Source organism: Rhinoderma darwinii, chromosome 1 (genome assembly GCF_050947455.1).
Source record: "Rhinoderma darwinii isolate aRhiDar2 chromosome 1, aRhiDar2.hap1, whole genome shotgun sequence".
NCBI classification, from domain to species: Eukaryota; Metazoa; Chordata; class Amphibia; order Anura; family Rhinodermatidae; genus Rhinoderma; species Rhinoderma darwinii.
In genome coordinates this window covers 421,316,619-421,435,317 of record NC_134687.1, presented here as the reverse complement: position 1 = coordinate 421,435,317, position 118,699 = coordinate 421,316,619, and the positions used below count along the sequence as shown (strand labels likewise).

At 44.1% G+C, this 118,699-nt stretch overlaps 1 protein-coding gene across 1 annotated transcript; it reads left to right on the top strand.

The window, feature by feature from the left end:
• Positions 1-23,953: 23,953 nt before the first annotated feature.
• LOC142650952 (telomerase protein component 1-like) lies at positions 23,954-110,002 on the top strand. The gene is made up of 16 exons (XM_075825654.1): positions 23,954-24,016; positions 36,479-36,562; positions 38,851-39,024; positions 39,161-39,345; positions 40,391-40,715; positions 60,988-61,106; positions 64,424-64,661; positions 75,133-75,232; positions 103,785-103,921; positions 104,344-104,547; positions 105,336-105,548; positions 105,673-105,873; positions 107,265-107,486; positions 107,625-107,720; positions 109,595-109,683; positions 109,759-110,002. The coding sequence occupies exons 1-16, from the start codon at positions 23,954-23,956 to the stop codon at positions 109,877-109,879; spliced, it is 2,571 nt and encodes an 856-aa protein (XP_075681769.1). The 3' UTR covers positions 109,880-110,002.
• Positions 110,003-118,699: the final 8,697 nt, after the last annotated feature.

Below are 118,699 nucleotides of genomic sequence, written 5' to 3'. Positions count from 1 at the left end.
CTCTTTCGGGAGAACCACTATCGTTGCTTCATATAGGGAGTCCGGCAATTTGCCTCTGTCAAAGCTATCCTGCAAAGTGATTAAATATTGTGGCGCTAATTCCGTTCCATATTCCTTATAAATCTCCCCTGGTAACCCATCTGGACCCGGAGCTTTCTCATTTGCCATATCCCTTACCGCCTGTTCCAACTCCTCCAATGAAATAGGTGCCTCCAAGCTTTCACGGGCCTCAAGGCCTAATGTAGACTAATTAATGCTTCCCAAGTAATCTTCCAGTTGCTGAGTGTCGTAATGCGCTTTGGATGTGTATAGGTCAGTATAAAACCGCTTAAATATTTGCAAGATTTGCCCCGTGTCTCCACCCTCCCCCCCTCCCCCCGAAGACCATGAATGAAATTGTTACTCCCTTGCGGCTGTGAATAAATTCACTGTATAAATTGATATAAATATAATTGTGCTCCCACAATATGAAAAAATTAGAAGGTTCACTGAAGTGACAACTGAGTAAAATATACCTTTTAATAGTAACTCGTTTTAAAAACAGGGGTAACACACCACTGTGAAATGAGCCCCACCGTGAAAATTAAAAAAATGTATTAAACAGAAAACACTGAGTCATTATGATAGATATATCTCAGTGTTTGTAACAATATTTTTCTGGAACCAGCATTTATCCTGGGCACAACAATAGTACAATCCCCAAAAGAAGCACCAGTGTCCGAAATAAATCACCGGATCTCCTAGCGCTGGGTGTAACACAATGCTACTGTCCCCTATGCAAACATTCCATATACAATAAACGACCCTACGCGTTTCAGATACTCATCCTCAGGGGTCCGTATCTTGGTAACTCTGGCCTCATCGCCAGCGATAATTCAACAGCAGATATTCTGCTGTGCGTCACGGGAAGATGCACGTATCGATGTCAACGGCATACTTCATTGCAGGCGCTGGGTTACTATAAACACCTAAACTCCACCCCTCGTATTTGGCGGCGATACATGAACTGACCAATCACAACACCCTCTCGATTCGTGACACCTGCCCATGTGACCCCCCGCCGTCAGCTGACAACCAAGGGTCATCATCGACCGCATCATACCGAACGCGCAGGCGCAGTAGAAGCCAAGGACGTATCGCCCGGACTGCCAAGTAAGAGGAAGGTAAGCACAAAACGATAATTTATTTTGTAAGTATGTCTTGCGGGACAGTTACCCACCGCAAGTGGACTACCTCACAAAGCAACTCTTAAGTTAATAAACACATATTAGGTGGACAAGATTACTGAGTCCCTCCCATTTGGAAAAACTGACAAAAGATCTCTTTATATGTTGGCTGGCCAATATGGCCATATCGAACATAATGCACTATGCAAATGGAACCCACCCACCCAAAAAGGCAACCCATGGTGAATATTGGCCACCTTAAGGGGAATGGTATTGCATATTAAATAAAACACGTATAATTAGTCTGCTCGTTTAAACCCGCTGGTTGTATGCATGCCAGTCTATGGATCCATTGGGCTTCTTTGCGTAGAATTAGGTTGTCCCAGTCCCCTCCTCTTTTTGGGGGTCTAATGAGTTCAATTCCTTGAAACTTTAAACATGCTGCATGGCCTTGGTGTTTAGCATGCACATGCTTAGATATTGGGCTGTGCCATCCTAGCGAGTAACCTCCCTGCAGTTTCCCTTTCTTCATAATATTTCTGTTTAAGGAATAAGCGTTTATTATCCGCCATTGCTAGTTGGTGATTTTTCAACAGCGTCTGAGCCTCAACCCAGTGTCTAGGGGGGCGTGGCTTAGGCATGGATGTGTGAGGACGCGTGCAACTGAAGCTCCGGACTCACCCCGCCGAATATCGCCGACAGGGCTCACTAAACAGCCGCAAGACTGAATATGACCAGGGGGAAGCACCGTCGGAACCTCCCGGGCACCTCCAATATCGCCCGGTTCCTCCGATCCGCGCCGGAAAACACCCCGCAACGGGCCTCCTCGTCCCCTCCAACAGGCCGCAGCCAGCCTTCCGGGTTGCAGCAGGGGCACACCCCGCCTTCCTCTCACGCCGACCAGCTACAGCCCGGCGCCGACACCGCAGGGCCTGAAGGAGAGATGCAGCCGGCAGACAGAGGTCAGTGTGGGGCAGAAAGCACAGGGCTCCCTCCACTGGCCCAGACAGAGACCTCACCCCCCCCTGTATAGCCACCACCAGCCCGTTACCAGTCCCGGGCCCCCTGACATGGCACCCACAGGCAGGACACTTGAGACACCACTACCACCACTGGCCCAGCGGCCCCCACCCGGGCCAAGCAGTCAGCAGAGCCAGGGGTTACCGGTCATCTTCCGGGAGACCCTCTCCCCCACCTCACCAGGTCAAACAGGAGACCAACACACAGGCCTGTCCTCGGGCCCCCCGCTCTCCATGGAACGGACATTGGCAGAACTTTGGGAGATGGTCAAGGTACTGCCCACTAAAATGGATTTAGACCTCCGCCTCGCACGACTGGAGGAGAAACACGACAGGGCCATAGGCGAGGTCACCCAGGAGGTATGTGCCCTAGCCGTGAGAGTGGACACCCTAGAACGCCAGCACTCCGTCGACTCCCTGGACATATCGGTCCTCTCCCAGTCCTTGGCTACCCAAGCTACGCAGCTCCGAGACCTCTCTCTACACTTAGATGATGTCGAGAACAGGGGAAGGCGGAACAACCTGAAACTGAGGGGTTTGCCCGAGTCTGTACCCCCCGATGGACTTTAAGACGCTGTGACCCACATTTTCAACAAGCTCTTGGAGTGTCGGCAAGATATGCCCGTAGAGATGGACAGAGTTCACAGGCTGGCAGGTCCCAGGAATGGAGACGGCAATAGACCCAGGGATGTTATCTGTAGAGTTCATTTCTACAAGCAAAAAAAGAGGAGATTGCCCGCAGAGCCTGGGAAAAAGGGGCTGTCCCATACAATGGCGCCGATATCACCGTCCTGCCAGATGTATCCAGATTGACACTCTCCATGCGCAGAACGGTCCGCCCGTTATTGGAAGCAACAAGGGCAGGAGGCGCAACATACAGGTGGGGACACCCTTTCCACATCATCCTTCGCAAGCAGGGAATGTCTTTTGCTGTCCGCTCGCCTGACGACCTGGAGGAAGCATTCCGATTCTTGGAGACCACGTCGGTGCGGTTACCAGACTGGACCGAACCGCCTACGCCATTTGCTCCCAGAGGAGGCCCATACCCGGATTTTGGGTCTCGTCAGCCAATCCGACCTGGAGCAGAGCCATCCGATCTCCGTGCCATGGAACGTCGACCTCCACGCAGAAACCGAGGCCAGATGATCTCCATCCCCCTGGACGACGATCGCCGCGGAGGGACTGAATGTCCACAGACTCCTGTATTGTAGACATTTTCCTGCTCTGCATTTTGCATTTTCCTTCTCTCTTTTCCCATAGGGTTCCTGGAGGACTGTCAGGAACACATTGCTGGAACTGCCATATAGCTGGTTGTATCATTGTGGGTTGAGGGGGCGGGCAGGTCCACACCTGTCGGGGGAGGTTTTATCTGGTTCACCTGCTTTAACTGTTTCATTTGCCTAACCTGGTTTATCACGGAGGGGAAGGTCAACACTAGAAATGTTAACTGTTAATAGGGTGAGTCCGGGGCTCTCAAGCACTTTGGTTACTTGAATTTTCTAGTTGACAGTTTAAGGCCTCATTTACACGAGCGTGTGCGTTTTGCGCGCGCAAAAAACGCTGCGTTTTGCGCGCGCAAAAGGCACTTGGCAGCTCCGTGTGTCATCCGTGTATGATGCGCGGCTGCGTGATTTTCGCGCAGCCGCCATCATAAAGATGAGGCTAGTCGACGCCCGTCACTGTCCAAGGTGCTGAAAGAGCTAACTGATCGGCAGTAACTCTTTCAGCACCCTCGACAGTGAATGCCGAACACAATATACACCAACCTGTGAATAAAAAAAGACTTTCATACTTACCAAGAACTTCCTGCTTCCCCCAGTCCGGGCTCCCGGCCGTTGCCTTGGTGACGCGTCCCTCTCTTGTCATCCGGCCCCACCTCCCAGGATGACGCCGCAGTCCATGAGACCACTGCAGCCTGTGATTGGCTGCAGCCTGTGCTTGGCCTGTGATTGGCTGCAGCTGTCACTTGGACTGAACTGTCATCCCGGGAGGTCGGACCGGAGTTATCGGTAAGTCAGAACGTCTTTTTTTTTTTTACAGGTTCATGGATTTTCGGAGCGGAAGTCACTGCCCATGGTGCTGAACCAGTTTAACGCTTTCAGCACCGTGGACAGTGACTGTCTCCTGACGTCGCGTACCCGAACATTTTTTACCGGTTTCGGTCAAAACGAGTTTGGCCGAACCCGGTGAAGTTCGGTGCGCTCATCTCGAATTTGACACTCCGTTTGGATGTTTGTAAACAGAAAAGCACGTGGTGCTTTTCTGTTTACATTCAGGAGTTTGACAGCTCTTGCGCGAATCACGCAGTTCGCACGGAAGTGCTTCCGTGCGGCATGCGTGGTTTTCACGCACCCATTGACTTCAATGGGTGCGTGAGTGCGCGAAAAACGCACGATTATAGAACATGTCGTGAGTTTTTTTCTGCGCACTCGCGCTGAGCGCAATTCACGCATCGTCTAAACTGCCCCATTGACTAATATAGGTGCGTACGACATGCGTGCAAAGCACGCGCGTCGCACGCGCGTATATTACGTTCGTGTAAATGAGGCCTAACTGTTGTTGTGCTGTCTTTGCACTCCGGTCTTTCCTTGTTCCTTCATAGGGTTCCGTGTAGCTGTGTCGTGTTTGAAGGTTTCCTGCGGGCGGCACAGCTCGCGTTGAGTAGTGGAGAGGTATTGCACTCCGAATTTAGAGAGCTTGCTCTGAATATATTCGTTCTTCTTTTTTCCCTCTTCTTCTTCCTCGTCTTTCTCTCCCCTTCCCCCTCTGTCCACACCTGAAATTTACGCTGCCATGACTGACATTACTGTTGTCTCCCTAAACGCACAGGGTCTGAATGTTCCGGAAAAGAGGTCCTCCATTCTCCGTCTCCTGTGGAAACGAAAAGCACACGTGGCCTTCCTGCAAGAAACTCACTTCCGGGCAGATAGCATCCCGAAACTTACGGACACCAACTACCCCGCAGGGTATCATAGTGCGTCCCCCGACTCCAAGACCAAGGGAGTCTCCATTCTGGTCTCTCGTTCCTTACACTGGGAACACTGGCCCATCCTCCCTCCTGGCAGTGGCGACTGAATGAGTCGCTCCTACAGGATACGTCAGTGGTCTCTGAAGTACGCCGTGACTTGGTGGAATACTTTGACAGAAATAACACACCAGGGATGGACCCATTCTGTATATGGGAGGCACATAAATGTGTGGTGCGCGGTTCCCTTATACAACTAGGAGCCAAACTCAAAAAGGAGCGAACGGCACATCTCAGAGACCTACTGTCACGCATCCACCGACTGGAACAGTCCCATAAAGTATCACAGAACCGGTTATTAGGGGCAGAATTGGGGCAATTGAGGGAGCAGGTACGCTCACTCTGTCTGGCCAAGGCGAAGGCCACCCTAGTCAAATGTAGAAGACACTTTTATGAATTCAGTAATAAACCCAGTAGGACCTTGGCCCGCGCCCTCCGGAAAACCAGATCGCGTACATACGTCCCACACATCATAGGTACTCATAATAAAATACTTCAACTTCCACACGACATCTCTGAGACCTTCCGTGCCTATTACCACTCTCTCTACAATCTCCCAAAGGCACCCTCCTCACAGGACGGCGGCAGCCACCTAGAGAGGATCGAGGAGTACCTTCGATCCTCTGGGATGAAATCGATCCCACTTGATGATCTTGCGGCCTTAGAGGCCCCCATCTCCCCAGAAGAGTGGACATGGGCACTGAAGGACTCCCCTACGGGGAAGGCCCTGGGACCGGATGGCCTGTCTCTGCCGTACTATAAAACCTATTCAGAGGTGCTCGCACCCCACTTCATCCGGGCCTTTAATTCACTCACCGAAGGGGGTTCCATTCCCAGGGACACGCTGAGGGCTCACATTACGGTCATACCCAAGGAAGGGAAGGACCCATCCCTATGCCAGAGTTATCGTCTTATTTTTCTGCTGGACGTAGACTTGAAACTCTTTGCAAAGATTCTGGCATATCGGTTGTCTCCGCTCCTTCAAACCTGATCAAGTATGTTTTATGCCCTTACGGGAAGCGAGAGATAACACCACACGGGCAATTAATTTAATGTACCAAGCAGCGGTCACGTCACTCCCCACTTGTTTTTTGTCAACGGACGCGGAAAAGGCCTTTGACAGGGTCAGTTGGGACTTTATGTTGGCCACCCTTCGACATATAGGAATAGGGACTCATATGATGTCATGGATCTCTGGTCTCTACTCCTCCCCGTCAGCACAGGTCAAGGTCAATGGGCAACTCTCATCCTCCTTTACGATTACTAACGGCACACGCCAAGGCTGCCCGCTATCACCACTGATTTTTAGTTTATGCCTGGAGCCCTTGCTGTGTCACATCCGCTCCAACACGGACATTACAGGAGTGGACTTGGGAGGCAGACAACATAAGGTTGCCGCTTACGCGGATGACCTGCTGTTCTTCCTCACAGCCCCTAGAATTTCCTTGCCTAACCTGATGGCGGAGCTGGGTAGATACTCGAGATTATCCAACTTTAAAATAAACTACCAGAAGTCAGAGGCCCTTAACCCCTTCCCGCAAATGGGCGTTACTGTACGTCCTTTTTAGCGGCTCGTTCCCGCAAATGGGCGTACAGTAACGCCCTGAGGATGAAGCAGGCACAGGAGCTGTGCGCGCTTCATCCTCAGCGGGTGTCGGCTGTAATATACAGCTGACATCCCGCTGCAATGGCGGCGATCACTGTTATGTCCGATCGCCGCCATTTAACCCCTCAAATGCCGCTGTCAATAGCGACAGCGGCATTTAAGTGATTGATACAGAGGGAGGGGGCTCCCTCTGTACCCAGTTGGCCCCCCGTGAAAAATCGCGGGGTTCTGATGGTTGCAATGGCAACCAGGAAGCCTAGCAATGGCTTCCTGGTTGCCAGGTACGGGAGCCTATTATGTCCTGCCCGAGGCAGGACGTAATAGGCTCAACTGTCAGTTATAAAATGACAGTTATAATACACTGCACTACACAAGCAGTGCAGTGTATTGTACAGGGGATCAGAAGATCAGATCTTCCAGTCCCCTAGTATGTGTAAAATAAAAAGTAAAAAAAAAAGGTTAAAAAAAGTTTTAGATAAATAAATAAACGTTTTACGTAATAAAAACAATAATCGTCTTGTTTCCCTGATCGAGTCCTTTATAATTAGAAAAAAATGGAAAAAAATACAAAAACTAGACATAATAGGTATCGTCGCGTTCGTATCGGCGTGACCTATAAAAATATAATATTATTTATCCCGCACGGTGAACACCGTAAAAAAAATACAATAAAAAACAATGCCAGAATTTCCTTTTTTGGTCACGTTGTTTCAAATAAAATGGAATAAAAAGTGATCAAAAAGTCGCGCGTAGCCAAACATGGTACCAATAAAAACTACAGTGTGTCACGCAAAAAACAAGCCCTCACAAAGCTCCGTCGACAAAAAAATAAAAAAGTTATGGCTCTCAGGACATGGTGACACTAAAACATTTTATTTATAAAAAGTGTTTTTATTTTGTAAAAGTAGTAAAACATATAAAAACTATATAAATTTGGTATTGCCATAATCGTATGAAACCGCAGAATAAAGCAAACATGTTGTTTATGCTGCACAGAGAACGCCGTTAAAAATTGATAAAATAAAACAGCAAGAGAATTTCTGTTTTTTGGTCTCCTCACCCGCCAAAAAATTGAATAAAAACTGATCACATTATCACATTTACCCCTAAATGATACTAATAAAAATGACAGCTCGTCCCATGAAAATCAAGCACTCACACAGCTCGTCAACGGAAAAATAAAAAGTTATGACTCTTGGAACGCAATAATGCAAAACGACGGCCCAGACTAATTTATGTGCAGCAGTTCTTCACCTAAAACCCCACGTCATTATTTGCAGCCCCCACTGGTAGACCCTGTAAATGCAGCGAAAACTATGACATTTTGGTGTCTGTGCTACATATGGGGCTAGTGAAGAAGTCAAAGATTAGATAATGCTGGTGTGCGGATATTTTGTACAATACCACGGACGCCCTTTAGAAGTGCGACTCCTGCACCCAATAATCCGGCCTGTGCATAAAGGATTGGTTCAAAGCGTACGTCACTAGCCAGGGATAATTAATTTATTATTCATTTACCCCATTATTACATCATCCAATTATCCTGTTGCTCTCCGCCCAGCTTACATATACCCTGATGTACTCCGCGCATCTTACATATACCCTCATGTACTCCGCACAGCTTACATATACCCTGATGTACTCCACATAGCTTACATATACCCTGATGTACTCCGCACAGCTTACATATACCCTGATGTACTCCGCCCAGCTTACATATACCCTGATACACTCCGCCCAGCAAACATATACCCTGATGTACTCCAACCAGCTTACATATACCCTGATGTACTTCGCCCAGCTTACATATGCCCTGATGTACTCTGCCCAGCTTACATATACCCTGATGCACTCCTCACACATTACATATACCCTGATGTACTCCGCACAGCTTACATATACCCTGATGTACTCCGCACAGCTTACATATACCCTGATGCACTCCGCCCAGCTTACATATACCCTGATGCACTCCTCACACATTACATATACCCTGATGTACTCCGCACAGCTTACATATTCCCTGATGTACTCCGCACAGCTTACATATACCCTGATGTACTCCGCACAGCTTACATATACCCTGATGTACTCCGCGCAGCTTACATATACCCTGATGTACTCCGCACAGCTTACTTATACTCTGATGTACTCCGCACAGCTTACATATAGCCTGATGTACTCCGCACAGCTTACATATAGCCTGATGTACTCCGCACATATTACATATACCCTGATGTGCTCCACACAGCTTACATATACCCTGATGTACTCCGCCCAGCTTACATATACCCTGATGTGCTCCAAACAGCTTACATATACCCTGATGTACTCCGCCCAGCTTACATATACCCTGATGTACTCCGCACAGCTTACATATACCCTGATGTACTCCGCCCAGCTTACATATACCCTGATACACTCCACCCAGCTAACATATACCCTGATGTACTCCGCCCAGCTTACATATACCCTGATGTGCTCTAAACAGCTTACATATACCCTGATGTACTCCGCCCAGCTTACATATACCCTGATGTACTCCGCACAGCTTACATATACCCTGATGTACTCCGCCCAGCTTACATATACCCTGATACACTCCACCCAGCTAACATATACCCTGATGTACTCCGCCCAGCTTACATATACCCTGATGTACTCCGCCCAGCTTACATATACCCTGATACACTCCACCCAGCTAACATATACCCTGATGCACTCCGCCCAGCTTACATATACCCTGATGTACTCCGCACAGCTTACATATACCCTGATGTACTCCGCACAGCTTACATATGCCCCCACATTATAAGCTGAAACACCAGTAAAACACTAAACAAAACTACTACCAAGCAAAATCTGCGCTCAAAAAGCCAAATTGCGGTCCTTCTGGGCCTGGCAGTGTGCCAAAACAGCAGTTTATGATCACATATGGGGTATTACTGCACTCTGGAGAACCGCTTAACAATAATTTATGGGGTGTGTGTCTACGGTGGTACAAGCTGGGCACAACACATTGGGCACTGAAATAGCATATATGTGGAAAATGGCAATTTTAAATCTGCAACATCCACTGTGCACTAATTTCTACAAAACCTTTGGGGTTAAAATGCTCACTACACTTCTAGATGAATTCCTTGAGGGGTGTAGTTTCCCAAATGGGGTCACTTCTCGGGGGTTTTCACTGTACTGGTACCTCAGCGCAATGCAACATGGAGTCAAAAACAAATTTTGTAAAATCTCCACTCCAAAAACGAAATTGCGCTTTTTCCCTTTAGACTCTTGCTGTGTGTCCAAATAGCAGTTTACAACCACATATGGGGTACTTCCCTATTCAGGAGAAATTTTGTCACACATTTTGGGGTGTCTTTTCTCCTGTATTGCTTGTGTAAATGAAAAATTATGTGCTAAATCTATAGGTTATTGGGAAAAAAAATTTTTTCATTTTCACAGCCCAATTATAATAAAATCTGTAAAACACCTGAGGGCTCAAAATGCTCACTACACCTCTAATTTAATTCTTTGAGGGGTATAGTCTCCAAAATGGGATCACACCTGGGGAATTTCTATTGTAATGGTACTTCAGGGGCTCTGCAAATGCGACATGGCCCCCAGAAACCAATTCAGCAAAATCTGAGCTGCAAAATCCAAATGGTCCTCCGTCCCCTCTGAGCCCTGCCGTGGGTCCAAACAGCAGTTTATTACCCCATATGGGGTATTACCGTAATCATGAGAAATTGCTTTACAAATGTTGAGGTGTTTTATCTCCTTTATTCCTTATAAAAATTAGAAAATTCTATGTTTTTTCAGAAAAAAAAGTCTATTTTCATCTTCACAGACTAATTCTAATAAATTCAGCAAAAAACCTGTGGGGTCAAAATGCGAACTATACCACTAGAAAAATTCCTTGAGGGGCATAGTTTCCAAAATTGAGTCACTTTTGGGGGGTTTCCCCTGTTTAGGACCCTCCAGGGCGTTGCAAACACGACACGGCACCGAAAAATATTCCAGTAAAATCAGTGCTCCAAAATCCAAATGGCGCTCCTTCCCTTCTGAGCACTGCCGTGGGTCCAAGCAGCAGTTTATTACCACATGTGGGGTATTGCCGTAATCATGAGAAATTGCTTTAAAATTGTTGGGGTGCTTTTTCTCCTTTATTCCTTGCAAAAATTCGAAAATTATACGTTTTTCCACAATAAAAGTAGATTTTCATTTTCACAGACTAATTCAAATAAATTTAGCAGAAAACCTGTGGGGTCAAAATGCTAACTATACCCCTAGATAAATTCCCTGAGGGGTGTAGTTTAAAAAATGGGGTCACTTTTGGGGGTTTCCACTGTTTTGGCACCACAAGACCTCTTCAAACCTGACATGGTGCCTAAAATATGTTCTAAAAAATGGAGGCCCCAAAATCCTTTAGCTGCTCCTTTGCTTCTGAGGCCTGTGTTTCAGTCCATTAGCACACTAGGGCCACATGTGGGATATTTCTAAAAACTGCAGAATCTGGGCAATAAGTATTGAGTTGCTTTTCTCAGGTAAAACCTTCTGTGTTACAGAAAAAAATGTATTACAAATGAATTTTGTAAAAAAAAATGAAATTTGTAAATTTCACCTCTACTTTCCTTCAATTCCTGTGAAACGCCTAAAGAGTTGAAACACTTTCTGAATGCTGTTTTGAATACTTTTAGGGGTGCAGTTTTCAAAATGGGGTGTTTTATGGGGGTTTCTAATATATAAGGCCCTCAAAACCACTTCAGAACTGAACTCGTCCCTGAAAAAAATAGCCTTTTGAAATGTTCTTAAAAATATGAGAAATTGCTGCTAAAGTTCTAAGCCTTGTAACGTCCTAGAAAAATAAAAGGATGTTCAAAAAACGATGCAAACATAAAGTAGACATATGGGAAATGTTAATTAGTAACTATTTTGTGTGGTATTACTATCTCTTTTACAAGCAGATACATTTAAAATTAGAAAAATCATAATTTCTTCAAATTTTCTCAAAATTTTGGTGTTTTTCACAAATAAGCAATACATTTATCGACCAAATTTTTTCACTAACCTAAAGTACAATATGTCACGAGAAAACAATCTCAGAATCGCTTGGATAGGTAAAAGCATTCTAGAGTTATTACCACATAAAGTGACACATGTCAGATTTGAAAAAATGGGTCTGGTCCTGAAGGCCAAAAATAGCTTGGTCTTGAAGGGGTTAATATCTCGTTACCACAGGCTCTGGTCACTGAACTGTCGGAGTCCTTTTCCTTCAAGTGGGCAAGAGATTCGCTAAAATACCTGGGAGTCCGACTTCCCGGGGATCTTTCTCGACTTTATGCGGTGAACTTCCCTTGGCTTCTTCAACGTATAAAGGCGGACCTGGACTCTTGGACGTCGGGCACTTTTACCTGGTTCGGTAGGTGTGCGATTTTTAAAATGAACATCTTGCCACGGATTCTGTATCTCCTACAGGCCCTACCGATCCATATCCCATGCCCGTTCTTTCAGTCTCTGCTGTCCCTGATGCACAAATTCATATGGGCAGGGAAACCAGCACGTATCGCCCGATCTTTGCTCTTTCGTGTAAAGGGGGAGGGGGGCATTGGTCTTCCGGACTTTGTCTCCTATCATCACGCCTCCCACTTGACACGAATCTTAGACTGCTTTCGGCACGGCGGGACGAAAGAATGGGTGTCTATGGAACAGGCGTTCATGTCTATCTCATTGCAGGCTATGCCGTGGTTGGGCAGACATGTTCCCAGGGTCGCGCGGTTACACCCGACAATCGGCCCCACTCTGGCAGTCGCAGCACGGGTGTTTACTCGGGCAGAGATCTCGCCGTCCCCCTCCCCGCTATTCCCGATCTTGGGCAACCCTGCCTTTCCACCGGGAATGGATAGCGGTCCATTCCAAGTATGGTTGCGGGCGGGTAAGGGGCAGGCCCGACAATTTCAGCAGGAGGGGAGGTGGATGAAGAGCAATCAAATTCAAGCCCTGGCGGACCCTGTCCCCTTCTCGACATGGCAGGTTAACCAGTTGCGACATTTCCTAACGTCCCTAGAAAATCCTGGAGAGCAATTGCGGGACTGCTCCGCGTTTGAACTCTTGTGCACAGGCACAGGCACGATCCGACATGCTTTATCCAGAATCTATGCGTTCTTGATCTCGCCCACCAACCTGCCGCCACCTCCGTATTTGCTCAGCTGGGAGAGGGATCTGGGCGAAACACTTACACCCGAACAACAAGACCGTATGTTCACCATGACACATAAGTCCTCCATGGCCAGTAGATTCCAAGAGGCAGGGTTTAAGATATTGTCCCGTTGGTACAGGGTGCCTTCCAGATTGCATGCTATGATCCCAGCGGTTTCGCCATTATGCTGGAGATGTGGGGACCATGTAGGTACGATCCTGCATATTTTCTGGGACTGCCCACTCCTGACTGGGTTCTGGTCCGAGGTGTGGCGCATTTCCTCAAAGTTTACGGATTACCCTCTGCCGAAATCCCCGGGCCTTTTCCTGCTTCATCTGTGTGAGGTCCCACTGCCAGTGTATAGACGTTCGGTAGTTAGACACCTGGTAAACGCGGCTAGGGCATGTGTTCCTGCACTGTGGAGACAGTCCTGTCCGCCGACAGTGGGCATGTGGTTCAGCAAGATCCAGGAAATCATGAGAATGGAGGACCTCACGGCATCAATGAAGGGGACTCATGCCTCCTTCCTAAAAACATGGCGTGAATGGATTCGTTTCCAAACGACCGAGGAATATAAAATCATCATGGCCTCGTGAATTCCTGTCCAGACCCGGAGTGTAAGGTCAGCTCCCCCCCCCCTCCTCCTCCCCCCTCTTCCCTTCTTGTTTTCTCACTCCCCATTTTCTATTCTTTCTTTCCTTACTAATTGGCCTCTCCTTCTTTCTGTCTCTGGTGCTCTCTTTAATGCTCTTAAGCACATATAGGACATACCATGCACGGCTGCGGGTTCAGGGTGCATACCGGAGTTTTCTTACATAAGTGTTTTCAGTGACATGGTACTCTCAGGTGAACTCATGTGTTGATGTGAGGCTGATAACGGTTCTGTGATCTGTTGCATGATTTTCAATGCCATGTTGTGTATATTATTTGTACAATTTGTGATATAAAATAACAAAATGACAAATAAAAGAATTTATTAAAAAAAAACCCAGTGTCTAAGTGTCTCCTCGGATCCCTCCTCCACATGTCTCCCTTCTGTTTCTGTCACTCGATCCTCCAAGCTTTCTCCCAGTTGCCTAGACTTAGTTTTAATTCGTTTAATATATTGAATGAATACTCCTCTCAGCCATGCCTTCATGGCATCCCATAACACCCCTTGCGGCACCGACTCAGTATTAAAAATTAAATATTCTTTGATCAAGTCCCTTATTTCCCCGCCATCCATCAATTTCAGCCAGAACGCATTCAGCTTCCAATTCCCGGTAGGTCTTACACCCACTACCAGTGTCACCGCCATCGGAGAGTGATCCGACAACGCTCTCTGTAGATATTCCATTTGCGCCACATACGGCACTGCTGAAGCGGAGCATGCCACCAAATCTGTTCGTGAAAGAGACTGAAACGTAGGCGATGCACACGAGAACTGCCTCACCCCTGGATGCTTATCTCTCCAAATATCCCGCAAGCCCAGTTCCACCATTAATCTTCCAAAGGCAGTCAGTTCACCCCCTTGCCCACCCCCTCCCCTATGAAATTATCCAACCCTTCAGACATCACTGCGTTAAAATCCCCCATCAAGATTAACGGTACCTCAGGCCACCTGGAAAGTTTTTCCGTAACTCGTTTAAGTACAATGCTAGAATAAGGCGGAGGGATGTACAGTACCACTAGAATATACTCCCAATGATATATAGTACAGTGCACTCCCACATATTTCCCCTCCTCATCAGAGAAAGATGAATGACAGACAAAGGGAAGGCTCTTATGTATCAGCAAACTCACCCCCCTAGAATAAGTCGTATGGAAGGAGTGAAACCCATGTGCAATCCACACTCTTTGCAATAAGACTGTATGTACCTTCCCGTGCTACTGAGTGTTACTTAAATACTTACTATAGAAAAACACACATAGTCATCTTTGTGGAATAAAGTGGGGGTGGCCACAGCTTTTATTAACAATATAACAAAAGGAAACCTTGTCCGTTCATTGACATTCATTACTTGATGTTCTGGATGACGATCACCTCGCATGCCGTGCCACCGCCCCCGCGGTGGGCATGTCTTTGTTGTTTTGCCAGGTGAGCCGTCTTACACATTCCCTTCAACGAAACGGAACAAGAGCCTCCGAACACGCCAGCTGTGACAAATGGAGACCAAAACTTATCAATACAAAGTCATACAACACAAAGCCATAAATACTTCTAACTTCTCAATAAAAAAGAAGGGCGGGCGGGCGGGCGTTCCTTAACTCTGTCTGGAAAGCGGGAAAGAGGCTCACTACAGGAAGTAACCTCACTTATATAATCTTAAACCCTCCCTCCCATGTGATTCCCTCGACCACTCATATCAGGAACCCACTCAGTGTGCTTTATGGGATACTTAAAGGAGACCTGACATCCAGTCAGTGGCTCCCCTGCTTAGACAGACTGAGATCCCTAAGGACACAGATTCTCTAGTCAGATGCGTTTCTTGCAGCCCCACTATCAAGGCACCTTGTTGTTTAACCCAGTTGAAGATTGCCTGACGTTTCCTAGCTTCCCGTATTCCCCGGACATTCCAGGATAAGCATTTAACCGACCCCATCAGGCGTCATATCATAGAGAAATCTGTTACTACTCCAAACTACTACAACTGAGATACTGGGCCATGCGTCCCCTCCCTCCCCCCCTCACCCCCCAACAAAACCTCCCCTCCGAAGCACACCGTATTGTGTACTTTTGACATGCCCTAACGGCATCTCCAACTTAACCATGTAACTTTCTCACCACTTCCAGTGAGCGCTGGCTGCCACTGCTATTCATATGTATTAAACAATCTCACACAATCAGCAGATTTTACAGATACATTAGGTACCCAGTAACGATCCCACAATACCATTGCCATCAAGTACGGCCCATTTGTTAAAAGGATATCACCCTGTCGCGTGTCAGACAAGGGTGCTCGCACATAGGAGAACAACAGAACAACATGTAATAGACTACAGTCCCGCAAACGACTCCTTGACTCCAAACTTCACCGCCTAGGTGGGCTTTCACGCATCCTCTTCTCCAGCCGGTCTCCGCAGCCGCGTCTCATTGCAGTCCAGCCATCTGGCAGCCTCCCTGGGGTTCTCAAAGAATGAAGCAGTCCCAAATGCAACCACCCGCAATTTAGCCGGATACATCATGGAATATGGTATGGACAAGTTCCTGAGACGCTTCTTTACGTCCCAATATTGCAGCCGCTTCTTCTGCACTTCCGCAGAGAAATCCGGATAAAAGGATATTTTAGCGCCATTAATGGAGATATCCTGCCATTCCCTTGCTTTCCGCAGGATCTTATCTCTATCCTTGTAATGTAACAGCTTCACTAAGACCGGTCTCGGGGGTCTCCCCGGCGGTCCCGGTCTGATAGATACTCTGTGCGCCAGTTCAACAGCATATAAAGGAGACAGCTCCTCCCCGCCAAACTGCTCCAGCAGCCATTTTTCAAAAAACTCATCTGAGTTATTGCCTTCCACTTTTTCCGGCACTCCGTCCAAACGCACGTTGTTTCTGCGTAACCGGTTCTCTAAATCATCCGCCTTAGCCTGCAGGGCAACCACCGCCAAAGAATGGGACTGTACATCACGTCTGAGCTCCGATATAACATCTTCCACTTCAGACACTCTCCCCTCAATAACTGTGGTTCTTTCTGCCACTTTCTGTAAATCATTTCTTAACAGCAGAATGTCTTCCTTCAGGCTTCCCACCTGCCCAGTCAGCATAGATAAAATCGAGGAATTCTGCTTTACTGCAGCAAGTATGTCTGTGAGGGACGGCTCTTTCACCTGGTCTCTCCTGTGATGCGCTCTGCCACCATCCTCAACAGCCCGCCTGTCCCGCTGCTGACTACCCAGCTCTTCCTCCTCTTCACTCACCGTGTCCTCCCCCAGCACGGAATATATCGAGCCAGATGCCAGGCTGCCCGCCTTACCACTGCTAGCCACCGGCGTCTTGCCTGCTGCAGAGCCGTGTGCACGAGGGGTTCGTGCAAATCTCTCCAGCCTGTCTGCTGCTCCAGACCGCATGTGTCTGCTCCTGCAGTCATTCTCCTCGGCGCCATCTTGGCTTCCCGGCCCCGGACTTGCCGGCTGTGTTTTTTGCTTTTTAGATCGGGTCATTGCAGCTGTGCTAAGCGGTATCGTCTCCTCCAGCTTCCCCGACTCCAGGTCAGTGAGTGTTACCGGGTAAATCAGGGATATTCTGTACTTTCAGGATGGACACAGCGGGAGCTCCAGCTACACAAGTCCGCTTACATCTGCTGCTAGGCCACGCCCCCTCTGCACTCTCTCTAATGGTGACTCCCTTCTCTCCTCAGCACCGCGCTCCTCTTTCTACTCACAGGGTCACCTCCTTGTTCCCCCACATTCCCTCTCTTGTAGGGAGGACCTCCATTCTACAGCTTCTTTCCAGGCTCAGACACACACACACACACACACACACACACTCTCTTTCTTTCTCTCTTTCGCTATGACGCTTTTGCTGTCTCTTTCGCTCTCGCTCTCTTTTGATCTCTCTTTTTTGAGCTCTCTCTTGCGCGCTCTCTTTGCTCACACTTTCGCTCTTGCGCGCTTTCGCTGGGTTAGACAACACCTATTTGCCTGTTCTCCTGATATATGGTAGTCCCAGAGATGGAATCCTACCCATCAGATGTTTAGGGCATAGGCATAGATCTCTGATGGGAATACCCCTTTAAATGAGTACTCTGGATAAAACTGATGCACTGTGTTCTGACTAGTGCAGGGCCTGAGTGGGTGGGGCATGACATCAAATAGAAAATATAAGTCATTCTCTTGACCCCTTAGGCCTGTTCTAGATATGTTATCTTTGTCTGGTTTGCTTCTTTAAAGAGGTTATACAGGATTAGGGCGGATTTACACGAACGTGATTTGCGTCCGTGCAGCCCGCGTGGTTTTCACGCGGGTCGCACGGACCTATGCAAGTCTATGGGGCAGTGCAGACTGTCCGTGAGTTTTGCGCAGCGTGAGTCCGCTGCGTTAAAACTCGCGACATGTTCTATATTTCGGCGTATTTTGCGCATCACGCACCCATTGAAGTCAATGGGTGCGTGAAAATCACGTATGTCCCACGGAAGCACTTCCGTGGGACACGCGTTATTCGCGCAACAGCAGTAAAAGAATGAATGTAAACCGAAAAGCACCACGTGCTTTTCTGTTTACAAACATCCAAACGGAGTGTCATAGTGATGGCGGCTGCGCGAAAAAGCACGCAGCCGCGCATCCATATGAACATGACACACGGAGCTGTCACGCTGCTGCCACGTGCGCAAAACGCAGCGTTTTTTTGCGCGCGCAAAATGCTCACGTTCGTGTAAATCCGCCCTTAGAAAAACCTGTCTGCTTTCTTCCAGAAACCGTGCCACACCTGTCCATGGGTTGACTATGGTATTGCAGCGCTTATCCATTGAAGTGAATGGGGTGAGCTGCAATACCACACACAACGTGTGAATAGGTATGGTGCTGGTTTTGGAAGAAATTAGCCATGTTTTGCTAATCTCCTTGATTAAAATAAAACTCATGCAGCCCTACCGTACCCCCCCCCATAAGTTTGTCACACATTGCTCCCCGTAGAACTGCCAGCCACTTCATAACGGTGCTAGACACTTAGTTTCCCCTTAAGGGCATGACCACACATGGCGGAATTCCTCCGCAACTGTCCGCATCCATGCCGCACAGAATCTGCGTTGCAGATTCTGCTGCGGATCTGCACAAAATGTGCAGTACATTGATGCGGACTAGCTGCTGCGGACTGCGGGAAAAGTGCTTCCCTTCTCCCTATCAGTGCAGGATAGAGAGAAGGGACAGCACTTTCCCTAGTGAAAGTAAACGACTTTCATACTTACCGGCCGTTGTCTTGGTGACGCGTCCCTCTTTCGGCATCCAGCCCGACCTCCCTGGATGACGCGCCAGTCCATGTGACCGCTGCAGCCTGTGCTTGGCCTGTGATTGGCTGCAGCCGTCACTTACACTGAATCGTCATCCTGGGAGGCCGGACTGGAGACAGACGCAGGGAGTTCTCGGTAAGTATGAACTTATATATTTTTTTACAGATACATGTATATTGAGATCGGTAGTCACTGTCCCGGGTGCAGAAACAGTTACTGCCGATCGCTTAACTCTTTCAGCACCCTGGACAGTGACTATTTACAGACGTCTCCTAGCAACGCTCCCGTCATTACGGGAGCCCCATTGACTTCCTCAGTCTGGCTGTAGACCTAGAAATACATAGGTCCAGCCAGAATGAAGAAATGTCAAGTTAAAAAAGCAAGACGCATCCGCAGCACACATGACATGTGCATGACAGCTGCGGACTTCATTGCGGAACTTTGAATCTCCATTGAAGTCAATGGAGAAATTCCGCCATGAGTCCGCCACTGGTCCGCAACAGACAGAGCATGCTGCGGACACCAAATTCCGCTCCGCAGCCTATGCTCCGCAGCGGAATTGTACGCATCGTGTAAACGAACACTGCTAAATTAAAGTGAAAGTCAATGGAGAAACGGCTCCGCTGCGGATTAACGCTGCGGAGTGTCCGCAGCGGAATTTAAGTGAAATTCCGCCATGTGTGAACCCGCCCTAACAGTGACAGCAATGTAGTGCCCCTCCATTAATGCCAGGCAGACTGTGCCCATTAGTACTTACCCCTGTCCCTTCTCTTGTACTGTGTTTTTCCACTTTTCTCTGACATAGGAAATACAAGAGCATGTCTGTGTCCCAATTATTGGGGGCTGAATACAACAGCATCACAGGCTGTAGATTGTGCACCACTGATTTAGAGAGATGTATATACATATTCAATGGATGATGACTACTATACCCATGATGAGTACTGGTTATTCCGGAGGTCCTGTAAACGCTAGTTGGATCAGAATACTACCAGTATATAGCATGAAGAACAATACATCAAGAGTTGTTTAATCACGTTGGCAGAAGCTACAAACAACCTTAACCCCTTCCAAAATGACGTGCCTGGTCCATCGGCATTGCGAGTAACTTACTGCAATCCGACGTAAAAAACACACACACACACACACACACACACACACACACACACACACACACACACACACGTACGTTGTTTTTGGTTTCCTCGTCTCCCAAAAAATGGAATAAATAGTAATAAAGAAAATCGCATGCATGCCAAAATGGAACCAATAAAAATTACAGTTCGTTCCACAAAAAACAAGCCCCCACACCTCAGTCAACGGAAAAATAAAACGTTATAACTCTCAGAACGCAATGAAGCAAAATGATGCCAAATGACGGCCCAGACTAATTTTTTTAGGTCCAGTAGCTTTTCACTAAAAGCCCCACATCATTTGCTAGACCCCACAGGTGAACCTTGTAAATGTAGCAGAGATGAGGAAATTTTATGGCCTTGTGCTGCTTATAGTGAAGAAGTCAAAGATTAGGCAATACTGGAGCGCAGATATTTTGTAGAATGCCTAAAAAACCTGGCCTGTGCATAAAGGATTGGTTCAAAGCGTACCACACCAATCCATGGATTATTCATTCACCCCATTATTACATCATCCTATTATGCCCTGATGCACTCCGCCCAGTTTACATATACCCTGATGTACTCCGCCCAGCTTACATATTCCCTGATGTACTCCGCCCAGCTTACATATGCCCCCACATTATAAGCTGAAATACCAGTAAAACCCCCAACAAAACTACCAAGCAAAATCTGCGCTCCAAAAGCAATATGGCGATCGTTCTGAGCCTGGCAGTGAGCCCAAACAGCAGTTTATGACCACATATGGGGTATTATTGTACTCTGGAGAACCCGCTTAAAGGGGTTTCCGGAAGCAATTAACTAATTTCTATTTGACTGCACATATAAAAATAATGTAATTTGTAATATACGTACGTTTTGATTTCATCTTCTAACACCCGATTCCAGCGCTGGTCAGGTGATACGTCTCCAGTAGCAAAATCCTTACTTCCGGCGCTAGCCCGTCCATGATCTGAGTTCCGTTTTCCAGATGTCACTGTACACTGAGGGAAGTGGTGGACCAGATACTCCCTTCTTATAGTTTCCGGTCTGCTACTAGGGGAGGGAAACACTGCTAGTCTCTTGAGCATGCATGGTTTCTACACTAGCAGTGTTTACCACACATGCCCATTCCTGCGCTATCACGCCTGCGTGTCTTTTTCTTCCCCTAGCAGCTGCCCGGAAGCTATCAGAAGAAATCAGTCAGGAGCCAGTTGCTAGTAGCGCTCCCACAAGGACTCTGGTGCTGGGGGTTAGAGGATTCCACAGTCCCGGAGCAGAGCCTAAACTAGCGCTCTGCCCGGGACTCCGGCTCTAGGGAAGACCCTTACAATACTGTCCATATATGGACAGTGATGTCAGGGAATCCACACACTGTCCATATGTCAACAGTGATGTCAGGGGATTCCGCAGAGTCCTGGAGCAGAGTCTATACTAGCACTCTGCCCGGGACTGTGCTTTGGGGAAGCCCTTGATAACACTGTCCATATATGGGCAGTGATGTCAGGGGATTCCACAGAGTCCAGGAGCAGAGCCTATACTAGCGCTCAGCTCTGCTCTGGGACTCCGGCTCTTGGGTCAAATGAAGGTTTTTTTTTTACCATTATGTTTGGTACAGCACTGATATTTTGCAGGTTTATCGTTAGCTCTGACTGATCTAATGAGAGCAGTAAAATGGCAACGGAAATTGTTTATAGCTGGGTGTAGTAGGCGTGATGAGTCCCTGCTGCCGGCGCATTGCATGCTGGGACACAAGCGGTGCATGCCGGGAACTGTATGACCTGGTGACAAGGAACAATTTCAGCAAAATCTGCGCTCCAAACGCCAAATGGCACGCCTTCCCTTCTGAGCCATGCCATGTGCCCAGACAGCAGTTTATGACCACATATTGGGTATTTCCCTACTCTGGAGAAGTTACTTTACAAATGTTGGGAAAAAATGTAATTTTTCATTTTCACTGCCCAATTCTAATAAAATCTATGGGAACGCCTGTGGGTGTAGTTTCCAAAATGGGGTATTTTTTGAGGGGTTTCCTCTGTTTTGGCAGCACAAGACTTCTTCTAACCTGACATGATGCGTAAAATATAATCTAATAAAAAGAAGGCCCCAAAATCTACCAGGTGCCATTGAGGCCTGTCCATTAGCACCCTAAGGCCACATGTGGGATATTTCTAAGAACTGCAGAATCTGGACAATAAATATTGAGTTGTGTTTCTATGGTAAAAATGTATTAAAATTGTTTTTCTGCAAAAAAATAAATAATTTGTAAATTTCACCTCCACTTTGCTTAAATTCCTGTTAAATGCCTAAAGGGTTAAGAAACTTTCTAAATGCAAAAAAATACCTAAAGATCGGAGTCTGACACACCAAAGATCAATTAAAAAGATATAAATTTATTGAATCAAATATAAAATCATAACAAACACATTAAAAGCATAGAGATGATTGCCACAGTGCGGATAGACAACCAGATATTACAATACAAGAAAAAGCACTACCCCCAGATGAAGGCTTCCAGGCAGAAACTCGTGTCGGGGTTGACGCCAGATAGTGTGGTTCCTGATATGGGTAAGATTTTCTGTGCATTGTGCAGAGTTTACACATGGTGTATATATTATTGTTACATCCATTACTGAACCACACCATGCTCATATACATTTGGCTGCTGCAATTATTTTTCAATGTATAGTTCTAATTTACAATAGGGGAGTAGCCTCCTTAGGTCATTTGTACCCCTAAATTTGCATATATAGGTGCAATGTACTATGTATTATATAGTCCTGCCTCTCTCCTCATACAGCGCTTTTTTCTGTATTGTAATATCTGGTTGTCTATCCGCAATCATCTCTATGCTTTTAATGTGTTTGTTATGATTTTATATTTGATTCAATAAATTTATATCTTTTTAATTAATCTTTCGTGTGTCAGACTCCGATCTTTAGGTATTTGTTTCGCTCAACGGGCTTTTCACCGTTACCACCATGTTTACTATGGGCCTGGATGCCCCTATCCCTCTAGACATAATACATCAATAGGGATGTATATTTACAATGAATATTCTAGGGATACTTTTGGTGTTCTCCATTTAGGTACAGTAACTTTCTAAATGCAGTTGAGTACTTTGAGGGGTGATGTTTTTAAAATGTGATTTGTGGGGGTTTCCCAAAATAGAGGCCCCTCAAAGCTACTTCAGAACTGAACTGGACCCTATAAAAATAGGCTTTTGACATTTTCTTGAAAATTTAAGAAATTGCTGCTAAAGTTCTAAGCCTTGCAACGTCCTAAAATAAAAGCATGTTCAAAAAACGATGCCGACATAAAGTAGACATATGGGAAATTCTAACTAGCAACTATTTTGTGTGGTATTGCTATCTGTCTTACAAGCAGATACATTCAAATTTAGAAAAATGCTAATTTTTGCAATTTTTTTACAATTTTGGTGTTTTTCACAAATAAGCAATGAATTTATCGACCAAATTTTCCCCCTGACATAAAGTACAATTTGTCATGAGAAAACAAACTCAGAATCGCTTGGATAGGTAAAAGCATTCCCAAGTTATTACCAAATAAAGTGACATGTCCAATTTTAAAAAATCGGCTTAGTCTTTAAGGCCAAAACAGGCTGTCCTGAAAGGGTTAAAATACTGATTCCAGGGACCAATAGACTGTTATCAACTGCGCAGCAAATGTAGATGTTAAGTGTACTCCTTTATTTACTTTAAGACATTGTGAATGCGGTATTGTGTGGAAGGTTACCTAGCTACATGCTGTAAATGTATACTATGCTTTAGAGTGTCATGTTACCCAGCAAATTCTATAGACATACTACTGACATCAGTTTACTCCATGGAGTACAGTACATAACAAATGCTCTCTGTGACTCCACACTGGCCCGAAGTCCCAGCTTAATCATGGGGGTTCTGGGGAGCACAATGAGGAGACAGAAGAAAGGGGATGGACTTGAAACTATAAAGGTAAAATAAAAACATCATGGCGTATACTCCATGTAAATGGGGCTGGGTATTCTAGTCAAAAGCTTTTATCACCTTTCCACTGGATAAGTGATAAATGTTAGATCGGTGAGAGTCCAACTGCTGGGACCCCCACTGAACCTTGTTCGCCCCCAGCCGCACGACCCTGGCTAGGAGGAGTTTGAATGTAGGGAAGTCAAGCACGCGCCTAGCTTCTCCATTCAAAGTCTATGGCACTGACAGAACAAGCGAGCACGGCGCTCAAATAGGCTTTTGGTTGGAACTCCCCTTTAAATACCTGATTACAAAGAAAATAAATCACTTCAGGGGTGCCACTGAAGGTAATGAGAAGAGCTTCAATAGTTGGTCTAATCAGAGCTCTAATAATATACAAATTGGTTTGGAATTGCAACCAAATTCACATGCTGTGGTTAAAATGCATTTGTTTTTTTCTGTGGAGTGTGGCAAAATGCACAATTTTCCGTGAAATTGCGGCAAAATGGTTCGTTTTGCAGGGATTCCTGGGGGAAAATTTTTTTATTTTGACTGAAATGTGAACCCAGCCTTAAGGTATGTTCACACGCATTGTTTTCTGGCGTATTTTGGGGAGTTTACGCCTCGAAAAACGCCTGAAAATACGGAAGCTGAACGCCTACAAACATCTGCCCATTGAAATCAATGGGAAAAAACAGCATTTAGTTCATACGGGGCGTCTTTTTACGCCGCTGTTTTAAAAAACGGAGTGTAAAAAAGACGCTCCGTAAAAAGAAGTAGCATGTCACTTCTTGAGGCGTCTTTTGGAGCTGATTTTCCATTGAACACTATGAAAACGCCTCAAAAAACGCCTCAAAAGAAGCTCCAAATTAAAAGAAGCTTCATTTTCAGCTTCAAAAACGCCTCAAAATCAGAGGCTGTTTTCTCTGAAAACAGCTCCGTATTTTCAAACGTTTTTTAGTAAGCGTGTGAACATACCCTTAGTTCACAAATAAAATTTGTAATCTTTAACCCGAGGGCTTTCAATATAAGGGTATGTTCACACGCACTAATTACGGACGTAATTCGGGCATTTTTGCCCCGAATTACGTCCGAAAATAGCGCCTCAATAGCGCTGACAAACATCTGCCCATTGAAAGCAATGGGCAGACGTTTGTCTGTTCACACGAGGCGCAATTTACGCGCCGCTGTCAAATGACGGCGCGTAAATAGACGCCCGCGTCAAAGAAGTGACCTGTCACTTCTTTGGCCGTAATTGGAGCCGTTATTCATTGACTCCAATGAATAGCAGCGCCAATTACGTCCGCAATGGACGCGGCGTTCAAGCGCCTGCACATGCCGTTACGGCTGAAATTACGGGGATGTTTTCAGGCTGAAACATCCCCGTAATTTCAGCCGTTACAGACGCCCTCGTGTGAACATACCCTTAGGACTTATTCAGACGGCCATAATGCAGCCAAATTTTAATGTCTCTATTACGGCCTGCAAGTCCCGGCCAACTGTGGGTCTAATGGCTTGGAATGACAATATCAAATCACCTTGTAAACTTGCAAGTGAAGTAAATAAACAAAAAACAGCCTCGGTAGATTAAATGATAAATTTTTACTAAAGTATGCATAACTCTCAAACTAATAATTCACAATTATCTTCTATGTTTATCATCCAATATGAATCCAATATGCCTAATTTTTCTCTGAGTCTTGAAACTGACCAGTCAATTCTGCCATCAATTTGTATATTTTCATAACAATGGGAGATGTAAATCCAGAATTCCATATTCATACACATACCATTAACCTCAGACACAAACCTCCCATGGTAGGCTCATTACTCACACAGTTAACGTTAAAGGGGTTCTCTGCTTTGGACGATCCCTACTTGTTAGAAAGGTTGCTTGATAATAAACTGATCACAAAGAGTCACCTCCCACTCTATATGTGTGTATACTAAAGGAATGGAAATTGAATGTGGGTGGCTTTCAAGGTAACACAGCTAAAGACCATTAATGGACCTGCTTGATCTTGATACACTATACTGACAAAAGTATTGGGACGCCTACACATCACACCTACAGGAGCTTATATGACATGTCATTTTAAATCTATAGGCATTAATCTGGAGTTAGTCCTTTTTATTGCAGCGAAAACCGCTTTCACTCTTCTGGGAATGTTTTCTACAAGATTTTGTAAATATGTCTGAAAACCCTCAGTGTGAACATACCCTTAGTGTCGGGTCAAGTTAGTGGGCTAGTTGGTAGCCTTTTTGAATAACTGTTTTTCATGGTCCTGAAGTACGAAACGCTCTGGGAGCACAAAATTTAATCCGCCTATGCTAAGCAATAAAAAAAACAAAATGCCCGGCCATAATGTAGTATGTAGATATAGCGTTTCTATAGAATAAACAAATGCACTCAGAGTTGGGTGTAGACAATACGCGCATCAACCATGCCAAAGGTGTTCCCTGCCTAATTTGCAGATGCGCTGCAGTTTTCAGAAGTTCAGGACACATAAAGTGGAAAAAAGCTATTCTTATTTATTGTTTAAAAAAACCATAAGATATCAAAACATTTCTCGACCAGTCAAGCTGCATCATTACAGTAATCAAAGCAATACTCCCTGAAAAACTTTGAGGCCAGTTTTTATACCTAATGTTTTTTTTAAGCAATAAATAAGAGTAGTTTAAAAAACAAAATCTGTAAAAGAAAACAAGATGTGAACAAAGCCTAAGGCCTCATGCACACGACCGTGTTTTTGCGGCCGCAATTCCCCCGAAAATCCACGGGAGAATTGCGGCCCCATTCTTTTCTATGGGGCCGTGCACACGACCGTAGTTTTTGCGGTCCGTGCACGGCCCGGGAGCCCGGACCGCAGAAAGAACGGGCATGTCTTATTACGGCCCGGTTCTGCGGTCCGGGCTCATTGAAAACAATGGCCGCGGCCATGTGCATGTCCCGCGATTTGCGGGCGGCCTGCGGCTGACAGTCCGCTGACAGTCCGCAACCGGCCGACCCGAAAATCACGGCAGTGCACACGACTACGGTCGTGTGCATGAGGCCATAGAGTGATATCCAAAGTTTAATTGTTTTATTTACTTTCATAGATATTGACTTTTTTGTGGCAACCAATTTTGCAAAAGTAACAACAGGAAGTGCAGATAAATTGGTATTCCCCTTTGAAATAGCTTTTCGAAAAATTCTACATTTAAAAAAAAAACAAAAAAAAAACTGAACCCAAAAAGGCTACAAAAACGTCAAAAATCAAAATGCTAGGTGTTTAGCTATTATGATATTGCACTATAGGCTTTAAACTAACATCTGGCTGCAGCATTTTTCACCGGCCTAATGCATATAGCATCATATATACTAAAAGGAAGTATTATAGCAACTAAGGGCCCTTTTACACCAGCCAATTATCTGGCAAACGAGCGTTCATAGAATGCTCGTTCTCAATAATTTCCTTGTGTAAACAGGACAACGATCAGCCGATGAACGAGAAAACGCTCGTTCTCAATAATTTCCTTGTGTAAACAGGACAACGATCAGCCGATGAACGAGAAAACGCTCGTTCTCAATAATTTCCTTGTGTAAACAGGACAACGATCAGCCGATGAACGAGAAAACGCTCGTTCTCAATAATTTCCTTGTGTAAACAGGACAACGATCAGCCGATGAACGAGAAAACGCTCGTTCTCAATAATTTCCTTGTGTAAACAGGACAACGATCAGCCGATGAACGAGAAAACGCTCGTTCATTGGCTGATTGCATAGTTTTAAATGTAGTAAATATTATCGTTGTCAGCAGCACATCTCCTTGTGTAAACAGGGAGATGTGCTGCTGACATGATAGAAATGTATGGGGACGAGTGATCGGAGTAACGAGTACTCGTCTCCATACTAGCTCCTTGTGAAAGGTGCCAATGAGCGCCGATCAACGAGCTGTCTCTGTGATCGGCGTTAATTTATATGTCCAATGTCAGGCCATGTAAAAGTACCTTTAAGCACGTGGAGTAAACTCACAAATTTCCGGTAAGTTTAATCCCTTAACGAATAATCACGTAACTGTACGTGATAAGGGTTTAGGGGAAGTATGGAGCGAGCTCACGGGCTGAGCTCGCTCCATACACAGCGGGTGATGGGTGTGTTACGCAACTCACTGCAACGGGCAGAATCAAAGATCACTTTAACATCTTAAATGCCGTGGTCAATCGCGACCGCAGCATTTAAAGTGTTAGAATCAGGGTGGCGCCCCCTCAAACAAGCCATCGTGCCCCCCCCCGCAGCATGATTGGCCGGTAACAACGGTTGTTATGGCCCGCAGGTCTGCCATCTTTGTACTCCTTTGAAGCTCTGCCCCCGGAGACTGTCAAAATCACGATATACTGCAATACATTAGTATTGCAGTATATCATGCAAGAGATCCAACGATCGCTACTTCAAGTCTCCTATGGGGACTAATAAAAAAAAGTAAAAAACAGTTAAAGTTTTTTTATGTTACAAAAAAATAAAGTATTAAAAGTAAAAAAAAAAAACCTTTACATTTTTTCCCTAAATCAATGTTAAAAAAAATAAAAGTTAACATAACTGCTATTGCCACGTCTGTAAAAATCCGAACTATCACAATATTGCGTTGCTTAACCCGCTCGGTGAATGCCGTGAAAAAAAATATATAAAACACGCAAATTGCTGGTTTTCGGTCACCTTAGCGCTAAATTTTTTTTAATAAAAAGTGATCAAAAAGTCAAATATATCCCAAAAGTGTATCAGTGAAACTACAGCTCGCACCGCAAAATTTAAGCCCTCACATCGCTAAATTGATGGAAAAATTAAACAGTTATGGCTCTCAGAATATGGCAACACACAAAAGATTTTTTAAATTTAGTAAATAGTTATAAGTGCACCCGGACCACCTATGACTGTAATACACTTACAACAGTGGTGAGCCCGAATAGAGAAAATACTTCCGCTACGATATCCTCTTAGTTAACATGGTGAAAATATCCCCGAAACAAACAGGTACAGACTTCACATCACATATAGACATAGTTGTATTACCCAGTTTGGTAGTCCCAAAAAAGTCTAAGGATTACCCTGTTACACCAATGTACCTATACCTGGTTTCCTAATTCCAATCTGATATCAATCACTAAGATTTTCTCTATTGCTCTACCACATCAAACAGGGGCGGATTAAGGACACCATGGGCCCCGGGCACTTTTTCAAGTCTGCCCCCCCCCCCCCGAACTCCGAAGACAGAACTTTGAAGACGCTGTACTGTATATATTTGCAGATTTCTGTTTAGATGGACACAGATCTGGCACGGTATTAAATTAGCTGTAAAAGCAGAATACTTTGAGACACTAAAGTGGTCAGGAGCTTTATAACTTTTTTATTTTTACGTCAATGGAGTGGTGTGTGAAGGATTATTTTTTTGCGGAGGAGTTGTAGTTTTTATTGGCACCATGTAAAGTGCCATATAATGGGTGAATTGGAAAAAACTGAGATTCCTCCATGATTTTTTTGGGTTTAGTTTTTACTGTATATATTTACCTTCTCTTAAGGTAAAAGTAGATTTAACATATACTTTTACCTTAAGAGAAGGTAAATATATACAGACCCAGAAGCAAGCTCAGTACAAATATACAGACCCAGAACCAAGCTCAGTGCAAATATACAGACCCAGAACCAAGCTCAGTACATATATACAACACCAGAACAAAGCTCATACATATATACAACACCAGAACCAAGCTCAGTACATATATACAGCACTAGAACAAAGCTCAGTACATATATATAACTCCACAACCAAGCTCCGTATATATATATATATATATATATATATATATATATATATATATACAGCACCAGAACCAAGCTCAGTACATATATACAGCACCAGAACAAATACAGTTCAGTACAGAGATCATTTGCAAATTGAGTTTAACCTCTGCTGTATAAATTTGTATGACATACAACGACAGCTCCCAGTATAGCCTGAACAATGGTTAGGATATGCTGGGAGTTGTTGTTTAACAAAAAATAATGCTACCATCCGTCATCTCGCTGCAGATCATACAGTGACTACAGTACTGATTAGTCACAGGGAGAATAAGCATTTACATTGAGTGACTCACAGGTGACGTCTCAGATTCTTTTTCGTTCTTTTTCTCTTTTCTTCTCCATTCGGTCCAGACCTCTATGATGACTTCTCCCGGGCAAGGCTCATTTCTGCAGTTCACAGCTCAGATGTCTTCGGCTCCTCACTTTTCCAACATTTCCGCACCTGTAAACGAAGATAAAATTCTCATGATGCCACACTCTATGCTTCTAAATATAATAGTATCATACAATGAATATAATAGTACTATACACTGTGCCCCTGAATATAATAGTATCATACACTGTGCACCTGAATATAATAGTATCATACACTGTGCACCTGAATATAATAGTACTATATACTGTTCCCTGAATATAATCGTACTATACACTGTGCTCCTGAATATAATAGTACTATACACTGCGCCCTGAATATAATAGTATTTTACACTGCGCCCCTGAATATAATAGTACCATACACTGTGCCCAGGAATTAAATTGTCGAACACTGTAAAGTAAAACACACACTAACAATGCCCCCTGTACATAGCTCCAGTCACAATGCCCCCTGTACATAGCTCCAGTCACAATGCCCCCTGTAGATAGTGCCAGTTACAATGCCCTCTGTAGATAATGCCCCTTGTAGATGGTGCCAGTCACAATGCCCCCTGTAGATAGCGCCAGTCACAATGCCTCCTATAGATAGCGCCAGTCACAATGCCCACTGTAGATAATGCCCCCTGTAGATAGAGCCAGTTACAATGCACTCTGTAGAAAATGCCACTTGCAGATGGGGCCAGTCACATTGCCCCCCGTAGATAGTGGCAGTTACAATGCACTCTGTAGAAAATGCCACTTGCAGATGGGGCCAGTCACATTGCCCCCCGTAGATAGTGGCAGTTACAATGCCCTCTGTAGATAATGCCCCTTGTAGATGGGGCCAGTCACAATGTCCCCTGTAGATAGCGCCAGTTACAATGCCCACTGTAGATAATGTCCCCTGTAGATAGCGCCAGTTACAATGCCCCCTGTAGATAATGACCCCTGTAGATAGCGCCAGTTACAATGCCCTCTGTAGATAATGTCCCCTGTAGATAGCACCAGTTACAATGCCCATTGTAAATAATGCCCCCTATAGCTATTGCCCCCAACGCTGCCGAGAAAAAACAACAACATTCTCACCTGTTCCCGCGTCTTCCTCCAGTGCCGCAGGAGTGGTCAGAGACCAGACGGCATCATCCATCGTAACGGCGCAGTTGGCGTGATGACATCATCGTGCCGACTGTGTCATTAGTAAAGAGCCAAATGGGAGGAAAGGACGGATAGTTCCCTTTCTCACCAGCGCTAATGTAAGCAATTGTATCCGCATCCTATGGATGCGAATACAATTGGGTGAGAGGTCCCGCTTCACTCCGGTTCTCTGAACCGGCTGTCATTTTAACAGCCGGTACGGGAGAACCGGGGCGAACTGGGCCCCCTTCCAGCCTCGGGTCACGGGCACTTACACAGATTGCCCTTATTATAATCCGCCCCTGACGTCAAATGACGTTCGCTTGCAACAGTTGAACATGGTGAACCACTTCACCGATGTTACACCTATAGTATTGTTACAAACTGTACTAGTTATGTTTATGTTCCTTTCATCCCTTGTTCCCCTCCCCCATTTTATAGGACATTTCTTCTTCGAGAGAGATACCGATTCTAACTTCTCCGACTCAGCAAAGTCACAATGACTAACTCTATACCAACATGGTCAATAGTCTCTTACATTGTTAGAGGCCTAAACTCACGGGTCAAACGTTCGTAAATCCTTCATTATCTAAAAATAACAAAGGCGGACATTGTATTGTTTCAAGAAAACCATCTACGGGCCCATAAGTCCCCTTCTTTCCATTGATCGCACTACAACATATGGTTTCATTCGTATTCCCCAAACAAAAACTCCTGTGGAGTCGCAATAGCCCTCGCCAAACATGTACACTTTGTTCTAAATGATACACTTTCTGACAGCGAGGGAAGATACATATTCATAAAAGGCCTCTTGGCTAGATCACTAGTTACGTTGGAAAATATTTATGTAACTAACACTAACCAGGCTTCTTGGATCCCATCTGTCCTAGACAGAGCTAGGACTTTCATAGAAGGTATATTTTTAATGGGTGGCGACCTAACGAAGCTCTGGAACCGAGCCTTGACTCTTCCTCAATAGAGTCCTCACTTTCGCACAGAGCGCTCTCACATATTAAAAAAATCTCTTCAGTCCTTCCCCTTAATAGATACCTGGCGGTATATGCACCCAACAGAAATTGATTATACGCACTACTCTCTACACACAACTCATACCAGAGACTTGACTAATTATTTCTTCCTCTGTCGATATTATCAAATATTGCGGAAGTACGAATTCTTACCATTGTACATTCAGATCACTCTCCTCTACTGTTATGCACCTCGCTAACACATAGAACATCTGAAAATAAGACATGGTTCCTAAATGAAAGTCTACTCAACTCTGATGCTACTAGAAAACGTATTGCCTCGTCTTTAAAATTTTATTTCCAAACTAATACTTCAGATCTATGCCCCATGCCAGTAATTTGGGAGGCCCATAAAGCAGTGATCAGAGGTGAATTAATTTCTATTAGTTCGTACCAAAATAGAAATTAGAAGGCGAACCTTTTCTGCATTGTATAAGGAAATTTCCAAACTGGAACGACAACATAAAAATTAGCAAACCCTAGACATCTTTACCTCACTCACGGCTAAAAGGCAATCCCTAAAAGATCTTCTCAATAAACAATCTGCCAAATTTTATTCTAACTGGAAAAATCAAATATTCATACATGGAGATAAAGTTTCCAAATTCATGATATCGCTGATAAAAGAGAGAAAATCCAGGTCTTATATTTACTCTCTGAAATTGACTAATGGCTTGAAAACTAGTGACACTGATCTGATATAGGAGGCGTTTGTAAATTACTACTCTTCTCTTTATCAAATCCGTTCTCAGGAGACCGATAGCGAGGGGAGTGATAGGAAACACGGCTCCAATACGTCGGCAAACATCTGCCCATTCATTTCAATAAGTTTGCTGATGTACTGTGCCGACGACTTGTAATTTTACGCGTCGCTGTCAAAAGACGGCTCGTAAAATGACTGCCTCGTCAAAGAAGTGCAGGACACTTCTTAGGTCGTAATTGGAGCCGTTTTTCATTGAATCCAATGAAGAACAGCTCCAAATTATGACTGTAATTGACGCCTCGCAAAACGCGAGTACGAGCAATTACGTCTGAAATGCAGGAGCTGTTTTCTCCTGAAAACAGCTCCGTAATTTCAGCCGTAATTGATGTTTTCGTGTGCACATACCCTAACTCTGCCTCAACCCTCCCCCACACAACAAACCCTTTTACAGGCACCAGTCACAGAGCCTGAGCTTCGGTCTATCCTGTCAAATTGCCCTCTGGAAAAAGCCCAGGACTAGACGGCCTTCCCATACAATACTATAAAGTATTCCAGAAAGAACTACAATCTCATCTCCTTAGCTTGAGTAATTCTATAATACAAGGCTTTAGCTTCCCTAGACAGGCACTAGGAGCACACATTACTTTGATTCACAAAGACGGCAAGGACCCTGACTTATGTAGTAACTATAGACCTACACTACCTTTCAAAAGTTTAGGGTCACTTAGAAATGCCCTTATTTTTGAAAGAAAAGCACAGTTTTTTCAATGAAGATAACATTAAATCAGAAATACACTCTATACATTGTTAATGTGCTAAATGACTATTCTGGCTGCAAACGTCTGGTTTTTAATGCAATATCTACATAGGTGTATAGAGGCCCATTTCCAGCAACCATCACTCCAGTGTTCTAATGGTACATTGTGTTTGCTAACTGTGTTAGAAGGCTAATGGATGATTAGAAAACACTTGAAAACCCTTGTGCAATTATGTTAGCACCGCTATAAACAGTTTTGCTGTTTAGAGGAGCTATAAAACTGACCTTCCTTTGAGCTAGTTGAGAATCTGGAGCATTACATTTGTGGGTTCGATTAAACTCTCCAAATGGCTAGAAAAAGAGAGCTTTTATGTGAAACTCGACCGTCTATTCTTGTTATTAGAAATTAAGGCTATTCCATGCGAGAAATTGCCAAGAAACTGAGATTTCCTACAACGGTGTGTACTACTTCCTTCAGAGGACAGCACACACAGGCTCTAACCAGAGTAGAAAGAGAAGTGGGAGGCCCCGCTGCACAACTGAGCAACAAGACAAGTACATTAGAGTCTCTAGTTTGAGAAATAGACGCCTCACAGGTCCTCAACTGGCAGCTTCATTTAAATAGTACCCGCAAAACACCAGTGTCAACGTCTACAGTGAAGAGGCAACTCCGGGATGCTGGCCTTCAGGGCAGAGTGGCAAAGAAAAAGCCATATCTGAGACTGGCTAATAAAAGGAAAAGATTAATATGGGCAAAAGCACACAGACATTGGACAGAGGAAGATTGGAAAAAAGTGTTATGGACAGACGAATTGAAGTTTGAGGTGTTTGGATCACACAGAAGAACATTTGTCAGACGCAGAACAACTGAAAAGATGCTGGAAGAGTGCCTGACGCCATCTGTCAAGCATGGTGGAGGTAATGTGATGGTCTGGGGTTGCTTTGGTGCTGGTAAAGTGGGAGATTTGTACAAGGTAAAAGGGATTTTTGAATAAGGAAGGCTATCACTCCATTTTGCAACGCCATGCCATACCCTGTGGACAGCGCTTGATTGGAGCCAATTTCATCCTACAACCGGACAATGACCCAAAGCATACCTCCAAATTATGCAAGAACTATTTAGGGAAGAAACAGGCAGCTGGTATTCTATCTGTAATGGAGTGGCCAGCGCAGTCACCAGATCTCAACCCCATAGAGCTGTTGTGGGAGCAGCTTGACCGTATGGTATGCAACAAGTGCCCATCAAGCCAATCCAATTGTGGGAGGGGCTTATGGAAGCATGGGGTGAAATTTCTCCCAATTACCTCAGCAAATTAACAGCTAAAATGCCAAAGGTCTGCAATGCTGTAATTGCTGCAAATGGAGCATTCTTTGACGAAAGCAAAGTTTGAAGGAGAAAATTATTATTTCAAATAAAAATCATTATTTCTAACCTTGTCAATGTCTTGATTATATTTTCTAGCCATTTTGCAACTCATTTGATAAATATAAGTGTGAGTTTTCATGGAAAACCCAAAATTGTCTGGGTGACCCCAAACTTTTGAACGGTAGTGTATCTCCCTCTTAAACACTGACCTGAAAATATTCGCAAAACTTTTAGCTAACCTTTTAAGTCCGATGTTAACTTGTGAAGTCCTGCCTAAATAAACGTTTAAAATGTCTTTATTAATTAGTATTTAAAATAGGGCACTCATGCCAATTTATACTGTGAATAGGCGTTTGGCAAAACAGAGACACAGTTCCCTGATCAGGTGTAAACATAAGATGATGATTGGTACACCTTAGTGTCGATACAACACCCGACAGGAGTAGTGATACACACCACTCGTCCGTTTGCCGCAACGATACAAAGTAGCTCAGTCCAATATGAATGTTCCACAGGCACCGATGCTGGGTGCACCAATTGAAACATGAACAGAGAACTTAGCAAAAATAAATGTGGTCTGTTTGCCACAAGTAAGCAATTTTGAGCAATCTCCCAACGCGTTTCTGAAACCCTCTGAACCAGAGGGGAACGTCCTCAGGGGTATTTGTAAATTGCGTATATTAGTTTGAGCAGCTACCATACAGCACATATTATGCTGCTGAATTCGTGTATTCTCAGGAGCGCAATGAGACACTAATGCCTGGTCTGACTCGCTCCAGAGACTCTCACAAGATTTATACAGCTAGCCCCACCTAGCAGATGGGCGGAATGGAACGGACATAGCCAATCGGTGTATCACAGCGTATAAGTAACGCCCACCGATAGGGCCTGCCCATGGTAACATAGACGCCAATCAGTTAGATGCATAAAGCATCAGTAGTTACTAGGGGAACACAGGCGGTTTATGCGTACGTTTGATAAATAAACAGGTAGGTGTGAATATGTGCCAAGCATAGAGCAGACTGACTATGTAAATGTGGCGGTAGTCACCTACAATTTGAAGCTGATGACCATTTCTTATATACACAATAAATGATGGGTGCACGTGGGATCAGAGAGAGGTCTAACCAATACCAGTATGAGACAGGATGATGATATGCAAATTATTAATCTGTCTGCCAGACAATTAACTACTGAAGAGATTGCCATACTAAGCAAAGGACTATCGTTTGTCCCAACCAATGGCTCTGACTTATTTTCTTGGGTTAAAGATCTGAACCTATTCATTAGGAAACTCAAATGGAAAATTTTTTCAAGACGCATGACAAACGTCAGTGTGAAGAATTGGGGATCCTGGAGGAAGATCTTCCTGATGTGAGATTATTGGGGGAACTTTGTGATGAAGGTCAGAGAGAGCTGGGTGAGGGACCATTCACTGATCTTAAATTACCCTCAACAAAAAATCCCCCTATGAATGATAAAAACTGGGCAATTTGAAATGGACAATTGGGCGTTTTTTTTAGTTATGTCCAACTGGGCGTGTATTGTGTTTTTAACTGGGCGTGTTTACGTGTATGACGCTGACCAATCAGTGACCAGTCAGCATCATACACTCATCTCCATTCATTTACACAGCAGCGATGTGCAGCCACATAAACAGAGATTAACGTTAATCAAGTGTCCTGATAATGAATACACATGACCATCCAGCCTGGACGTCATGTGTATTCAGAATCCTGACACTTCTGACTCTTTTCTTTGAGATTTCCAGCAAGGGAAACAAAATCTCGTTTACCTCCGTAATCTCGCGAGATTACGCGTGGCTTGCTGGAATCTCACAGAAAAGATTCAGAAGTGTCAGGATTCTGAATACACATGACGTCCAGGCTACATTTCATGTGTATTCATTATCAGGACACTTGATTAACGTTAATCTCTGTGTATGAGGCTGCACATCGCTGCTGTGTAAATGAATTGAGAGGAGTGTATGACGCTGACTGGTCACTGATTGATCAGCGTCATACACGTAAACACGCCCAGTTAAAAACACAATACACGCCCAGTTGGACATAACGAAAAAAAAACGCCCAGTTGTCCATTTCAAAGCTCATTTGCATATATATATATATATATATAAAATAGCTGATAACTTGGCCAAAAATGAACGTTTTTAAAAAAAACTAAACGTTACTGTTATCTACATTGCAGTGCCGATCACATGCAATAGGAGATAGGGATTTGAGACTCTGGTGACAGAGCCTCTTTAATGGAACAAGACAAGGCTGCCCGCTCTTACCACTTCTGTTTGTCCTCGTGATGGATCATTAATCCAAAATATCAGGCAACATCCAGATATAAAAGTTATCACAACACAATCTACACATCACAAAAAAGCAGCCTTTGCAGACGATTTACTCATAATCATGTCTGACCCGGTTACAGAAATACCGGCAGTTCTAGAAATATTCTCTAACTTTAGCACTTTGTCCAATTTCAGAATTAATGCAGATAAATCTGAAGCATTAGGGATAAACGTTTCGAACTCTACAATACGCTTATTAGAATCCCGTTATCCAATCAAATGGCCTCCAATGTGTATCACATACTTGGGTGTCAAATTGTGTAAACATTGGCCAGACCACTTAGCCCTAAACTATTCCCCTCTTCTGTCACTGACTAAATCCATTATAGAATCCTGGCTAGCTCCCTTCATCTCCTGGATGGGCAGGAAAAACTTGATCAAGGGGTTAAATTCAACTACCTATTCCAAATGTTACCCATCCATATTCCACACTCCTACTTCACGAAACTTTGCTCAATGTTGTTTCACTATATTTGGAACGACAGACACCCCAAAATTAGTGCAGAGACACTTTCATTGCCTAAGTCCCAGGGAGGAATTGGAGCCCCTGATTTTAAGAACTATTACCATACGGCTACTATATCCAGGACTGTAGACTGGTTTCGGAAACTGGAGAATAAATTATGGGTCTCAGTAGAAGAGTTTCTAGCTCCTGTAACTCTAAGAGCACTGTTGCTTGCAAATCCAGACAGCATAACAAACCTTACAATTAACAATGCTCTCTTCAATCCCTAGTATAAAATTTACCATAGTTATTCGTTTTCGGCAATGTCTATGGGTACTTGCAGACCCCACTATGAGTTTTATCTGATTTTTTTTTTCTGCTTACATGAGAAGTACCAGGAGCCCACCTGCTTCCATCAGTCATCTGACACAAAAGGGTAGATCTTATGTAGCCGCACTGGAATAAAATACAGTGAAAAAGAGATTTTTTATGTTTTCTTGGTCATACACAGAGGTTTACTCGGCTGTTTCCTTTACTCACATAGACTAGAATTGAATGTCCGCATGGATGCGTCAGCTGTCAGATGCTTCACCTGGTGATATGGGGTCAGAGATGGTTCCTCCACCTATAGTATCAGATATTTTACATATCCTGTAAATATGGCATAAATGTCTATTGTGGGAATATCCCTTTAAGGTGTGGTCTTTATGAGGCTTCAGGCATTTTGTGCCTACAGGCTTGTCAGGTAAATTCAGTACTGGCTGGTGTTATATCTAATATCTTAGAACTTATCTGGCATAAAGTTTGATCATAAGTATTTGTTCTTTATAACATTTTTCTTCTGTATGTTGTCAGAACTCGGCTGTAGATTTATCCCAGATGTGGAATAAGATCAATAGTTTGCCTCCTGTTGAAAGACTGCATAATCACTCTTCCCAGGACGTGCCTTTTGGTTGGATCACCATAAGAGTGTTTGTGTCTTCCACATTTGATGATTTCTTCTCGGAGAGAGAGGTGCTCATAAAACAGGTAAGTATGTGATTTGTATTGATCTCAGAGATGAATAAATTCTGATAATGTGACATTACAATTTAGTCTGTAGAACATAATTATTACAAATAACCCACTGTAGCTTTAGTTCTCAGCTCTGTTTACAACATTACAGGTGTTTCCAGAACTCAGAGAGTGGTGTGAAGCCCGTGGTATGTGCTTGGTCGAGTGCGATTTAAGATGGGGAATACCTAAGGACACACCTTCAGGAAAGATTTTTGCCACCTGTCTTGGTGAACTAGATCGATGTCACCAGGACACCTTTGGAACCCCCTTCATGGTGGTGCTTTTAGGTGAACGGTAAATACTTTGTCATCTAGGTGAACTGTCTATTTTTCTGCTTTCTCCAGATCCAACAGATCTGGTCTTCAAAATTGATTAGATTAGAAAAACAAGGATGCCTTCCTTGTTCCATTGACTTTGATTGTGAAAAATAAAACATCCATCTTGCACAGAACAATTTTTTTTTACCCTGTTGCATCGTTTTAATGGTAAATTTGACAAAAAAATTTTTTTTTTGTAAAATTAAATAGTACCTTTCAAATGCAAAAACGTGTTGTGAACAGAGCCTAAGATGTGCATGTTTATTAACATATAGCAGGGCAGAAAGTTCCTACAAAATGATCAAATGGAAACGGTATAAAGGCTGGTCGACTAGATCTCTACGTTTTCACTCTAGTTTGATTTTGTGATCATGCTATAGAATAAGAATTCTGACCATATTTTCCATCACAAACAGCAGAGAAAACATTAGGCCTCCTGCATAAAAGATACCACTGCTTACATATTCTAACCTTCTTTGAAGATCTAAAAGTTGGTTTATTTTTTTCTTGTGGTGAGCAATGCTGACACATTTTAGTAGGAGATTTATTCTGAATTGTGGGACTGAATGTTTGAAAAAGAGCTTCAACCCCAAATAAAACCATTTATATAGCACTCCCTCAAAATTGAAGGAAATCTCTAAATTGACATTTGCATTGTCATGAATTAAGTCAGTATCTCATTTACTAAAAACAAGTCTCAGATATTTGCTAAACCAGAGATTACACTCTATGGATATAATTTTGTTGGTCTTTTAGACTTCATTAGCTCAGTCCAAAACACATAACATTGCTGAATAATCTTTCAATATGAAATTCTGTAAATATAGCAATAAAATATTGGCTCATGTGGTCAAACAATCAAAGTATATAAACCTCTAAATAAAAACATAAACGCAACTAAAAATTACTACAACTATCTCTGACTGGATAATACAGCTCCATAATGGGAGTGATCGGCATGGGTATATTGTGTCTTATTGGGTATAAATAAATTTAAGGCTAAAAATTATTATTTCTTCAAGTGCTGGTTGGATACCAGATGCAGCAGAGGTACCTCAAGAAATTGTTGACGTCTATCACTGGATCAATGGCATGTCTGTCACAGGAACAGAAATATTGCATGGAGCTTATAAAAACTACAATCCTAACGCTGCATTTTGTCTTCGAGATCCATCTTTTCTGCTCGATTTGCCCCAGGAGGACCTCCAAAGATATGAAGACAAAGGTCATAAGGCTTTATTTCTTCAATCTCTCAAGGAACAAGTTTGTTGCCGCTTTCCTGAAGAGCAGATTCTACACTATGGGTGCCAGATACTTGCCACTGACTCCAGTACTGGACCAGGAAAGGTAAGCATAAAAAGTACTCAATGGATTATGCAAGAAGCAGGTCTATTTCATCATTCGGATTTTTAGATCAGGTTGCCACTGCTTGGGAAAAAAGAGTAACCATAAATAACCATCATTGTGTAAAATAAAGTGTAGTCATAATTGTCAGCTGACAGATTGTTTTTATTTTGAATATATTTAGTATTATAGTCTGATGCTTCTCCATAGGAATACAGCGATAAATGTCCAGCTTTCATAATTAGCGTAATGTCTCATCGACATAGATACTCCGTGTGCGTGGACTTGTAGGAACTAAATGTGATCCCTTAAGGGCATGACCAGACGTGGCGTGTTTCTGCCGCCACTGTCTGCATCAATGCCGCACATAATCTGCGTTGCAGATTCTGTTGCGGCTCTGCCTAAAATGGGCAGGAAATTATTGCGGACTAGCCGTTGCGTCTTCAGGTGAAAGTACTTCCCTTCTCTCTATCAGTGCAGGATAGAGAGAAGGGACAGCCCTTTCCCTAGTAAAAGTAAAAGAAATTCATACTTACCTGGCCGTTGTCTTGGTGACGCGTCCCTCTTTCGCCATCCAGCCCGACCTCCCTGGATGACGCGGCAGTCCATGTGACCGCTGCAGCCTGTGATTGGCCTGTGATTGGCTGCAGCCGTCACTTGGACTGAAACGTCATCCCGGGAGGCCGGACTGGAGGAAGAAGCAGGGAGTTCTCGGTAAGTATGAACTTTTTTTTTTACACGTTGATCTATATATCTATATTGTGATCGGAAGTCACTGTCCAGGGTGCTGAAACAGTTACTGCCGATCGTTTAACTCTTTCAGCACCCTGGACAGTGACTATCTCCTGACGTCGCCTAGCAACGCTCCCGTAATTACGGGTGCACTCACGTAGTCACCCGTAATTACGGGAGCCCCATTGACTTCTATGGGCCTGCCTGTGCCCTAATAATGGCCCGTGATTACGGGCGTTCAGTCTGGCTATAGACCTAGAAATACATAGGTCCAGCCAGAATGAAGAAATATCATGTTCTTAAAACCAATACTCTACGCAACACACATAACATCTGCGTACTTCATTGCGGAATTTTTACTCTCCATTGAAGTCAATGGAGAAATTCCACAATGAGTCCGCAACAAGTCCGCTACACGTCCGCAACAGCCAGTGTATGCTGCGGACACCAAATTCCGCACCACAGCCTATGTTCCGCAGCGGAGTTTTCTGCAACGTGTGCACGAACCTAACTAAAAAGCTGTGGAAAGCAATGTAGAAACGTGTACGCTGCGGATTTCCGCAGCGGACTGTCTGCAGCGGAATTCCAGAGCAATTCCGCCACGTCTGGTCATGCCCTGATGAAGCCCTGCTTTTAAAAGAACGCTCTCTGTTAATGCTCATGCACACGACCGTAGCCGTGTGCATGGCCGTGATTTTCGGGTCGGCCGGCTGCAGACTGTCAGCCGCGAGCCGCCTGCAAATCGCGGTACATGCACATGGCCGCGGCCATTATTTTCAATGAGCCCGGACCGCAGAACACGGCCGTAATAAGGCAGGTCCGTTCTTTCTGCGGTGCGGGCTCCCGGGCCGTGCACGGACCGTAAAAACTACGGTCGTGTGCATGGCCCCATATAAATGAATGGGGCCGCAATTCTCCCGTGGATTTTCGAGAGAATTGCAGGCGCAAAAACACGTTCGTGTGCATGGGGCCTTATGCGGCATTTGTTGGAACATGCTATGATTTTTCTCATGAATTCCATGTAAAATAGTAGACACACGGAGCTACAGTATAGGACCATAGATTTGAACGAGTGCTGTATTTAGAATCTGACAAACCCTATACAGCCTTGTACAGTGAAGGAAATAAGTATTTGATCCCTTGCTGATTTTGTAAGTTTGCCCACTGTCAAAGTCATGAACAGTCTAGAATTTTTAGGCTAGGTTAATTTTACCAGTGAGAGATAGATTATATATAAAAAAAAAACCTGAAAATCACATAGTCAAAATTATATATATTTATTTGCATTGTGCACAGAGAAATAAGTATTTGATCCCCTACCAACCATTAAGAGTTCAGCCTCCTCCAGACCAGTTACACGCTCCAAATCAACTTGGTGCCTGCATTAAAGACAGCTGTCTTAAATGGTCACCTGTATAAAAGACTCCTGTCCACAGACTCAATTAATCAGTCTGACTCTAACCTCTACAACATGGGCAAGCCCAAAGAGCTTTCTAAGGATGTCAGGGACAAGATCATAGACCTGCACAAGGCTGGAATGGGCTACAAAACCATAAGTAAGATGCTGGGTGAGAAGGAGACAACTGTTGGTGCAATAGTAAGAAAATGGAAGACATACAAAATGACTTTCAATCGACATCGATCTGGGGCTCCATGCAAAATCTCACCTCGTGGGGTATCCTTGATCCTGAGGAAGGTGAGAGTTCAGCCGAAAACTACACGGGGGGAACTTGTTAATGATCTCAAGGCAGCTGGGACCACAGTCACTAAGAAAACCATTGGTAACACATTACGCCGTAATGGATTAAAATCCTGCAGTGCCCGCAAGGTCCCCCTGCTCAAGAAGGCACATGTACAGGCCCGTCTGAAGTTTGCAAATGAACATCTGGATGATTCTGAGAGTGATTGGGAGAAGGTGCTGTGGTCAGATGAGACTAAAATTTAGCTCTTTGGCATTAACTCAACTCGCCGTGTTTGGAGGAAGAGAAATGCTGCCTATGACCCAAAGAACACTGTCCCCACTGTCAAGCATGGAGGTGGAAACATTATGTTTTGAGGGTGTTTCTCTGCTAAGGGCACAGGACTACTTCACAGCATCAATGGGAGAATGGATGGAGCCATGTACCGTCAAATCCTGAGTGACAACCTCCTTCCCTCCACCAGGACATTAAAAATGGCTCGTGGCTGGGTCTTCCAGCACGACAATGACCCGAAACATACAGCCAAGGCAACAAAAGAGTGGCTCAAAAAGAAGCACATTAAGGTCATGGAGTGGCCTAGCCAGTCTCCAGACCTTAATCCCATCGAAAACTTATGGAGGGAGCTGAAGATCCGAGTTGCCAAGCGACAGCCTCGAAATCTTAATGATTTACAGATGATCTGCAAAGAGTGGGCCAAAATTCCATCTAACGTGTGCAAACCTCATCATCAACTACAAAAAACATCTGACTGCTGTGCTTGCCAACAAGGGTTTTGCCACCAAGTATTAAGTCTTGTTTGCCAAAGGGATCAAATACTTATTTCTCTGTGCACAATGCAAATAAATATATATAATTTTGACTATGTGATTTTCTGTTTTATTTTTTTAAATATAATCTATCTCTCACTGGTAAAATTAACCTAGACTAAAAATTCTAGACTGTTCACGTCTTTGACAGTGGGCAAACTTACAAAATCAGCAAGGGATCAAATACTTATTTCCTTCACTGTACATGCAGCTTAATGCAGCCTCAGTTATTACTCCTATGTTTCTAATATTCTTCTTTCTGTAGTTGGTTTAACCCCTTCCCGCACCTTGCCGTAAATGCATGTCCAGGTGAGCAGTAACTTCGCTTACCTGGGCGTGCAGTTACGTCCGCCCTTTAACAGTAAACCGCCGCGCGGCGCTACACCGCAGCGGCGGTTAACTGTGCAGGGCGTCTGCCCTGCTCTCCCCGTTGCCGATCAGCGGCCTGTCGCCGCTGAAATCGGCAATTAACCTCTTCGATGCGGTGGTCGATTGCGATCACCACATCGAAGAGGTTTACAGCGGATCGGCAGCCCCCCACATGCATTTGCGGGGGCTGGCGATCCTTATCATGGCAACCAGAGGCCAGACAATGACCTCCGGGTTGCCATGTACGGAAGCCTCGGAGGAGCAGCCTCCGGCCGGTCCTCCGATGCTTCCTGTCAGTGTGACTGTCACGTCACAATGACAGTTAGAACACATTACACTACGTGTGTAGTGTAATGTGTTCCAGCAGCGATCAGAGCTGCAAGTCTAAGTGTCCCCTAGTAGGACAAGTAAAAAAAGTAAAAAAAAGATAATAAAAATGTTTTTAAAAAGTGGAAAAATAAAAGTTATAAGTTACATAAACAAAGAATGCTTTTTTTCCTATAATAAGTCTTTTATTATAGGAAAAAAATGAACAAGTTAAAAAAAGTACCCATATTTGGTATCACCGCGTTCGTAACGACCCCAACTATAAAACTGTAATATTATTTTTCCCGCACGGTGAACACCGCGAAAAAAATAAATGATTTTTTGGTTACCAACCCTCCCAAAATATACAATAAAAAGTGATCAAAAAGTCGCATGTACGCCAAAATTGTACCGATAAAAACTACATCCCGTCACGTAAAAAACAAGCCCTTACACCGCTTTTTTGACTGAAAAATAAAAAAGTTATCGCTCTCAGAATATGGTGACACAAAAGATTATTTATTTTATAAATAAGTGATTTTATTGCACAAACGCTGCAAAACATAAAAAAATTATATACATCTGGTATCGCCGTAATCGTATCGACCCGCAGAATAAAGTAAAATGGTCATTTATAGCCCAGGGTGAAGGCCATAAAAAAACGAATGAAAAACATTGTCAGAATTGATGGTTTTTGGTCACCTTGCTTGCCAAAAAATGGAATAAAGCGTGATCAAAAAAATTTCTGGTACCCCAAAATGGTACCAATGAAAACCTACAGATTGTACCGCAAAGAATAAACCCTCACGCAGCTCCGGTGGAGAAAAAATAAAACAGTTCTGGCTCCCAGAATATGGCGATGCAAAATGTGCAGAGTGTCCAAAAGCAGATAAGATCGGGCGCCATTTATCAGTGCGAGACCGGCCACATATCTGCGGATTATTATTTATTTACTGCATTATTATACCCTCTTATTATACCCTGATGTACCCCGCACAGATAACATATGCCCCCACATTATAAACTGAAACACCAGTAAAACCCCAAACAGAACAACTACCAAGCTACATCTGCGCCCCAAAAGCCAAATGGCGCTCCCTCCCTTCTGAGCCCTGCAGCGTGCCTAAACACCAGTTTACGTCCACAGATATGGCATCGCCATACCCGGGAGAACCCGGTTAATATTTTATGAGGTATTTGTCTTCAGTGGCACAAACTGGGCATAACATGTAGTGCACTAAAATGGCATATGAGTGGAAAATTTTAATTTTCACTCCGCACCATGCGCTGCACATTAACCCCTTCGCGCACCACAACATAGCATGTCTTAGTGTGGGGGGGTGATGTATAGAGCGTCTCACGTGAAAAATAAAGAATTTAAAATGGCAAAATCGCTGTTTTCTTGATCACCTTGGCTCTACCTAAAAATGTAATAAAAAGTGCTCAAAAAGTTGTATGTACCAAAAAATGGTACCAATAAAAACGACTGCTCGCCCCTCAATAAATAAGCCCTCATACCGCTCTATTGACTGAAAAATAAAAAAGTAGTGGCTCTTGGAACGCGGGGAGGAAAAAACTAAAAAGGAAAATAAAAAAATGGATCAGTCCAGAAAGGGTTAATTACTTTCTAATGAAAAATCATTTATGACCACACGTGGGGTATTGCCGTACTCGGAAGAAATTGCTTTACAAATGTTGGGCAGCTTTTACCCCCTTTATCCTTTGTGAAATTGAAAAAATGCAACATTTTAGTGGAAGAAATGTTGATATTCATTTTCACGGCCTACTTCTAATAAATCCTGCAAAAGACTTGTGGGGTCTAAATGCCCATTATATCCCTAGATAGATTCTTTAAGTGGTTCTAATTTTCACTTTTAGGGGGTTTCCACTGTTTTGGTCCCTCGGGGGCTTTGCAAATGCGACATGGCACCCAAAAACCATTTCAGCTAAATTTGAGCTCCAAAAGCCAAATAGCGCTCCTTCCCTTCTAAGCCTTGCTGTGGGTCCAGAAAGCAGTTTATTACCACATATGGCATATTTCCGTAATCGGGAGAAATTGTTTTACAAATGTTGGGGTGCTTTTTCTCCTTTTTTCCTTGTAAAAATTAAAAATGGCTACCTTTTTTCAGAAAAAAAGTCGATTTTTACCTTTACAGAATAATTCCAATGAATTCAGCAAAACAACCGTGGGGTCAAAATGCTAACTTTACCCCTAGAAAAATTCCTTCATGAGTGTAGTTTCCAAAATGGGGACACTTTCCGGGGGTTTCCACTATTTTGTTCCCTCCAGTGCATTTTAAACGCGACACGGCACTGAAAACTATTCCAGCAAAATCAGAATTTCAAAATCCAAATGGTGCTCCTTCCCTTCTAAGTCCTGCTGTGGGTCCAAACAGCAGTTTATTACCACATATGGGGTATTGCTATAATCAGGAGAAATTGCTTTACATATGTTGGGGTGTTTTTTCTCTTTTATTCCTTGAAAAAATTAAAAATTTCTATGTTTTTTCAGAAAAAAAGTAGATTTTCATCTTCACAAACTAATTCAAATAAATTTAGCAAAAAATCTGTGGTTTCAATATGCTAACTATACCCCTAGATAAATTCCCTGAGGGGTGTAGTTTCCAAAATGAGGTCACTTTTGGGGGTCTTTATTGTTTTGGCCCCACAAGACCTCTTCAAACCTGACATGGTACCTAAAATATATGCAAAAAAAAAGGAGGCCCCAAAATCCACTAGGTGCTCCTTTGCTTCTGAGGCCTGTATTTCAGTGAATTAGCACACTAGGGCCACATGTGGGGTATTTCTAAAAACTGCAGAATCTGGGCAATAAATAATAAGTTACATTTCTCGGGTAAAACCTTCTGTGGTATAGAATTGTTTTTATTACAAATAAATTGTGTAAAAAAAAAATGAAATTTGTAACTTTCACCTCTACTTTGCTTTAATTCCTGTGAAACGCCTAAAGGGTTAATACACTTTCTGAATGCTGTTTTGAATACTTTGAGGGGTGCAGTTTTCAAAATGGGGTGATTTATGGGGACTTTCTAATATATAAGGCCCTCAAAGCCACTTCAGAACTGAACTGGTCCTTGTAAAAATCGCCTTTTGAAATTTTCTTGAAAATATGAGAAATCGCTGCTAAAGTTCTAAGCCTTGTAACGTCCTAGAAAAATAAAAGAATGTTCAAAAAACGATGCCAAACTAAAGTAGACATATGGGAAATGTTAACTAGTAACTATTTTGTGTGGTATTACTATCTGTTTTACAAGCAGATACATTTAAATTTTGCAAAATGCTAATTTTTGCAAATTTTCTCCAAATCTTGGTGTTTTTTACAAATAAATATTGAATTTATCAACCAAATTTTTTCACTAACATAAAGTACAATATGTCACGAGAAAACAATCTCAGAATCGCTTGGATAGGTAAAAGCATTCCGGAGTTATTACCACATAAAGTGACACGTGTCAGATTTGAAAAATCGGCTTCGTCCTGAAGGCCAAAACAGGCTCAGTCCTGAAGGGGTTAATTGTTTAGTTTGGATAATAATATTGGGACTATGTTCTGGAGTGCTACAAATAATTGTGGAACCCAGAAAGAAAACAAAAGGGTTAGGCTAGATTCAGACCATGTTTTTGCATCCTGTTTTATTTTTTTCAAGATTAGAATCAAAAGGTACCTTAAAAACAGAATATATGTCTATCCAGTTGCATCATGTTGCCATTGACTTTGTACAAAAAGGAGAATTTGCCTAAGGCCTCATTTACACGAGCGTAATATACCCGCATGCGACGCGCGTGCTTTTCACGCGTGTCATACGCACCTATATTACTCTATGGGGCAGTGCAGACTATGCGTGAATTTTGCGCAGCGCGAGTGCGTTGCGTAAAACTCACGACATGTTCTATAATCGTGCGTTTTTCACGCATCACGCACCCATTGAAGTCAATGGGTGCGTGAAAACCATGCATGCCGCACGGAAGCACTTCCGTGCGAACTGCGTGATTCGCGCAAGAGCTGTCAAACTGAATGTAAACAGAAAAGCACCACGTGCTTTTCTGTTTACAAACATCCGAATGGAGTGTCTTAGACATGAGCGAAACAAACTTTACCGGGTTCGGCCGAACTCGTTTTGACCGAACCCGGCAGGAGACAGTCACTGTGCAGGGTGCTGAAAGAGTTAAACTGGTTCAGCACCCTGGACAGTGACTTCCGATTACAATATACGTGAACGTGTAAATAAAAAAAAAGTTCTGACTTACCGAGAACTCCCGACTTCTTCCTCCAGTCTGACCTCCCGGGATGACAATTCAGTCCAAGTGACAGCTGCAGCCAATCACAAGCCTAGCACAGGCTGCAGCAGTCACATGGACTGCCGCGTCATCCAGGGAGGTGGGGCCAGATGTCAAGAGAGGCGCGTCACCAAGGACGCGTCACCAAGGCAACGGCCGGGAAGTTCTCGGTAAGTACGAACCTCTTTTTTTTTAAACAGGTTACTCGATATGGTGATCGGAATGCACTGTCGAGGGTGCTGAAAGAGTTACTGCCGATCAGTTAACTCTTTCAGCACCATGGACAGTGACTGACGTCGACTAGCCTCATCTCTATCACGCAGCCGCGCATCATACACGGATGACACACGGAGCTGTCAAGTGCCTTTTGCGCACACAAAACGCAGCGTTTTTTGCGCGCGCAAAACGCACACGCTCGTGTAAATCAGGCCTAAATCTTGTTTTTTACAGGACAGAAAAAAGCAACCTGCATCCTTTTTGTGTCCTGTTGCATTCTATTTTGACCCAAAAAATAAAACAGCACCTTTTAAGAGGATGCAAAAACGTGTGTGAACCTAGCATTAAAGCGTACCTAACTTTTTAGGTGATTTTTCAGAATAAGCTAATACCGTATTTTTCGGACTATAAGACGCATCTAGGTTTTAGACAACAGAAAATAGGAAAAAATGTCATATGTTACTACTTTTACAAAGCAAACTATTTGTTAAAAAAAAGAATTTGTTCTGTTTTACCAGTCTGAGAGAGACTTTTTGGTACATACGATTTTTTTTTATCACTTTTTATTTAATTATTTTTTTCTTATTTTTTACATTGTGCTAGGGGAAAAATGGGAAATGGTTTTTTTTTTTTTTTTTTAACTTGTAATATTTTTTTACACTCCTGAAAATGTATCTAACTTTTATTTATTTTTTTACACATTGTTAGTTCCCCCAGGGGACTTGAACCAGCGATCATTAGATCGCTGGTACAATACACTGCAATACATGGATGAGTTACGGAATAGTAGTGAGAAGCAGCGTAGCATGCTATGCTGTTTCCGTAACTACAATTCAGTTCTATCGGGGGTTACGGAAACAGCGTAGATCAGCGAGTTACGCTGTTTTCGTAACGCGACCATGTACGCTGTTTTCGGAGCTACCGAGTTCCGGAAACAGTGTAACTCGCGGTGCTACGCTGTTCACGTAATTCCCATTCACTTCTATGGGAGTTACGGAAACAGCATAGCTCAGCGAGCACTCAGAAGTTTCCGTAACTCCCGACCACCTAACCAGAAAGTGTCCGGGAGACAGCGGAGCGCGTAAGATAGAACGGGGTTTAGGGGGCCCCGTTCTAAAGATAGGTGGGACCCGCATCTATCTGACATTTATGACATATCATAAATGTCCTCCATGTGAAGACCCCTATAAATGCTGCAGTCACTATTGACTGCGGCATTTAACTCGTTGAACGGCCAGGAACAGCGCCATCGCTGTTCCTGGCCGTTAGAGTTGCGTGTCAGCTGTAAAACACAGCTGACACCTGCAGTGTATGGAGCGGACTCCGTGCATGAGCCCGCTCCAAACATCATCCCCTCCCCGCTCCATGATGTGCCGGCACATCATGGGTCGGGAAGGGGTTAAGTACGAAGCGTTCAGGGGGCCAGGCGTTGCTGGGTCCCTTGACTGCCGACTATAAGACGCTGTATTCTGCATTTTTTTTAGCTGTTTTCTCCTCTGCAGGCTTCATCTCTAGTTCTTAGTTTTCTCTGTGCTAGTAGGCACATCCTAACGGCTATCATGTCTTCTATACACAGCACACAGAGGAGAATCTTGCTCTCCTATCTATATCATGTATATATATATATATATATATATATATATATATATATATATATTTATTTTGTGACAACTTGGGGTAAGTTAGCTCACAGGATCGCCATCTCTATGGTAAGATGGTTGGCACACTTAAGAATTTTCACTCCAACACAGAGGATTCGGTATGAAACTGGCCGCAACCAGCTTTATTGTCTTCATACAGGAAAAGCAGTTTTTCAAAACAGTTCAAAAATAAACCCTAGGCCGTCCAGCCTCTAACTAAACATACAGCTTCCCTAGCTATCAGGGTGAAAGGCCTTCTGCCTAGCACCTCACATCAAACATATGTTCTTACCAGAACCTCTGACTCCCACAGGCTGACAATACCGGTCTTCCTCAGACTGGGAGCATTGTGTGAATAGATCACACCTTTCTTAAAGGAGCTTTAGCAGTGGGCAGCTAATGCGACTCCTAAGGCAGCCCAAACCCTGGACTGTCCTGAAGACGGAGTAGAACTTTTACTATTCTCTTCCACTCCAGCAACCCAGACCTTTTAAATATAAATAGCTGCAATGCTACTCATATATATATATATATATATATATATATATGTGTATATCACACAAGAAAATGGCGACAGCACTCTGCAAACACTAATGCCACCTCAGCCACTAAATATAAATTAATATGCGTTACTGCTAGCTCTACTAACAATAGGGTGGTCCTTAGCGCACATTTTGATCAAATTGTGTGAGCCCACCTGCCACGACAAGACAATTTTAATTAGTTTAATGCTGGTTCCTACCATCCCCAAGTATATGTAGGCTTAGTCTCAGATCTGGGTGTATGCGCAGCATAGGTTCATAGAGGTTGGAACCTATGCTGCACATACACCCAGATCTGAGACTAAGCCTACATATACTTGGGGATGGTAGGAACCAGCATTAAACTAATTAAAATCACCCAGGGCAGAATGAGAGGAGTGCAAGATCAAAAATGGAGGCAGTCACTAACCCCACATATACGAATCACATAAACACAAAAATGTGAACAGCACATTCCAACAAAATTAAACAAAACATGTATTACTGCTAAATCTACTTACAATAGGGAGGTTCTTAGCACACATTTTGATTATATTATGTGAGCTCACCTGCCACGACAAGGCGACCGCTATGAGGTGGAAACCTACGCTATATATATATATATATTCTGACAACTCGGGGACCACTTAGCTCACAGGATCGCCATCTCCAGGGTGAGATGGTTGGCACACATAGAAAGTTCACTCCAACTCATGGAATAAAAGTTTAAACCAGCCGCAGCTAGCTTTATTGTCTTCACCACAGCAAGCAGTGTTACAACAATAACATACAAAATAAACCCTAGGCCGTCCAGCCTCTAACTAACACATTCAGTGTCCCTCACTACGAGACACTGAGCCTTGTGCCCAGCACCTCAAAACATAGGCAGTTTTACTTTACACGTTGGTGACTCCCACAGGCTAGCATGCCTGTCTTCTTCAGACTGAGAGCCCTGTGTGAACTGCACACACCTGACTTAAACGGCCGCCTCAGGTGAAGCCTAACTAGGCTTATCAGACAGCCCAAGACATGGACTGTCTGTATGGAGTGGAAGCCGCCCCTCTCCTTCACACTCCAGCAAACCAGGCCCTATTCTGGGCTTTACACCCAAGCAACAGCAGAGAAATCCCTTGCTGCTGTACATGTTCCCTGGTTGCTTAAAACCTGACAGTTTCTGCACTGTCCAGTAGCTGCACTACTACAATATATATATATATATATATATATATATATATATATATATATATAAAGAAAGAAAATTTGCAGCACTCCAATGTGAAAAAAGTGGTGGTTTATTCAATCCAAGAACAACAGCAACGTTTCAATCCTACAATAGGATCTTTATCAAGCCTTGGCTTGATAAAGATCCTATTGCAGGATTGAAACGTTGCTGTTGTTCTTGGATTGAATAAACCACCACTTTTTTCACATTGGAGTGCTGCAAATTTTCTTTCTTTATATACTACTACACGTCCGAGGATCGGGACGTTTTGCTGGGCACCCGATCGATCGATTCTGTGTGAGTGCTGCTGCTTTCTTGTTTGCTATATATATATATATATATATATATATATATATACATATATATATATATGTGTACATATATATATATATATATATATATATATATTAGTTCTTCTCAATGAATTAGAATATCATCAAAAAGTTAGTTTATTTCAGTAATTAAATTCAAAAAGTGAAACGCATATATTATATAGATTCATTACACACAGTGAGCTATTTCCAGCATTGTTTTTCTTTTAATGTTGATGATTTTGGCTAACAGTTAATAAAAAACCAAACAGATTTTTAATACCGAAATGTTGTCCTACTGAAAAGTATGTACAATATATGCACTCAATACTTGGTCGTGGCTCCTTTTGCATGAATTACTGCATCAATGCGGCGTGGCATGGGGGCGATCAGCCTGTGGCACTGCTGAGGTGTTATGGAAGCCTAGGTTGCTTTGATAGCGGCCTTCAGCTCATCTGCATTGTTGGGTCTGGTGTCTCTCATCTTCTTCTTGACAATACCCCATAGATTCTCTATGGGGTTTAGGTCAGCTAAGTTTGCTGGCTAATCAAGCGCAGTGATACTGTCGTTATTAAACCAGGTATTGGTACTTTTGGCAGTATGGGCAGGTGCCATGTCCTGGGAGACCGGCATCGCTGCGATGTGGTCTCATGGATGCCGATCGTTACTATGGGAACCGGAGGCCAACAGTGGCTTCCTGGTCTTCCACATACGAAAGCCTATTAGGCCCCGCCCAGAGGCGGAGCCTAATAGGCTTGCTGTCAGTGAATAGCTGACAGCTTTAATGCATTGCATTACGTGGGTAGTGCAATGTATTAGAATAAAGATGAGAGGTGAAGGTCTTCAAGTCCCATAGTGGGACAAAAAAAAGTTATAAAAAAGTTAAAAGTTAAAAAATTAAAAACTGTCTTTTTTCCTATAAGTATTTTATTATAAAAGCCAAATGGCGCTCCTTCGCTTCTGAGCCCTGCCGTGGGTCCAAACAGCAGTTTATTACCACACATGGGGTATTACCGTACTCAGAAGTTTGCTTTACAAATGTTGGGGTTCCTTTTCTCCTTTATCTATTGTGAAAATGGAAAAATCTGAGCTAAAACAACATTTTATTAGAAAAAACGTAGATTTTCATTTTTAGAGCCTAATTTAATCAAAATGAGAAAAGAATGTGCCGAGGCACAGAGGTCCCAATTTCCCAGCCACCATAGAATTGGTGTCAGTAGTAGCAGTTAAAATATAACTTTTATTAATGAATCAAACAGACAGACAACAACAAAAGGTTAAAATTGTATCAAAAGACGGCTCGTGTGTATCGTAAGGATCAAAGTGCACGCACCCAGCACATCGCTGGACGCAATGAGAGAGACTGATTCGGCAGCTGCAGACTGCCGTTCGTAAAATCAGTCCCACACAATGAGAGAAAGTGACTAAGCCGTCAGTGATTATTAAGATGGCGATAGCCCCCCCGACATGTTTCGTTACAGAAGTAACGTCCTCAGGGGATATTTTGATACAATTTTAACCTTTTGTTGTTGTCTGTCTGTTTGATTCATTAATAAAAGTTATATTTTAACTGCTACTACTGACACCAATTCTATGGTGGCTGGGAAATTGGGACCTCTGTGCCTCGGCACATTCTTTTCTCATTGTTCATTTATCCCTGCCAGCCACTAGGGGTCTTCCTTTTTGCTTTTCTAATTTAATCAAAATGCCCACTATATCCCTTGATACATTTCTTGAAGGCTGTAGTTTGCGAAATGGTGTGTTTTTTAGGGTGTTTTTTTTTGTTTTGGCCCCACAAGACCTCTTCAAACCTGACATGGTGTCTAAAATATATTCTAATAAAAATAAGGCCCCAAAATCCACTAGGTGCTCCGTAGGTCGGTGTTTCCGTCCAGTAGCACGCTAGGGCCACATGTGGGATATTTCTAAAAACAGCAATAAATATTGAGTAGCGTTTCTCTGGTAAAACCTTCTGTATTACAGAAAAAAATGGATCAAAACAGATTTTCTGCAAAAAAAAATGACATTTGTAAATTTCACCTTTAAATTGCTTTAATTCCTGTGAAACGCCTAAAGGGTTAAGAAACATTCTAAATGCTGTTTTTAATACTTTGAGTGGCTCAGTTTTTAAAATGGGTTGATTTATAGGGGGTTTATAGTATATAAGGCCCTCAAAACCAGTTCAGAACGGAACCGATCCCTAAAATGAGGTTTTTGACACTTTCTTGGAAACATGAGAAATTGCTGCTAAAGTTCTAAGCCTTGTAATGTCCTAAGCCTTGTAACGTCCTAGAAAAAAGGACGTTAAAACAATTCAAACATAAAGTAGACATATGGGAAATGTAAACTAGTAACTATTTTGTGTGGTATTACTATCTGTCTTACAAGCAGATACATTAAAATTTAAAAAAAAATGCTAATTTTTGAAAGTTTTCTTCAAATTTTGGTGTTTTTCATAAATAAACACTGAATGAGTATTTTACCACTAACTTAAAGTCCAATGTGTCACGACAAAACAATCTCAGAATCGCTTGAAAAAATAAAAGCATTTCAAAGTTATTACCACTTCAAGTGATACATGTCAGATTTGAAAAAATGGTCTGTTCCTTAAAGAGGCTCTGTCACCAGATTTTGCAACCCCTATCTGCTATTGCAGCAGATAGGCGCTGCAATGCAGATTACTGTAACGTTTTTATTTTTAAAAAACGAGTATTTTTGGCCAAGTTATGACCATTTTTGTAGTTCTGCAAATGTGGCTTGCAAAAGTCCAAGTGGGTGTGTTTAAAAGTAAAAGTCCAAGTGGGCGTGTATTATGTGCGTACATCGGGGCGTTTTTAATACTTTTACTAGCTGGGCGCTCTGATGAGAAGTATCATCCACTTCTCTTCAGAACGCCCAGCTTCTGGCAGTGCAGACACAGCCGTGTTCTCGAGAGATCACGCTGTGACGTCACTCACAGGTCCTGCATCGTGTCAGACGAGCGAGGACACATCAGCACCAGAGGCTACAGTTGATTCTGCAGCAGCATCGACGTTAGCAGGTAAGTCGATGTAGCTACTTACCTGCAAACGCCGATGCTGCTGCAGAATCAACTGTAGCCTCTGGTGCTGATGTGTCCTCGCTCGTCTGACACGATGCAGGACCTGTGAGTGACATCACAGCGTGATCTCTCGAGAACACGCTCTGTGTCTGCACTGCCAGAAGCTGGGCGTTGTGTAGAGAAGTGGATGATACTTCTCATCAGAGCGCCCAGCTAGTAAAAGTATTAAAAACGCCCCGATGTACGCACATAATACACGCCCACTTGGACTTTTACTTTTAAACACACCCACTTGGACTTTTGCAAGCCTCATTTGCATAACTACAAAAATGGTCATAACTTGGCCAAAAATGCTCGTTTTTTAAAAATAAAAACGTTACTGTAATCTACATTGCAGCGCCTATCTGCTGCAATAGCAAATAGGGGTTGCAAAATCTGGTGACAGAGCCTCTTTAAGGTCAAAACAGGCTTAGACACTAAGGGGTTAAGGTTTGAGGTTTATTAACGTTTTATATTGACCGACAGCACTGTAGTTGTTCAATAATAAAATTAATCCTCAAAAATACAACTTGCCTAAAGGGGGTTTTACACTGGTTTATTATAGGGCAGACGAGCGTTCATAGAACACTCGTTGCCGATAATTGCCCTATGTAAACAAGGGAACGATCAGCAGATGAACGAGCAAACGCTCGATCATCTGCTGGTCGTATCGTTTTAACCCCTTCCCGACATTTGACGTATCCATACGTCATAGCCAGGTAGGGGAAGTATGGAACGGGCTCACGGAGTGAACCCGCTTCATACGATGCGGGTGTCGGCTGTATGTTACAGCCGACACTTCACAGTAACGAGTGGAATCACCCACGAGCGCGATCCCGCTCGTTTAACCCGTTAAATGTCGCGGTCAATAGCGACCGTGACATTTAAATCGTTAGATAGAGGGGGCGACCCCCTCTAGCAGCTCATCACGCCCCCCCGCAATGCAATCGCGGTGTGGCGATGGTTGTTATGGCTGATGAAGGCCCCCAGGTCCGCCATCTTTGTGCTCCTACTAAGCCCTGCTTAATAGAAGCCTGTCAGGAAGACGATATACCGCGACCACTTTCACTGTCATGACTTGCCATGTAGGCTACGGAACATAGTGATCTTTGGCCGTGCAACTTGTGTCGCCGCCAAAGTCGCCGTGTGGTCCCAGCATAAAACTATACTATATATCAATATATATGAGAGATAGATATGACACAGATGATAGATATATAGATAGGTAGAGGATAGACAAACAGATAGATAGATATAGATAGATAAGATAGATACATACATACATACATACATACATACACACAGTTAGATATACAGATAGATAGATAGATAGATAGATAGATAGATAGATAGATAGATAGATAGATAGATAGATAGATAGATAGATAGATAGATACATACATACATACATACATACATACAGTGGATATAAAAAGTCTACACACCCCTGTTAAAATGCCAGGTTTTTGTCATGCTACAAAATCAGTCCAAGATGAATAATTTCCGAACTTTTTCCAACTTTAATGTCACCTATAATCTGTACAATTGTATTAAAAAGCAAACCGAAATCTTTTAGGGTGGAAAAGTAAAAAACAAAAATTATGTGGTTGCATAAATATGCACACCCTTAAACTAATACTTTGTTGAATTACCCTTTGACTTTATGACAGCATTCAGTCTTTTTGGGCAGAAGTCTATCAGCAGAGCACATCTTGACTTGGCAATTGTTGTCCACTCTTCCTTCCGAAAGCGCTACAAATCTGTCAGATTGCGAGGGCATCTTCTGTGTACAGCCCTCTTCAGGTTACCCCACAGATTTTCAATGGGATTCAGCTGTGGGCTCTGGCAGGGCCATTCCAAAACTTTGATCTGCTGGTGAAGCCATTCTTTTATGTATTTGGAGGTATGCTTTGTGTCCTTGTCGTGCTGAAAGGTGAAATTCCTCTTCATCTTCAGCTTTTTAGCAGAGGCCTGCAGGTTTTGTGCCAATATTGACTGATATTTGGAACTGTTCATAATTCTCTCCACCTTGACTAAAGCCCCAGTTCCAGCTGCAGAAAAATAGCCCCAAAGCATAATTCTGCCTCCACCATGCTTCACTGTGGGTATTGTATTCTTTTGATGGTGTGCAGTGTTGGCTTTGCGCCAAACATACCTTTTGGAATTATGACCAAAAAGTTCAACCTTGGTCTCATCAGACCATAATATGTTTTCCCACATTCTTTCGGCAGACTTGATGTAGGTCCTTGCAAAATATAGCCTCCCTACTCCACAGCCCAGTCATATGAAGAATACGGCAGATTTTTGTCACATGCACTACACAACCAATACCTGCCAGAAAGTCCTGCAGCTCCTTTAATGTTGCTCTAGGCTTCTTGGTAGCCTCCCGGACCAATTTTCATCTTGTCTTCATCAAGTTTTGAGGAACGTCCAGTTCTTGGTAATGTCTCTCTTGTGCCAAATGTAATCCACTTCTTGCTGACCATCTTCACTGTGTTCCATGGTATATCTAATGCCTTGTAAATTCTTTTGTACCCTTCTCCTGACTGATGCCTTTCAACAATCAGATCCCTTTGATTTGATGTAAGCTCTTTACGGACCATGGCTTTTGCTTTCACATGCAACAAAGTAAATGTCAGGAAAATACGAATAGAACTGCTGAACTTTATATGGGGATACTCAGAATCACTTTAAATAATGGCAGCTGTGTACTGACTACTATTTAACATGAGTTTAAATGTGATTGGCTAATTCCCAACACAACCACATCCCCAATTATAAGAGGGTGTTCACACTTATGCAACCACATTATTTTAGTTTTGTTGTTTTTAAATGATTTCAGTTTGTTTTTCAACTGATTTTTTGACATGACAAAAACCTGGCATTTTAACAGGGGTGTGTAGAGTTTTTATATCCACTGTAGATATATAGATACACAGATGTATACGCACAGATAGATGGATGTATGGGTGGGTGGATGGATGGATAGATACACAGATACATAGATGGATAGATACATAGATGGATAGATACATAGATGGATACACAGATACATAGATATGACATAGATGATAGATACATACAGATAGATAGATAGATAGATAGATAGATAGATAGATAGATAGATAGATAGATAGATAGATAGACTCACAGATATATACAGATCAATAATACACAAGAAAATTTGATCAGCACATCCCAGCCAAATGAAGTACGCCTGTGACTGCAAAACAATACACAAGAAAATGGCGACACCACTCTGCGAACACCAATGCCACCTAAAACACTATATATAACTAAATATGCACTGCTGCTGGATCTACTTAAAATAGTGATGTTCTACTTACAATAGTGAGGTTGGGTGGTGCGAGGATGGGGAAGCGCCGCCGACGGGGAAAGTATTGTGATCATTGTGACATGTTGTCACGATGATCACATGCCCAGAGACCACACTGATTGGTCTCTGGGCAGAGCTCCATAATGTCAGCTGTCTAGAGACAGCTGTATCACGGAGCTAAATGTGACTGCAGAGTGGCAAACAGTATAAATCTGCCGGGCGTTCTGGAATGTCCCTGCAGAGCTAATTGCGGACCGCCCGGACGTTTATAGTCTATGGGCGGTTCGCAAGTGGTTAATTCTACTCACACGTGACCACCATAATGAAAATAATTTTCACTGGATACCGACCTTCCTGGATGTCTGGGAAGGGATCTGTCTTTTGTTGGGGCTAGGTCTCCGGTGTCCCAAGATGTGCTTGTATGGGAGTTTCGCTTGTTTTCGATGAGCAATGTAGTAGTACTAATCTCCTGGTGAATAGAAGATGTTTTGACCCCTTCTTGTCAAAGAAAACCTTTTATGCTGCTGGAGGCAGGAGCTTAAATTTCACTCTGCGATTATAAAACATTGACTTTCAATAGATTTTTATTGAGGAATTTTGAATTAACAAGTTGTTATCACAGAAATAAAACACTAGTAATCAGAGAAAGTATAATTCTCATCCGGACCATCAGGTTACTGTGTAGCGAAACATAAGAATACAAAATAATTGTAGTGGTGATAGCATTTCCAATGAGGTGCAAATATAAAGTAATGATCATGTCTCTCTGGAGGCTCATCTTTTCGATGCTACCTTAGCTCAATATTCTTCAAATAATAATATTTTCACCTCTAAAAGTAAGTGGTTGAGCTCTTTTTTTAGTAGGCTCTCAAGATGTCCCCTTTGTCTTTTGAAGAACTTCATGATGACCTGACAGGATTGTTTTGGAAAGGCATCTGAACCCAATTTTGAAGGCTGTTGTTGTCTTGGCCTATGCGGTGTGCTCACTCCACCCTGCAATGACGATAAAGACCTAGGCCTCTGGGTTTCTCTTTTTCACAGAGTAGCTGCAACTCCAACACTTTCACCGATTCTGGGAGACCCACTAATCTCAGATTGTTGCGTCTGAAACGGTTTTCTTGGTCCACTATGTGCAGCAGCACTCTGCGAACGCTAAGACTACCAAATGCACTTTAGATAATTTTGCATTACTGCTATGATTACTTAGAAATGTGAGGTTCTTAGCACACATTTTGATCAAATGCCACCTGCCACAACAAGGCAACCTTTTTTAAGTGGGTTCCTAACCTAAGTAAGTGACATTGAACTTGTCTTATTTGAGCTATCTTCCAACTTGGCCTGTTCGTCAAAGGGAGGAGGTCCGCTTCTTAACAAATAGTGGTCCAAAGACCAGTAGGGCCATTGTGGGGAGTTTACAATGTCCCTGGCTATTTGGTATGCACCAAATATGGGCTTTTTTGCAGGTTAGAGCCCTTATGGCGGTGGAAGCTCAATCAGCTCCTCCCCTTCATGCCAGTGCCATAAATACTATATACTACATAAACTCTAAAATTGTGAACATATCCCTTATATAAGTCCAACTGGCTTACATCACATGGCATGAAGAGCTTACTGGTGTGCCAAATTTTAACTTATTTGTACTTCTACTCAATCGTGGAAGACTGCTTTTATTATTGTACAGCTGACTGAGAAAAAAGACTTGTGAAGGGTATATCATGATTTATTTATTTTATGTTTTTAGGTGAAATTGGGTTTTTCCTCAGAATTCTCCTTATGGATTCTAGAGTTTCTTAAAAAGAGAATTCTTCTAACATTTCCAGAACGTTCAGAAAGTACAACACAGAAAGGACAGATTTCCTGGTAAGATGCTTGGATATGCATATATACCTGAGGTTGTTGCGGTAATATCTAATTTATACTAGGACATACACCTGAAATAGTTTGAGAATGTGAGTGACCCCCATCCTTAAAGGGGTTGTCCCACTATTAAATGTTATAGCAGTATAATTCAGCATTAAAATGTTATTAATTTTGTCATTTACCTCATGTTACAAAAATGCTCCAGGTGTGAGATACTCGCTTTACTTCATTATAATTGCGTCTCTAGTGTTAAATCTGTATACTAATGTGCACGTCCTCCTACTGAGCTGAATGAGGGAGGACGCACACACTCCGTTCCACTCTCCAACTGCCACAAGCCAATAGAAAATGTCTTCTCTGCTTGTCAGTAAAGAAGTAAAGAAGTAGAGAAGAAGCATTCATTTACAAACACAACTTGTCTTCTTCAGTTATATTGGGCTGGGCTCTCCCTCTAAAGAGACATGTAATAGGGGGTATTTGTAAAGGTTCTCCTAGAGAGGAGGCAGAGGCAGTGAAGCAGAACAATCTGCCTATATAAGTTATGACAGGGAGGGGGAGGAGCTGCAGGTGAAAAGACATGCCCCTGAGTTTCCAGCATGAAGAAAATCTAGCAGAGCAATGAATGGAGAGATGTCTTCATCCATGTAAGGTACAGGGCTGGTTCTAGCTCGGTTAGAAAGAAATTGTCATGCACTATATTATGCCTGATTTTTATTTTTTTTTCATTCTGTGACAATTCCTTTAAAGGGTCACCTGCATATTTATTTTGCATTGTGTATATTGCCGGAAGTAACATGTAAAGTTTACTGTTTCTTTAAATGCAGGGTAGGCGTTCCGGAGGAATACATATTTCTGCTGTGTATTGCATGGTCATTTGTTATTTGTACTGTATATTGTAATTTAGTTCTGCTACAGGCAATGATGGCTGCTGTAGCTTTAAGGTATTTGGCACCAGGAGAAACAGGCCGAACAGCATGTTGGAGTGTATTGCCGCTGGGAGTGGTGCTAAGTAGAAGGTTTCTAAGAAGGTGTCTTTTCCCACCTAACTAGGTTCAGTGCGCGGGCTGTTGACTATTTGTAAGGAGTAGTGCTGCTGAAGTGCCATTCAGCAATTACTGCTGCATAGTGCTGTAAAGCCAAGTTTAAGGCTACATTCACACGACAGTGGAAAAAAAATGGCCTTTAAAAACTCATCAACTGTCAGTTTTTCATGGCCCTTTTGCATCAGTGTGTCTCCAATTTTTCATCCATTTCCAGTCCATCTGTCCGTTTTTAATAGCCGTTTGTCATCCGTTTCCATCCATTTATCATGGGTGTTAGAAAAAAAAGGATGGATTTAAAGAGACTCTGTCACCACATTATAAGTGGCCTATCTCCTACATAAGGAGATGGGCGCTGTAATGTAGGTGACAGCAGTGCTTTTTTTTTTAGAAAAACGATCTATTTTTACCACTTTATGAGCGATTTTTAGCTTTATGCTAATTCGATTTTTAATGCCCAAGAGGGCATGTTTTTACTTTAGACCAAGTGGGCATTGTATAGAGGAGTGTATGACGCTGACCAATTGTCCAACACCGACTTGCCTGCTCCTCATTAGCATAGACCACCAGCGTCACTAAAGTCTCTGTGTCGCACTCAGCAGCCCCTACATACTTAGCTGCTCCATACCATGCCCTCCACTGTAGCAGCCTGGGCTCTTGGCTCTGTCCCATAGGCAGCACACAGTCCTTCACCACTTCTCATTCGTCCCTTTACTGCTACATAGCAGCCATCAATGCAGACCTCTGTCCATTGCTCTGTCTCATGAGTGGCATCTCTCCACAGCTGCCTGCCCAGTGCCTCTGCAGTCTCTGGTGTTCCTGCTGACCAGCTCTTTTCTGCTGCCCACTCTCTGTCTCATATCATCATCAGTTCTTGGATGCAGCAGCCTCTGGATAGCAGCTTCTCTAGTGGGATGTACAGCTGCACTTTACTGCTGCAGCAGCCACTGCAACATACCTCACCAGCCCACACCCCTGCATGGGGGGTTTGTGCTCCGCATGGGCGGTTTGTGCTCCGCATGGGCATACGTCTGACACCCGTCCTCTGGTGCCAAACACCTGCTAAATATAGATTTATCATCTTCCCTAAAGCACACTCACTAACTTTGAAGACCTACCTACATGGTCATGTGCTCACAGGCCCTGTACACATAACACAACAGTTATGTTCACATCTTGTTTTGGCCCTATGTTCACATTGGGAAATCTACCTGCGTACACGCTAAATGTGTCCATAAGGCTTTCCATCCTGGGGGATCTCGCAATAAGAACGGTTACTGTGCGGTATACAATTTTTTTTACATGGGAGCCTATGTGCGACGGATGCCACTGTTACGTATGACTTGGGGAGCTTTCCCAGGGCTGAAATCCCCGAGAAGAGCATCAGGTAGGACTTAGCCCAGAAATGTCAGCCCTGAGGAAGCCTCTGACATCACTGTCTATGTATTGACAGTGATGTCAGGAACTTTTAACTAGGGAGTCCCAGGCCAGAGCATCGGTAGCGCTCTGGCCACGAACTCCAGGATTGGAGAAGCCCCTGACGTCACTGTCCATATATGGACAGTGGTGTCAAGAACTTTTTTTACTTCGGAGTTCCAGACCAGAGCATCTGTAGTGCTCTGGCCGAGGACTTTGGAACTGGAGAAGCCCCTGGGGGTACTGTCCTCCTCCAGTTCTGGAGTCCTCGGCCGGAGCCCTTCCAATACTGTGATTGGGGACTACGTAGTTTAAATCCCCTGACTTCACTGTCCATATATGGACAGTAACCTCAGGGAATGCTCAGCCAGAGCAATGCTGAGGCTCTGGCCAGGAAATACGGCATCTCAAAGCCCCTAACATCATTGTCCATATATGGACAGTGACGCCAGGGGCTCCTCCAGAAGCGGAGTCCCTGGCCAGAGCGTTGCCGACACTCTAGCCGAGGATTTCGGCATCACAAACCGCATAACCATATATGGACAGTGATATCAGGGGCTTCCCCGGGCTCAGCGCTTAAAGTAGCGATGTACCCGGGGAGTTCAGGCGACGTATTCCACTGTTGGTGCCTTCTGTTGGAAGTATACTTCGGGACTCCTCCGTACGGAAGGAAAAAATGAGATGTGATCATAGCTTTATACTAGTATTGTTGTGGTAAGATCTCATTATTACTAGCAGTTTGCAACTCCATTTTCCTACCTGTTTTTCTAAGAAAAATGTTGTAATAGATCGGAGCATGAGGGAGAAGAATAAAGCATACATTTCTCTTGCAATGCTCATAGTGTCTTTATTTCTCTGTAGGGAAGATACAGAATTAGTTCAACATCGTATCTTTCTTCATCAAAAGCAGCAACTGTTTCTGGGTCGGGATGTTGAGGTACAGAGGGTTCTAGAGTTCCTACACATGGATCAAGTTGATCGCCTAATGCTGGAAAATAATGACTCTGCTGAATGGACGATCCCTCTGTACCAGATAGTTTCAGAGCCTGGAAGAGGCAAGTCGTCTTTATTGGCTGCTTGCATATCTAGAGCACACCAGGTAATAGATTTTGATTTTTGTGTTTATAGAGTTATGAGCAGCTTTCCTGAAACATTCATGTTCAAGTATTTGCTTTTGGTTGTTTACACAGCTTCCTCACAGTAGGGTGTTTTACCATTTTATTGGCTGCTGTCCTTCATCTGTTCAACTTTCCAATATAGTGATGCGTCTTTGCTGCTACCTTATGCCAAGTGGACCGGGTATGTTTTATATATTATCATGAACAGCTTTTTATCTAAGTTAGAAAATAGCAAATCATACATACTGTTTTTCCTTACACAGTTAACAGTGACAAATGCAAGGTCCGATCATAACTAAATATCTTATATCCATATCTGCCCATAGTAGCCAACTATAGCGATCTAGTTTTTCTTTTTTCTTTTCCCAGTATGGTTCAAAAGAGGAAAGCTGAACTCTGACTGGCTACTATGGGCCTATTTTCATCTGATACAGAAACCCAAAGTGCTAATATCACAACACAAACATACAGCAGCACCCTGCGTGCACTAAGATGTGTGCATTTCTATTTTTATTACTTTAAATTGCATTACTACTATATTGACTATACTTATAAATGTGAGGTTCTGAGTGCACATTTTGATCAAATTATGTGGGCCCACCTGCCACAACAAGGCAACCTCATTCAGATGGTCCCTTGACTAAACATTGGGGGGAATGTATTATCATTTTTACTCGACCAAAATTTGCGACTCTTCTTTCCTCTCGCCACTTGTGAAAAGTGACAAGAAAAGTGGACGGGGTTAGCTGCGGGGCTGGGCCAGCCAGTTAACGACAGATTTATCATTTTTAAAAGCAGAAAATGTCGCAAATTGTTGCGCAAATCTACGCCTGTTCATAGCAGGTGTAATGACAGGGTAGGGAGACATACAGGTGAGCCCTAATCTACCCGCCACTCAGTCCCTGCCTACTTGCAACGACCCGTCCTAAGCGACGGGGTACAACTGGGCGACGGTCCCTACGCTCAGTAAGTGCTAGACAGACAAAACGGACAAGGGTACACAGAAGCTAGGGAAACGGGGCAGCTGGCTGCCCACGGAGACACCGTGAGCAACAAGAGTAGTGAACGAGCCGAGTCAAACCAGGAGAGAACGAGGTACAAAACGCTGAGCAGGAGAGTGGTCAGAAAGCCAAGGTCAATAACAAGCAGAGGATGAGTAGTACAAGCAGCAGCAGCAAGCCAGGAAACAAGCATAGAAGAATCACAGGCAAAGGAGGAACAGGAAAGGCAGGTATAAATAGACAGTGGGCGGGAACTAGCTCCGTCTGGCCAGGCTGTGATAGGCTCTCCCACTCCTAAGCCTGCCATCCTGAGTGGTGGAAGATGGAGTCAGTCTCACAGACATAGGAGCAGGTGCAGACTGATTGCCCACGGGCGTTGACACAGAAGCTGTGTCTGGCAAATCCTTTACAGCAGGCGTAGATTTCATTTTCTGTATTTAGGACTGCCTGAGATGTGCCAATTTTGAAGAAATTTTTAAGGCCCTCTTGAAAAATTTGTCACATTTCACTTCGACGCACTGTATTTTAAGACTGGCTTATAAAACGCCAGTCTTAATAAATTCCACCCCACTATACATGTTGAACAAGAGACTTAAATCTTTCTCTTGGACCTAGGCATACAAAATCTACTCCGGATAGATAGGAACCAGCTCCACTCTATACTCTTTAAGCACAACCTTGGACAGGTAGGAGGAATGTATGACTAAGATGGAGTCAGTCACCATCCCCAAAAGTATAATGCAAAAAGTACAAGAAATCATACATCTTTCCCTTTCAAAGTTAAGGCCCTTTTTACATCTGCATTGAAGGCTCTGTTAGGAGGCTCCTTCTGTTCCTGGTTTTCGTTGCTCTGCTCCTATGACAGAGCAGTACAACAGAAAAGCCCTGACGCACATGTGAACAAAACCTAAGGCATGCTTCACACGGCCGTGAGATACGAACTGTATGTCGGCCATATTTCCCGGACCAAACACTGTTCAGGGAGCAACATAACGCGGCCTTGGGAAGCAGACCAACAGTGACAAATGCAGGGTTTGATCATAACTAAATATGTTATACCCAGATCTACCCATAGCCATACCTCCCAACTTTTGAATTCGGAAAAGAGGGTCATTTAAAGCCACGCCCCTAGCCACGCCCAATATCCGGCATAAACACATCAAATCGCGGCCAGATCCTTCTGTAAATAACAAGCGCACATTGTCACTGCGGATCTCTAGACTGTCTGGATATCACAGATATTATGGATCCGGTTATATCGTCTTTGTGTTACTTTTCCTATCTTGAATATAACATTTGCTCATCACGGCGGCAGCTGCAGGACAAACCAAAAGGCTGAGAACAATGAAAATCAAGAGGGAGACCCTGTGGTGGATGACTTTTCAATTGACAGGTAGCAGAGTTACATGATGGGGATTTTTTTTCCAGTTGTGTAACTCTGCTACCGGTCAATAGAAAAATCATCAACCAGAGCCCCCCTGTAGATCGCTCCACACACAGCCCCCCTGTACATAGCGCCAGACACAGCCCCCTGTACATAGCTCCACACAGAGCCCCCTGTACATAGCGCCAGATACAGCCCCCCTGTAGATTGCTCCAGACACCCCCCCCCTGTAGAAAGCTCCAGATACAGCCCCCCTGTAGATAGCTCCACCCACAGCCCCACTGTAGATAGTGCCAGACACAGCCCCCTGTAGATAGCGCCAGACAGAGCCCCCCTGTAGATAGCTCCAGATACAGCCCCCCTGTAGATAGCTCCAGACACAGCCCCCTGTAGATAGTTCCAGATACAGCCCCCCTGTAGATAGCTCCAGACACAGCCCCCCTGTAGATAGCTCCAGATACAGCCCCCTGTACATAGTGCCACACACAGCCCCCTGTAGATAGCTCCACACACAGCCCCCTGTAGATAGTTCCAGATACAGTCCCCCTGTAGATAGCTCCAGATACAGCCCCCATGTAGATAGCTCCACACACAGCCCCCCTGTACATAGTGCCATATACAGTCCCCCTGTAGATAGCTCCACACAGAGCCCCCCTATAGATAGCTCCAGACACAGCCCCCCTGTAGATAGCTCCAGACACAGCCCCCCTGTAGATAGCTCCAGACACAGCCCCCCTGTAGATAGCTCCAGACACAGCCCCCCTGTAGATAGCTCCACACACAACCCCCCAGTAGGTAGCTCCACACACAGCCCCCCTGTAGATAGCTCCAGACACAGCCCCCTGTAGACAGCTACAGACACAGCCCCCCTGTATGTAGCGCAACACACAGCCCCTTAGGTCTTATTCACACGACAGGGTCCGAGTGTCGGCCGATAAAAACGGCCGTTTTGGGACATTTTTCAGGGCCGTTTTGGGCCATTTTTCCCGGCCGTTTTGCATTTGTTCCGATTCCATTCCGGACCGTGTTGCCGTTTTTAATGGCCGATTTTGACCCGTTTTGCATCCGTTTTTTTCCCTGTCCGTTTTAGAATCGGATGAATTTCATTTAAATTTGTTGCCAAACACTTCCCTCTGTAGATAATGCCACCCAGCCCCCTGTAGGTAATGCCACCCAGCACCCTGCAGGTAATGCCACTCAGACCCCTGCAGGTAATGCCACCCAGCCCCCTGTATGTAATGCCACCGAGCCCCCTGAAGGTAATGCCACCCAGCCCCTGAAGGTAATGCCACCAAGCCCCCTGAAGGTAATGCCACCCAGCCCCCTCTATGTAATGCCACCGAGCCCCCTGAAGGTAATGCCACCCAGCCCCTGAAGGTAATGCCACCAAGCCCCCTGAAGGTAATGCCACCCAGCCCCCTGAAGGTAATGCCACCAAGCCCCCTGAAGGTAATGCCACCCAGCCCCCTGTATGTAATGCCACCCAGCCCTCTGTATGTAATGCCACCCAGCCCCCTGCAGGTAATGCCACCCAGCCCCCGGCAGGTAATGCCACCCAGCCCCCTGTATGTAATGCCACCCAGCCCTCTGCACGTAATGCCACCCAGCCCCCTGTATGTAATGCCACCCAGCCCTCTGCACGTAATGCCACCCAGCCCTCTTCAGGTAATGCCACCCAGCCCCCGGCAGGTAATGCCACCCAGCCCCCTGTACCCCCTCTATGTAATGCCACCCAGCCCCCTGCAGGTAATGTCACCCAGCTCCCTGTATGTAATGCCACCAAGTCCCCTGTAGGTAATGCCACACAGCCCCCTGTAGGTTGCACCCACCCCCCCCCCTTCCAGGAGAAGTCACTGACTTCAATGTCGAAATATGGACAGTGTAGTCACTGACTTCTCCTAGAGAGGAATTCCCGGCCACAGGGTCGGGGATTCCGCTTCAGAAGTGAGTGACGTCACTGTGTCCATATATGGACAGTTTGGTCACTCACTTCTTCTGTAGCGGAATCCGCGGCCACAGGGTCGGGGATTCTGCTTCAGAAGTGAGTGACGTCACTGTATCCATATATGGACAGTGTAGTCACTCACTTTCCTGTAGCGGAATCCCCGGCCATAAGGTCGGGGATTCCGCTTCAGAAGTGAGTGATGTAGCTGTGTCCATATATGGACAGTGTAGTCACTAACTTCTCCTGTAGCGGAATCCCCAATCCCCGGTCGGGGATTGGGCATTCCGACTCCTACAGGGAGCAAAAATAGACCCTCCTCATCCTCCTCACATGCACTCTGCTTTCACTCACCGTCAGAAGAAGGCAGGAGTCTTGCAGCGGCGTTCTCACTGGTGTCGATGCCAGCCCGGGAGTGGACCAGTCCAGTCACTTGACCGGTGAGGTCAGATGACAGGTCAGGTGACTGGACTGGTCCACTCCCGGGCCGGCATCGATCCCAGTGAGAACACCGCCGCAAGACTCCTGCCTTCTTCTGATCGCTGCTGCAGTCAGCAGCGATCAGCTGTTTTGATGCAGCGCCCAGCGGGACATTTTCAAGACCGGCCGGGACGGCGGGACAGCGGTGAGAAACCGGGACTGTTTCGCCGGAATCGGGACAGTTGGGAGGTATGCCCATAGCAACCAACCTAGTATTTGTTATAATGTTCACAGTAAAGTTTAGAAGATGAAAGCTGGACTCTGATTGTGTACTGCCACAGCAGAAGTAGTGTGCGTATTTCTCCCCTTTATTTTGGATTAGTCCTTCTGGTAGTTCTGATTCTTACATTCACACTGCTCCCCCACAAATATGTAACATTTGGTTTATTCCTCTATGTGACCAGTATTTCTGTTAGTGCACAGAGCGTGAGTAGGGAATAATCATGCTAAATAAGAACAGTTTTATGACCTTTAGGAAACACAGTTCATCCATTGATTTGTCAAATAAACACATTTGGACCTCTATCTGTGTTATCCTGGTAAATTAAAGAGGATCTGTCACTAGTTTAGTAATGCCCTATCTCCTAGCTAATCTAATAGGCACTGTCACACTGATAACACTAGTGAAAATTGTGTCCCAAAACGTTTATTATGCTAAAAGTTATGACCTTTTTCTAAATATGTAAATGAGGCTATACTAGCCTTTGACCTGTCCTATCAGCATGAAGCTGCTTCACACAGTGTGAGAGACTGAGTCTGGAAGGAAGGGGGATCACTTCAAACAGCTGTATCTCGGACTGTGGAGAACAGCGGTTCTGGTGGCCAGTGGCGGATTAAGTAGACCATGGGCCCTGGGCTGTTACCCAAACTTGGGCCCCCCTTCCTCACCGCCGCCCTGCCACGCTGTAACTATTTTTAACACTACCTTTTTGGGCAAGCATTAACAGTGTTACGATTTCCCTTGTCACAGCGCGGTGTCCCTACATACTGACAGTATCACACTGTGCAGGGACACAACCTCCTGACAAGGGGAATTGTCTATCAGTCCTAGACTGCAGAAAGACTTTTTGTGAAATACAAGGATTTCCTATAATAAACATGTCAGGAGAGGTGACAGATTCTCTATAAATCTAGTGACTCACAGGTGACGATGTCTCAGATTCTAGTAGTTTTTTTCCTCTTTTCTTCTCCATCCGGTCCAGCGCTCATGACGATTTCTCCCGGCCATGACTCATTTCTGCAGAATTTGCCACTCAGACGTCTCCTCACTTTTCCAACATTTCCACACCTATAAACGAAAATAAAGTTATCATGGTGCCACATACCGTACCCCTAAATATAATAGCACCAAACACTGCGCGCCTGAATATAATACCACACACTGTAAAACACCACATACACACAGCCCCCTGTACATAGTGCCACACACAGCCCCTGTAGATATTACACACCCCCATAGATATCGCCATACACAGCCCCCTCTATATATCACACATCCCCCTCGTAGAGAGCGTTACACACAGCCCCCTATAGATAGTGCCATACAGCCCCCCTGTAGAGAGCGCCACACAGCCCTCCCCCTCTTGTAAATAGCACCAAAAAGCCCCCCCTATAAAGAGCGCCACACACATACCACTGTGGATAGCACTACACAGCCCCCCTTGTATATAGTGCCACACAGCGCTCCCCCTTGTATATAGTGCCTCACAGCGCTCCCCCTTGTATATAGTGCCACACAGCGCTCCCCCTTGTATATAGTGCCACACAGCGCTCCCCCTTGTATATAGTGCCACACAGCGCTCACTCTTGTATATAGTGCCTCACAGCGCTCCCCCTTGTATATAGTGCCTCACAGCGCTCCCCCTTGTATATAGTGCCTCACAGCGCTCCCCCTTTTATATAGTGCCTCACAGCGCTCCCCCTTGTATATAGTACCTCACAGCGCTCACTCTTGTATATAGTGCCTCACAGCGCTCCCCCTTGTATATAGTGCCTCACAGCGCTCCCCCTTGTATATAGTGCCTCACAGCGCTCACTCTTGTAAATAGTGCCTCACAGCGCTCCCCCTTGTATATAGTGCCTCACAGCGCTCCCCCTTGTATATAGTGCCACAAGGTTATGTACACATTTAAAAACTTTATATTATATATATATATATATATATATATATATATATATCGTATGTGTGTGTATCAGTGTGATTGATTGATTTTATTAAAAAATATTTTTACTTTTTGAGATACAGCTGCTTTGTATCCTGTATCCGTCAGGTCAGCAGGACTGACAGGATCAGTGACACGCAGGATCCACCTCAAATCTATCACATTTAAGATTATAATTTAGCGCAGGGCCCGTTTCACTGATCCCGTCAGTCCTGCTGACCTGACGGATACAGAATACAAAGCAGCTATATCTCAAAAAGTGCAAATATTTTTTAATAAAACGTAATTACAAAGTTGCCCCAAACACACATTTTTATTAAAAAAAAATAAAACCGACGTGATTTTTGCGACGTTTTTTCCGTAGACAATGCAGGTTTCGTTTTTTTAGCGTTTTTATACACACCTTTTTTGCTATTTTAGAATTTTTATTCATAAAGTTTGAAAATAATAGTAAAAAAATAAGCTTTTTTACGTTTCAGCTATTTTTTTTTGGTAATAACATAGTTTTACCCTAAAATAGACCTTGTCTACCGTAAATTTTAATATATTACATGTCTATATGAGGGTAATTGGGTCAGCGGTAGCGTTACAACAATCATTGGCGGGGGGGAACGTTTTTTTTGGGGTGGGTATTTTATGTGTATTTATTATTACATTTTTTTTTGCACTTTACTATTTTTTATTACTATGGTCTGTTCCTCAAAGGTCAAAAAAGACCTTTGGGGAACTTTATATATTTTTTTTCTTTGTTTTACACCATGTTTTTCCACTGTAACTGGAGCTGCACAGCAGCCCCAGTTACAGGGGAAATCAGCCCTCTCACAGTGACGATTGTCACTAATAGGGCTGTGCTGGGTCTAGTAAGACCCAGCAACAGTCTGCCACTAACGGCACCCGGCGATCATGTGACCAGTCACATGATCACCGGGAGGAATAGAGACAGCGCCGCTGCTGCTGTCTCTATTCCTTTACACAGCGTTCATTGAGCGCTGTGTAAAAGAGATCAGAGAAGACAGAAGCAGCGAAAGCTGCTCCTATCTTCTCCTCAGGGTCCCCGGCAGTCACTGACAGCTGGAGACCCGACATTCAGCTGCCCGATCGCGCGGGCAGCAAGTTAAAACCCGAGCCGTAGAAAGTCTATGGCTCGTGTTTTAAGGACCCGTCCCTGACCGCTGGCGGTAAAAATACAGCCAGCGGTCGGGAACCAGGAGGATAAGCCTGTACTGACCTCAGCGCCGGTGACCGCCCGCCCGGCTCTTCTCTTGCTGCTTTGGAGTAACAGAACAGCCGTCCGTCACTGTTCTGTTACTCAATGGCGGCGGCCCGCACTTGTCAGGGAGGAGTGTCCTACCCCTTTCCCGGCCAATTCCCTGCTCCTCCTCATCTTCGGCAGTTAGCAGCGCTAGCGCGCTGAATAGATTTATGAGAAGATGTGCGGTTCGGGCTGCCATGGGCCCCCTGGGAGCCTCAGGCCCCGGGCGGCCGCCCGAAACGCCTATATGATAATCCGCCACTGCTGGTGGCATATGAAAGAGAAGATTCTAATCTTTCATGACAGGATGGAAGCTGTGACACAACCGGAGATATCACCAGTTGAATACACAGTCGGGAATGGAAGCTGTATACTATATGATCACACTGTGTTGCTGGGCAGGGGAGGGGGAGAAGCTGTATACTATATGATCAGGCTGTGTTGCTGGGCAGGGTAGGAGGAGAAGCTGTATACTATATGATCAGGCTGTGTTGCTGGGCAGGGAAGGGGGAGAAGCTGTATACTATATGATCACACTGTGTTGCTGAGCAGGGAAGGGGGAGAAGATGTATACTATATGATCACACTGTGTTGCTAGGCAGGGGAGGGGGAGAAGCTTGTAGAGCGGCAATAAGGAGACAATTGGTTTCTTTCGTACTTTATTAATGTGAATTACAGTAGCAATACGCTGAGTGGTCAACTCGAGGCGGGGAACCTCAACCGAACGCAGGAGTCCCACCCTGTACCGGTTGTGTCTAATATTCGTGTCTGACCGGACGGTCGTTGTTCCGACTGCGCCTCCGTGGGTCACTGCGGGAACCACCAAACTACCTCACGGCCTACTCCAAGAGTAAGGAAGGAGCCCTCTGCTCTGCACTGTGTTGCTGGGCAGGGGAGGGGGAGAAGCTGTATACTATATGATCACACTGTGTTGCTGGGCAGGGGAGGGGAGAAGCTGTATACTTGTAGGAGGAACTACCGCGGTAGAAATGAAATGCACAAGACACACCTCCTGTTGGGAAACTTCTTTACTGTAACGAGCAAATAACAACAAATTCTTCTCTATGGAGCAGACAGGAATTCTGAGGTTGAGGACTTCGATCCCGCTGGAAGTCCCCCGGAGAGAGGTTGTGCCTGACCCCACGTTGCCGGCTTGGCTAAGGATACGCCGCTGTCAGTCACGGCGGAAGCTACCCACTACTGACAGCCTATCCTAGGGTAAGAGTCACACTCTCGGCCCACAGATCGCGTCGTGGGAATCAGCGACTGACGTACCTACTAGCACCGTCACGGGTCCTTGCGGAGCTATCCGCTACCTTTCATGACAACCCTCTCTCTCCTCAGTCGGTAGTCCAACGGTGGACCCCTGGGACGCAACTGAACTGGCGGGCTGACGCTAAGGGTTTCACGAAGTCCAGCTAATAGTCCATCAAAGTCCCGTCAACCCGACCGTTCCTTCTGTCTACTCCTATTCCACCAAGATTCATAAACAACAGTCCCTGCAAGGATTACATACGGTGCTTTATCTATAACAGTTCCATGCAAGGGTTACATGCGGTGCTTTATCTATAACAGTGCCATGCAAGGGTTACATGCGGTGCTTTATCTATAACAGTGCCATGCAAGGGTTACATGCGGTGCTTTATCTATAACAGTTCCATGCAAGGGTTACATGCGGTGCTTTATCTATAACAGTTCCATGCAAGGGTTGTTTGTCCCTTTTGAGACTATTCTCTTGGGAGTAAAGTGGTGGTAGTTAGTGAGGGACGTCACGGCAGAAACGGTCACGGACTAGGACACGGGCCCTTTGGTTATGGCGGGAATCTAATTCTTGGTCAGGGGTCTTAAGGTCTGGGCACGGTACCTGTGGCTGTTGGCACACTCCTTGTGCTTGGCCGGTCCTCTATCCTCCTCCAGGATTTCCTCTGAAACCCCCGTGCTGTCTTTCTTCCTCCTATCCTCAGGCTGCAGCTGCTAGCCCACGTTTTGTCAGGCTCCTGCCTTCCTTATTCTGGTGCCTTTCCTGCACCTCTCACTTTGCACTTTGCACTTTACACTCCGTCCTGCTCCTTCTTCACCCACTCTCTCCCTGCTCTTCTCCTCCCCCTTTTCTTCGCGCCACTCTCAGCTCCGCCCCCTTCCTTGCCGCGCTTCCCCCTCCTCCTTCTAGTCTTGCCGCGCGAGCGTTTTCCCGGCTCTTTGTTCGGCGCAGGCGTCATGGCTGTCGGCAGTGCGGCCGTTGCCATGACGCCCAAGACACTCCTTCGTCCGGAGCTGCAGCCTCTTCAGCCGCCCGACAGCCCGTGTCCCTGGACTGTCCTCCTGAGAGAGGTAAGCAGGGATGCACCCCTGACATACTGTATGATCACACTGTGTAGCTGGGCAGGGGAGGGGGAGAAGCTGTATACTATATGATCACACTGTGTTGCAGGGGAGGGAGAGAAGCTGTATACTATATGATCACACTGTGTTGCTGGGCAGGGAAGGGGGAGAAGCTGTATACTATATGATCACACTGTGTTGCTGGACAAGGGAGGGGGAGAAGCTGTATACTATATGATCACACTGTGTTGCTGGACAGGGGAGGGGGAGAAGCTGTATACTATATGATCAGTCATCAGGCTGTGTTGCTGGGCAGGGGAGAAGCTGTATACTATATGATCACACTATATGATCACACTGTGTTGCTGGGCAGGGGAGGGGGAGAAGTTGTATACTATATGATCAGGCTGTGTTCCTGGGCAGGGGACAGGGAGAAGTTGTATACTATAAGATCACACTGTGCTGCTGGGCAGGGGAGAGGGAGATGCTGTATACTATATGATCACACTGTGTTGCAGGGAGGGGGAGAAGCTGTATACTATATGATCACACTGTGTTGCTGGGCAAGGAAGGGGGAGAAGCTGTATACTATATGATCACACTGTGTTGCTGGGCAGGGGAGGGGGAGAAGCTGTATACTATATGATCACACTGTGTTGCTGGGCAGGGGAGGGGGACAAGCTGTATACTAGATTATCACACTGTGTTGCTGGGCAGGGTAGGGGGAGAAGCTGTATACTATATGATCACACTGTGTTGCTGGGCAGGAGAGGGGGAGAAGCTGTATACTATATGATCACACTGTTGCTGGTTAGGGAAGGGGGAGAAGCTGTATACTATATGATTACACTGTGTTGCTGGGCAGGGAAGGGGGAGAAGCTGTATACTATATGATCACACTGTGTTGTTGGACAGGGGAGGGGAAGAAGCTATATACTATATGATCAGGCTGTGTTGCTGGACAGGGGAAGGGGAGAAGCTGTATACTATATGATCACACTGTGTTGCTGGGCAGGGGAGGCGGAGAAGCTGTATACTATATGATCACACTGTGTTGCTGGCCAGGGGAGGGGGAGAAGCTGTATACTATATGATCACACTGTGTTGATGGGCAGGGGAGGGGGAGAAGCTGTATATTATATGATCACACTGTGTTCCTGGGCAAGGGACGGGGAGAAGTTGTATACTATATGATCACACTGTGCTGCTGGGCAGGGGAGGGGGAGATGCTGTATACTATATGATCACACTGTGTTGCAGGGGAGGGGGAGGAGCTGTATACTATATGATCACACTGTGTTGCTGGGCAGGGAAGGGGGAGAAGCTGTATACTAGATTATCACACTGTGTTGCTGGGCAGGGTAGGGGGAGAAGCTGTATACTATATGATCACACTGTGTTGCTGGGCAGGAGAGGGGGAGAAGCTGTATACTATATGATCACACTGTTGCTGGTTAGGGAAGGGGGAGAAGCTGTATACTATATGATCACACTGTGTTGCTGGGCAGGAGAGGGGGAGAAGCTGTATACTATATGATTACACTGTGTTGCTGGGCAGGGGAGGGGGAGAAGCTGTATACTCTATGATCACGCTGTGTTGCTGGGCAGGGGATGGGCAGAAGCTGTATACTATATGATCACACTGTGTTGCTGGGCAGGGGAGGGGTAGAAGCTGTATACTATATGATCACACTGTGTTGCTGGGCAGGGGAGGGGGAGAAGCTGTATACCTAATGATCACACTGTTGCTTGGTAGGGAAGGGAGAGAAGCTGTATGCTGATTGGACAGCGTCATACAGAAAACATTACATCGCCCACAGTGAAAAGAATGAGTTACCTCCCATTTGGCTATTAGAGCCACATTAGCATATTTAGAAAAAAGCTCATAACTTTGCAAATAATAAACGATTTTGAAAACAAATCACACTGTAGTTATCAGCATCATAGCGCCTATTAGATTAGTTAGGCGATAGGGAATTATTAAACTGGTGACAGATTCTATTTATACTTTCCATGAAGATTGTCAATTCAGCAAGGCTGCACATGCTCTATACAGACTGGGTCTTCAGTGGTTTGCTTTTGCATAAAGCGATTATTGAAAAAGAATAGCCATACAACTGTGATACAACTGCCTGTCTCTATTCTGCACAAACTTTCTAGACAGCGGTTTCATCATATTATCTGTACAAGGTAACATCCAACTGCCTCTTCCAACATTAATTGAATGTGACCAGTTACCAAACAGTAGGGAATGAGATTCCCACACCTGAAGCTGCATGCTATCATTCCCACCTAAGAAACATGGTGGACTACAAACCTCCCCTTGATGATAATTCTAACATCATGCTTCTCCTGGGTAGAGACATTCTGAGGGTATGTTCACACGCAGAGTCAAAAACGTCTCAAAATACGGAGCTGTTTTCAAGAGAAAACAGCTCCTGATTTTCAGACGGTTTTTGTGCCACTCGAGATTTTTGCAGCTTTTTTTATGGCCGTTTTTGGATTTTTTTACACTAGAGTCTATGGAAAACGGCTCCATAAACGTCCCAAGAAGTGTCCTGCACTTCTTTTTCGCGTCCTTTTTTTTGCCGCGAAAAACGCTCCGTTGGAACAGAACGCAGTTTTCCCATTGAAATCAATGGGCAGATGTATGGAGGCGTTCTGCTTTCGATTTTTCGGCCGTTTTTCGGGCGTTTACGGCCCGAAAAATGGCCGAAAATAGGTCATGTGAACATACCCTTAGAGTTCACAAGGTATGCAGGCAATGTAATGGCCCTAACGTTGCCCCTCATGCTCAAAGACAAGATCTTCTTGAGGTATTGTAGAAGATGTTCTGATAAACAAAATGTGCAGTGTTCCATACTACCGGTGATGGTGACCAGGTGAACCTTTCAATAGAGGACAAAGAATTCATTAAGATTATAGACAAGGAATTATTCAAAGATGCCTCCAACCACTAGGTTGCTCCTCTATCATTCCGTAACCCAATGTGCATTTTAGCCAACAATATGGAACAAGCACTATCCAGATTTAGCTCACAAAAGCGTTTTTCTAACAAAGGACAAGTTCCCAGAAGCAATCCTCTTATTAAATAGAATCAAGTAGTTTTATAATTGTGTTTATCTCAACAGAGAATCTATAGACATTTCGGCAACATGCACACATTGCGTATTTTGCTGCGGAACATACGCACCAAAACCGCAGCAATACGCAGAAAATTTGCAGGTAAACGCACCTAATCGTGCGTTTTTAGGTACGGTTTTTACGTTTTGATGCGTTTTCCGGCGCGTTTTCAATCTGCGAGTTTTTATTGCGATTTTTCCATAGCACAAGGCAGATACAATTCGCAAGCAGAAATGCAAGATAAATTGACATGCTGCAGATTCTAAAATACGCACCGCTGGTCAATTTCCATCCCAAAAAATACAGCAGTGTGTACAAGCAGTTTTCTGGAATGTAATTGACTATGCTCGTACTGTATTACGCTGCGGCTTTGCCACACGCAAATCCACACGGCAAAACCGCACGTAATACGCATCGTGTACATGGAGACTTCAAATTTCATCAATTTTCTTCATAGATTCTTCTCTAACAGAGGACCAGGAAAAATGCGACCGAATAATTGGCATTGTTCAGTGCATCCTGTATTCTTTGCTATTGGATTGGAGCTCCACGCGACTAACTTATGAAGTGCTGGTTACTCTTTTTGCTCAAGTAGCTGCCATAATTAACACACGCTCGCTCGCTCCTGTTTCTTCAGACCCTGAGTCTCCAGATATTTTGGTTCCAGCTACTCTTTTCACCCAAAAGACTGGACTAGTTGGGTAGTAACTACTTGGGTAGTTGTATGTTCTGCAATCACTGGAACGGGTAATCTGGCCGGGGTGCACTTTTCATAGGTACCTTTGCTGTTTTACCTATGTAATGCCGTTCGCATATCATGCAGGCTACTACAAACCTAGAGGTGGCATTGAATACAGGTGCAAGCCAATTTGCTGATACCTGGATGCACATACTCTCCTTGCCAGATCTGTCATCTCTTGCTCTCTCAATTGGCTGACCTGATGATCCAATAAAGGTCCTTCTACCAATGGGTCCATAATTGTGGGCGATGCCAAAAGCGTACCTAGAGTCAGTGTAAATGCCGTCTATCTTTTGCCAGGTTACAAGCCTCGGCGAGTACCTCCAGCTCCGCTCCTTGAACAGAACAAGAAGGTGTGAGTGGTCTCTAATAATTTACCTCGTGCAAAGTGACTACGCGTATCCTGTCTTAAACATACTGTATATGATATAAATGAACTATTGTTCAAAGGTGAACTCTTATTTATTCTCAAAAATAAAAACGAAATGTTATACACTTTTCCGCACTCATAACCCAGAACACTTCTAAATCCCACCCCCATCAGGTCCTGTAAATACCTGATTAATACCACAAACAAACAAAAAGTATTTTACTAAAATCTAGCATAAAACTAACAATGCTCAGGCAATCTTTACCTCCTCCCCATCTAAATCTGTAAAGATTTATCTGTGAGTGACATAAAGCTCGGCCTCCTGAACAGATTTGCTGGAGGGGAGTGGTCTGCAACACAATACCTCATGTTAAGTGACTACAGCACAGCATACCCATTGCCATATTTGCAATTCTAGAAGGATCTGGATAGGGGCGTAATTACCACTGTAGCAGCCGTAGCGGCTGCTACGGGACCCACGGCATGAGGGGGCCTGTGCCCCCCTCCATGCCCCCCATGCCCGGTGGCGCCACTAGCAGCCGTTATGACTGCTACAGCTGTAGCGGCGCCGCTACGGAGCCCGCGCTGCCCAGCGCCTAATATTTATGAGCCGCGCTGCAGGGGCCCCCTCATTCCCGGTGGCGTAGCTAGCACCGCAGGGGGCCCCGGTGCTAGCGACAGCCACATTCACTCGTCCTCTGCACGTAGATACAAGTGAATATTATAGGCTGCAGGCCACCTTAGGCCTGCAGCCTATAAGGTGCTGGGAAGACTCCCTGCGCAGGCCGGCGTGATGATGTCACTGCATTACGCTTGTCTGCGCATGTGTCCCGACCGGAGCCTGTGCAGCGCATCGTCCGTCGTGGGAACGGGGCAAGGTAAGTACAATATATTTTTTTTGTGGGGGGGGGCTTTGTGGCACTATATACAAGGGGGGGGGGAGCAGGGTGGCACTACACCGCATTCCAAATTATTGTGCAAATGTTATTTTTCGCTGATTTTCCTAAATAGTCGATGCAAATGACAGTCAGTATAATCTTCAAGCCATCAACCGTTGGAGTATAATGCAAATTTTATTGAACAAATCTCCTAATGTTAGGAGTTTTTTTTTTTAGAAGTAGAAAACTCTAAATGCACTGTTTCAAATTATTTTGCACAACAGAGATCAAAACATTTTAAAGGTTGTAAAGAGAACTAAAATGGTCATTTGTTGAATTTGCAGCATCAGGAGGTCATATTTACAGAAATCAAAAGCTCTTTCAATTAAAAAAAACTTTACTTCTTTGATATCACCTTCACAATTCTTGCATCCATTGAATTTGTGAGTATTTGGACAGTTTCTGCTTGAATATCTTTGCAGGATGTCCGAATAACCTCCCAGAGCTTCTGTTTTGATGTGAACTGCCTCCCACCCTCATAGATATATATATATATATATATATTTTTTAATTCTTTATTTTGTTGACCCAAGAGGTCCATTTTGTAACATAAAGGGTACATAAAACAAAGCAACGTACATTTAGAATACATAATCCAGCAGCAAATGTACAAAAAGCATAAATACATTGTTATACATCAGTGTACTGATTGAAAAAGAGAGGATAATGGTAGGGGATCACGAATCTCCAAAGTGAGGCTGGAGCTGAGTTCCCAATCTAGGGAATGAAGAAAGAAGGTGAAAGCGGTAAAGCGGTAAGGAGAAGGAGAGGGGGGGGGGACCCTCCACAGCATCCCATAGGCAGAGGTGCTATTCCGACTGACTAAAGGAATGCGGCTCTCGAATGATGTCTTTATAGGAGTCCGAATCCTGAAAAACTATCCATTGGGTCCAAGTTTGGCAAAACCTGGAGCTTGAATCGTGAATAACGGATGTCAAGTCCTCCATATGCATGATGTCGTTAACCTGTGAAACCCAGACTAATAGTGTGGGGGGAGATGGATCCTTCCACCGTAGCGGGATGCAATGACGTGCCGCCATCACTAGAAAGTGAAGCAGAGAACGCTTATACTTGTTCGCTGGAATGTCGCAGTGATGAAGAAGGAAGAAGGCCGCATCCAAAGTTACACTTGTATCTGTAACTTCAATTATCACCCGTTTTATGCCTTCCCAAAATGGGGTAAGGAGGGGACATGACCAGAAGGTATGAAGGAGGGTACCAATGTCTTGCCCACATCTCCAACACATAGGGGACGCCGTGGGGAAGATGTTATGTAGGCGGGCTGGGGTCCTATACCAGCGAGAGAGTAGTTTGAAGCTTGCCTCTTGGTATCTTGAACAGATGGAAGTTTTTTTGAGCCATAAGTATACGCTGCCCTTGTGCGAGAGAGAGGGATATCTCTAGATCCTCTTCCCATTTTGAAATGTATGTAGGGGTGGGCATATCTGGGGGGTCCATGAGAATTTTGTAAATTGCGGACAATGTATGTCTAACCAAGTCAGAGCCTGTACAGAGGGTCTCTAGTGGGGTCTTTACCACTTGGTAGGACATAGGAGCTGAGATAGAGGTTAAAAAGTGTTGTAGTTGCAGAGAACGCCAGTGTCCCAACGGAGGTAGATCAGGAATCTGGGCCAGGTCTGCAACAGAAAGCCATTCACCGTCTGTCAAGAACTGATCTGCACGATACCATCCCGAGGATTGCCATATACGGAAAATTGGGTCCGTCAAGCTAGTGGGAAAGGATGGATTGCCCAGTATCGGAAACATAGAGGAAGGGAGTGGCAAGCAAGATTTCCTTACCGAGGGGAGAGAGCAGCACACTAGTGTTGGGCCTATAGTAGGGTGATGGTGGAGATGTCTGAGTTGGCTACGTTGTAGCCACGGAAGAGCCGATAATGGAATAGAGTAGAAACTCTGCTCCAGAGACACCCAGGACTTAAAGGTCGCATGTCTGCACCAGTCAACTACCCGAGCAAGATGAGATGCAATGTAGTAGGTGCGGACGTCAGGAAGTGCTAGCCCTCCCGAACCCTAGATCGACACAATAGCGTGCGGGAAAGTCGCGGAGTCTTACCATTCCAAACAAACGCAATCTGAAGAGAGTTGACCATTTTAAAGAACTGTGTTGGGATGGCTATGGGAAGGGTCTGAAATAAATATAGTAGCCTAGGAAGTGCATTCATTTTGAAGATGGTACATCGGCCCATCCATGTAAAGGTGCCTTTGGACCATCTGGCGCAATCTGCCTTAAGTTCAGCAAGGAGTGGGGGAAAATTTAATTGAAAGAGATCTCTCAGGTCTGCTGCTAGGCGAACCCCGAGATATTTCAGAGCCGTCGGAGTCCATTTAAAACTGAAAGATGGTTTCAGGGCCGCGGAAAGATGGGGTGGGAGTGAAATATTCAGGGCTTCGGACTTAGAGAAATTAATTTTAAAATTGGATAAACTTGAAAAGCGTTGGAATTCCCTCATGAGATTCGGAAGTGAGACAGTTGGATTGGTCAGAAAAAAAAGCAGATCGTCTGCGTAAGCCGCCACCTTGTTAGCTGAGGTATTCGTTTCTAGTCCCTTCACATCCGGGTTCGCACGTATATGGCGTAAAAAGGGCTCTAGTGTCAGTACAAAGATCAAGGGTGAGAGGGGGCAGCCCTGTCTGGTGCCGTTGTGTATAGCAAATTCCTCTGAGAGAAGTCCATTCACTCGAACTCGAGCAGATGGGCATGGGTATAGTGACATTATCCAGCCCATCATATGGGATCCAAGGCCAAGACGTGAGAGGGTTTCTTCCATAAAGGTCCAGTTGACTCTATCAAACGCTTTTTCCGCGTCCGTAGATAAAAGCATAAGGGGTATATTGGAGATTTTGGCCTTGTGGATAAGATTGATGGCTCTAGTTGTATTGTCACGTGCCTCTCTACCTGCCATGAACCCTGCCTGGCCTGTATGCACAACTCCTCCAATCAATGGTGCAAGGCGATCCGCCAGAATCTTGGCAAATAATTTGATATCCGTATTGAGGAGGGATATAGGTCTGTAGCTGGCACATTGTGTAGGGTCTTTCCCAGGCTTGGGGATCACTGCGTTATGAGCCCTAAGGGCATCGGGAGGGATAGGGGAGGAGGCAGAGTAGGAATTAAAGGAAGCTAGGAAATGTGGTCCTAGGGCCGTCAGAAACTTTTTATAATATTGGATTGTGAATCCATCTGGGCCAGGTGCCTTGCCTGTTCGGGAGTGTTTTAAGGCGTATGAGAGTTCTTGTGCAGTAAGTGGTTCTTCCAGGCTAGTAATGTTGTCTTCCGATAGGGCGGGTAGACCAGAATCTGCGATATATTTAGAGATGTTAGGCCTGAATTCACGGGATGCTACAGACGGATTAGTAGAGTCCGTATTATACAGGGCAGCGTAGAAATCCCGGAATGCGGAGGCTATGTCCAACGGCAAACGAAGCCGTGTTTGTAAGGGGGATATTATAGAGGGTACATAATTCTGGGTTTGTTGAGTCTGCAAGGCTCTAGCCAGAGACCTACTACTCTTGTTGCCATATTCGTAGTAGTGACGTTTACATTTAGAAAGCGTAGCCTTGGCTCGGGCCATCAATAAGGTACGCAGTTTCTCTCTTTTGCGGAGGAGGGTGATCCTACATTCCGGGTCATGGGAACGTTTGTGTGAGATCTCAAGGATCTCCATTTCGGACAGCAAACGGACCGTGGCCACCGCCCGTTCTCTCTTCAGGCGGGCTCCATGTTTGATAAATATACCCCTGATCACGCATTTATGAGCCTCCCAGATAATGCGAGGATTTATGGTCTCAGTGGCATTAGTTGCGTGGTAGTAAGCTATATTGCATTGAATATCCGCAGTAACAACTGAATCCGAAAGAAGCGTTGGGTTCAGTTTCCACTGAGATTGGCGGTATAGAGGGGAGTGTAGAGAGAGGGTCAAGGTGACTAGAGCGTGATCTGAAAAGGAAATCGAGTCAATATCGGCAGAGCGTATAGAGTGTAGCGAGTGATGTTTGACGAAAAAAAGATCAATTCTGGAGTATTTGTCGTGTACTGCGGAGTAAAAGGAAAAGTCCCTATCTGCTGGGTGTAGGAGACTAATTGGTGTTCGTGAAATGATTTCATAATGCGGCGCAGATGTGCCCTCGAGAATGATTAAGAACCTACGGAAGTGTCTAGTGTGGGATCTAGCGCTACGTTGAAGTCCCCTCCCAGAACAATGGTACCCTCCCCAAACTCCTCCAGAGCATTCAAAAAGCCAACAAGGGCTGTGCTTTGACCGGAGTTGGGTAGATAAAATGAGGCAAAGGTGTATACTTGAGAGTCAATAACACCTTTGATCAAGAGCATCCGTCCCAATTCATCACCGCGAGACCCCCTGAATTCCCAAGGGAGAGATCTGGAGATCAAAATGCTTGTCCCCCTGGATTTCGTGTCAGGAGAAAAACTATGATATGCATTGGGGAACCATGCGTTAGAGAGTTTGAAAGGTTTTTGCTGGCATAGGTGCGTCTCTTGGAGGAACACCACCTGTATATGTTTGCCTTTCAGCAAATTGAAAAGTATGGATCATTTTCCAGGGCTGTGTAACCCCTTGACATTCACTGCGCCTATTATCAGGTCCGTTTGTGTGTGTTGCGTCATATCTGCCCTAGGATGCGATGGAGGGGGAGGGGAAGGGGAAGGCGAAGGAAAGGACAAAAAGAGGACCGGTAAGGATAAGAAGGAAAGAGAATGAGACGATACACAAGAAAGAGGCCCGCAGGCCGACTCCTAGAAGGTACAAAAACCTGTAAAGGAAGGTTGTTAAATTTGTGGGGACCTGGAAAACCATCAAACAGTAAACCATTTCTTCCATCGCCTACCTATGGGGAGGCGACGGAGGCACAAACAATGATAGAACCGACGTGCATCTCTCAGCTTCTAATAGCCCGAGGTAGGTTAACCTAAATCCTGTGCTAATAGCCATGACCTCTTATGAACAACCTATAGAGTTGCAGCACCCTTCTGGATTAGTATTAAAGGCTGCTATAACTGTATATCAGACAGAAATCCGTCCTCGTTGCTGTTAAGAGGATTTGAAAAATTGACATGCAACTAATGTACACCTGGCGGACACCGCATTTTAAAATTACCGGAAATACAGGCTAGAAGAATCATATGAAACTCCCCTTACCCCACGTCGCAATCAGTTGTCTAGTATAATGAACCAGCACGATGGAGGGGATGGGGGAGGTAACAGTAGGCTAAGTGCCTCATGCGCTGCAGGTGATAACACGCCCTCTAAACTTCTTCGGACACTAACCCATTTTATGTCGTTCTATAATTGACACTTAAACTAATACGGTATAATCAGCACGCATTTCCTGAGGGCTAAGTAGATACCTATAGCAGCCACTATAACTATACACGAAACCTGAGTATCTTATGAAAAAGCTGGGCAAAACATTTGGTTGCAAGAGAACCTTGCTAGGTACCTAGCAAAGCATTATATGAACAAAATAACATTTGGCGACTTTGAGTCCCTTGAACAACAATGCTGCAGACGGCCTAGCAAAACAGTGACAAGTAAAAGGATATTAGCGTGAATGTCCTCTTTAGGCCTCAGGCGGGACCCGGTGGGAGAGGTCGATTAACGGAAGATGTGGTGCTCCCGGGATGGATCTGCTTCGGATGGGCTGGCTAGGTCTGTTGAGGCGACGACGTTGAGGTTGTCAATTCTGTCCAGGGCTAGCCAGTCCGGAACTGGGAACGGCTCAATCTGAAGAAAACGAAATAGGCCTTCAAGATCCGAGAAGTGGCGCAGGAGGTAGAAGCCAGAGTTGTTCTTCACGACAACATGGAACGGGTGTCCCCATCTGTAAGTGGCGCCTGCGGACTTGATCTTTTCAAGCAGAGGATGTAGGAGCCGTCTCATATAAAGTGTCCGTGGGGAGACATCAGGGTATATAGTAACCGTACTTCCTTCAACTGAGACCGGACCATGTTACCATGCCCCCCGAATAATTGCATCTTTGTCGGTATAATAGTGAAGGCGACATAGTACGTCGCGAGGAGAAGACAGATCAAGCGGGCCTGGGCGCGAAACTCTGTGAATTTGATCTAGGAGAAAAGTCGCTTCTGGCGGTCGATTAGTGAGCTTGTTGAATATAATAGAAACTCTGGTCGCCAGCTCATCTCGTGGGCCGAGGTCTGGAAGGCCCTTCAGACGCACATTGTTTCTGTGTCCTCTGTTCTCCTGATCATCCAACTGAAGCGCCAAGGATTGTAAATGTGTTCTAGTGTCCGTGGCAGCTCTTTCCAAAGCAGTTACTCTGGAGTCAATGGCAGACACAGTATTTTCAGATGTAAGAGCCCTAGAGTCTATTCTGATCACATCCTGACGCAGGTCAGCTATATCTTGCTGATGTGCCTGCTCAACCCTGGACACCAGAGAGTCAAGATCCTGCCGGGTGGGGAGGGCTTGTATCATCTCCCTCAGTAGTTGTAGGTCAGCGTGTAAGCCAGATGGCCCAGCCTGAACTTCAGGGGCATATGTGTGTGGTATAATGGCGGGCAAATCTCCCACTGAGGACATGTTGAGGGGAGAGACAGAGCTTACCGCATCCTGGGTGCTGCAGCAGGGAGGAATCGTGTCGGCAGTCGTGACCGCATATGCTGACTGTAACAGGGGAGCAGGAGGAGAGGGAGCCAACGTGTCTGTGGCCGGATGTGGCGGCAATCCGTCCGCCATTGCTGCTCGCGGGTCCGCGGCCGTTTGCGAGGAGGAGAGGAAGCGCTCCATGCTTTTACAGCGGCCAGAGGAGCGAGGTAAGGACCGGGAAGTTCCAGGGCAGGTTCCCCTACGTTTTCCTGGCATCGCCTGCCGGGTTTACCCGGGATAGATGGCTGGTATTCAGCTGCTGGTGCGGAGCTCCCCCAGAACGCGTGCTCACGGCTCCATAGCTAAGCCACGCCCCCTAGATATTTTGTTTGAGGATGCTCCAAAGGTTCTCAATAGGGTTGAGGTCAGGGGAACATGGGGGCCACGCCATGAGTTTCTCTCCTTTTATGCCCATAGCAGCCAATGACACAGAGGTATTCTTTGCAGCATGAGATGGTGCATTGTCATGCATGAAGATAATTTTGCTACGGAAGGCACGGTTCTTCTTTTTGTACCACGGAAGAAAGTGGTCAGTCATAAACTCTACGTACTTTGCAGAGGTCATTTTCACACCGTCAGGGACCCTAAAGGGGCCTACCAGCTCTCTCCCCATGATTCCAGCCCAAAACATGACTCCGCCACCTCCTTGCTGACGTCGCAGCCTTGTTGGGACATGGTGGCCATTCACCAACCATCCACTACTCCATCCATCTGGACCATCCAGGGTTGCACGGCACTCATCAGTCAACAACACGGTTTGAAAATTAGTCTTCATGTATTTCTGAGCCCACTGCAACCGTTTCTGCTTGTGAGCATTTTATTAGGGGTGGCCGAATAATAGCTTTATGCACACTTGCAAACCTCTGGAGGATCCTACACCTTGAGGTTCGCGGGACTCCAGAGGCACCAGCGGCTTCAAACACCTGTTTGCTGCTTTGCAATGGCATTTTAGCAGCTGCTCTCCTAATCCTATTAATTTGTCTGGCAGAAACCTTCCTCATTATGCCTTTATCTGAACAAACCCTTCTGTCCTCTGAATCAGCCACAAATCTTTTCACAGTATGATGATCAGTCTTAAGTTTTCTTGAAATATCCAATGTTTTCATACCTTGTCCAAGGTATTGTACTATTTCACGCTTTTCGGCAGCAGAGAGATCCTTTTTCTTTCCCATATTGCTTGAAACCTGTGGCCTGCTTAATAATGTGGAACGTCCTTCTTAAGTAGTTTTCCTTTGATTGGGCACACCTGGCAAACTAATTATCACAAGTGTCTGAGATTGATTACAACGATCCAAAGAGCCCTAAGACACAATACCATCCAAGAGTTTAATTGAAAAACGAATAATTAAATGTTTATGACACTTAAATCCAATGTGCATAATAATTTGGAACACGGTGTATATACAAGGGGGAGCAGGGTTGGCAATATATACAAGGGGAGGGGAGCATTGTGGCACTATATACGAGGGGGAGCAGGGCGGCACTATATACAAGGGGAGAGCAGGGTGGCACTATTTACAAGGGGGGAGCAGGGTGGCACAATATACAAGGGGGCGGGGTGACACTATATACAAGGGGGCAGGGTGGCACTATATACAAGAGGGGAGCCAGGTGGCATTATATACAAGGGGGAGCAGGGTGGCACTATATACAAGGGGGTAGCTGGGTGGCACTATATACAAGGGGGAGCAGGGTGACACTTTATATAAGGAGGGGGAGCAGGGTGGCACTACTTAGGGGGGCTGTGTGGCACTATCTACTAGGGGGCTGTATGGGACTATTTACAAGTGGGAGGGCTGTGTGGCACAATCTACAGGGGTCTGTGTGGCACTATCTACAAGGGAGGGGGGCTGTGTGGCACTATATACAAGGGGGGGACTGTGTGGCACTATTGACAAGGGGGGCTGTGTGGCACTATATACAAGGGGCTGTGTGGCACTACTAAGGGGGGGCTGTGTGGCACTATCTACTAGGGGGGCTGTATGGCACTATTTACAAGGGGGAGGGCGGTGGCGCTATCTACAGGGGGGGGGGGGATACTGTGTGACACTATCTACTAAGGGGGGGGCTGTGTGGCACTATATACAAGGGAGGGGGCTGCATGGCGCTATCTACAGGGGTGGCTGTATGGCTCAATCTACAAGCGGGGTGTTGCACTGTCTACAGAGGGGGCTGTATGGCACAATCTACAGGGGGAGCTATCTATAATGGGGGCTGCGTGTGGCACCTAGGGGGGGCCCAGTCAAAAGTTTGCTATGGGGCCCAGTCTCCTAGTTACGCCCCTGTATCTGGCACCATCTACACAGAGAAACTTAAAATCTGGGTTACTCTTATACACATTTTTTAGACTCCTAGCTCTGAGTTAATTAATTCAAAACAATTGTGTGTTGATCAGTCTCATCACAATAGCCTAGATAAAAATTATTGTCTCTTGACAAAACTGCATTTTATCTATTAGATACCTTACAGCCGTTTGCCTAAATGTCATTTTGAAAATGTATGTCATTTTAAAAGCAGTCTTATTCTGACTCACAGGCCAGAAGTACCTTATCAACATATTGCAACAACTGGGCTAGTAGCGGCCGGGGTCCAGCCTTGCAATACTGTAGCATACTATATTGCTTGCCTGCATGTGTAAAAGCAAAAATAACATGTGTAATTCTTCATCTAGTGAAACAGAGAATAATATATCTGCTAAGTGAATTACTATAAACCAATAAACTGTGTGTGGGATCTGATCAAACAAAGTGTGGGAGTAGGAGACATTAGGGGTCTGCACAAGTACACAAATTTTCAAGACCTCGTGTCTCACAATGTCTGCATTTTAATTTCTTTGAATTTTCTTCAAAACATTACAACGTCTAAACACGACTACATACGTAGCGCCACACATACTAGCAGTCCATATTTTGTCATTTCTCTTTTGTGCAGACAGACTAAGCTTGTTGTAACATTTTATTCTTTCTGCGTACCAAGCGCATGCGTGAAAATAAGACACATTCCTCTGATACTATAATCAGCTAGCTGCCTCCCCCTTGTCTCGTCACTCACATAACCCCTCTTCCTTCAGACCAATGCTTTGATGGAAGAAATCAAAACTCCTGGCTACATTTATAACTCTAAAACCTGACTTTTCACTGTTTTTTTTTTAACCCCACACACAAGGCACACTAAAAAGCCAGAAGCATTTACACCTTGTACTTAAATGTAATACACAAACTTTACACAGTACCGCTGTTAAGAAAGAGCATGCAATATAAATCTAAAAATCAATGCTATACTGTGGCCCATTAGCCGTGCATCACCTGCTCAATTAATAATCATTTGTACCAGTCTGCTTTTTAGACTTTTCTTGGAAGCACACTGCACACATGTCGCATCACCCCCCCCCCCCCCATTGTAATTGTAATCCACATTAGCCACTGCAATGTTCCTGGCTGCTCGTATTCTTCACTCTTACCTCATTTATGCTATTCATACCATGAATTCAAGACACAAATTTACACATCTCCAACATTAATCACACAAAAAGTTTAAACTTCAGACCATTCTGGATAAATTAATGTATCCAGGAGATGTGATGTCATGATAGCTAATTCAAAGGTTTAAGCAATTCATGAGTGAAAGGTTTGTGTAAGAATAAGCTTCTTACCTACCGTGGTTTTGATTTCACTGATGCAATGCCAGACCTCTCAGTGACAGATATCTGACGATTAATCTCCCGGGTTTCGGCACCAAAAACTGTTGACGCAATCATGGCCAAAATATATTTGACTGAAGCTTCAGATGAGTAGATCAACTGACACTTGCTCAGGAAAGCTATCCAGATCCAAATCATAGATTATATCGACATATAGGAGGGAAGTAAGAGACACAGAGACCATGCTTGTATATTTAAAAATCAATTTCTGACTTTATTGACAAAAGCAATTACAATAATATCTTTCGAAAAAGGAGTAGCTTGATTCCAGCCAAGTGTTTACAATGTGATGTTGATTTTGATTTAGCCAATAGCATACAATAAAAAATATGTTTGTCCTGAACTAATCATAGGCCTAGAAGACTTTTTAAATGTAAAACCATTATTTCTCAAAATATACCACGTCATCAAGACTAAGAGTCAAACTGGTCTCCAGACAGTTAAAGATAGTAGGCTCCTTTTCCCACAATAATGCAGATAAATATGTATCTATATTCTCCATAACAAAAAAAGACTAAGCATGCAGCTCAGGAACAAAAACATATAATTGATTCAGACAATGCTGACATGGATATATTCACTTTAAAGCAATATGACTTCTTAATCACAAAATGGATCCTTCACGCTACAAGGTGGATGACAGACACACAAGGTGGAGTATACACAAAATGTAAAAAATGTAAACATCTTTTGGTCACCTTCAGAATACCAGTGACCTTTATAAGAACCAGAGGAAATGTGTACAACATCTGTCCAATTGCAGGGGTGGGATTCAAATTTTTAACAGGTTCCCTGTTTTGTGGACAAAAACATATGCACCAAGGGGGGGGGGGGGGGTTGTGGTGTTTCGCGGTGTACCACGCCATGGAAAATGATTTTGATAATAATATAAAATAATTACGATTTTCAAACTACACCCTATATTAAAGTGGACTCTAAGGAAATCCCCTGTTCAGAATGTTTTAGTGTGGCTTTCCACACAATGTATATAATTACTTAAGAATACATAACTACCTACTCACACATTATATTACACTCACCCATTACGTATAGACCTATATGCGCACATTCAATTTCCTAAGCGTACGAGGACAGTGCAGCATGCGCAGTAAGCCACGACAAATCTCCCGGCTAATAAATACAACACCAGAACCAAGCTCAGTACATATGTACTGCACCAGAACAAAGCTTATTGTCATGATCAGTGGATACGTGGACCCACTGGGCCGTACCACCATAGCAGGATAGCAGCTGGCCAAACAGGGTACAAAGTCAATGTTTATAGTTCAGATAAAGGTACCTGTGGCAATGCAGACAGTAGCGATGGTTTAGGCTCGGATGGAACTCAGGCAGCAGGCAGACAACAGGTGCGGTGAAACACAGCGGGTGTAGTAGGCGACACAACACGACTTCAACTCTGTACAGCACAGGAACATGGTAGCACAGGATATAGGATACAGGTAGCAGGAACGGGAACACTGGGAACTGGAAAACACTCAAGGGACCATTTGCAAAGACTAACATGGGTAGGTACAAACAACGCTCAGGCAATGAAGGAAGAGGCAGGGTCCTTCTTATAGTCCAGGGTGATCTGGGAGCAATCAGCTCAATCTCACACATGTGTGCGCTCTGGCTCATTAAGGCTGGACTGAGCTCGCGCGCACCCTAGTAATCACTGCGGGACAGGACGGCCACATGTGCTGGCATCTCTGGAGAGAAAGGCGTTGGCAGGATGAGAGAAGTTCGTGGTCAGCGACCGAAAACATTACACTCATACATATATACAGCACCAGAACAAAGCTCAGTACATATATACAGTACCAGAACCAAGCTCAATACATATATACAGCCCCAGAAACAAGGTCAGTACTAAGCTCAGTACTATACAGTTAGGTCCAGAATTATTTGGCAGTGACACAACTATTGGCATTTTAGCTGTTTATCAAAACATATTGAATATACAGTTATATAATCAATATGGGCTTAAAGAGCCGACTCTCAGCTTTAATTTGAGGGTATTCACATTCTAATTTGAGGAAGGGTTTTGGAATTACAGCTCTTTAATTTGTAGCTACCTCTTTTTCAAGGGACAAAAGGTAATTGGACAATTATATTAAAAGCTATTTAATGGGCTGCATGGGCTATTCCCTCGGTAATCCATCATCAATTAAATAGGTAAAAGGTCTGGAGTTGATTCCACGTGTGGCATTTGCATTTGGAAACTGTTGCTGTGAACCCACAATATGAGGTCAAATGAGCTCTCAATGCAAGTGAAACAGACCATCATTAGGCTGAAAAAAATTAAGAAATCCATCATAGAGATAGCACAAATGTTAGGAGTGTCCAAATCTACAGTTTGGTACATTCTTGAAAAAAAAAAGAGGACACTGGTGATCTCATGAACTCCAAAAGGCCTGGATGTCCACGGAAGACAACAGTGGTGGATGATCACAGAATCCTTTCCATGGTGAGGAAAAACCCCTTCACAACATCTACCCAAGTGAAGAACACTCTCCTGGAAGTAGGTGTATCAGTATCTAAGTCTACCATAAAGAGAAGACTTCATGAGAGCAATACAGAGAGTTCACCACAAGGTGCAAACCATTAATCAGCCTCAAACATAGAAAGGCCAGATTAGACTTTGCCCAACAACATCTAAAGAAGCCAGCCCAGTTCTGGAACAGCAGTCTAGATGAAACTAAGATCAACCTGTACCAGAATGATGGGAGGAAGAAAGTATGGAGAAGGCTTGGAATGGCTCATGATCCAAAGCACACCACATCCTCTGTAAAACATGGTGGAGGCAGTGAGATGGCATGGGCATGCATGGCTGCCAAAGGCACTGGGTCACTAGTGTATATTGATAATGTGACTGAAGACCGTAGCAGCCGGATGAATTCTGAAGTGTTCAGGGATATATTTTCTGCCCAGATTCAACCAAATGCAGCCAGGTTGATTGGACGTAGCTTCACAGTACAGATGGACAATGACTCAAAACCTACTGCGAAAGCAACCCAGGAGTTTTTTTATGGCAAAAAAGGTGAATATTCTGCAATTGCCAAGTCAATCACCAGATCTCAACCCGATCGAGCATTCATTTCACTTGCTTAAAACAAAACTTAAGGCAGAAAGACCCACAAACAAGAAACAACTGAAGGTAGCTGCAGTAAAGGCCTGGCAAAGCATCACAAAAGAGGAAACCCAGCGTTTGGTGATGTCCATGGATTCCAGACTTCAGGCAGTCATTACCTGCAAAGGATTCTCTACAAAGTATTAAAAAAACAAAAAAAAAAAAACACTGAGCTTGTTTCTGGTGCTGTTTATATGTACTGAGCTTTTTTCTGGTGCCGTATATATGTAATGAACTTGGTTCTGCTGCTGTATATATGTACTGAGCTTGGTTGGTATAATGTATTTATGTACTGAGCTTGGTTCTAGTGCTGTATATATGTTCTGAGCTTGGTTCTTGCACTGTATTTATGTACTGAGCTTGGTTCTGGTGTTATATGTATGTACTGATCTTAGTTCTGATGCTTTATATATGTACTGAGCTTTGTTCTGGTGCTGTATATATGTACTGAGCTTTGTTCTGGTGCTGTATATATGTCACGTAGGGTTCGTGGACCCACTGGGCCATACCGCCTTGGCGGTATGGCAGCTGGCCAACAGGGCGCAGGTCAGAGTCTATAGTTTATTTAGGGTACCTGTGGCAGCTCGGACAGTAGCAAGGCAGGCTTGGCAGGGACTAGGCAGCAGGGAGAAGTCAGGCGTGGAGAAGCAGGACAGGTGTGGTATGCAGCATATCACGGCTACAGCTCAGCATGGCACTAGATCAGGATACAGGTTACAGGATACAGGAACAGGGAACACTGAGAGCAGGAAACACTAGGGGACCATTTGCAAGACAAACTTGGAATACAACAACAATGCTCAGGCGTGGGAGGATGGGGCTGGGACCTTCTTATAGCCCAGGGTGCTCTGGGAGCAATCAGCTCAATCTCCAACATGCGTGCGCTCTGGCTTCTTAAGTCTGGACTGAACTCGCGAGCGCACCCTGGTGGTCACTGTGGAACAGGATGGCCGTATGTGCAGACATCTCTGGCGAGAAGGGCGTTGACTGGATGGAAGGAGTTCGTGGTCAGCAACCACGAACGTTACAATATATGTACTGAGCTTTGTTCTGGTGCTGTATATATGTACCGAGCTTTGTTCTGATGCAGTATATACGTACTGAGCTTTGTTCTGGTGCTGTATATATGTATTGAGCTTGGTTTTGGTATTGTATTTATGTACTGATCTTTGTTTTGGTGTTGTATATATGTACTGAGCTTCTCTTTGGTGCTGTATATATGTATTGAGCTTGGCTGTTATGATATATATAACTCCAGAACCAAGCTCAGTACATATATACAGTACCAGAACCAAGCTCAGTACATATATACAGCACAAGCACAAATACAGCTCAGTACAGAGATCATTTGCAAATTCAGTTTAACCCCTCCTATATAAGTTTGTACGGCTTAAAACTACAGCTCCCGGTATAGTCAGAACGATGGTAAGGATATGCTGGGAGTTGCTGTTTCACAAAAAAAAAAGATACACCCATCATCTTGCTGCAGATCATACACTGACTACAGTACTGATCAGTCACAGGGAGAATAAATATTTACATTTAGTGACTCACCGGTGACGACTTCTCAGATTGGAGTCATTCTTGTTCTCTTTTCTTCTCCAACCGGTTTCAGACCTCTATGATGACACTTCAAGGCCACGACCCATTTCTGCAGAGTTTGCCACTCAGATGTCTTCGGCTCCTCACTTTTCTAAAATTTCCGCACCTATAAACGGAGGGAAAATTCTCATGGTGCCACACTCTATGCTCCCAAATATAATAGTATCATACACTGTGCCCCCTGAATATAACAGTGCGACACACAGTGCCTCTGAATATAATAGTACCATACACTGTGCCCATTAATAAAATTGTTAAACACTGTAAAGTAATGCACCACACACAGTGCCCTTGTAGGTAGTGCCCCTTATAGAGCCACCTGTAAATAGTGCCCCTCATAGAGCCCTCTGTAGATAGTTCTCCCCATAGAGCCTTCTGTAGTGTCTCGTTTAGATAGGGCCCACTGTAGCGTCCCCTGTACATAGGGCCCCCTGTAGCATCCCCTGTAGATAGTGCCCCCTGTAGCGTTCCCTGTAGATAGTGCACCCTGTAGCGTTCACTGTATATAGGGCCCCCTGAGGCGTTCCCTGTAGATAGGGCCCCTATATAGTCCCCTGTAGATAGGGCCCCTATATAGTCCCCTGTAGATAGGGCCCCCTATATAGTTCCCTGTAGTTAGTGCCCCCTATGAAGTCCTTCCCTGTAATTAGTGCCCCCTATGTAGTCCTCCCCTGTAGTTAGTGCCCCCTATATAGTCCTTCCCTGTAGTTAGTGCCCCCTATATAGTCCTCCCCTGTAGTTTGTGCCCCCTATATAGTCCTCCCCTGTAGTTAGTGCCCTTATATAGTCCTCCCCTGTAGCTAGTGCCCCCTATATATTCCTCCCTTATAGTTAGAGCCCCCTATATAGCCCTCCCATGTAGTTAATGCCCCTGTATAGTCCGCCCCTGTAGTTAGTGCCCACTATATAGTCCTCCTGTAAAGGATCTGCCTGACACAGCTTCTGTGTCGACGCCCGTGGTAACTCACTCTGCACCTGCTCCTAAGTCTGGTCGAGTGACCCCTTCTTCCACCAATCAGCCGGGGAGGCTGAGGAGTGGGAGAGCCTATCACAGCCTGGCCAGACGGAGCTAGCTCCCGCCCTCTGTCTATTTATACCCTCACTTCCTGCTCCTCCTTTGCCTATGATTCTTTTAGTCTGTTTCCTGGCTCTGCTGCTGCTGCTTACTACTTGTCTTCTGCTTCATATTGACCCTGGCTTGACTGACTATTCTCCTGCTCTGCGTTTTGTACCTCGTCCACTCCTGGTTTGACTCGGCTCGTTCACTATTCTCCTGCTCTGCGTTTTGTACCTCGTCCACTCCTGGTTTGACTCGACTCGTTCACTATTCTTGTTGCTTACGTGGTTGCCGTGGGCAACAGCCCCATTTCCCTTAGCTTCTGTGTACCCTTGTCTGTTTGTCTGTCGTGCACTTAGTGAGCGTAGGGACCGTCGCCCAGTTGTACGCCGTCGCTTAGGACGGGCCGTTGCAAGTAGGCAGGGACTGAGTGGCGGGTAGATTAGGGCTCACCTGTCTGTCTCCCTACCCTGCCATTACACCTCCCCTGTGATTAGTGTCCCCTATAGATAAGGCCCCCAACACTGCCCACAGTAAACGGAAAAACCCCAAACATTATATGCTTACCTGTACCGTTCCCGCGCCGTCCTCCAGCGACACCAGTCCTCCCACAGCGGAATGACACAGCGGCGCAATGACATTATCGTGCCGACTGCATCATCGCTAAAGCGTCGAATGGCGAGGCATCATGTGCCGGATGTAATTTTAACAACCGGTTCGGGAGAATCGGGGCGAATCGGTCAGATCCCACCCCTGTCCAATTGTTTTGAAACAGCTGGAGGAAAGAACATTTTAATCTTTTAGGGCACAGAAAGTGGCAGGAACAGAAACCAAACCTTCAAATTAGGGATTTGGTTCTGGTCAAAGATCAGCAAGCGCGCTGCATTAAATGGCCAATCGGTCTAATTGCTAACGCCATTACCAGCAAGGACAGTAAGGTTCGTAAGGGCTGCAAAGCAAGGTGTTACAAAGACTTTCAGCAGGCCTATTACAGATATGGTACTACTACAACCTCAGAACTGCAATACCGGTCCATTGTTACCTATTCTAAAACCTGATATCATTGGATACTTTATTGACTGCTAAATCTGCTAGAAGTGCATCTGTCTTTATACTGCATGTTCACATTGGTTTCATGCTTATTATTTTGTGTTGTTTTTCTTTGCATTACAGGTCACAGAAAAGAAAATCCTTCATATGTTATATTAAGATTATGATTGCCATAGAATGTATTTTATAGTACTTATATATTGGTATCTACAGATACCAGACGGGGAGTGTGCTGCCACAGCAGTAGTAGTGTGTGTTTTGCTCCCCTCTATTTTGGTTTAGTCCTGATTCTCACATGCATACTCCTCCCCTACAAATATGTAACACTTGGTTTATTCTTCTATGTGGCCAGTATTTCTGTTAGTTGATGATGATGATTCCCATGTGTGCTGGCCCTTTGAGGCCGGGCACGAGCGTGCGCGTGCATCCTACGGGACGCAGCGGACCGGAAGTGAGCACTGGTGTCTCCTGGGAAGGAGATGCGTGCCAGCACTCACAGATCCATGGCTGCGTTCGCCGGGGGGTAAGTAATCCCGACGGTCCGCGGCCATGGACGCTACAGTATCCCCCCTCTTAAGCCCCCTCTTCTTGGGGCCAGAGCAAGAGAGGAACTTCTTAATGAGGGCAGGAGAACTGAGGTACTCTTCCGGCCCCAAGGACCTCTCCTCAGGACCAAACCCTCTCCAGTCCACCAAATAGAAAGTCCTTCCTCCTACCCTCTTGCAGTCCAGGATCTCCCTCACCTCAAAAACATCAGATGAACCGCTGGGAGCAACTGCAGGACTGGGAGTCTTACTGTAGCAGTTCAGGACCACTGGTATCAGGAGGGACACATGAAAGGAGTTGGGGATTCTGAGGGTAGGAGGCAGACGAAGCTTATAGGAGACAGGGTTTATCTGTTGCAATATCTCAAAAGGTCAGAGGAACCTGGGAGCAAACTTGTATGAAGGCACCTTTAAACAAATGTTCCGTGAAGACAACTAGACTTTGGTACCTGGAAGATACTGAGGCGGCTCTCTTCTTTTTATATCTGCTTTTCGTATCATGCGATCGACTGCCAGCAAAATAGAGGACCGGGTCTGTTGCCAGATTTGCAGAAAGTCCCCAAATGCAGAGTCAGCAGCGGGTACCTGAGATGTAGCCGACACAGGAAGAGGGACTCTAGGATGTTGACTGTACACAAAGTAGAATGGTGTGGAAGTGGTGGACTCACTTGTGTAGTTGTTATACAAGAACTCGGCCCATGGAAGAAGCTGTACCCAGTTATCATGCTGCAAGGAGATGAAGTGGCGGAGATAATTCTCCATGATCTTGTTAATCCTCTCGCCTTGCCCATTGGACTGGGGGTGATAGGCTGAGAAAAAGTCCAATCTCACATCCAGGAGTTTACAGAGGGCTCTCCAGAATTTTGAGGTAAATTGAACTCCCCGATCAGACACGATGTGAAGGGGCAAGCCATGCAAGCGGAAGATGTGCTGAATGAAGAGACTCGCCAGTCGGGGAGCAGAAGGTAGGCCGGTCAGCGGGATAAAATGTGCCATCTTCTAAAACCGATCCACCACCACCCAGACAGTGTTGCATCCTGCTGAGGGAGGAGGGTCTGTGACAAAGTCCATCGCAATATGCTGCCAGGGGACATTGGGTACAGGCAGAGGTTGGAGCAGGCTGGCAGGCTTGGAGTGAGTAACCTTGTTAGAGGCACACACTGTGCAGGAAGAGACAAAGTCCACAACATCTTTAGGTAGCGTGGGCCACCAGAAGTGACGAGTAATCAGGCCTCGGGTCTTACGAACACCAGCGTGCCTAGCCAGTCTAGAGCTGTGTCCCCAGCGGAGAATTCTTCTCCTGTCTGCCAACCGAACAAAAGTCCTCCCCGGAGGGATGTCTCTAACCTTCAAAGGATTGTCAGTGATAATGCAGGACGGGTCTATGATACTCTGAAGGGACTCCACTGTGTCATCTGTCTCAAATGACCTGGACAGGGCATCGGCCCTCACATTCTTGTCAGCAGAATGGTAGTGGAGCACAAATTGGAAACGGGTGAAGAACTTCGACCACCTGGCTTGACGGGGGTTTAGTCGTTGAGCTGACTGGAGATAGGTGACGTTCTTGTGGTCGGTGTAGATCAGGATGGGGTGAGCTGCGCCCTCTAGCAGATGTCTCCACTCCTTCAGAGCCAATTTGATGGCCAGTTGCTCCCGATCCTCAATAGAGTAGTTGCACTCTGCAGAGGAAAAAAGTCTTGAGCAATGGCTACATACTACTGCCTTCCTTTGGAGCTCCTCTGGAACAGAAGTGCACCTGCACCAACAGAAGATGCGTCCACCTCCAATGAGAACTGCCGAGACACGTCAGGATGATGGAGGATCGAGGCTGAGGTGAAGGCTTTCTTGAGGCTAATAAATGCAGATTCTGCCTCTGGAGTCCACACTTTGGCGTTCACACCCTTCTTGGTAAGGGTTAGAAATGGGAGCCATCAGTGATGAGAAGTTTGGGATAAATTGCCGCTAGAAATTGGCGAATCCCAAAAAACGCTGTATGGACCTCAGGCCTTGAGGACGTGGCCATTCTAGGATGGACTTTACTTTCTCAGGATCCATCTTGAGACAGTGATCTTAGATGATGTAGTCCAGAAAGGGCAGAGAATTATTTTCAAAAACGCACTTCTCCAGCTTGGCATATAAACGATTCCCCCTTAATCAGCAGTAGAACCTGATGGACATGCCTCCGACGAGTTGTCAGAACTGGGGATAAAATCAAAATATCATCGAGATAGACTACAACACAGACATAGAGGAGATCTCTGAAGATATCATTGACAAATTCCTGGAAGACCGCGGGAGCATTACACAGTCCAAAGGGCATCACCAGGTATTCGTAGTGCCATCTCGGGTGTTGAACGTCATCTTCCACTCATCCCCTTGACGGATTCGGATCAAATAATAAGCCCCAAGCAAGTCTAATTTAGAAAAAATCCTGGCTCCTCATATACGATCAAACAGTTCGGATATAAGTGGTAAGTATATGTTCTTGACCGTGATCTGGTTGAGACCACGATAGTCAATACAGGGTCAAAGAGATCCATCTTTCTTTTTAACAAAGAAGAACCAGGCTCCGGCCGGGGAGGAAGACTTTCGTATGAAACCCCTCCCCAAATTCTCCTTGATATAGGCAGACATGGATAGAGTCTCTTTCAAGCAGAGAGGATATACACGTCCACGGGGGAAGAGAAGCATTTGGAACCAGTTCAACGGGGCAGTCATAAGTCCGATGTGGAGGCAGCATCTCAGCCTCCCTCTTGCTGAAGACATCTGCAAACTGAGCGAAATGAGGGGGTAATCCTGCCAATGACTGAGGTAGAGGAGGCTGGATAGGATGGATCTGCAGTAGATAGCGACTGAGGCATTTGGAGCCCCATTGGAGAACCTCTCCGGAATTCCAGTCCAGGACTGGGGCATGTAGTCGAAGCCAAGGCAGGTACAGCAGAACTGGATTGTTGGCTTTTGGCAAAACAGGAAACAAAATTAGTTCCAAATAAAGGGCTCCAACTTGGAGCTTCAGCGGCTTGGTCTTAGAATCGGATCGGGCAGAGGCAGTCCATTCACCGAGGCAACAGCCAAAGATGTCTCCAGGGGAACTGTTGGCAACTGGAGATGATCCACTAGATCCTTTTGGATGAAGTTTGCCGCGGTTCCGGAGTCCAGATAAGCAGAAACCCGGTGCGTCTTCTCGCTGGAAGCTAATCTCACAGGAATGGTCAACTTGGAATAAAATTATTTATTTGGTACCGTTCCGCCTAGGGTTATCTCTCCAACCAATCCTAGGCTCTGAGATCTCTCTGGCCTCTGAGGACACAAACGCACAATATGGCCTCCAAGGCCGCAATACAAAGTCCTGAAGTGCGTCTGCGTTGTCTCTCCTGGGTAGACAATTTGGCTCGGTGCATCTGCATAGGCTCCTCTGGTGGGACGACTCAAGAGGATAGTAGGGATTGCTGGAAAGTAGAAGCCAGCCTAGGAAATCCTCTTTCCTGGAGAACCTCTTGGGAACGCTCCGGGATCCTCATGTCAACCCGGATGGCTAGTAGAATGAGATCGTCCAGGGTAGGTGGCAGATTGCGAGCGGCCAGATCGCCTTTAATCCCAGAAGACAGTCCCTGCCAGAATGTGGCTACCAAAGCCTCGTTGTTCCAGGTTATATCAGCAGCCAGGGAATGAAACTGAATGGCATACTCGCCCACGGAGAGGTCTCCCTAGTGTAGGGTCAGCAGGGATACAGCAGCAGAAGAAACTCTCCCAGGTTCTTCTTCCATTATCGAACAGAAAGTCCGTAAAAAGCACTGCAAGTCACGGGTCTTTGGTCCCTGATGTTCCCACAGAGGATTTGCCCATGCCAGGGCTTTGCCAGTAAGGAGAGAGATTATGAAGGCGATTCTGGCAACCAGCCGATGTGCCATGGCATTCACCGACAGGAGGAGTTGGTCCTGCTGTGACTGAAGGTCTTGCATCTCTGCCAGCATGGTTTGTGTCGTGAAGGTCTCAGGTTGACCAGCGGGGTCCATGGCCAAAGCGTACTGTCACGGTCTGTGGGTATGTGGACCCACTAGGTCGCACCGCCGTAGCGGGGAAGCAGCTGGCCAAACAACAGAGCACCCAAGCAATACAAAGTCCCGCACTTGAATAGTCCAGACAGTGGCCGAGGCTTTAACGCGGATGGAGGTGGGTGCTGCAGGTTAGGCCAGACGTGGCGGATAACAGCAGGTGCAGCAGGTTGTGCCAGACGTGCTGGATAACACTGGACGTGGCAGATGACACTGGACGTGGCAGAAGACACTGGTGCAGTAGGCCACGACTAACAGGCTCAGAAACAAGAACACAGCAGGGATACAGGATACAGGTAACAGGGCACGGGTAACAACAGGAACAGGATAACACTAAGGGACCATTTGCAAAACTGACATGGAAATACTAACAACGCTCAGGCAATGAACAAAGGGGCAGGGCTCTTTTTATAGTCCAGGGGAATCATGGGCTAATTGATGATAATGATTCCCAGATTCCCATGTGCGCGTGCTGGCCCTTTAAGGCCGGGCACGAGAGTGCGCACGCACCCTACGGGACACAGCGGACCAGAGCGGAAGTGAGCGCTGGCGTCTCCTTGGAAGGAGATGTGAGCCAGCACTCACAGATCCATGGCTGCGGCCGCCGGGGGTAAGTATTCCCGACGGTCCGTGGCCATGGACGCTACACCATTCTACTGTGTAGAGACAGGGACCTACTGCACTGAATTTCTCATACATGTATATTGGAAATCTGTATGACTTCCTACTCTATACATAAATCTAAAAATAAACTGGACAACACCTTTGAGTGTGTGTGGGGATATCCAGGCTAAACCATTTTATGACCTTTAGGAAACACAGTTCATCCATTATTTTGCCAAATAAACACGTTTGGACCTCTATCTGTGTTATCCTGGTGAGTTCAGATTTCTGTGGAGATAATCAATGCTGCAAAGCCGCACATACTCTATACAGACTTTGTCTTCACGGGTGTGCTTGTGCATAAAGTGATTATTGAAACAGAATAGATTGGCACCTATTTTCCAGATACAGAAACCCAAGGTGCTCTTATCACCTAAACATATAAAACGTAACCAGGGGCTGTTCAGTGTTTCTTTTAGCATGTCTTTTATTTAGCCGTGTTTCCAAGAAAAAAATTAGACCTTGACTATTCTCCTGAAACTTGAGAATGTGTACGGTCTACTGTCCCTTTGTTCAAGCCCCAGATCTGTCCTGATTTTTTGAGATGTCTGACAGCTACTTTCTGTCTGCCATGTTAGCTGTTATAATGCTACTTTTCCTGTTGCCGAGTCCCCCAGAAAGCCCTCCTTATCAATCGCTAATATCTTACTTCTGTGCTTAGAAATAATCGCTTGAGGCGACAGGCTTAAGGCCGAGGCTGCACAGCTGATGACATGTCTCCTTTAGATTCCTGTCAGTGGAAGTGTTGTTCTGAAGAGTACGTGTAAATTCAAATCGCCAAAATACATCACTATTTGCCACTATTCAAGTTAGTTATGATGTCTACACAAAAACTTTACGCCTGACAGAGATTAAAACAGGAAATGTCCTCAAAATCTCTCAGTAGTGCAGCCTCAGGCTGCTATTCCACGGTGTGATGTTGTTTTATTCTTTTGTGATTTTCAGAGCAAGAGGATGTACTGATGAAGCTGAAAAATTGTTGGAGGACTGAAGAGATGAAAGCCATACTGCAGCCTGTCTTGCAGACCACTACCAAACTCACTGACATGGCTACTTACTTATTTATTGATGCCATAAACCAGGTGAGATATGTGCGTTAATGGCTTGCTCCCACCTATTTGTGCACATTTATGCCCTTATACAACCCGTCTGTGTGCGCGTGTGTGTGTATATTTATATTTGTGTGTATATTTATATTTGTATGTATATATATATATATATATATATATATATATATATATATGTGTATATTCTCGTTAACTCTTTTGCGCAAGTTCACCTTGCTTTGAAGACGTTACATAATATATGTTTTACAGATTTTCCAATTGATAGGCCATACATGTGGTGGGAAACCCCCTTTAAGGGTTGAATAGACTGTAATTTTTAAGCTCACTGGAATTCTATAGAGCTGCTCCCTGTCCTTGTGAGTGAAGGTAGGTGGGTATTAATTTCTGTTGATGAACAGTCATGTACAAATGTGTGAATTTCCTATTCTTTCTTTTAGCTTTCATTTCCATCTGATGTTACTGACCTGTTCTCTTGGCTGAGCACCAAAGGATTTTTCCCTCCTTCCTATAAGTGTATCATCAGCTGTACCCCAGCCTCTAGACTCCGCAGCATGCCATCATCTAACTGTCTGGATCTGGATCTTTTGTCTCGTGAGGCAGCGCGGAGCCTGACAGTCTTATACCTGTCTCACTATAGCAAGGTGACAGCACTGGTGTACTATATAGACAGTTAAGGCTGGTGGGGAAGTGAAAAAACCATGGTGGTATTATTAATATTAATAAAAAGACACGGGTTTGTCCATTGTTTATTGATATTTATGGAGTCTAGTGATATCCAAATCTACATCACTATTAAGAGAACATATCAATGTTAAACCAATAGGAAAAGTTAACTTGTAATTGTTGAAGGATAACTATTTGAACATCTATTTCTAAAATGTCGAAGCCGAGATCAGCTTACCATTACTTGAGGGTGGTCTCTTGTGGCAAGATGGAAGAAAAAAATCATTATCTGATATGCAGTGCAAAAAATATTATTACATGATACATAGTGCTGAAGAGATTATTTCTATCAAAACTAACAGGCAAGATGTTTCACAATGAAAGGAGACTCTGATCACACTTCCATTAGTTCTTTTCTGTCAGGTTTTCATTGCTCTTTTAAGGCTATGCGCAGTTTTGTTTGGTAAAAAAAAAGAATGGAAACCTGACAAGCCCACTATAAGTCAATTGGATCTATCAGGATCTGTTACGAAATGTATCATAATTCATCCATCCTATATGCCATGGCTCAGGTAAAAAAAGGAGCAATGTCGCCAATGTGAACAGAGCCTTAGTATGAAGCAAATGTTATATGAAAATACTCGAGTCACACGTGAGTTGTATGCATGTTGCTTCTCACGTTTTTCTTGCAGACTTGCTTTTTCAGTCTAAATCTTTGTGTTTGTATGTTTGCTTATTGAGTCATTCCATTTTCTACCTCATACAGATATTGAGCTCTAAGCAACTTCATGAACTTCTGCAAAAATCCTCCTCCACAAACCCTTTGTGGATATCGCTTGCCTGTGAGGAACTCCGTGTGTTTGGATTTTTTGAGATGCTCACCAAAAAGATTATAGGATTACCTGACACACTGCAAGGCCTGCTGGAAAGTATCATTCAGAGACTAGTGCAGGAAGACCTCAGTAGCCGTGTGAAAAAGGTGACAAGGATTATTATAAGTAGTAATAGTTGTATTGGATAATTTGTTATGTACCAGTTTTTGAATCTAATGTCTGACAAACCAATATGAAATTGAATGTTATGCTCTTTTATTTCATTTTTAGCTTCTTTGTCTTTTACATTGCTGTCAAGAGGGTGCAGCGGAGAGAGACTTACAGGGAGTCATGTCTTCTCTAGAAGGTGTCTCAGAAATACCCAGCATGCATTGGGCCTCTCTTTGCAGAACTTTGAGCTGTCTTCTTCGAGTAGGCCGGGACCATACAGGAAGAGACGTGCTCAATTTCTTTCATGGGAGTGTAGCAGAGGTAACTTGACTAGATGTAAAGTTTAATGAAATACATTTTGTAGTACGGAATGTTCATCCAAAGTTCTTTAAATTGTGTGCTCCATGCTCTATTCAGTTATCTAAACAATGCCTTCCATTACTAAGATTTTGGACATAAACTTTAGGTTTACAAGTTACATTTAAATATGTGTTGTACGAATACCAATTGCAATGCTATCATCCTATGCTGCGTTTTCTCACAAGCAGAAGAGCGCTCTCTCAGGGGGATCATCCGTCTTGGCTAAGTGTCGTATTGTGGATTTACCAAATTTTTTCCATATGAGCTTAAAGAGGCTCTGTCACCACATTATAAGTGGCCTATCTCCTACATAAGGAGATGGGCTCTATAATGTAGGTGACAGCAGTGCTTTTTATTTCGAAAAACGATCTATTTTTACCACGTTATTAGCGATTTTAGCTTTATGCTAATTACTTTCTTAATGCCCAAGTGGGAGTGTTTTTACTTTTGACCAAGTGGGCGTTGTACAGAGGAGTGTATGATGCTGACCAATCAGCGTCATGCACTTCTCTCCATTCATTTCCTCAGTGCATAGTGACACTGCATTGTTCACTGTGTGCTGTCTTATACTGACACATTAATGTTACTGAAGTGTTTAGACAGTGAATAGACATTCCTTCCAGCCAGGACGGGATATCTATTCAAAATCCCGACACTTAGGGTAACGTTTGTGTGGGATTTACAGCAGAGCAAGTGTAATCTCACTGTAACCTGTCATTTACAGCGTGATATCGCGAGATTACTCTTGCTCTGCTGTAAGTACCACAGAAACGTTACGTTAAGTGTCGGGATTGTGAATAGACATCGCGTCCTGGCTGGAAGGTATGTAGGAGATAGGACACTTATAATGTGGTGACAGAGCCTCTTTAAGTGCACATCTTGCTGATACTTATTATGGCGTTCATATGTTTTTGAATTGAAGATTTGCCTGTGAAAATTTACTTGTCATAGCGTGTATTATAAGCCATCAGTTAAAAAAATTTACTATGATACTCATTTATACAATTATTTTCATTTCTCTGTTTTAATTCTGGTTGTACAGCTCTACGCACAGTTTGAATATTTGACAACTACTATTATTTATATAATTTCAAAGAGATCAAACTGAAGTCTAGCTACCCTGCTCCATAGTCTATGAAGCAGTGCAAACAAATATTAGCCTTGGTACCTGTGATGTGTTCTAAAATGTGAGTGTCGGGATTTAATTTCAGTTCACTTTGAATACTTCTGAAAACTTAATCAAATATGTATGCAATATGAAAAAGATAGGAGCATGTGTATGTTTTTCCAAAATATTACTTCTTACATGCTTCTGTTTTGCTATAAATGTCCCATTTTTTTTGGGATATTAGGCAGTGGATCAATGTTTACTCCGTCCAGACAAGTCCCACCATATATATTTAGTAAGCCTGGCTGATTACTACGAGTACAATTGTACAGACAATGCCACAGTGGTGTACCGGCTGCCACGACTCCTACAGGAGGCCATGCTTAACAGTCGTCTGGTTAATTTCTTAAGAAAAGATCCCCGTTCTCACTCCATTCAAGCTCACACTAGAGCACGGTACCTAAAGGTAAGCACCAAAAGACATTCACAATCTTGATAACATGCAAAAAAATATATATATATATTTTGGGGGCCAAGTCTGTATCTTATACAGTTGCTGTTATTAAGGGATAGATGCTTATTTTTCCATGTGTGTGTTTTGTAGGATTTACGTTGCAGTCATGTATGCAGAGATGGCTTCCTCAGGTCTCAAGCTATGATCTGTGGCATGTGTTCAATGAAAATTGGAGCTTTTGGTCAGGTGACTACAATATATAGCTTTAATTTTCTCCTCATTTCCCTTTATGATGATCCTGGTGTACATGTTTGAAATCCACAAAAGTAATGTAGTCATTTTATTATCTATCTATCTATCTATCTATCTATCTATCTATCTATCTATCTATCTATCTATCTATCTATCTATCTATCATCTCATGTCTGTCTATCATGGAGGTCAACAGTTTTGCATAATGTGTATATTTCTATACAACTTTTTATTTTCATTATGTAAATTATACAATTTTTAAATTAATGACTTGGATGGAAAACAATCACTCAACTATATGGGATCATGATCATGCAAGAATATGATCATCATTTATACTGTATAATAAATGCCATCTCAGATTTGTTGTGTATTAGACAGACACTGTTAAAGGGCTAGTATAATAGCGGGTTTCACCTACTTGTGTCACCCACCATTACTACCTCCTTTATAATCAGGGTCACTAGGATTATGCCTAGTTCCCCTACCTTTTCCTTATACTAACGTTAATCTACTTGCTTTGCTGCTACGTAAGTGTATACGACTGAGTAAATACAATTGTATAGTAAATAAAGGGTAATATGTATTACTAATAATAATCACACTTACATATAAATTACACCAAACACAGAACACAGTAACTGAACACGGTATAGTGTCAGTATACCCCAATACATATAACAAGTTAATATATACTAAGTATACTCACACTATACGTAGTACAGTATAAACACGGTATCACAATCCTAATTATACCGCCACCCACTTACCTAAACATACATAGAAGTTACGTTACAACACAATACACATGAGTTACTTGTAATTCTCACACGCTCACTATCTCTGTCCCACTCCCTCCTAATATAACTATCCCTGTACACTAAGGGTTATAGGGGGAGAAGATACTTAGTGGTTCATGTGGTCCAAAGTTGGTGTGGTCTCTCAGGAAGGGCCATGAGGCAAGAGCAGACCAGGAGGGAAGGGGGGTCCGTTGGGAGCAGGAAATAAGAGAGAGAGTGTGGGGCAGTTGACCCTTTTATACCTTGTCCGTGCACATCTGTGTGACATCACATGCTCAGGCACGTGCAAGGGGGGAGGACATGGACTCATGGCTCCCTCATGGTATCTCACTACCTGGTAGGGGGATGGAAGGGCAGTTGGAACTTCCTGCTTCCTGAATTTGTTCACTACTTATGGCTTCCATCCCCCAGGGTGTCTCATTACATGGTGAGGGGAGGAATATCACCTTTCTGGAGGGACAAATATATATATATATATATCTACACTCACATGTACATAGATATAAATATATAAAACACTTCCCTTTACAGACACTAAGTTAATAAGCAACTTTTATGACATATGGCACAACTGTGGTAAAAGTGGCAAACGTATAACACAGCAAAGCTTCTGAAATAACTACACTAAATTGATTTACCACCATAGCACTGTATTATAACTTAAAAAAAAAAAAAAAAGCCTAAAGCTGCCCATGCTTCTTTGCCAATTAAATTTAACTTGAACAACTGCTGTTGGCTGACATTATGTGTGTACGGTGTGATCCAACTTTGCACAAGTGAATTTAGGTATTGTTACCACAATTTTTATTATTTTTACCTATTTCGCTGGTCGGCCAGTTCAGTCTAGCATGGTGAAGATCAGATCTGTTGGTCAGTCGCATAGCGGCAGGAAGCTTAGGTATCAAGAAGGTCTTTAAATAAGGTTAGAAGACCAGCAGAGAAATCAAATCAGATTCACAGAATTATTCAAATGCCAAGAATCTACCTGTTTATCTGTCTACATCTATATATGCCTATAGCTATTTTGTGTGCTGTATATATTAAAAATAGATCTTTCTTTCTATGCAGCTGTTTGTGAATAAGCAGAGCTGTGTGCTGTGTGGGGTGCATGTTGCCATCATGGGTAGAGAGGCCTTTATGTGTCCTCAGCATTACAGGTACCTAATCAAATTCCAGCATATTAACAGTGTTTGTATTTGTCTAAGATCCTTACTAATCTCGTCTTATTCTAGGATTGGCACAACTGAATGTCTAATTTGCAAGTCACCTATCCTGGGTCATCCACCACCATCTCCTGCTCTTCTATGTCACATGTGTGGCTTCCATGAAACATGCATTTCCTTAAGAATGTAACATTTTATGTGTATGATTTCCATATTCTGCTTATAAAAGAAGTGATAAAATCATGAAATTGCTGGAACATAGCTTTTATTTTCTTTCCTGTTTTGATTTAATTATAGTAACGTTTACGTTGAAAGGTCTAATAATAACTTATCATATATGTGGATATATATATATATATATATATATATATATATGTACAGCAGGAGAGCACTGTTTGTTAGTGGCTCTTGCCTTTTGAGACGTCATGTAGATTGATCTGTTTGATTTCTCAAACAACATTTAAATGCTATGACTAGAGTTTCCCAGCTGTGATGTTATTATTTTCCGTAGTCTGTTCTATAACTGATCTTAACGGTAATTAAAGAAAATAAATACATTACAAATATTTTTTGATTCAGAAGCCTTTTTGGTAAATGAACACTGTCAGTTTACAGTCTGCACTAAGAGCATATCAGTACTGGATGGATGAATATCAATGATAAATAAATTATCTTATTCCATGTACACTATTTCCAGGATATTGCCACATATGCTGGATCTCCTCTTTTAGAATAATATGACATCTTCATGCTGTGAATAACTCCAAATATATTATCTTCTGAACATCTGAGATCATACCACTGATTACATTTTAACTGATTACGTATCTATTTTTTTGGGAATATTACATTATTTAGCATTTCAAATAAAATTCTCCAGGGAGCTGAAACAGTCAATTTCTACCCAGTCAGTCAATATGAATGAACGTTTATCTTATAACAACACTGAGAGGTCGCCTAGCCATTTAAAGAATACTTTCTGGAATTGCTTTTTAACTACATCAGAAGTTGGTGCAGATTGTGTAGTGTAAATACACTTAGTGGTCAGTTTATTATGACCTGTAGAGCATTTTATGTAAAGTGCTTATTGCACAGCTATTGCTGCTTCGCTGATGTCAGATCATTGGGAGGTTTAAATTATGAATCAGAAAATTACATATTCTTTTCTGTAAAGCACCTTTAAATGTACAACCAACTCTGAGTTTCTAAACTGCTCCCAGATAATAGTCTGCAAGGCTAAAAAAAAACGATGCTATGAGCTCCTGTTCCTCCTCCCTTTTCCCCTTACCTGCCTTCCCTATTTCCCTCTGTCCCTTGTTCATGATCGTTATGTTGTATATACAGTAGTTTTGTAATGGATATTATCTTCTTACTACTACAGATTTTTCTATGTTCTATCTGTCTTCTGCTGATCTAATCTAATCTACGCCAATTATAATCTGTATGGTTTGAAAAAGTTCAATAAAAATTGAAAGTTGAAATAAGGTAGATGTATGGCATGAAATGTTAAACAAACACGGGAAAAAAAGTACACCTCTGATGGATGCCTCCAACGGGTGCTATCTGTCGCCCATACACTCCCATGTTTAAAAAAAACATATACGTCACAGTCATCCAGTAAAAATATAGACATTAACCCCTTAAGGACACGGACAATTTTGGCCTTGAGGACAGAATACTTTTGTATATTTCCCTTTTTGCATCCCGACGCTCATAACTTTCTAATTTTTTTTTTCTACGTACCTGTATGAGACTTTGTTTTTTGCGGGACGAGTTCAGCTTTATGTAGGTACCAATTTTTTGGTACAAATACGTTATCGTTTAATTTATATAAGTTTTTATTTTGGCGAAAATGCAGAAAAAAAGCAGTTCCGCTGCAGTTTAAATTTTTTTTTTTTTACACCATACACCGATCATCATGAATAGTGTTATACATTTGTTGTACAGGTTGTTGTTTCGGTTGTGGCGATACCAAATATGTCTATATTATTTAATGTTTTGCGACTTATATTTTAAAAAGTTTATTCATTGTAAAAAATGTGTATTTCTGTGTATTTTTTTTACAATTTTTTTAAATTGAACATTAATTGTTTTTTAAATTAATTTAATGATTTTTTTTTTTTTTAATCCCATAGAGGGATTTTTCGTTTTGATATTTATTTTTTAACTGTAATGTACTGCCATTTATCTATTTGCCAGTACATTAGCCTGTGTACTGATTGTACACAGGCAGTTGTTAGGGCATACCTTAGTATGCCCTAACAACAGGAAATATGTTCAGACAGCTCAGGGGTCCTTCAATGGACCCTGGGCTGCATGGCCATACGAGTTATGGCCCTTTATCGCGTCACAGGGATTTTCTGTGACTCTCTCAAAGGGCATCCAAAAAATAACCTGAAAGCACTCCAATGATCCTTTAGGAATGGTTTTCAAAATAATTTTATTATGTATACTTCTTGAAATCGTCATATAAGTTTGAAGCGATTTTTGTTAAACGTTTCGACCTAACCTTGGTCTTTATCACAATCGCTGTTGGTAGTGTAAATGTACTGTTGTAACGGCGTCTGCCAGACGCTCTAATCCCGATTACGGTCCAGCCCGAACCTCTACAGCACCAACACAGCGCTAATTTTAGGAGTGCATACTTACATATTGAAAATATCATCTCTCAAAGGGCAGTCCCCCTTCTCTTATTTACTTTGAATACCGCGATCAGCTTTGATCACGGCATTCAAGAGGTTAACGGCGGAGAGAAGAGGTTTCTCTTCTCTCTGTCATTAGAGCGGGGCTGTGGTTGTGTATTATAGCCGTTGCCACACTGCTGATCGCGCGCGGACACTGGCTGTCAACAGGATGAGAATGCTCGTCCTAATGCGCTAAGTACCCGCCACTCAGGACGAGTATTCTCATCCCGTGTTGACAACTAGTTAAACGTATAATTTTTTTTTAACATGGGACACTTTGGGCGACGGATAGCATCCATCAGAGGCATCCATCGACCACAAACTCCCATGTTAAAAATGTATACGTTATAATTTTCTCACCACTGGGACCCTCATTATTCACTAGACTTAAAGGGAATGTGTTGTTAGCAAAAAATGTATATTTTTTTTAGTTAAACAATTAGTGTATAGGTGATTAAACATTGTTCTAATTTTTTTTATTTTTTTCACGAGTCAGGAAATATTATAAATTAGATTCTAATTTATAATATTTCCCAGCACTGGTCACTAGATGGAGCAATTCCCAAAATTGCAGCATTGCATGTGGTAAAGCAACCACATTGCTTTATACTGCAAAATTTGAAAAAAATCCCTCGCTCTAGTGAGCTCTCAGAATCCCCCCCTCTTTTATCCTGGCTAGTGCCGGGAGAAACGAGGGGATTGAACGGTCAAACCTCCTACACTGTGTGTCGCCATTTTTTGAGCTAACACACAGTGTAGTAGGTTTACATACACTAGTAAACACACACTGAAACACGAACATACATAGAAATCACTTACCTGCTCCTGCCGCCGCCGCTCCCTCCGGTCCGTCCGCTCCCTCCGGTCCGTCCGCTCCGTCTGCTGCCGCTGCTCCAAGTGCACAAGTCCGGAAGCCGCGACCGGAAGTAGTAATCTTACTGTCCGGCCGCGACTTCCGGTCTACAGGAAAATGGCGCCGGACGGCGCTCAGTTCAACTTGGACTGTGTGGGAGCGGCGCATGCGCCGTTCCCACACAGACGGCGTACACCATAGTGGATGGAATGGGCCCCGTTCGCATTCACTATGGGACTGTAAGCTGCTGTATTCCATGTCTGTATGTGTCGTTAATCGACACATACAGAAATGGAGTAAAAAATGGCAGCCCCCATAGGGAAGAAAAAGTGTAAAAATAAAAAAAAGTAAAACACAAACACACAAATAAATATAAAAGTTTTTAATAAAAGACTAAAATCAAACAGATGTTAAAAAAAAAAATTTCGTGACACTGTTCCTTTAATGAGCTGAGCTCTTAAAGTACAGTTGCCACTTCGGATATTTTCCTTGCACGGTACCACTCCTGGCCCAGTGCTGTGCAAATAATGCAACTCTGCCCCATTCACCTGGTCTGCAGCATCGCTGTGTAGAAAAAGTGCCAAAAGACCCTCCACAATTATAAAGTTATGCTGTACTCAGTAAGCATGGAAAAAGAGAATGTACATTTACAAAACTAGCAGAGGAAAGGAAAGGAAAAAGACCCAAAATATGCAGGATGAATTTCTGGCTACTCTTCATCTAATATAAATCTACAACTGCCTATGCAGAAAAATAGCAGCATAAAAAACTTTTAGGCCTCATGAACACGACCGTAGCCATGTGCACGGCCGTGATTTTCAGGTCCGCCGGCCACAGAGTGTCAGCCGCGGCCATTATTTTCAATGAGCCCGGACCGCAGAACACGGTCGTGTGCATGGCCCCATAGGAATGAATGGGGCCGCAATTTTCCCGTGGATTTTCGAGGGAATTGCGGCTGCAAAAGCACGTTTGTGTGCATGGGGCCTTATGGAGATTTCTCTGTTATCTGAGGTTATACAGTATATGTAATAGAATTAACGAATCTTACTTTCTCCCTATATTCTGCATATATGCTGATCGATACAGTATGTTTTCCCCTATCGCAGACTCATTTGTCCTCCCTCTTCCATTTCATGCATGACAATCACTGGTGATCAGTAATCGATCCTAATTTATGATGTAACATCAAGTTGCCTATGTAACAAGAGTATAATTAAATAAGAGGAATAGAGCACTGCACCGAGAGAAATGAGGTAACGGACTAGTTCAATGAAATTAGGAAGGAAAAAGGAGAATTAGAATGAACAGTGAAATAATGGGTTATGACAAGGAGTCATCATAAGGAATAATTAAGTGAGATTAGATATAGTATTGGAACAATTACAGTCTCCACTTAACCCTGGCCATCCTGGGAGGGATACAAATAGAGGAGAGAAACCCCTATATTTGTTATCACTTTGCACGGGAGAATTAGAGGATTCATTTTTGGGGTAAATATTATTTATTGAACAAACTACTTTAACCCCTTAATGACCAGCCTATTTTACACCTTAATAACCAAGCTATTTTTTAAGTTTTTCCATCGTCTCATTCAAAGAGCTATAACTTTTCTATTTTTGCATCGACATAGCTGTATAAGGTCTTGTTTTTTGTGGGACAAGTTGTAATTTTTAATAGCACCATTTTGGGGTACGTAGAATTTATTGATTAACTTTTATTAACTTTTTTTGGGGGAATAGAAAAAAAACTGCAATTTTGCCACACTTTTTTTGTGTCCTAAATTTATGCAGTTTCCCGTGTGGTATAAATAACACAATAACTTTATTCAGCGGGTTGTTGCGATTGCAACGATACCAAATTTGTATAGATTTTTTACGTTTTACTATGTTTACACAGTAAAATCACTGTTTTTTCAAAATTATTTGTTTTTGTGTCTCCATATATGAAGAGCCATAACTTTTTTATTTTGTTGCCGATGCAGTTGTTTGAGGGCTTTTTTTTTGCCGGACAACTTGTAGTTTTTATTGGTACCATATTGGAGTAAATACGACTTTTTATCACTTTTTATCACATTTTTTTTTAAGGCAGAATTCACAGAAAACAGCAATTTTTATGTCCCAATTTGCCAGATCCACCAGAAGCACTTAAAGGGACAGTGTCATGATTATTTTTTTTCAATTAATTTGTGTTTTTATTTAATAAAATATAATATTGACACAAAGTTTTTTTTATTAACACTTTCTTACTTTACTGGGGCTGCCATGATTTATTTAATCTGTGTATGTGTCTCTTAACGACACATACACAGATGGAATATGGCAGCACAGGGCATAGGACACAATGAACGTGAGTAGTTCATTGAATCTGCTATCTGGCTCTGTAGTGCGCAGCCGCAGTTCAGAGCCACACATTAGAGAAGCTGGTTTGTAGGGAGATAGCAGGCGCCAATATGAAGACCGGCTGCACTGCAGGTAAGGCTGGGTTCACGTGACCTCTTTTCAGACGTAATGGAGGTGTTTTACGGCTCGAATTTCGCCTGAAAAGACGCCTCCAATACGTCGGCAAACATCTGCTCATTACTTTCAATGGGTTTACGATGTACTGTGAGGACGACCTGTCATTTTACGCGTCGCTGTCAAAAGACGGCGCGTAAAAAAGACGGCTCGTCAAAAGAAGTGCAGGACACTTCTTGGGACGTAATTGGAGCCATTTTTCATTGACTCCATTGAAAAACAGCTCCAATTACTTCCGTAATGGACGCCGCGAAAAACGCGAGTACGAGCAATTACGTCTGAAATTCAGTAATTTCAGACGTATTTGCCGTTATCGTGTGCACATACCCTAAGGTGTGTGTGTGTGTGTGTGTGTGTGTGTGTGTCTATCTGTCCCTCTCTCTCTCACAGACCCCCGCTCTCATGACCCCCCAGCGGCCCCCCCACACCTGCTGTAACTGTGTGTGTCTGTATGTAGCAGACCTGAGTGTGTGTGTGTGTGTGTGTGTCTGTGTGTAGCAGTGCTGAGTGTGTGTGTGTGTGTGTGTGTGTGTGTGTGTGCAGCAGAGCTGAGTGTGTGTCTGTATGCAGCAGAGCTTGATGAGTGTGTGTCTGTATGTAGCAGGGCTGAGTGTGTATCTGTATATAGTAGTGCTGAGTGTGTGTGTGCAGCAGAGCTGAGTGTGTGTCTGTATGTAGCAGAGATGAGTGTGTGTCTGTATGTAGCAGTGCTTTGTGTGTGTCTGTGTGTAGCAGTGCTGAGTGTGTGTGTGCAGCAGAGCTGAGTGTGTGTATGTATGTAGCAGAGCTGTGGGTGTGTGCAGCAGAGCGGAGTGTGTGTCTGTATGTAGCAGTGCTGTGTGTGTGTGTGTGTGTGTGCAGCAGAGCTGAGTGTGTTTCTGTGTGTAGTGTGCTGTGTGTGCGCTCGCACAGCAGAGCTGTGTGTGTAGTGTGCGCAGCAGAGCTGTGTTCTATTTTTGTGCAGCGGACTATGCACGGGCACCGCTGATCCTTCATAGCCGCTTATCAGCTGTTTTGAAGAATCAGCGGCGAGCACCCCCCTACACACAAATCCCCCCAAACGTGCAAAATCAAGCGTAATCAAGCGTTTTTTGATACGTTTTTTGGCACGTAAAAAAAAACGTGTCAAATACACGCCGTGTGAACCTGTCAACTGAAAAGTCATTCACTTCACTTTCATCATTCTAAGGGTATATTCACACGCAGTGTTCTCAGTCGTTTTTCGGGCCGTAAACGTCCCATAAAACGGCAGAAAAATCGGAAGAAGAACACCTACAAACATCTGCCCATTGGTTTCAATGGGAAATACAGCGTTTTGTTCCGACGGGGCGTTTTTTACGCGTCCGTTTTCCAAAAAACGGCACGTAAAAAGATGCGCGCCAAAAACAAGTGCATATCACTTCTTGGGACGTTTTTGGAGCTGTTTTTCTATAGAGTCAATGAAAAACGGCCGTAAAAAAACTCTGCCAGAGACGTGAGTTTGATTAAAAAATGGCTGAAAATCAGGAGCTGTTTTCCCTTTGTTTAGTACGCGTGTGAACATACCCTTAGCCTTTTGGTGTGTCCTATAGCTTCTGCCAGTTGCCATTTGTACAATCACACAGAAAATGGCAGCCGGACACTGCTTAGCAATTTGAAGACACCATTTCCTGGCTTGTGATTCCCTCCCACATTTACGGCAGCTGTGAGTCAGGTTGCTTTGCCTTATTCACCTTGCTGGAATTCTGGGAAGTGCTCCCTCTGGTGGCCAACATAGGAAAACATGTCAAATTATTATTTAATTTTCAATACTTTCCAACATGTGGAAGAAAAAAAAATACAGCAAAAAACGTAAAAAATAATAGAAATAAGTAAGCTACGTAAAAAAAAACGTTTAATTTGCGAAACATTCCCTTTAAGAATAGCTGTGCTCCGTAACAAATCATTGACCCATCTTCAGCAGAGGGCCCTCCTCTTTGGCATCTCTCAGCCCCTGAGTCTTCAACAAGCAATTGGCAGAAATGACTTTGTTCATCAGGATCAAGGAGATTCTTGTAGTCCCTTATGTGGACGACTTCCTGATAATTGCAGATTCTGTTCAATCTCTGACTTTCCAGCTAATCATAGTTTGCTCTATTTTAGCAAACTTGGGGTGGAAGACTGATTTCTCTGTCAACCAGAATCTTTTCCCTAGCTTAAAAAAGCTCTGTCACCACATTATAAGTGGCCTATCTTGTACATAATGTGATCGGCGCTGTAATGTAGATTACAGCAGTTTTTTATTTAGAAAAACGATCATTTTTGACAGAGTTATGACCTATATTAGCTTTATGCTAATGACTTTCTTAATGGACAACTGGGCGTGTTTTACTTTTTTCCCAAGTGGGCGTTGTGGAGAGAAGTGTATGTGTATATTTAACACAGTCCATGTATATAGCAGGTAAATAGTAGTTTTGTTAGGAAACGTCTGTTTCTTTAAGGTTGTCATGACTTCTAGCCTAGCTTCTGGGCGGTTTTGGTTTGAGTTGCAGAGACAATCTCATTTCTCTGTATGCACCCTATCAGATGATAGGGTGGAGTATTTAAGTCTGGTCAGTTCCTTCATTTGTGCTTGTGAATTTCTTGGTGTATTCAAGTATCAGATCAAGCTCCTGATTATACCCTGTATTACCTGACTATTTGGATTCTTGGAACTGGACCTCAGCCTTTGTTTTTGGATTAACCCTTTTGCTCACTGATTTGGACATTCTGCTCTCGGCTGGTTTTGACCTCTACAACTCCTGTTAATCTTCTGTTTTTTTATTTGGACTTACATTCTCTCCTGCTTGTGAACTCTGTTTGCTGATTAACCCTCTGGTTTGTCTTGTTTTCTGTTCTGGTATTGCCTGCATTGCACCTCCTGTCCAACACCGTATTCTGTTAATGCAACCTGGGTTCTATGCAGCTAAATCCAACCTACCTTGCGGTGGGCTCTGGCGAAG

Excerpts from the sequence above, each read along its gene's own strand:
- LOC142650952 (XM_075825654.1), top strand. The coding sequence starts at position 23,954 with ATGGGGGTTCTGGGGAGCACAATGAGGAGACAGAAGAAAGGGGATGGA. Across the intron at positions 36,563-38,850 it reads TGGAGGAAGATCTTCCTGAT|AACTCGGCTGTAGATTTATC; the intron begins GTGAGATTATTG and ends GTATGTTGTCAG. Across the intron at positions 40,716-60,987 it reads CCAGTACTGGACCAGGAAAG|GTGAAATTGGGTTTTTCCTC; the intron begins GTAAGCATAAAA and ends TTATGTTTTTAG.